The 124738-nt window shown below is 26.2% G+C and overlaps 7 protein-coding genes and 1 long non-coding RNA gene across 8 annotated transcripts; 3 read left to right on the top strand and 5 right to left on the bottom strand.

The window, feature by feature from the left end:
- Window positions 1–10313: 10313 nt before the first annotated feature.
- Window positions 10314–23027, bottom strand: LOC132923677 (uncharacterized). Its single transcript, XR_009661240.1, has 3 exons — window positions 22749–23027; window positions 22521–22639; window positions 10314–10392 (listed from the first exon to the last, which is right to left on the bottom strand). It is a non-coding gene; the product is annotated as an uncharacterized LOC132923677 (long non-coding RNA).
- Window positions 12869–14527, top strand: LOC132923834 (uncharacterized). The gene has a single exon (XM_060987809.1). The coding sequence runs from the start codon at window positions 12869–12871 to the stop codon at window positions 14525–14527; it is 1659 nt and encodes a 552-aa protein (XP_060843792.1).
- Window positions 23028–29531: 6504 nt separating the features above from the next.
- Window positions 29532–51199, top strand: LOC132924103 (ribosome quality control complex subunit NEMF homolog). Its single transcript, XM_060988205.1, is given in 18 exon segments — window positions 29532–29734; window positions 34882–35053; window positions 35492–35694; window positions 35812–35960; window positions 36076–36236; window positions 39372–39575; window positions 41163–41452; window positions 41529–41618; window positions 41686–41882; window positions 43040–43220; window positions 46100–46297; window positions 46364–46473; window positions 46748–46901; window positions 48241–48365; window positions 48801–48928; window positions 50307–50650; window positions 50709–50814; window positions 50816–51199. Coding segments are annotated over 18 exon segments (2964 nt in total). The 5' UTR covers window positions 29532–29678; the 3' UTR covers window positions 50912–51199.
- A 3054-nt stretch (window positions 51200–54253) lies between these two features.
- Window positions 54254–59095, bottom strand: LOC132925004 (uncharacterized). Its single transcript, XM_060989438.1, has 3 exons — window positions 58276–59095; window positions 57643–58144; window positions 54254–57561 (listed from the first exon to the last, which is right to left on the bottom strand). Exons 1-3 carry the CDS (start codon window positions 58753–58755, stop codon window positions 54254–54256), a joined length of 4290 nt encoding a protein of 1429 aa, XP_060845421.1. The 5' UTR covers window positions 58756–59095.
- Window positions 59096–70341: 11246 nt separating this feature from the next.
- On the bottom strand, window positions 70342–73387 carry LOC132923928 (uncharacterized; the record flags this gene model as incomplete). The annotated part of the gene is made up of 6 exons (XM_060987939.1): window positions 73138–73387; window positions 72634–73079; window positions 72381–72555; window positions 71604–71785; window positions 70978–71140; window positions 70342–70790 (listed from the first exon to the last, which is right to left on the bottom strand). Coding segments are annotated over exons 1-6 (1665 nt in total), but the record flags the coding sequence as incomplete, so codon positions are not given.
- Window positions 73388–83463: 10076 nt separating this feature from the next.
- Window positions 83464–124081, top strand: LOC132926491 (uncharacterized). The gene is made up of 3 exons (XM_060990857.1): window positions 83464–83865; window positions 122664–122780; window positions 123764–124081. Exons 1-3 carry the CDS (start codon window positions 83583–83585, stop codon window positions 123781–123783), a joined length of 420 nt encoding a protein of 139 aa, XP_060846840.1. The 5' UTR covers window positions 83464–83582; the 3' UTR covers window positions 123784–124081.
- Window positions 88137–91295, bottom strand: LOC132927868 (actin-like protein 6B). Its single transcript, XM_060992447.1, has 5 exons — window positions 91031–91295; window positions 90143–90534; window positions 89791–90042; window positions 88419–88595; window positions 88137–88355 (listed from the first exon to the last, which is right to left on the bottom strand). Exons 1-5 carry the CDS (start codon window positions 91260–91262, stop codon window positions 88137–88139), a joined length of 1272 nt encoding a protein of 423 aa, XP_060848430.1. The 5' UTR covers window positions 91263–91295.
- LOC132927595 (protein lifeguard 1-like) lies at window positions 96476–97392 on the bottom strand. Its single transcript, XM_060992151.1, has 2 exons — window positions 97194–97392; window positions 96476–97117 (listed from the first exon to the last, which is right to left on the bottom strand). Exons 1-2 carry the CDS (start codon window positions 97244–97246, stop codon window positions 96490–96492), a joined length of 681 nt encoding a protein of 226 aa, XP_060848134.1. The 5' UTR covers window positions 97247–97392; the 3' UTR covers window positions 96476–96489.
- Window positions 124082–124738: the final 657 nt, after the last annotated feature.

Genomic DNA, 124738 nt, shown 5'->3' with positions numbered 1-124738 from the left:
CCAATTTCTACTGTATAATATAGATATAAACAACATCGTGTCTAGGACGTTCACTAATTTTATCGCGCTGCATTATATCTGTAGGTATTTATATAGGTATTGTAGTGGTTTTAAAATATTATCAAAAAAATAAATACATAAATTCATATAATATGTATAATAGATGTATTTTTACTTTCGTCTACAAAGATATAATATGCGAACCCCACAACAATATAACTATTATATTATATACATATATGTATATACATTATGTCAATATTATTACCTATTAGAATGAGAAAATTAATACAAATCTAAATGTATCCAATTGGTTTAAAATTAAATTTCAACTACCTAAAAATCTTGTCATTTTTACGTGAATTTTGTCGGTGAGTCGTGATTATTGGGCCTTTGCTCGTGTCTAAAATCAAATTATTTTTGGTTTGATTTCAAGTTCCTTGGTTTTTTCGTTAAGGCTATAATTTCTGAATTCGATCGCCCTGTATATGCACACGCGGGACGAGCATACTTGCACACCCATTAACACACAGTACACACACCAACTCCATAACGGGAACTACCTGTTTGATTGCAGATACGTATACTATATTTAACGACTGCTTTAATGTGTTGACTATTCGGTAGACATCTATTATATAGTACAGATGGAACACAACCGGCTAAATAAATACTTATTACTTATCCTATACTCCTATAGCATTAACTAATTGGATATTGAGGTAGGAGATTGCAGGCATTTGAGATTTATTCCTGAAAAATATTATTTTTTATTTTTACGAATATATTTTACATGTGAAATGTTATGTATTACAAATATTATTATAATTAATTTTATAGTAGTGTTTTTTTAATATAGGCATATTTCATTATGTTTAATAATAATGTACCTAATCAACTATTAACAACAGTATTTCCAACGATAGTGATTATAAAGAGTATCGAATATTTGATTTAAAACATAATATTCTACAACAACTAATATGAAAAACCTAGTGAAGTTTTTCTGCTGTATAATAGGTTTTGAGTGTACCTTGTCTTTGAGTAGAATATTTTAAGATACATTTATGTAACTAAATATTATTTTTATTAAAAATATTACGGTAAATGATAAGTTTAACTTAACTAATTTTTTACAAAATTATCACATATACGTATATTTAGCACATAAAACCAATAAGTATATTCATTGCTCAGTACAGAATCTAAATTTAATCTGAAATAACAATATTTAATCTAAAAAGCTTTTCCCCTGGCAAAGTTTTTATTTTAAGTTATTATATTTTATTAATTATTTATTAATATTTTTTAAATACAATATTATTATAATACTTAATATTTGGTATTTAAAAAGAATTTTTATTTTCAATTAATAATAACAAAGAATATAATATAGATAGGAAGAGTGTCATTGTGTAAAATATAAGTTGACGAGTCAAATAAAATAACGAATTGATTATATTTTTTAGCAAATTATGATATCAATCGATATTATTTACCAATTGGCAATTACATACATAATGTTAAAAGTAATTTATTTTCCATACAAAAGTTATTCTGATAAGAATTAAACGTTTTATTAAAGTTTCTTGTCCAAACCAAGTTTTGTATACTATTATTAATGTATATTTTAAGTACCTAATTTTAGTTACATCATTAAATGTATACCTAACTTTAAAGTTATAAGTATAAACATAAACTATTACATTTATAATAATATCCAATACAATAAATTAATTAATTCCTCAAATTATTTTAGTTTAAAAATAATATTTATTCATTTACTTTGAGTAATTTGTTATAATATGTTTAATATTATCACAGATAAAATACATTTAATATTTATTTTAAATTTCATTGATGTTTAGATATATTGTATGATATATTATACCAGTCAACTTACCTCATGTGTGGGGTAAGATGACGAATTCAGAATGTTTTTTTTTTTTTTGTAAAATTTATAAGTTGTAATTCTTTTAATATTAAGGCTTAAAATTATTACGAGTTAGTCTTGAAATTTATGATAATGCTCATACAACATTTCAATATTTTCTGTCTATTATTTAATTATGTAAATATCATTCAAACTTGAAATTCATCAACTTACCACTCTCCTCACAATAAATAATTTAATTCGTATTATATCTTTGATCTTCCACAATAAAAGTTCTTTAATTTGTATAATACCTATAGGTATTTTATCTCATTAATCACTTCCGGCTAATAATTATTATTATCATCATCTGGGTAACGTGTTTTTTTTTCTATTTGCTAGAAATAGACTTACAAAAGTAAAATTTAACAAACTTAGTCTTAGAAACTTCCTCTTTAGTTCCAAAAATTAGAAATAAAAAAATTATATTATATAAATAAATATAATATATAACAACTAAAAAGGAAGAAAATTAATAACCGCTCTGCGCTGTACAACAGTAAAGTTATCGAATGTATCTCGTCATATTGATATAAACTAGAGTGCTACAAATATATGGGCTTAATCAAATTATTATCATATAATTGGTTTTACATTTACGTAAACAAATATATTTTTTTAATACTTATATTGTTAATTAATATCAACGTTATTCAATAATTGCTATAACATTATACGAAAATATAATAATAATTTGTAATATAATATATACTTTATAAGATGTTATTAAAATTAAAGTGTCTTTTCAAAGAATATGTATTAGTATGTTTTTTTAACCATTATATTTTACATAAAAATAACTTTAATCATATAATTTCATATTTGTTAATTTTTTTATTATATTTGGCATAAAATCTTATGTTTAAATTAAGTAATAATGTATAATATTATAATTTCCAGAAAGTGACAAGATGGGAAATAGGGCGACACAAAATCTCTCATGTAAGATAACTATAATAATTAATATAATAATGAATATAATTAACTAATTAACATTAGAAAAGTTTTTCATTTAAAAATACCTCATTATTTGTGGAATACAAAAAACCAAAATATAATTTGGATAGTTCACATTGATATTTCAAAGAATATTGAATAAATAAATATTGAATATTATAATATAATATTAGTATTTACTATTTAGTACATACTAATTTTACGGTGTCTAAGTTGAACTTGATTCTTATGTTTCAAGATTATTTCAATTATTTTACTATAAAAATTAAAAATAAACACCATAATATTATCCTACCACGTCTGAAAAGGGTATCTAAACGGAATTTTAACACCAAAATAACAGTTTATCTAAAACTTTACATTGAAACTTACGTTTGTTTCGAATATATTAAACTGAAATTATAATAAAATTATAATTATTATAAATTATTATAGTGAGATCGAATATTTAACTCGTAACAAAATATATTCACCCTTCTAGACGATCAGTATATTACCTATAGTGTAATGAATAAAATAACACTGCACAAAATAATAATACGTGCACATAAATTGTATTATATAAATAATCAGCTTACGATAATACGTATAAAAAATAAAACAGGGATACGTGACTAGTGTTAAATAAGAATTTTAAATTAAAATATAACATAATATGTTTGTTAACTAAAGTTTATCGGCAAAGTCATAAAATATATTATTTTTGTTTTTATAACTATAACAGTCGACTATACATTATAATTTATAGGTGTTAATGTTGAATAAGACTAAGTAGGTATCTACAGTAAATTTAATTATAATTTTTACATATTATAATATGCTCATAAGTCATAATATTTTGGTCAACACATAAAAAGCGTTAAATGTTTAATTAATTATATAAATGTTTGATAACATAAATAAGTGGTATCAATTATCGAGTAATACAGAAACTTTGCCAAAAATGAGAATTTTCATATTACTCGAGTAAAAAATATTTTGTATGATCTATAAATTTGGCTTTTTTTCTATGTTTCTTTTGAAATATAATATAATGTTTGATTTGTATGTTGTATCATACATATTTTAGCTAGGTTACCGTAATAATGGTGAAAACACTTGAGAAAGTTATATATTAATTAGGTTTTTTAAATGTTGATAGTTGGTATTTTTTCGATATAGGAATATTTTAACTCCGAAAGTTAACCAAAAGACTATTTAAAAAAAGTTACCAACTGCTATAGATATATGTATATACTATATATATATTATATATCTCAAATATGTTATAATTGTTATGTTCTAAACACATGTATGAAATTGGTCTTCATCCCCACCATAAAAACCATTTCCAAAATACTTTTAACCTTATTTTTTTAAATTTGGAACAACATGTTTGCGTTAGACGTTCACCACATCCGAGTACTGATTGTTTTGTCAATTACAGGCTAACGATTCCCCCTCACCACACATACGAGTAAAACCTAAAAAAAAAGTGAAACATATAACGTACTTTTTACTTAATTTGTAACTATTTCTTACCAACTTTTTAAAAATTGTAATCTCACAATTTTTATGGTATGATGATATTCATTATTTTTAAATACTTGTCTAACTCATATTATATATCTAGGACAAAAACATCATTAGATTTGTTCACACAGTATTAGTAAATACTAAATTTTTAGTTAATGAAGCTTACCGATTAATTGACCCCATATGAAATTAATCTAATTTGGGTGGAATTTTTTTTTATTAAATTAAATATAGTAAGTAGTAAGTAACTTTATAAATTAATTATTTATTCTACTACCTAATAACTCTTATCAAATACACTAATTACAGTATTTCAATATCTATCTATACTTTTTTGAATATATAATTGGAAAAATAATTACGAAAAGTCGAGATTTTAATTTAACCAACACCTGCAGTTATTGATAGAATTGATTTTGTTTGCTTGTTGTAATTTTAAAATGAATAACTGTAAGCATTTTTCATCAAGTAAATATAAACATCAAGTGTATATAATAAACATATATTTAAGAAAAACATTGGATTTTTTTGAACTATTGATAATAACATTTGTAATTTTTACTTTTAAAGTTATTTTTATTTATATTAGTAAAATTGTTTGTAAAGTTAAAATGTTATTTAAGGTTTATTATAAATTGTTCTTACAGTTAATTAAAAATATCAAAATTACAAAAGTAAATTTTTTTCTATACTAAATTTTTAAGTTCAAAATTTGACGAAATTGGATATATTTTAGTTCTTTTGTTTTATTGCAATAAATATTATTTGAAACAATTCTTAACACTATCGTTAATATCATTTATCGTATGAAATAATTTTTATTATATAAGTTATAATAAGCTATACATTTTATTGCGTATAGGCACAATAAAGCACGACAATTATAATAATATTATATAGGTCACATTATAACATTTAAAGGAATATGTTATTATATTTTTTAAGTGATTGAAAATGTACTTAATAGGCTTTTAGTGTGAAATGTGTGCCTATAGCTAATGGTTTTAATCCTTTTATACATCTAGTCAGGACTTGACACTTGCGGTGATACGCAGTCGCCTCTTGAACACGTCTCGGAACGACTCGACTGCGCAACCGGTCGCCGGCATAATACTTGCTGTACCGATGACCATTGATCTGCCGAATTCGGTTACCATGCAGCATCACGTCGTGTAACACGTTTTTAAAACGGCTTAGTGCTTATCCGTATTAATATTGTTACACCGCGCTGGCTGGTCGATTTTCCGTCAATGACTCGATCGATACCACGAAGATGGATTCGGTCACGGATTCTGTACTATACAGTAATATTAGGTATATATTATACAATATGAAGTGGGGCAATTGAAAATCAATTAATATGCTAAAAACAAATTTAATATTGTTGTATGTATGTATGTATGTATGTACCTATGTATGTATTTCATAGTTCGTTCTTAATATATCGTTTATGCTTCATTGAGTGAGGTTTTTCAGGCATAAATTCAAGACTAATTATTTTTGTTTTAATCAAAATTTACAACTATCCCATAAGAAAAATTTACCTCTCAGCATACCTATTCGTTATTTTTAACCAATTCGATTGATTTCAGTGGAAAATCATATAGTTTATATACACAACAACGATAATAACAAAACACAAATTAACATTATACTGACATTATTTTTAGGAATATAACTGCTTTATTTGTCGAAAAAAAAATATCAAAAATTAGTTTAATCATTGTTATCAGATTGAAAATTTTATAGTTGTCTTGTTTTTATTAGTATTTTAATAGTGCAAAATGACAAAATGTGTTTTTTTTTCATGTTTAATAATTATAATTTGAACATTTCTTACAAGTTAAAACTGTCCCAATTTTAAATATTTAAGTATAAATAGGTATAATTTTATAAAATAGTATTTACAAGGTATTATGCATTTATGCATATCTTATGTATTATACTTGTCTGTATATTCACGTTTTATCGGAGCCATAGAATAAGGGTTAGCAATGTTTTAGATTCTTAAGCATAATATTCTAATTTCTAGTCATATCTAATCAATACTCTTAAAAAATCTATAATAATTTTGTGGGCACATGAAAAACAAATATTTATTTGTCTGTATATGGTTGGCATTGGTTACAGAAAATAATTGTAAATGATTTTAAATTTATATTTTATACTTGACAAAACAGCCCAAATTAATATATTAAAGCTATGTGTATAGCTTACACATTTAACGGAGATTAAAAATGAGTAATCTATGTAGAATCAGCAAGTTTAAAATATAATAATATACGGAGAAGTTTCAAGTCCCCTAAGAATACAATTTTTTAAATTCAATAAATACCTAAAATTTATATTCTTTGTTTAAATGTCTAATCTTGTCAACATTTAAACTTTAAATGCTTATAAGAAAAAAATGGTGAGTATTTATTTCTAATGTTTTTATAATATGGCTTATATTATAATTTCTATAAGAACAACTTATGGAGAATCTTGTAACACACAAAAATTCGAAATTTCCAAATACCTATAAATAGCTTACAATTAGTCCAAAGTCCAAATATTTTGAAATTGTATTGAATATAAAAATCAAATCTTAAGTAATAGTCAAATTTTTCGTGTTTCTGAGATTAATCATAGCGACCTACCGTAAAGCCTCATACAATGTGTATGTGTAATTCAAGTTAAATTTTTAATGATATTGAATTTTGAAACGTATAATAAATAATAATAATTTATTCTTAAACAATCAAAAAATATAAATCACAGAATCTTAATACATTTCACTTTTATCTTTTAGTTAATTTATTGATAAGTGTTTATATTTAGTCAAAACATTTAAAATTTTAAGTCAAAAATGTCTTATTAATATGAGAATTGTACTTACAGCAATTATTTAAATTATCAAGTTCATATAATAAGTACTGCAGTTTTATTTTTATACGTTTGAAGTTTTAATCCTGACTAAATTGGATACTTATTATTTAAACGAAAAATATTTCCATAAGCGATTGTAGTTATTATATTTTGATATCAATATTATAATTCATAAGGATTCTAACTTTTCGTCATATAACATATTTATTAACAAACTATAATATGTATTCTATTATTCTATATACCTAGGTCCTACACTCCTACACATATGAATTTAAAAAATATTTACATTCATTTTAAGCTATTTATAAGGTTATAACACAAATCTATTCGCACCACTCTATACGGCACGTGTTATTCATTTTTAAGTTAATGAATAATATCAATAATATATCTATGATAATAAATGGTATAATATTATAATAATATAAAAGGTATATGCTACTTTTTTTTAAAAAAAATACCATAGATACTATACTTATAAAATAATAAATTACTATTATTTATCTAATATAAATAAATTTTAAAATATCCCTATTAAAAATATAAGTTAATAAATACGTCATTTTTTGTATGCAATTTCTTATAATAAAATGTAAATATAATACATCCATTACAATAAAAATGTACATTCAAAACTTACTATACAGCAAGTGATTTACCAATACAAATAATTTATTTAATTTTCTAATAGTTTTCAAATTAATTTAAAAAATGTAATGTGACCCATAAAAATAAATTTGTCAAAAAAAATTGTGCCCTCGTCATTATTTTTAAAATATTGCTGCCCAATAAGATCACATTAATAATGTTTACCGCAGCGTTTTATTTTTAAAATTATATTTGGTACCTACCTTCTAAATTTTAGAAAACTTTTAGCTTATATTGATAGTATAAATTACATCTATAAACTATAAAAAATAATTATTAATACAACTTGTAAAATTCAGTGATTAATTTTAAAATTATTAAAAAATACATTCTTATGCTTTTAAATACTATAAATGACTAAATTATAAATTATAATGACTTCTATTATATTTATATACTATATCTTACCTATTACTCATATTATTATTGGAATTATTATCATGTTTAAACGTTTGGGTTATTTGTATTAATTATTTAAATTGCAATGTTGTATGTTTTAAATAATTGTTGTGTTTTGTGTAGAACTCGCCCGTGAATATAATATAATATAAATATAAATGTATAACATAAATAATACTATACATACTTCTATAGTTCTATACTTCTATCTATAGCTTAATAATAACTTAAAGCTTTTAAGTAATTAATTTCATATACCTAGTATACACTATAAAGGTTTCAAATAGGCTCTACATTTAATTAAAAAATGTCTTTACAAATTTCAATCGCGCACTAACTAATGTATTTATTATAAATATATTATAATATATATATATATTATTTTATAATGTATAGTTTTTGACCAAAATCAATGTGGCTTTGCACTAAATGTCTTTGAATCATAGCCTCATATTAATTAAAATGTATTCTGATTCGTAAAATAACAACGAAAGTTGCTTAAAAATTATAAAAATAAGTTTTATAAAAATGTATCTATAGGTATTACACGGGAATTCCGGAGTAAAAAAAGAATAAAATGATAAAATATCATCACAAATAATGTTAATTCATGCAACATTACATACCTACTCGTATTTCGGGGAGTGGGATCATTATTATTACTATGATTAGATAGGTATCAGTTGTGGGTGCGTCTAATGTAATTCGTCTGCTGTTCGACTGTGTCTATGTAGTGTCACCACAAATGCGGTGAAATGTATATCAGTATTACTAGGACACATAATATTTAGATCTACTTTTTAATTATAATAACATCACGCCAGCCGAACCGATGTCATTATAAAACATTCTACTGCACTGATGGTTGAAAGCAGTTTTTAAATTTCATTATAATAATTCAAATTACAATATAATATGTATAGTAGTAAATAGGTGTATAATATATTAAATTTTTTTATGTACTACCTGCTGTACGGTTTTTGTTTTGTAATTCAAATAATGTTTTATTATGATTATATATCAGCTTGTGACCATCATATACTACGTTACCTAGTTATTAATTTTTTTTTTTTTTTGTTAGTTTTCTCTGTACTATCTACTTATTACCTACTTATTATATATTTGCAATTTGAATGTATTGATTGTTTGTAGACGTATTGTATTATATTACTGTCTATGTGTCAAATGAAAATCGAGAGAGTTAGTGGTCAGTTGCCATATTTTTTTCACCCGACAATACGCATATGATCATTACTACTTTCTTGGCTTAAATAAATTGGTTGAATAATTTGGTCTCCAAAATATCCAACTCGTCACATAAGCCAAACCATATAATTACATATTCTTAGTAAGAATTTCACGAGAATGTATTTTTCTATTATCTAGCGATCTATGAAAACAAATATTTTTTTTTAAATTGGATGTGCACTAATCTAGAAGAAAGGTGTATAATAATATGAATATTGTACATACGAGTATATGATATATGTGTATAAATAAAGAAAGTAGTTTTACTGAGTAAGTAGGTATTTATTTCAAATATTGAGGTCCTTAAGAAATAAACGTTTTACAACTGAAAGTTGAAACTTAAATATATCATTTTTTAAATAATTGGCACAGTAGCCTGTTGCTCTGTTGAACTCCAGAATCCATAAAAACATGTTATACAGTATTTTAGAATATACCTCTACAGCATACATATAGTTGTATTAAAGCAAAATCTTTAATCGTTTCTGGTGCAAGTGTAATAAGTACTATCCACATACACTCCAAAATAATAGGTAAAAACATCAAATTTTGGTTTACTTATGCATATATGTATAATGGATGTATGCGTATTGCTTAGAGATACACAAGAAATGTCAGCATTGTACAATAATAATATTTTAAATTGGCATTAAATATATACTTATCTATATAACAAAATTGAGTAATTACTTTTTAGTGGCAATAATGTGGGTTCTCTTGAACTATCAAACCAACTCATTTGAAATTCGACATAGTTATTTGTTTGGATCATAGGCCATACCTAAAATCGTATCAAACTTACATCATCCTCAGATAACTTCCTGAAAAATGATTTTTATGACATTCATAATGTACATCGAAATTGAAAAAATGTAAATCTTAATAAATTTAAATTATCAAAATAATAACTATATTATAACCAAATCAATTTGTAATTTAAAAAAAAATGTTAAATTTAACAATAGCTATGGCTTGCTATAAAAAATATAAATATAATAATAATAATCATTGGTAAGACATTAATAAATTATAAGTTTATAACTGTCATAAATAAAAGCTAAAATAATATGTATTTCATCGTAGTTCGTAATTGGTTTCTTAGAATTTCTTTACTGATTACTGATGCGAAAAAAATCCACGCATTAGATTAGGTAGCAATAGTTTTGAGCCTAGAAATTTTATTTTTACACACGATTGAAATGCTTGAGAAAATATTTGTTCCATTATTGTTCTCGATGTTTCGTAATTAGAAATTGTGTATCCTACTACAAAGCAAGATTAGCAAGTAACAGTTATATACCTACACTAAAAAAATTATAAAAACTTAATACAATCGAAAAAATTGTCGAAACTATTATTGTCATTACGATATTTTGTATACAATTTATTTTTGTATTATATATTATAGTTGTACATAATAAAATATTGATATGTTTAATCAATATAGGTATTTTGAAACACAAATACATAATGTTCTTCCTTGAGACGTAAAATGTTTTCCCGACTTTCCATTTTAGGTATGGAATGAATTATCCACCTATAGAAATGTTTTATAAATAATATACCTATCGGTAGTCTCTAATGTCAAAAACTAACCACATTAAACATGTCTTTTGTTCTGAATGTATCAACAAGAATTTTAACAAATATGGTCTCCATAGTCCAAATAGTCCAATGTATTAAAACATTTAAAACGTCACTTATTAAACTTATAAAATTTGATTGTTTCATTATTTATCTTTTCAACTACTGGTTACCTTATTATAGTTTGCCTTAATTTATAGGTAAAAACATTAATTGTAATATTTTATATTATCTATTCTATTGACTATTTCAATTTATACTGTAAAAAATAAAAATACGAGTGGGTATGTGCAAAAATTTAACGTTATTGTTACTGAGAATTTTCCTTAAAAACTGGCGAAGCATATTTGTTTTCAATGAAAAAAGATTTATGATTTATTTGACTTATAAAACAAATCAGGTACCTATCCTAATAATATCCATTTTGTAATCACATAATAAAAAATATTTATAAGTAAGTAAGTACTTATAATAATAATAATGACTAAAAATAAAATAAGAAAATATAATAGTTCTGTTTAATTTTTTTTTGTTATTTTTCTAGTTTATTTCTTGATTATGGATTATAAACTTTTTGGAATAAGCTTACAGCTTAGATACCACAAGTTCACGAAACTCTACTTATTTGCACAGCTATAACTATTCAGTATTGAACAAATTATTAAAATGTGATGTTTAAATTTAATTTATTGAGTTTCACGCACACACAAAAAAATTTAAAACTAATTCTAAATGTGGTTTATCAAATTAAATAACTATATACAAAAATCATTTTTAGATTCTGAACGAAGTGAGGTATGTATTGATTTTACTATGGTGTGTGTTTTTTTTTTTGTGTCTTTCATCACGTTTTGGATTAAAGGTAAAAAATTTCCAGTAATTTTCAAAAGCGTTAGGAAAAACCCTAAAAAAGTAATGGAAAAACGGGAATTTTTACGCATAATCAGTTTTTGACAAAATAGATTTTTTTATTTTTATAACTCAAAAACCAATTATTGTGAATACTTGAAATTTTTAACAAAATATTTATAGTAAACTTATCTATTTACGATTATATTTTCAAAATATTTTGACTTTTTTTAAGCTATTTATAGACAATTGAAATAATATTAATATTAAAATTTAATACAAGGTTTATTATGAGTTGTACTTATCGTAGTAAAAAAAATCAAAAGTCGTTGGTCACAATTTTTGTTTACAAGCATTTAAAGTTCAAATGTTTACGAAATATATCAAAATCACGAAAATTTGCAAGGAATATTGAAGTTGAAAATTCGTAAAATTTTTGTGATTTATATTTAAGATTAAAAAACCCAATACAAGGTTATCCATAAGTTTTTTATAATTAGGATCAGAGTAGACGTAATTTATAAATTTTAATTATATACATTAGTTTATTAGTTAGTTTTTTTTTAGATCTATTTAACATTACTTTTCAAGGGTGTTATCTTATTAATCAAATAAAAATATTAATTATAGTAGGTAATTATCATCTTATAAAAAAATATGATTGTCTAAGTGCGGCTTGACAATAACTTGGATAAGAACATTTCTTCTACTGTGAAGTAACATATTATATTCACTACATTTAGTCTCATCCTAATTTGAATGTAGTGTGGCAACCATTTATAAAAAAATAAACAATACTAGACTAATATTAAATTTACTTTTAAAATATCATATCATAAAAGTATAATTAATTTAAAGTTAATAATGAATCAAAAACAAGTAGAACTTGTCTGCCCTAAGCGAAACAATAATCCGTTATACAAACATGTTAAGAGCCGGTACCTGGAAAATAACAAGATTGAGAAACAACGACAAGATAAACCGAAACATGAATATCTTACCGGAATTAAAAAAACAGTTTCGAATGGCCCATTAGAAGATATAGAATTCGACATCCAGGAGATAAAAAATGATCGCGTACAATGGATTTCACTGGCTGATAAATGTTACATTGAGCTGTTGGAGTACGATACGTATTTAGATTTTATAAATTTAATCTTAATTTTGGACGATAGACGACAGACAAAAAACAAAAAGTACAAATGTGGTCCCTCTATCATATCAGAACCAACACTACTATCAAATCTACATGATTTATTGAAGTTTAGTGAATCGCCGATTGACATGCTTCAGGTCACATTCATAGTCAACCGATACAGGACAAAACATAGCATAAAAGACACGATGAATCAATGGTTTACTTTACCAGAGGATGATTGGTTATGGGTGGCCGAAGTGATTATGCTTGGTGCTCTTGCGTTTGACAGTAAAATTGACAGTAAAACCCACGGCAGTAACGGTGACAACGACAATAGGCCAGAATCTGCTGTGTTCTGGTACGCGGGCGGCGTATTTTACTGCCGCAATGGATGTACGGAAATTGCTATGGAGTACCTTGAGAAGGCACGAACCATTGCCAACGGCCCTAATAAACTGATATTTCCATCGGTGCCTTCAGACTTACATATTGAAATGAAAATTGGAAAATATGAACAGTTTGTTAAAGAGCCATACAGCGTGTGGACGTTGGCATGTCTGCATCTAAGTGGTCTACTAAAAAAAACCGCTATCCGTCAAGAGCCAAAGAAGGCGCTGGAAACACTACATTACGCTCTTAAATTGCTAAAATCGTCGAGTGAACTGGATAGTAAACCAAGGGTTTTAATTGCGGAAGTATATTACGAGATAGGCCTCAATTACAAAGCGATCGATTCAACCAAGCTCTCGGTACATGCTTTTCATAAATGCTTCATATATTCTGAAAATGTTCATCATGAACTGGATCTGATGGCGAAGTTCATGGTGATGAGGGCCAGTCAAAATCCGCCGACAAATTGGTCTTATTTGGAGTTGAAAGAGGAAGCAAAAAATAGGCTAAACCTTCGTGTGCTTGTCAAAGCGATTGTGGCGCTTGGGATGGTAGCACAGAAAAAAGAACAGTTTGAAGAAGGTTTTCACCATTTTGGAGTGGCTGAATGGATGAGTAGAAACAAGACAAATGAGAAAAATGTTGATAATTTAGATATAGAAATTGCTATATTCAATATGGCCATATGTCGAACGAAACGATTCATTCAATTGTTTCCTAAGCCGAATAATTATGTAGCACGATTCCGGATGAATGACAATAATCAGTGGACATATCCCGAAGAAAAAATCATGTATTGTAAAGTTGAAAAGGAAGTTCGAGAGTTGTATAAGTTGTTTGAATTCCACTTCGATGATTCAGACGAGAACGAGAAGGTTTTGGAAGAAGAAGGCGAGGAGTTTTTTGAAAATAATGATGATTATAATGACGATCAGTTATCTATTTCTGAAGTGTTGAAAAATACGCCCAACCTAACTATGTCAAGTTTAAATTGACGTTAATGAGTTTTTGGTTAATTTCCCAAGTTAATTTATAATAATTAAATTATAAAATTATATTTATGTCTATAATTTCTAGAGTAACTAATAGTATTGAATTACAGACTGAAGCTTAAAATTTATAAGTAGATATTAAAGTCAATAAAGAAATATGCAGGTGGCTACAAGCAGGTTGAAAAATCAAAATAAGTTGACTAAAAACCCAGCGGTAATGTGCCTATACTGCAGGGGTGGCCAACTAGTCGATCGCAAAACCCTTTTGCATTTTCTTGAATTTATGAATTGTTTTCAGAAAACAAATAATATATTTTTTTTTTTTTTGTAAATGTGTGTATCTTTGTGTATCCCACGAATATAAAAATGTATTAGATTTAGAAAAAGGCAATAAATAGCTATGAAAAACGAGATTATACACTGATATCGAATAAAAAAAGTGTAACACACGCATGTACATATAATATAATTTTTGTTTATTGACCTTTTTTTTCGGTCGATCGACCTAGAAAAACTCGGTGGTCGATCGCAAGTCTATTAAAGTTGACCACCTCTGCTATACTGGAAGATACATTATATAACGTAAGATACTCAATTTCTAAAAAAATGTAAGCAAGTGAGTACCGCTTTGTTGAATTGCTGTTATGAGTATTTTAACTTTTATATCACTAAGTATATTTCTTGATATGTTTTCTTAATATATCTATTATAGTTATTTATTTTTAATTTATCACTACGGTGAGTTGATATAATTTTATCCGATAATATTGCATTTATTTATATATCATATTATTAATATTTAATTATTACAATAATATGTATTTATATCATAATATTATAAATTTATAAATTTATCAAATTATATAACAAAGATGTAGAAAAATATTTATGTAAAAATCGTACAACAGTTAAAAAAGATTCTTAGTTTAAATAGATATTATCATAAAATAAATCAAAGATATCAATGGGTACAGTAAAATTCATAATATAATATACCTTCGTAAAAGTTTAACTTCCTCGCGAATAATTGTAAGTTAATATTAATATCTAAAGAAAATAATTGAATTTGTATATTTTTCAGATATTTTAATTTTAGTATAAAATACTTATGAGAAATATTTTATAACATTTTCATACATAAGCTATAAAAATTAAAAGATATTATATATTTTCTCTTTTCTTTTATTCATAAATCACAGTTGACGTCGTAGGTTAGTTTATGATGATATATTATTATTATTGTAATTTCTATATATATATACATATAAATATGGTTAATATATGAGTATATAGATAATGTACAGTTTAGTAATAGTATAGTATATTACGTTATATAGACAGTTATAGTATTATAACGTAAATATTTTATCCTATTTTTTTAATTTTTTAATTTTTATTGTGTAGATACATAGAAAAAATATATATATAGTTGAACATGATATTATTATATAATATTTACATCAAAACATAGAAATATCTATATCTAATTTTACCTTTATGCTTTTGTGGTGGTGGTAGGGAGTTAACAATATAACATATGAATAATTTAACTACAAAATATCAAAACAGATAATAATCTATAATATAAATTCTATATACCTAGACAAAAAAAATTTTTTTTTTTAGTATATTACTTATTTAAGAAATATTTTCAATGTGCCCATGTCTGTATTTTTTACATGATTTCCAGACGTGTAGAATATGTTTATTTTTTATATGAGTAGGAATTAAGTTTTAGTTATATTAATTAAATTTTTTATTTTGTGTTAACTTTTGCACTATTATTATAAATATACTAAATATACTAAGTATAAATAGTTATGTAATGTATATTGATAGTAAATTTGCGAATCAAAAAATGTACAATAAGAAAAAAATTATTATTGAAAAGCATAGTGATTTTTTTATTTCATAAATACTATATATTATATTACCTATATACTTAATTTAACATCAACTTTTTTTTTATACGAATAAACCTAATCTATATGTGAATATAGCAGTTTTCTTTACTCGTTATTTGTATATATTTATTTAAAATTAAATTAACTGTTGTTTTACAATAAGAGAACACCGCGACAAGCCGACAACACGTCGTGATTTATAATTTTCTTCTCCTGCTTCAAAGAAAAACAATTACTGCGTGCCTATACATATTATGTGTATATTTTTAATTTCAAAAATAAAACTTTAGGACCAAAATTCGAAAAATGTTATATTAAAAAGAGTAATAAAAAAATTAACATATTTCAATTTTTGTAGTAGTAAATCAAAAATGTGGGAAAGTCTATCTCAAGTAGACTTTATGATGAATTCAAATCTGTATTCAGAATTCTTATCGTTTCATTATATCAATCGGTACGTTGGAAATAGAATACGTCTATAATCCTATATTGCGTGTGTGTTAGATAAAGACAGGAAATCATCGCTTCCAATCCCCTTAAAGGGTTTCCATGCCTATTTATTTTCGACGATATCAAAACAAAAATATACTTTTTTTACTATGATATATAATGGTTAGTAATTATAATTATTCTAAATGTATTATAAATAAATTTGAATGATGTATGAATATTTTGTAATGTAAACAAATACTAATATTTCTATCAAACATGGGATTTAAGATTAAATATAATATTTTATAATCGTGCGCAATTTTTTTTAGGTTTAAATTAATTAAGTATAAACTTAAAATTTTTATATTACATAGTACCAAGAATTTATTTTTGTTATATTTTTAAGAAGTACTTATGAATATATTCTATCTCTCCCCCAAAAAAATTATTAACCTCAATAGATGAAGAGAATCTCTTTAGTCTTTTCTTTTTATTTTAAAACATAGGCTTCTTTGAATAAAATAATATCCCTTAAATCATTTCTATTATTTATTATTTTTGTGCTTTTTCACTGAATTATATTTATGCTAATTTAGGCTAATTATTTATCTTAAATAATTTAGTTGTTTTATAATTTATGCGACCTTTACACATTTTTATTTTAATATTGTATTAATTCAATTTTATTATTATTATTTTTTTTTGCCTCTTTAGAGCTAAGGTTATTGTAAATTTGTAACAAATCATTCATATGTTTTTTCATCTATGTGTTTTTACATTATTATTTTACAATTACTATATATATATGTCTATATATTTTTTAGAATCATTGTAAATACTTGAAATTTTCACCAAATGTTTATATTATCTATTTACGATTAAATTTTCAAAATATTTAGAATTTTTTTAAACTTTTTATAAACCATTGAATTTTTCGATTTTTTTAAAGTTATTTTTCTTGAAATGCCGATAAAAAAAATTTGGCCACAAAAAAATCTTTAAAATTTAATACAAGGTTTATTATAAGTTGTACTTATTGTAGTAAAAAAATCAAAAATCGTTAATCACAATTATTGTTGATAAGCATTTAAAGTTCAAATGTTTACGAAATATGTCAAAATCACGACAATTTGCAAGGAATTTTGAAGTTGGAAATTTATAATATTTTTGTGATTTATACCTAAGGTTAAAAAACCCAATACAAGGTTCTCTATAACTTTTTCTTCAAATAACTGTAAAAAAAAATTTAGCGTCAATATAGAAACAATTTTATGAGCATATTATGAAATTTAATTTTTTACGAAATCACGTAAAATAACGATAATATACATTACTATTTAAATATACCTAGGTAATAATATAATATATCCTACTAATTATCCTAGACTGACCAAATCAACACTGTTCAGAATCGTTTTTTTTTTTTAATTCGTCTAAGTTATTAATACCACGGTGGTACATATAGGTACCTACTCAGTGGCGGCTATTCTTAAAAATATAGGTGTAGCGAAACATAAGATATAACATCCCATCATACAGAGACATAGACAATCCACCCCACCTACCTCTAATTAAAAGTGTAACAATCGCTACACGCCTACACCTCAACACTAGGATAGCCGCCACTGTACCTACTTATCCATGCAAAAACATTATTACAATGAAAAATCAATTATTATACGAATATATACCAATTGTCAATGATAGAAATAAACTACAACAAATATTTCGTGATTGTAGTTCACATTATAATTTAATTTACAAAAAAAAGAAAAAATGTTTAATAATGTTCCGGTTGTTGGAATTTGTTCTATAAAATTATTCAATCGGCAATGATTTAATTTAAAATACTTAGTAGGTACCTACCTAATGTGTTTACTTTCTTTATAAATAATAAGGAACACAGCGAGTGAGTGAGAATGATAATAATCAAAACAAACCCAAATTTATAATAGTTATTATTCTGTTAATTGTTTTAGACTACATAAAATAAAAATAGTCAATAGTCTTAGTTATTACTTATTACCCATAAATAAAATAAAATTAAGTGGTGCTTGTTAACATTGTTATTTTATTTTTTCTTTGCTAACTAACTTCTGTATTTTATTTTAATGTGTCTTATCATAAACGTAAACATTTTCAACTAAAAAATGATGGATAAAAATAATTACACAGTTATGACAGATACTGAATACGTAAAAAAATAAAATAAACAATATTTATATAAATTGTACTTAAATTACAACGGTATCGAATATTACTACATTATATAATTAATTATTAAGATTTTATATTTTAAATTTTTAGCCATTATATTATTAATGGTTAACAATACATTGTCATTTGTATATAAATAATAGGACACAATTGAGAAGGTACAAACTATTCAATTACAACATTTATAAAAATTACACTACATATTTATTATATTTTGAATTGAAATGTCAATCTTTATAACTTATAAGTTAGGTAGTTATAAGTTTATGAAACAATAACTTACCTATATATAAATAATTTTGGTATGCGTTTGTTTGAATTTTGAAATAAATTAGGTATATAAATTATTGTTATATCAATATAAATGTATATGTATATGTATATGCATTGTTTATATTATAAACAATTATTTTAGGCAACTTAAAAATTAATGCTAAATATTTAATTAAATATTTGAAAATATGTTATAACTTAGTTAGTGTATAAATAGGTAGGTACAACACTATAACACCATTAAAAGAAAATATGTCTTTAATATTTTTTGCGAAATGTCAATAAGTAATCTTTTTTACCATAGTAACTCAGTAACTGTTTTAATATTTAAACGTTCAGGATAGGTATAGCAGTATAGCTACTATACTTGCATATCACTACGTGACGATAATAAAATAATTAAGAACTGATTAAAAATGATAGGTACCTTAGATCATGTAAAATAATATATATTATGCTGTGAGGTAGGTACTAATATAACTTATAAATAATAGATAAAAATTTGATAATTAAAACAAATGCAGTTTTGCTAGTGTTTTTTCAACACATAATTTAGATACTCTGTCTATTTAAAAATATATTTAATTGAATGAAAACATTGAAAACATAATATGATAAAACTTATAGTTTTGGAGTTAGGTATTAACAAAAAACCATCCTTTTTATCAACATTTTGTTGTCAAAATAATGAATTATTTTTAAATCCTACTATAAGTATACTTTAAATACCTATAGATAATATAATAATACAAAAAATCGAAGTTGGCAACACTAAGATTTAGTACTTAGGTATCCAAAAAACTTTATTTTCACAAAACGTATTGCGAATAATAATAATGATTTCAAGAAAGTGAAACTTCGATAATTTTTACTAGGAAATTCTGACTTTAAAAATGGCCTTATTTATTTCACTCATGTTTAGTCATGCTTCATTTATGGGAATGGGACTTTTCGGTGCTGCCGTTTCGACGCTGCCGTATCGGCAATAGATATTTTCGACGCTGCCGTTTCGGCGACAATGACAAAATACATGTTATAATGAAAATAAAGTATAAGAATAAAAAAATAAAATGCACTATAAAATTGCATTTAAATTATATTTATTATAATAACTAAAAAATTGGAAAAAAAATTGTATATTTTATTTTTATAGTATTGTTACTTTTGTATTTATTAGTTGTTTAGTTCTGGACGTACTAATTGGCTACTATTACTACTAGCTATGATAAAATTGTTATCGAAATAACTGACTATAAGTTATATGTGTATTATTTTGTACTAAAATCCCAATTCTAATTATTACTATACACTATTATTATACTATTTTTATAGTCATGAATGTCGTTGAACTTGAATTTTATAAATTTAGTACTTAATAAAAGTACTTATTAAAATAACTTAATATTTTTTTTAATTACACATAATATTGTACTAAAAGAAATTTTCACTATAACATGTGTTTTGTCATTTTCGTCGAATCGGCGTCGCCGAAACGGTAGCGCCGAAAATATCTATCGCCGATACGGCAGCATCAAAACGGCAGCGCCGAAAAGTCCTAGACCCTTCATTTATACAATATTAGAATACCTACCAGCCAAACTGAATAATTATTAATAAAGAACTCCTTTTCTCAAATACCTACCTTTATAAAATTATCGTATTTTCCCTTGTGCAGTCTTTACTAATTTTTTTTAAATAAAATAACAGTTTTCATCAATATTTTAAAACATTTTCGTTTTGGAATTGTAAAATAATTAATCGTAATTCTTGTGAGCAATATTTATTTAATACATTTTTCGTCATTCTTTAGTATATTTAATTAATATTTACTATACTTTTTGATGATTCATCATACAAACCATAAAAATTTCTGTATATTTTAACACATAGATATTTATGCGACTTCTTTCTTCTGCGTCATATTGTATAAGTACCTATCTATTTTTTATTAACTGTACGTCGTGATGTTTATACAATATACCTACATTTTTAGGTTCTAAAGCTTCTAAGTAGGTTAGGTTAGGAGAGCTAAATAATATCATCCAAAGTTGAAATAATTTAATATATTTTAATCAAGGCCGCATTCTTAAGTCGAATATCAATGCTGGTAATGGTATGATACTATTATTATCGATATTCAGAACTAGACGTGGCATGGAAAGAAACACGTTTTTGTGGAAAACTCATCGACATATCCCAGTAAACAAATTTGTAAATATTTTAGTGTTTAATTGGACACACTAAAAAACACTAAATAACATTTAGTATACGAAGAAATTTGGTTTTTTTATTAAGATAATTTAGAGGTGCACTATTAGGCAGTTCAGACATAATAAATTAATTACGATACATATGTTTATATCTACGCACATTTATTATAAATATAAAATAGGTATTTACTATTTAGGTTATTATAATAGATACATAATATGTTTAAAGGTGAAGTATTTTTGGTGAATATTTGGTAGATAAGTAATTTCAATAATATAATAAATAAAAATCTATTTTAAATTTATACTACTATTAATAGTACTATGTGACTTTTACACATTTATACTTTGTACCTTATATATAGGTAGATATATAATACTACATATAATATGTTTTTGTGATTTTAATAAATTAGTATTAGTGTATAAGGTATAACACTAACACGTACCTATACCTATCTATACGTATACTATGGTATTTTTGATATATCTATACCTATGTATTATAATATCTATAAATAAAACTTAGGTTATTGGAAAAATAATGTATGAAAATGAGCACCTACCACCACCACAATCCACAGACGTATAAAACAATTGTTTTATGATATTTTGACTATGAACCATGTCGACTATGAGTACCTAGACACCTAGTACTTAGTAGGTTTATAGATTTTACAGGTTGCCTCAAAACCATGTAAACAAAGCAATCCCACCCGCAGTCGCAATGTATTATTGACCATGAAGGCATGAAGTCATCCGTATGAGACTTCCGCGGGCGGCCGTAGTGTCGTACGTGTCTCGTACTTATAATGCTTAATATTCATACTTACTGTTACTGCTATACTTAACACTTGTGGGCTAATTAATGTGATTTTGCGTTTTATGTGTATTTATTATTGTTATTTGTGTATCTACCTATAATATTTTAATTGTATATCATAAGTAGTAAACCAATACCTTGCACTACTGCTGAATCTTCATCTAAAATATCTAGTATGGCTAGATCAACATCATCATACTGGCATTTTTCCTCCCGTCTTACCAGTGAATTTCCCCTTCTTATTATCCCTCTTTTCCTACAAAATAAAGTGAATAAACCATTAACTTATGTCTAATCAATGGCAATTAAAGATTATTAACTAATCCTAATAAATATATAATTACAAACTATAGGTTGGTACTTACTAAAGTGCGATATTTCCACAGCCCATACAACTTGTCCCTAGTGAACTGCCAAGAACGATCTGATGTTGCAAGTTGTAATGCATGGGCTATATTATGGACACTTTTCTAAGATTCCACTTTTTCATCATTTGATGTTGTTTTAGAATTACCAAACAATACACTTTTTCTTTGGCGTATATAGCATCCAACAGCGTAAGTTTGTTTTGGGTTTTAATTTTCATCATTTTATAAATATTATACACTGACAACTTAATTCAATTAATTAAAACTTATAAGAAACACGAACTACAGTAAAGTTTTTGAAGGTTTTGGGTTTTAAACCGGCTAAAAAATGATAAATGATAACAGCTGTTTAATAATATGATAAGAAAATGAAAAGTGGTAACGCAATTTTTCATAATGTTACCATATTGCAAAGTCTATTTAATTTTTATTTGGAATGAAAAGACTTCGCACTTTGCAAATTTTGAAAAGTGAAAAGTTGCAAAGTATGTTGGTGGAATAGAGCCCAGTAACCAATTATGCATGTTTTTAAAAATATATTCATTATTCAATACAATTAACAAACAAGTGTTGACTGTTGATACGTTATAAATAATTTATATTATTATTTATTAATAAATGTCTAAATGTGTATAACTTTTAAACAAAGATTACATAATTATTACTTGAAATTCGCTCAACCAATAATATTATTAGCAATATATTCTTATACCTATGATATAAATTGTAATAAATCATTGCACAGCTACCTACATCATATTTAATACCTAGTTGCTTCTAAAATGATTAATTTTTTAATACGCAAATAATTTTTATATTCAAATACGTAGTATTATTTTGTCGTACCTATTAACATATTCACTTTAAATCCATTATTAATGTAATATTACTTTTTTTAATATAGTTATTAGTTTGTATACCAACTTTTGTTAGTTACCTATAATATTCATAGAATTTTATTTTTGTTAACACGTGAGACGAGACAATACTCATTAGTATATCAAAGATAACTTAATTTTTTACACTTCTAGCTGAGGTGTCATGGTAATTTAATTTATCATTAGGATATCAAAATGTTAATTTTATAATACATACTTGAATAAAATTATAAACAATATTATAAACAGTTTATTGACATTCAAATATATTATTAATTTAGGGCCAACAATTATATGCCCAAAATACCTATAAAATATGTATGCAGTTATGCCCTAAAAATTACTAAAATATGCTCTAAAAAAAGTGTTAGAAGTTTTCACTTAAGGCATTTTAAAATTATTTATCGATTTAATAATGTATCGCATGAGTAGGTATGAATCACCGATCAGGCCCGGCATAAGTGTTTAAACACACATATGCAAACTTAAGTTTTGCTGCCCCTTACTTAAAATACATCAAATCTACAATACAAAAATGTTGAATACCAAAATGCCGCCCCAGGTGTGGGCCTATGTCAATTAACCATTGAGCTGGGCCTGGATAAGATAAAATATTGTTATGCAATACCAATTGGACATTTTTGGTTATCGATTAAGATTAGTTATTTTACCTATTTTTATTAATAAGTTAAATTATCCATAATAACTTTTATGAGTGAAATAAATAATTTGTGATTCTCGATTTGTCGAGTCTTAAAAATCATAATATGCTCTTAAAATATACAAAATCCTAAAATATGTTTTGAAAATGCAAAAATATATAAAATACAATTTCATATACAGCATCGTTAGGTTATGAAAAAAATGTTGGTATAAACTAGCTATTTTATTGACCAATCAATAAAAATAAGCAAATGTATACAAGTGTTGGCCTTAATTATTATATATTAATAGTAAAAAAAAACGTACATTTTTATATTCAGTCTCAATAAATTTAACAAATAATTTATTTATTTAGTCTCCTTAGTTGAGCTTTTGCTTTTCTTTTTTTAGCTAATGATGCTGCACGTTGGTTAAAATATTTCATTCGAATCAACAACCTTTGTTTTATATAAGACAGAATTACAGGCTTATATTTTTGTGCAATTTCAGTTCTATTGAAAATCTTTTCTGTTAGCCGTTTAACTATTCCTGATCCTCTAGGAAGAAGTTTCTTTGTATTTTTTTGGAATAATCTTTCTACTCTAAAAATGTTTGTCTTAAAGCTTTTACTTGGAGTAGTTAATCCTCCATAAGAAAGATGACTAATCCAAGATGGAATTAAATAATCATGGTCATTTAGAGCTCTTGATTTTGTTGCTGTTGTAGTAGAACTAATTTCAGGAAATGTTGATTTATGCTTTTTAGCAACCCAACCTGCTAAGTATTCCACAGCATCATTTGTCATTTCATTGTTGTTTCTTAGTTCTTTAACTTGTGACTCATTTTCACTGGCTGTATCTGTTTCAGAATCTGTGGTTATATTTTGTTGATTTTCAAGTATTTGAAATTCACCTTTAACATTGATACCAGCCTGTTTAAAAGCTGTTGCAACTAAAAATTCCTCTTGGTTTTGATCAGTTGTGTTGGATGAACATGTAACTATACCAGGATTCTTTCCAAGAATGATCATTCTTAACATATCGAGTGCATTTAGTGGAGATGGGTGGTCATTTAAACCACCACAAGACCGTAACTGAGAGAATAAATTTTCTAAGGCGTCTTGTTTTATTTTACTAGTCAGTAAATATTTTAAGTTGTTTTCTATTAACATTTGAAGCAGTAATTTAGTTCCATTTATATTCATAAGCAAAGCTTTTTGAAATAGTTGTAAATTTTGTTTTCCAATACATCTCATATTTAAAATTGTTTCATAGACTTTATTTAATAATGAATTTTGATCTTCAAAACATAAACCATAAGGTACCGTGTAAGGAGTACGCTTGTCATTTGGGTGACAAACATTTGCCAAGTCAAACCAATTACTTATCAATTCTATAAAATAGCCAGTATCATTACTTAATTTTGAGTCATCAATAAGTTTGTGTTGTAAAAGCGCAATAGCTGTGTTATGTGATAATAGTTGTGTTGCTAATTTAACTTTTTGCTGTTGAGATCCTTCAAAAAGCAGATGGTCTGGCGTTAGTTGATGTCTATGACACTGGGTGCAATTTAAATAAATTGCTGAATGAAATACTAGCGCTTCTAAAGGTTTTTTAGTAATTATTATATCATTTGTAGAGAACCCTGTATTTAATAACCAATTTCTAACTAGATTTAATATATAAGGTGCATCAGGTATGTACACTATACGTCTACCATTAGGAATGCAAAAAACAGGATTTTGATAGTTTATATCTAAAGCCTTCCATAATCCTATATTACCGCCTCCGCAATCACTGACACAACAAATAACCTTGAACCCAATTTCATCTAACTTTTCAATTATGTCAAACAATATATCTTTGGTCATTTTTTTATCAAAGTCAATAAAAATGGGTTGTTTCCACTGAGATGAAATTCCTTGAGCCATTACAACTTGCATTTGATTATACGGACCAATAAACTCGTCATTTAGTGTATCATACTCTACAGTACTTGATACTTTCATTTCGTCAAACATTAAAACAGTAAGTTTATCATAATCTTTTAAAGTATCTCCATTCAGTTTCATGATTTTCAGCACGTCAACAAGAATACCGTTTCTCATTTCGATAGTTTTTGCCCATCGCTGAAGAGACGGGAGTCCTGAAAAAATATAAACTTATAAATAAGTTATAAATAATATAGAATAATAAAAAAAACTGTCTATTACCAGGTAGAGGATAATGTAGTTCATTTTTCACATAGATGTATGATCTTTTACTGAGATATCTTAATGTGAAAGCTTTGACTACCTCATCTCTTGTCCAACGAATTCGCTTTTTGTTCTTCGATATTGGATTTAGTTGATTATAAGAAAAAACTGATGATAACAATTTTTTTTCTTGATTTTCAATAAATTTTTTTTTGTTCAGAGATAGAATTTTTATTTCTTCAGACATTTTTTTTTGTGTTGTTTTTAAAACTGAATTTGTTGAATTTAAATTTTTTTGTAATATATCCATATTAGTTTGAAGAGATTCATTAATTTTTTTATAATTTTCAAGAGGCTTTTCCAGTAAAGAAATCTTAAGTTTCTGTTCATAATTTTCTGCTTTTAATTCATTGTGTTTTTTCAAAAGGTCATTGTATGATTGTTCATAATCAATATTTAAAGATGATTTTTCTGAGAATGGATTTGAGTCTATATTCATTGTAGAAGAAATTTCAACTGACGGAGAATCTGATGAAGTAGAAGCAATGCTAGATAAAATTAATTGATCATGGGTCTACAAAAAACAAACAAATATTCAAAATTAATATAAATAATTTATAAGATCATTTTAACTATACTAATGTTTATAGTAATTAATTTTTATAATTTCAAAGCAAATTATTATTATTTTACTAAATTGTTTGAGTTAGACATAGAAAATAAATATAATTTAAAAATTCTAAACCATGGTCTTACATATAAAACTGTGTTCAAACTCTTAACTAAATAAGCTAATAATAGATACTATGTATATTTTATTAGTAAATAAAATATCTAATTATTAATATTTGCATTTTGTTATAATTGTAAAAATATTTAAAATTTAAAATTTACCTGTTTCCTTAATTTCATTTCATTTCTCTTATTCCGATTGATCGCTGCAGTAGAAGTTACATTTTGTGAATGATCTGGTGGTAAATGTAAAGTGGGAACTACATCAGGTTTCAGCGTACGAACTTTAGGAGTGTAACCTAAGCATTTTTGAAAAACTATACTACTATAAAACATACAAATATACATAGCAAATACATAAATATGATAAATGAAATAACCTATGTTCTAATAAATATTTAAAAATTTTTTTATAAAATTAATAGACGCCTTATACTAAATAAGTAATATAAACTTTAAACTTTTTTATCTTTATTTTTTTTGTACAGAAAATAAAAAATTTTAAATTTTATTTAAATTATTTAAAAAAAATTCAAAATAGTTCATTTATAAACATATTGAAAAAAATAGTTTTAACGTTTACAATATTCAATTTGAGTAATTCGTTTTTCATTCCTCTACTTACTTTATCTAGAATAATGCATCCCTCCTAAGATTTGTTTTTTAAAATTAAATACATACCTATTAAAATTTAAATTATAGTAGGTATTGTACTAGGATTATATTTTTATAAAATAGAACATGTTCAATTTTACGGTGAAAATAATTGTTTTATATCATTTTGGCTCAACTTTTGTGTTGTTTAGACTGTTTAGTGTAGTAGTATATTGTGTTCTGTGGTACTAGTATTAACCGTTTCGCAATTATGTTATCTATATCCTTGTTTACAGCCAATAATATAATATAATTAATAAATATTATACTCTAACTAAAGCTGATTGGTGTTTAAAATGTAAAAATATATGTTTTAAAAAATCAAAATAAATTAAAATATCACTGAACAATAACGAAATTAATGAAAAGTAGGGACATAGTTATAGGCTAAAATATCTAAACGTAATTTCTGACAATGTTTTGCTGATAACTGATAAGTGGATGTATGGTATATAATGTGTGTCGATCAATCGCTAAATGTATAAAAATAATATTAAACAAAGTGTGAAAAAAGTTATGATGAAATGAGGAAATTTGAATTGTTAGGCATACCTCCACTTATTCTGAACCATTTGATTATCAGTAAATTGAATGGATATTTAAACGGCCAAAAGTCAAAAAGGATTACTCAAATCAAATATTTTAAACGTTTAAACTATTTTTTTCAATAAAAAATTAAATCAAATTAAATTTGATATTCTACACAAAAAAAAATAAAAAAGTTTATATTACATGTAGTACAAGCGTCTATTAATTTTATGAAAAATAATTAAAAAATATTAATGAGAACACAAATTATTTAATTTGTTAGAAATTCGTGATACATTCAGTATAATATGTACATGTATATCAATATATTATACTCGTATTTTGACCACCAATAAAAAATTATAAAAATAATTACCCAAAAGTTCTGCTTTCAAATCTCGAACAAAAGAATCTTGAGTAAAATGTTCAGAACAAATCACTGAGGTCTTAGGATTCCACTTATCTCCTCGCCGACATTTATGTACCCACTTCTTGCAGATCTCAGGATTCTTTGGGAATCTAAACATAATTTATAATTCTTAGTTTTGTTGTCAACAAAATTAATTACTTACATTTTTTCAGCATACATATTTAATACAATAATCCCATTAGCAAAATTTACTGAAATGCTAACTGCTAACATAATGTTATTAGTAATTACAATTAGGTAGGTACCTGTGAAACGATATGTCAAGTCCTTGATCTTTAATCTTGCTAGAGTAATTTTTACACGTTGCTACGGCACAAGATGACCCGCCGGAATGTTTTTTAGTCTCTGTGGACATGATGTTCTGCAGAAAAAACTATCGTTTTCACTATTGTAAACAAATGATGTCTCCTACGGTCGACGTCACGGAAGAATTTCTCCCACTCCTGTTTTTTGATATATTTTCTGTATGAGGCAATATTCTGTATAATCTATAAACCTTGCTTAGCGGGTATATAATATTATTTTGAACCATAAATTTGAACCATTATTTTAAATACAATACTTCGATCGGTGACCGACACCGAATTACTAATTTCATTTTGGTCGACGCGTTCGCTCATCGGGGAAAATATATAGTAAACCGTGACGACTGACGAGTTTCTGTTATTGATAACGGTCACGATATCTAATCAAGAAACTCTACAATCAACACTATGCATGTACGTAAATAATGGCTTTCATGTGTTAATGAAATGCAACGATATAGTACGCGATTTTAGCGTTGGATTTTTTTACGAAAACGAGAACACGGGCGACTCTCTTAATTTATAAATATTCTTTTTTAATGATTGAACGAAAACAACACAAAAATGAAAACACGATTCTCCACGTTGGACATTATGTGTGTCGTCAACGAAATACAAAAGTGAGTGTTTACATGTTTTGCAATAATTATTTGTAGACTAAAAACCGATATCTACGTATTTATTAAAAAAAATATTTACTTCCCATATTTTATTATCAAAACCAATAGTTTTTAGAATATTATATATTATATTTAATATTTCAAATGAAATTATAATTGTGTCTACTGTACTAAGATTAGTTATTAGTCTTGGGCAGAGGACTTGTAGCTATTTAAAAACACCAAATATGCATTTTAAAAATAAAAACAATAGTACTTTTATTTTATTTAACTGTATTTAATATTTTGAATTAGTTTTATTTGTTCCACATGGTAAAACTTTAAGTATTATATTACTGGCAATTCGATAACACATCAAGCGCTTCTGGGAAAAACGTGCACTCACGGACTATTATAAACCATATTATACAACAAAAATTAAAAATAAATCTATTTTTTGATTGTATTATTTAAAATAAAAATGTCAGTGGAGAGAAAAATTATTAATCTAGTTAAAATATGTCTAAAAAAGTATAAAATTAAAGAAATATGCCCTTTAAAAAAAATAATATGCATTTATATGCAAAATAAAATTTCAAAAATAGCTTTGTGAAAGCATGTACATACAAATTTGTACAAATTACATGTTTGTTTCGTGCTCTGATATTTTTGTGATTGAGCAAAACAAATATGCAAATGCTACAAGTCATCTATTCTAGTCATTACTTATTAGTAGGACTTGTAGGTTGTAGGATATAGATATTTGGTACATGTTTGTTAAAGAAGTAGTTCAAGTGAGTTTTATATTTTACTACCTGTATGCACTTAAATGATAACAAACCAAGTTAGAAATCCATTACAATAATGTGTTTATAAACTAAATGTTTTAAATTTATATTTTGCATATTTCTTCACTTTTTTTGTCAATTATAGCTCATTAAACCTACTAACTTCTATTCATGAATAACAATTAAATATATTTTGTAAATTTGTAATTAACTATTTTTGAAGCTTATAGTTTGAAGGGTTGTAAATTTTGTAATTAATAATTGATATTATAATCAGAACTTTGAGCATTTCAAAATTTAAATAATTTTTTTTAATTAATTGTTAATTTATTAATATGTACATTTCATTTTAGACAATCATCAATATACAACCTAAAAATATAATTGGATTTGTCTTAAAAACAGCTGGGCCATCACTTTTACAGTTTTTGTTATTATGATTACAAGATTCATCATGTCAAATAAATTTTTTAATTTCTGTTTGTGTTATTATTTTTAATTTTAAATTACAAAAATTTTGATTTATCATAATTAATTTGTTGTGAATTATCAAATTAAGTTTTAACTGTATCAAGACCAGTGTTTACAATGCTTTCAATATTATTTTGACAGTCGCTGTTAAATAAAATAACAATGTAATCAGCAAAACAAAATATTTCCCATTATCAATATTTTGATTTAAAGGTTCATTTAAGTAAATATTAAACACTAAACAAGGAACCTAGGACTGTTCTTTGAGGGACTGAATAATTTACAGATAATTAATTACTAATGACTTTTACTCTTTAATACTTATTACTGAGGTATGACTTAAATAAATTTAACTCAGTACCTCTTGTGCCACAATATTCTAACTCTTTTATCAAAATGTTATAATCCACCGAATCAAATGCTTTTCATGATCTAAAAAACACCTAGTACATATTTTTTTTTATCAAATTTATCATAAATGATTTTAGTTTAGTACCTAATAGAGTACATAATTTGTGGATAAATTGTTTCTAAATTCAAATTGATGTTTATTAATAAAACTTTAAGTTTCTTTAAGTCTTATTTTAATACATTTTTCAACTAATTTAGAGATAGTTTATATTAAGGTTATTGGTCTATAATTCAATAAAAATGTATTCAAAATATTAGCTATTTATTTTATGTCAAAAACTATACTCTCATGTTCATTTAAAATTTCATTTATACTTGTATTTTTATTAGCTTTAGTATTAGATGCTAATTTAATACAATCCAAAATTTGCTTTGAATTATTACTAGCTTAGATAATTTTATTACTACAATACAAATTTTTAGATCCTTTAATCAGCTTATTTACAATATTTCTGCATAGTAAAAATAATTTTATGTTAAGTATTAAATGGTTGTTTAATAGTTTGTACTTAGATTTTTTCTCTCATTCTTTTTGAAGTTATTAAGCCAGCAGAAATCTAAGGTTTCAATTTACAGTTGTTGTTATTATTGTAATTTCTATGGGTTTAATTAGATGATAGTTTAATTAAATTATCATTTTTTTATTAAAAATATAAACAGATTGCCTAACATCTTTATGTACAAAATGTGAATACCAACCCTCTATTTTTATTAAAACATTAAGATGTTTATAATATACAATAATACTTTTAGTGTTGAGTTCAGTTTTAGTATTATCATTAAATCTATTTATTTATTTGGGTAATCTACATTAGTACCTATTCAAAATTATGCTTAAGCCATCAGTGAGGTATACTACTTTTAAGGAAGTTTGATTTAACAGGCAAATTTAATATAATATAATATGATACGCTTTTATTGTTACGGTTTATAATATTATATTATATTAGTATACTAGATATCATTTAATTGTAAATTACTATTAGTCGTTATCTTATATTTTCGCGTAGTACACTACTATGTAGTATGTCAGTGGTTTTCTGATAGAGACTCTCAGATTTTCTATATATACAGTGAAACCTGTATATAACGGACAGTCACGGGACCAAAATAATTGTCCGTTATAGACAGGTGTCCGTTGTAGACATGTATTAAATAGGTATAATCTTTATTAATATGTATTATACACATACATTATGAATTTAATTTTAATTATTTATTATATGTACTATTATGTATGTATTTGTATAAATTTATTAATTATTTCTTAAAAAATGATTCTATTGATGTTTGTTTTTTGAACTTCGATTTGGTCATTTCCAACTCGTGATGGATAATTAATTCGCTCACATATGAAAATCCCTTTTCATCGCCTTTATTTAAATAAAATTCTTTCAGACAAATAAGTTGTTCAAGAGCTTCTGAATAATTTGCAAACGTCTTAATCTCAGAATTTTCTAGTTGGTCATCAGCTTGTTGCTTATCATCGGATTCCACGGGATTTAATTCAGTTCGAATGTCATCTAAAATTATAGCTACATCATCTGAGCTACATTCTGTAGACAAATTACTGTCTATTGTGGCAAAATCGTCGTTTCTAGGCAATGGAAGAAGCTCCATTAATTCAATCAACTCATTCCCATTCACTTCATTTTCGATTTCTGGAGGTTCACTGGACGGAAAATCAGCTTTTTTGAAACAATTTGTGATTGTTAATGAAGAAATTTGTGTCCACGCTTTTTTCACCCATGTAATCGCTTTTAAAACATCAATTTATGTATGTATTTTTGTCCGTTATGAAATTGTTGGATTAAATATTAGTGTCCGTGTCCGTAATAGAAGGAGTCCGTTATAGACAGGTCACAATACATTAGAATGCCTATCTTTTTGCCGGGACCTGGTCATTTTGTCCATTAAGAGAGGTGTCTGTTATATACAGGTGTCCGTTAAGTCAGGTTTCACTGTAATTCTAATTTGGTTGATTTCTTACATTAGAGTGCGCTTGGGGGAGGCAGGGGAGATTTGTGTGAGAAGATCCTGTGAGATTTTCCGCTTCCCAAAAATCTTATATTATTCATTAATACCAATAATACCTACCAGTTTTTGGTAATATTTAAATAATAATATGTTCAAATGTTCAATATTGGTATAGTGGTACCATGCTATTTGAAAATAATAAATATCTTAAAATCTACAATTAGTGTGACATCACATAGGTTAGCAATCCTTATTAAAATTTCATTTGGGATCCAAACAAAACAAAATCCATATTTAAAATGTATGAAGAAGTAATAGAAATGTTTAAAACATTAGACCCTAGGTACCGCTAAACAAAGTATATGGAACTTTAATAAAACATACTACCTATAAGCAAGTTGTTCAAATTATGTTTTTTTATTAATTTTTTTTATTATGTATTCTTATTTATTTTTATTATATCTTCTTAATCGTTAAAGATATTATTATTAAAAAGGACTTATTGAAAACTCTCTTGGTAATTTTATGTTTAACCTAACTCTTAACCGTGTAGAACAATACGTCAATACCATGGTTTAATAGAACTATATAGGTACTTGATTTTGTGTGATTATTTTGTTTAAATTATCGTTGCTTCCCTTCAAGATCTTAGCTGGGAATAATCAGTAGGGGGGAGGGTGGTTGGAGTCTAGACCTCCTTAGCTAAAGTATTGCCTACCAACCTGCACACGCTTATGATTTCTTATGTTTTAGCAAGAATAAATATATTATAAAATATTTTTAAAAACAATTGTGTGATGTTTATGCCCCACCCCCCCAGAATCAAACTGTAGATCCACCACTGGCAATAACTTAACAGAAATAATTGCAAAATATACATTTATCAATTAAAAATACTAAGTATTGATAAGTATTATTGTATATTTTTACCGTTATAATTATAAGTTAAGAGAATGCCAGCGTAGTATTTGTTATCTCTCTCTAACCCACGCGCAACATAGCAATTTTTACATTCACAAAAATAACTATAACCATATTAATTTCTCAAATTAGAGTGAAATGAACTATTATAGAATTTAAAGTTAAGAACATTATCTAGGGCATCTCATAAGCGTTTCATTATATTTTTATTTTAAAGCGAGTTATGAGTATTTAAAAATTGTAAATTGTTTATACATCTTAAAAAAATCATAACTAGCTTTAAAATAAAAAATATAATAAAACGCCTATGAGATTCCTTAGATAATGTTCTAAACTTTAAATTGTATAATAGGTCATTTCACTCTAATTTGAGAAATTAATATGGTTATAATCATTTTTGTGAACGTAAAATTTGTTATGTTCCGCGTGGGTTAGAGAGAGATAACAAATACTACGCTGGCATCCTCTTAAACTTTATTAAAATAATATTACAATTAAACAAATTGCTTTAAATTTGTAAATGTAACTGTTATCATTAATATTTAACTATACTTTAATTTTTAATGTAATTTAAATATGAGTGTTTTTTTGTTTTTATAGGTACAAAGGCATGCGATTACAAAGAGTTTATGACATTGATCATAAAACATATTTGTTTAAATTTCAACTTAACAACGAAAAGTGTGTATTATTATTGGAATCTGGTGTTCGATTACATGTCACTAATTATGAATGGACTAAGAATGAAGCTCCTAGTAGTTTTAGTATGAAGGTATATTATTTTAACTATGTCAAGTTTACACCTTATGAATATTTTATTTTCTAATTTCTTATGGTTTGCAATTTGATAAATACAAATATTAAAAATATATTAATAGTCATTAAACAAATAAAATTGAAATATATTTTCAAAATATACTAATATAGTTTTAAAATTATTTAAAGGATATTATTATTTATTATGTTATCATCATAAATAATGATAATCATTAAACAATCATAATTAATTTTTATTACATTATAATAATATGCTATCTACATAATCTTAATGATTATAATTAATATTATTGAATTTGATATAAACTGTGACTTATCTAATAATGACAATAAATACTATGTAAACTATGTACTTATATATTTAATTGTTAATTAAGATTAAGTTTTTATTAAATTCTATTTAAAATAACAATGAATCATTTGTTAAATTTAGTTAAGAAAACACTTGTCTAACAAACGGTTGGAAAAATTAACACAAATGGGATTTGATCGAATTATTGATCTGCAGTTTGGTGTCGGAGATGCGGCATATCATGTTATACTAGAATTATATGATAAAGGCAATATTATTTTAGCAGATAAAGATTATATTATGATAAATATTTTACGTCCACACACTGAGGATGAAAAGCAGAAGTAAAATATTCATTTTATTTTCTTAAATATTTTAAATAATCAATAAAATTCTTGGATGCATTTTATATTAATTAATTATGTAATTTATTTATTTATGTTTTATGTTTTATACTGTAGGTTTTTTGTTAAAGAGGTATACCCAAATAGCAGACCAAAAAATCGACTTAATCCACCAACTGAAGATTTTTTGATTCAAATTCTAAAAACAGCTAAACCTTTGACAAACTTAAAAAAATTTATTTTTTCAAATTTTCCAAATTGTTTAGGTTAGGATTTTAAGATTATTATTATAATCATTTTTATTACTAGTAATATTAGTAATTTATTAAATAACAATTATAATTATTCTATTATAATTTTTTTAATTTTTATATTTTATAGATTATGGTAATTGTTTATTGGAACATATGTTAATAAGTGGTGGTTTTTCAACAAATACCAAAATTGGTGTTGAATTTAATATTGATACAGATATTCAAAAGCTTATGAATTGTTTTTCGATTGCTGAGAAGTTCTTAGATAATATAACTACATTAAAAGAAGTAAGTTAATATTTTATTTGCTGCAAAATATATTTTTGTATAACAATATGCTTTTCTATTTGGATCTTTACTTAAAACCATTATAAAAATAATTACAGTTGTACTGTCTATATTTGATATTACTTGCTTTAAGTTGTTAAATAATTACTTTGAACAAAAATCAATCTCTCATAAGTTATATTGTTACACGCAACATATAGAGGTAAATTGAACATACATTGTAATGAAAAGTGATAAGATTTAAATTCTTTAGAACAGCAGTTCCCAACCTTTTTAGTTTCGCGGACCACTAATTTTGTAAAAAAATATTTGAGGCCACCCATAGCCTATGTACATTTTCATAAAATTATAATGTATAAATGTATAATAAATAATATATATCAGGAGTGGCCAAATTGCGGCTCTTTTCATTGACGTTTGTGGCTCGCGGTCTTATTTACAAAAACCAAAATTTTAATTTTTTTTGCATACATTTATAAAAAAAAAAATGTTTTTATTATTATTATTATTTTATAATTTCATATTTCGTAATTTGATATGTTTATCGGATGTTAGCTCTCTTTATTATTTTTGTGGTATAAAAGTACAGATTATTAGATAATTTGGCTCTTGATAATATAATTGCATTAATATATGTGGCTCGCGTCCATAGTCATGTTGGTCACCTCTGATATATATTATATACATATAATATATATATATATATATGTACATGTATATATAATTATTAGGAATAAAAAATTTAAAAAATTAGAAAAAAAACAATTGTTTATTATAAAAAAAATTAATTCAACTTTATCACAATATAAACAATTTAATGTGATTTTAATAAATTTAAGTAGAAAAAGCACGTTCACATAGATAAGTTGTTGAAAAGCCCATCAAGTTTCTTAGTGCAATTTTAGCGATTGCTGGATAGTCTTTCCGAACATTTAGCCAGAATGGCTTATGAAATAAAATATTATTATGATCAGAAATATAACAAAAAATATAGAATAATATTATTTTAAATATATATAATATTTAATATTATACCTATGGCTCGCGGCCCATGAGTTGGGAACCGCTGCTTTAGAACATTTTAAAATAAGATGATGTTATGTCGTTTAATAGGTCTATATTCTCTTTTTTGAATTTTAGTTTTCACAAATCTGGATCTTAAAGTGAGATTTGATTTAATTAAAGGGATTAAAGATAGTAATTCAGGACAGTTAATTAAACCAGCTAATATCAATAAACTGGCTTCTAAATTCCAAAACTTTAATATTAAACTTTGTAGGTAATGATTTAATTGTTAAATAAACTTTTTTGTTAATAACAACATATGTTTCAATAAATTTTAAGAATTATTCGAGTCTTGAAATGGGTTCTATATTGTTGATCTCTTAACTCTATTTTAAAATTAATTAGATGAAGAAGATTTAATATTGCAAGCACGAGGGATCATAAAATTCCAAAAAATTACAGCTAAACAATTGTATAGGTTCTATTAAATATTACATTTATATGTTCAATCTCTTGTGAAAAAAAACTATACCTAAATAACTTAAGTATTATGTATATTTTTTTATTATTTATTGTATGATGGTTTATAATTGAATTAATTTAATGTAAATGTAATTGACAATCATTTATATATAATTAAGATCATTGTTTAAATATCATACAATGAATTGGTTTATTTATCAACACTGGGATAACACTGTAGAGTAAAATTTTAGAGTTAAATAATTTAAAATTATGTAAGATAACTAAATCACATTGTTTTAAAATATAAATTATGTATCACTATAATATCAATTATGCATTATTACTATTTAGATCTTAATGTAATTTTTACAATTTTATATTAATTAAATTAAAAAATAAAAATTTTTGTTTGTCTGTATAAAATGCAGATATATAATAACATAGTATGCTATCATGCAACTATATTAGAAATTGTTTATAATGACATTCAAGGAACCAAGGAAAATAGGTCATAATAACCAAAATTATAGAAAAAATAATTGTAACTTCAGTACATATAGATAATCTAAATTATTTAATACAATTTTAGACCACAATTTTACAGTCATCCAAGCTTTGAAGTTTGATGTATACAATCTGTAGAGTGTAGACAGTCATTTTTGATGTTTTTAAATCATCGCAGATTACGGTATTTTCCAATTATGATCAGTTTCATTTTTTTACCAGTCATACTTGCTGAAACTAAAACAATCAGACATTTTTTAGATATTTTACTACCTGAACATTTTTCTCTAATGTTCTGTTAAATAGCATTTTGTAAAAAAATCCAGTTTCATCTACATTATAAATTTAGTTATCTGTGTATTCTTCCTGTAAGTTAGGCCATATTCTGTGTTAACCGGATTTGATTCTTCACTTATTGTTGATAACACAATATTATGCCTTGATCTAAATCTTTGAATCCAACCAGTGGAACAATTAAAATATTATGCTTACCGATTATAATAATACCTTCTATAAAGTAGTCATTAAGAGGACACCATACAAATTTTCGTTCAGCAGAATACATTTTGTGATGTTAATTTTAATATTAGAGTAAATTTACCTATTATCAAATTTAAAGGTAAGAATATTATATAGACAATGACATATGCTTTTAATGATGTTATTATTTTAAAGTTAGTTACAGGCTTACAGCTATGTAAAATATTACAACTTTAAAATGTTCATAACTCACTTTAAAATGATAATATCAATAAAATCTTACGTCATTGTCTAGATAATATTCTTACCTTTAAATTTGATAATAAGTAAATTTACTCTAATATTAAAGCTAATATCACAAAATGCATTCTGTTGAACGAAAATTTATTATGATGTACGTTCGTAAGACAGTGACAACTCATGCGGGTATGGCGTCTTCTTAAAGATAAAAGATTTTTCCAATAAAACCAAAAATAACCATCATAAAATCTGTATATTCATTATGTATACATCATAATAATCGATACAAATTAGTACTTACAATATAAGAGTTTTGCTGGGACCTTTAATCTAAGATCATTACACTCAATATGTCATTACAAACGGTGTTTACTGTATGTTGTCAGACTTCTAGGAATATAAAGTTTTATTTTATTTATATCTTAAAAAATTATGTTTTAGGGTTTTATAATTCAAAAAATTGATCGACAATTGTTGCCTGATGGTACCATGAAAGAATTATGTACCAATCAAGAATATCATCCTTTTTTGTTTGCTCAGCATCAAAATTTACCTTCAAAAACTTATGAAAGTTTTAATGAAGCGGTAGATGAATTTTATTCAAATTTAGAAAGCCAAAAATATGATGTTAAGTGTATGCAACAAGTTAGTATATTTAAACAAGTATTTATGTCAATTTAGCAATTATGTATATTTAAAAACGTGGCCAAGTGTGTACCATTTTGCTGTACAGTAGGTATTTTTCCGTTTATTTGAATAGAAAATGGGCTATTTTATCTTATGAGAACTATTGATTGATTTATTTATAACTTAAATTCAGTCAAATATTATCAGAAAAGAACAATGAAAGAATAATTGATAATGAAAATTATAAACAAGTTTGAAATAAATTTACATGTTTATTAATTTATTATACATATAATTTAAAGAAAATCATTTTTGTATTCATTAGAAAATATTTAAAATATTTGTTCTAAAAAATATAAAATACAAACAATATAAATATGGCATAAAATATTAAAGTAACAGTTTGCTGTAGTTAGTACTATCATAATTTTTAATTTGTACACAAAATTTAAAATATTTAAATCATAGTATCTGTTATAAATTAATAAACATAAAAAGTATAGTAAGACAAGTAAACTAAGTTCAATCAAATATCCATCAAAAGCCAAGTAGCATTACCATGTAATTATTTCTTTTCCTTAGTAAATATTTGGTGCATAATGCATATATGTTATTAATACAGTGTCATGTTTCATATTGAATTTTATACTATAGTATACACATCAATATACAAAATAAAATTTAATCCATGAAATCCATTTGATTTGAAACACCCAAATTTCAAACCCTTAAAGTCGTACATACACTGTATGAATAATGAATATGCAAATATATATAATTTTAGTCTTTTCAACTTTCAAACTAGAAATGTACCAATAATAAATAATTTACTATTTTCAAAAAGTTTTACTCATAAGTTTTACTTATCAACCTACATCTAGACAGTAGACATACACAAATATATAAAATGTACAAAAGAAAATGTGTGATACACTCATTCACTAATCAATGCCCAGACCAAACTCTTAGACTTAAAGATTTGAAATTTTTTTAGTATGCATCTCTAATAGTGTAGCGGCGAAGTAAGGTAGGATTTTAAAAAATTCTCATTTTAATGAGAGATTCAAATGGGAAATTTATTTCAGCAAACTAAAATATCAAAATCAACTATTTAAAATTAAACTAAGCCATTCATATTAGTAGAGATACTTACAAAAAATATTGTATTCAATTTACAAATTAAAATAAAAATTTCTAATAAATTTCTAACTACAAATAAAGTTATAAATGTTAGTGATTTTAACAAATTGTGATAACAGTTAAATTTGGTTTTCTATAAAAATTCACTTTTTTTACCAGTTATTTTGAAAGTACCGGGAATCTTAAAAATAAAGTACAAAATAGATCCGGTTTGCAATTTAAAAGTAACTCCAAAGTTAAAAAACAAAATATTTTTTTACTGCTCCAAATGGTGATGACAGACAAAAAAAAATACATTGTAAAATCAATACACTCATATAAATCTAAAATTTTAAAAAACCATCCAATACAATTTTAATATTAGTAAGAGTGATTTGTTTCAAATCATTTTGATACAAAATTCTCCCTTCACATTTTAAAATAATATTTTAATTAATTCCTTATTTAAATAATATTTTTTTAAAGGAAAAAGGAGCAGTAAAAAAATTACAAAATATTGTTAAAGATCATGAAGAACGGCTTAAAAAACTTCAAGATGCACAAGATGAACACAAATTTAAAGCTGAATTAATAACCAATAATTTGGATCTTGTTGATAACACTATACAGTTTGTAAGACAAGCAGTAGCGAAACAACTTCATTGGGATGAAATTTGGGATATGATAAGACAATTAAATTTTGAAGATGATGGATGTACATATGCTATAGTTAATAATTTAAAATTGGGTGTGAATCACATTACACTTCAACTGTTGTAAGTTTTTCCTAAAATAATTTGCATAAATGATTAATATATTTTATTATAATGGTTGTTGTTTTTATTACCTAAGTGATCCTTATAATGAAGAAAACCAGAATGAAGATAAGAGTAAATTAATTGACATAGATTTAGGTCAATCTGCTTTTGGAAATGCTCAAAGGTAAAAAGATAATTAATTATTTATTTTATAATAAATATGTATTTATATTTATTTTTTAATATTATAGGTATTATGGATCCAAAAAACAATCAGCTATTAAAGAAAAAAAAACCATTGATTCCTCAAGCACAGTATTGAAAATGGCTGAAAAAAAAACTAAACAAACTTTGAAAGACATGCAAGTTGTTGCTTCTATAAATAAAGTTCGCAAAACATATTGGTTTGAAAAGTTTTATTGGTTTATATCTTCCGAAAATTATTTGGGTAAAATTTAATATTTATTCTTAGGCCATACTATAGTGATTTAGTTGTTTGATACAATCACCAATAATTAAAAATGTATTATATTGTATTGATTTATACTTTGATAATTCAGTCATTAATAATAGTATAAAGTATGAATAATAATCATTTTATGCTGATTATTGTGTAAACAATAGCAAATATGGAGTCATAATTTTTCTTGCTTAAGTCACTATTATAGTTGTGAACACATTTACATTAAAAAAAAATCACTTACAATTCTTGAATCTAGGACATATTTATTATAGGTAGTTTATTTTTTATTTTCATTCATATTTTATACTAATGCATAGTATATATTATTTAACAGATATTTAATACAATAATTATTCAACATACTTTCTATGCTTAATAATTATTATTGAAATTTATATTGAAATAATTCAATATTTTATCGACCAATTAATTGTATGTAACAGTGCAGATTCTATTTAACAAAGTGTTTGTTTTAAAATTGAAAAATGTTTCAATGTTTAATTATATATTTTATTCATACCATTTTCTTAAATGGCTCATTATGTCGTGTCAAACCATTTATGTGTGTTTGCTAAACTATAAACTAATATAATTTAAACATTTGATTAATTATATTATATAAATTTTTAAAACATGCTAAATTGTCTACCATTATAATATGAAGCTACATAACTGTATATAGTATATTTGTTTATTATACTATGCAGTTTATGATAAAAAATATTAGCTAATAAGTACTTTAAAAATTTCATATTTCAATAATTCATTTCTTCACCTTAGCACTTATTTTTTTGTTCCTATTCTCTGTTTGTCAGGAACTTCTTAATGCCAATGGCATAAATTGATATATTGTGTCTTGACATATTGTATCTATTTTTCCAAAGTTGTTTCAACATTTATTAAAGTGCTATACAATTTTTGAACTAACTCTAACTTAACTTTATTGCACACACTTACAATTAACATCTTATGTGTACTGGATTGTTAAATTTCACAAATACTTAGATTATGACTATTATTTTATATTTTATTAATATTATATAAATTAAATATTTAAAATGTTGTATGGAATGTAGAACACAAAAATATAGGCTGCATATTGTAAAATATAAATTATCATAATTTTAATTTTTAATTTTTAGTTATTGCTGGACGTGATGCTCATCAAAATGAAGTTATTGTAAAACGGTACATGAAATCATCAGATGTTTATGTACATGCTGGATTTAGTGGAGCTACAACTGTTATAATTAAAAATCCAACAAATCAAATTGTCCCCCCTGCTACACTTAATGAAGCAGCTGTTATGGCAATTTCATACAGGTAATTAAATACTTTTCAAAATAACTAAAAGCCACAATTTTATAGAACTGTTAATATATTTATGCAGAATGTAGTAAAATTTGTGTACATATTAAATACTTTTATGTAACACAAAAGTTAGTAAGTTTAATAATTTAAAATGTTAAGTTAGTATTATAATGTATAAAAATATAATATATTCTTATTCTTTTGTCAAAACAAAAAAAATTAACAAAAATTCACCAAAGATTTAATAACTATTATCAAATATTAAAAAATTAGGATCCCCTAATGACTAAACAGTCCAATTTTTTCTGTTTTATTGGATAAAAATAGACTATTTTATTCAATGAAAATTATATAAAAAAAAACAAATTATATTGGTTTTTTTTTAATCTAATTTCTTTTTTCTATTTATAACTTCATTTCAATCTTAGTATGAAATCAGAAATTCAAGAAAAAATACTAACAGTAAAGAAAATTTTAAACAAATATAAAAACAAGTTTAAAATTAATATTTTTTAGTTAAAAACTAATTTTTATTTAGTATTTTAGCTATTTGATCCACATTAGAGATATACTAATAATATTAATGATTTACTATTTTCATAAATTTCTACTTGTAGGTTTTACTTATAAATTATTATCAACCTAAATCTATTTGTAAAGAAAGATTTGCAATACACTTATGCCGGGTTACATGAACGTTCGTTAAACAATCTTTAAACGTTCAATAGTTTTATTGGGCTGTTAAAATATAGGTTACCAGCTCATTATTAACTAATGGGCTGATTCGGAAATTTTAATCATTCGATAATCCTATTAATCCTACAGTTATCATTTGTACGTATTAGTAGTACATCGCAATATCGCATAGATTATTAACTAATAAGAATATTACTCTGCTTTATAGTACTTTTTCTGTGATGAGCTTAAATTTCTACACAAATCTTGGTATCATGTTTAATACTGATATATTTTTATTGTACAATTTGTGCAACCCAAATATGTCTGTAAAAATATTTAATGGTTCGATAATACTATTCATTAAATTAATTTAAAGTTCGGTTTCATTCAACCCAGCATTACTCACTCATCCATCCATATCAAATCAATGAATTTAAAGATTTAAAATATGTGTAGTATAAATCTTTAATGATTTAGTAGTGAAATAAGAAAGGATTTTAAAGGTAAACTTTCTTATAGATTTTGTTTTGACTAACGGACATTTAATATAAGTTAAAGAAAATAAAATAGTCATTACAATTAGATATAATTTTAGACCTGTATTTAAATTTGGTCGAAACCACCCAAATGTAAATGTTAAAAATATATGTAGTTTATATGGGATGAAGTTTAAGAGGACGTAGTACCTGCATGTATTGTCTTTGTCTTACACACGTGCAACATGGCAAATTTTTGTTCATCAGTTTCAATAGTGTGCTGTCAGTTTTGATATTAGAGTGAATAGTCCTAATTCCTAATATACAATTTTAAGGTAAGACTATTATCTAGAGCCCTATGTAACCTTTTATTGATATTATTATTTTTAAGTAAGTTATAATCATTTTAAAATGCATAGTTTCAAAAAGATCTTAACCTACTTAAAAATAATAATATTAATAAAAAGCCATGTGTGGCTCTAGATAATAGTCTTACCTTAAAATTGTTTAATAGGTCAATTCACTCTAATATAAAAACTAACAGCACACTATTGAAACTGATGAACGAAAATTTGCCATATTGCATGTGTGTAAGACGAAGACAACACATACGTGTACTACGTTATCTTAAGACAAGGCAGATCCACTAAATTTTTAATTTATCATTGTAAAACCCTTGGAAGATTAGTTATAATTAATAAAAATATCTTCTACATAATATATCAAAGTCCTTAAATGGATGACCCTTTTACAAAACTACAATCTATTAAAATTCACTGTTATTATTAATGATTCATGGACAGATCCCCGTAATACATTTCCCCGTTACACTTTCCCCGTCCAGCGATTTTCCCCGTTAGACATTTCTCCGTCAAAAGAAGGATATATATGTTACGCCGAATTCATGAAATCAATAACGTTGTCGCCGAATACGTGAAATCGGCAATTTGGCTACCAATTCACGAAATCGGCAAATTTTGTTTGCCGATTTCATGAATTAAGCAGACTTTTTTCTATCGATTGCATGAATTCGGTAACATATTATTATGACATAATTACAAATAGTGGATTATAAATAAACAATAATTGCACGCGTGCTGATCGCATTACCACCGCATGAACGTAATCTCAATGAATATTTAATTGGAATTGCTCATAATTTACAAATATAAGGTATTAATTTTTATTATAATTATTGCTCAAAATTTTTATTATTATTTATATATTTTTTATTATTATTATTAAACAACATTTTACAAATTATTTTATGTGTCTGTAATAACGTTACACCAGTAGCATTAATTTTTATTATAATAATTGCTCAAAATTTTTATTATTATTATTTAACAACATTTTACAAATTACGGGGACGGGGAAATGTCGCACGGGAAAACGTATTAGACGGGAAAATGTCTTACGGGGAAATGTTTGACGGTGAAATGGGGACGGGGAAATGACCCGTTACCTTATTAATATTGATTTAATGATCAATTAATATTACTTGTTTTTTATTAATTGTTATTCCTATGATTATAAGCTTGTTAAATCTTTGCTTAACTAAAAAGTTAATATGATTTTTGATTTTGTCTATATTAAAAATCATTCATTGAAATAATTTATACATTATATTTCGTTTATTTTTTATGAGTATTTTGTAATTTCTTTTCATTTATTAGTTAATAATAAATCATGCTCAAAATAAATTAACATATAACATATGCTTTTTGAAAATTATAGTGTTTCTTGGTCCATGAAAATTAATTTACAAAATGCATTTTGGGTAAAACCTGAACAAGTATCCAAAACTGCGCCCACTGGAGAATATTTGACTACTGGCAGTTTTATGATACGTGGTAAAAAAAACTATTTACCAGCAACTCATCTTATATTAGGCATAAGCTTTCTGTTTAAATTAGAAGATAGTTCAGTACCTAGGTAAATATTAAAAATATACTTAAATGATGTAAATACAATTATAATTATGAATAAATGTGTGTTTAGACATGCAAATGAACGTAAAGTTAAGGGTATCGAATATGAAGGCTTGGATAACATCGCAGAAAATAATGATGAATTTGAAAATATACCAAGTGAAAATGAAAGTGATGAAGGTACTACTTATTACAACATTTATAATACAGTAAATTACCGTTACAACGAATACCAATACAACAAAAAATCCTGTTATAATGAAAGTCATAGAAGTCCCCTTCCGAAAAGCAGGGCTTATAAAGAGTCTATTCGAATTTTCGTTACAATGAAAAAAAAATTTGGTCCCCTGGAGTTCGTTGTAACGGAATTTTACTGTATTAAAATTAATTAATTAATTATTTATCATATTATATTCAATTACATTCTTAATAAGTACTTATTTGATTATTATAGATCTAGAGAAAAATATTGAATCGGAAAACAAAGAAACCCCATACATAGTTAACGATGATGATCAAAATGCAGAAGTTAAAACAAATAATAAACATGAAGAAAAAGATGAAGATGATGAAGAAGAATTAAAATCTAATAATGCTACATCAAAAAAGTAATGACATAATTTTTTTTATTATTATATTATTAAATAGTATAACTACAGCCAATTACAATCATACATTTAATTTCTACAATAAGTAATTTTTATATTAGATAATAGTGGGGAATTACAGGGTAGGGAAGTACTCAGTGGTACTTCGACATATCAAATAAGCAGAACACTAGGCCAAGTCCATTTTAATTTTCTTTGAGGATTGTTAAAAATTACACGGGAAGTAAGTCAATTTATTTGTGGATTTTTATAGTAAAAAGAGAAAAGCTTTGAATAGAATGAGAGAAAGTAGAATTTAGTCAATTGAGATAGTGTTGGGTTTTTAGATTGTTATGAAGATAAGTGTTTTTAATTTATTATGGGTAAAGACGATTTAACAGAAGTATATGGACTGAAAAACTTGGTTAGTACTTAGTTCTAAGATTTGAAGGTTTAGCGGAGCCTCATATCTGGATACCTTATGGTTTTATAATAGTTTTGTAAATTAACAATTATTTACTGATGTCATATTTGGAACAGAGAAATAGGCGGAACAAATATAGTCACGAATTTATGGATTTCCTTTTGTTTTAAAGAATTTTAGCCCAGGTTAGTCGTTTGTCAAATGTTAAATCCGAGTATTTAATTTTGTTATTATTAAATGAGACTGGAGGGCAGTCATTTGGTCATAATGAAAAGGTAATATCAGAAGATTTTGAGTCATTTATTTTTATTTTCCATCTTTTAGACATTTTTTGTTTAGTAACATATCAGACTTACCAGTTTTGGGGTTCTTATTTGCGGCCAGAGTTACTGTGACGTTAGCATAGGTTCCTTGTGTTATGTGGAAAGATTTCTAGATGTCCTATGCAAAGACAGAGTAAAGAAAAAGCGTTTCCTTGAAAGACGCCAGAAAGTATAGGAAAGTTTTCAGAATAGCTATAGTTCACTCTAAATGAAAACGTTTAATTTTCAAAGTAGGATTTTATGATAAGGTAACATAGAGCAGGTAAACATTTTTTTAAGTTTGTAAAGGAGACCATTATGCCACACTATCAAAAGTCAAATTGTGTCAAATAGGACAGCTGTGCAGTAACACTTGGATTCCATACTAGAGGATATTAAATCAATACAACGAAGAAGCCAGTGAGTGGTAGAGTGTTGGATTTAAAACAAAATTTTCGATTAGGAATTATGTTGGATTTATCTAACAGTGTTAGTAATTTTTTAAGAAGAATTTTTCCAAACATTTTTGAATAGGTGGAGAGGTGACTGATTGGTCTATATGAGGTGGGATGTTTAGGTGATCAGGCTTAGAGATAAAAATTATATTTTTTAAATTTATGGTTTTATTTATCAGTGTTATAGATATGACAAGTATTCCAAATTGTAATAATACATGTGAATCTGTCGAAAAATTGAATTCTGTGTCTTCAGATAGTGATGATGATAATGATGACGAGCTAAATGAAGTCAATGATTTAGGTAAGACTTTGTGAAAAGTAAAAAACTAATTTGAACTAATTATTCAAATATAACAGTGTAGTGTAGATAATGCACAATGTGTTAAATGTTAATACTATCAGTGAATTAAAAAAAATATTTGCACTAATTTATTTTAGATTCCAGTTCTGTTGTTTCAAAATTCAATATTATTTTAAATAAATACATATTAGATATAAAAAAAACAAATTACTTTAAACAATATTATACATTTAGACTTATACATTAGTTTTATTTTTTAACATAATTTAATTATCAGCCATCTTTGCTCCACCAAATTAAAATTAGTGTGGATAATTGACTGTCTACCATTAATTCTGTTAATTTAAACAATTTTGATTTTTATAGTTTTATAAAAATTAAGTAAAATATAATGTTCTATTACATATTAATAGTTGATAAATATATAATTTACAGAAAAAAAAAATGAAACAGTGAAGCCTTTAATTTTGAAACGTGGTCAACGAGGAAAGTTAAAGAGAATCAAAGAGAAATACAAAGATCAAGATGAAGATGAAAGAGAAATGAGAATTAAATTATTACATGTAATAAATATTAAACACAATATTACTATAAATATACTAAAAGTTTCTAAGTTATGAAAAAATATCAATCCAAGATAGTAGGATTTAGGTTTGCTAATAGGTGAATGTTGCACAATTGCCTTTAAAGTAAAATCCTAGTTTATTTCATTGTTTATTAGCCTTTAGTCTTATTTAAAGAGATCTTATGCTTACTATAAACTAAGAAAACTAATAATTAATAACTATTTTATAAGGCACTTAGAAGTAATTGATGAGACTAAAATTTATTTTTATGTCTTAAGTATATGTTTAACAATTTACATATTTTATTTTTTGATTTAACAATTTTTGAAATTAAACTTATGTTATGGTAACTCTATCACGTATAACTTACTCAAATTGACATGTTGGGAAATAGGAGTGTAACGATAAGTGAAATTTTCAAGATTGGGCCTGTTAGATACAGTAAAAGTACTTAATGTGGCATGGAAATAAGGAGAATATTATATAAATGCTTCACTCCTCACATCGAAACCCAACATTAGAGTGAGTATAGGGTGTTCCGATATTCGTTATGCTCTTATTCTCAAACAAGCGTGAAGACACGCTACAGTATTTAATTTCTGTTATGCTTTAATGTAATTCATACTCGCTTTTTTTGATCTAATGTGTGGTTATGTTTATGTGTTAAGTTTCATAGACAGTAGTAAAAATAAATCAAAACAAATTTGGCAACTTGCCGTGCTATCAAGTGTGAAGTGCACTTTGTTATTGAGTAGATTAATTGTAATTATTGTAATTAATGTATTTGAAGTAAATGATATATTGCATATAATGAAAAATGATTCTTATTAGAGATAGTATATCAGCATATATTATTATTTATATTTTATATTAGTATTGTTATACGGTAGATTGAACTAATTTTCTACAAAAAAAATCTATTATTATAGTTTAATATGATTATGTTATTATTAAATATTACTTCATATGATTATATAAAAATATAAATTAAACACAGTAACAAAAATTTTCAAGTTTTTATAAATAATACTTTTTTAAATTACAAAAAAATAACTAAAATCATTATTTATTGTTTAAAGGTCATATTTTAAGTGAGAATCAAACTAGCCTCTTTTTAAATAGTAAATATAACACAACTGATTGTGCCAAATTATAGCTTACATATCCAAGTATAGTTGTTTTATTTAGATTGGTAATTGATGTTGGCTAGCCTATATATTATTTTCTATTCTTTTATCTGTAAAGTTACCTTTCTAACCCGCATGACATTTTATATTATTAGTAATTTAAAAATTAGTTTTTTATTTTCTTAAATAAAAAATTATTGTAATATTTAACTATAAAACAATAATACAAACATGTTTTTTTATTCTAGTCATCAATGAACGAAGACAAAAAACTTAAAAGAGCCAAAAAAAAAGATAAGAAAAATAAAAAAACATTGGACAAAAATAAGGCTACAGGAAATAAACAAATATTTATTAAACCTTTGCCTATGCTTCTAGAAGCACCAAATGATACAATTCAATTTGAAGTTCAAAAGGAACCAATAAAAAAATCTGAGGATAATGAAAACTCAGAAGATGATGAAACAGATAAACCAACAGATCTAACTGAGACCCAAATGTTGGATTCATTAACTGGTATACCATACGCTGAAGATGAGTTACTATTTGCTGTACCAGTAGTAGCACCGTACACTGCTCTCACAAATTATAAGTAATTAATTTTATTGTAAATGTTTTGAAATTAAACTAAATCGGTATTTTCTTATTAGATACAAGTTAAAATTAACACCAGGAAACACAAAAAGAGGTAAAGCATCAAAAACATGTTTGAATCTTTTTTTAAAAGATAAGACATCAACAACTAGAGAAAAAAAACTTAATGAAGAGCGTTAATGTACAGGATATTGCTAGAAATATACCAAACGGTGTTAAATTGTCTGCTCCGTCACTTAGCAAAGTGCTTAATAAATAGGCAAATAATTAGCATTGTACATATTTAATTATTTCACAATTGAAACTTAACTAATTATCTGTATATTAGTATATCAACTTTTGTATTCAACTATTCCATCTTAAATCTATACTTCATGTCTAAATATTAAAGTAAGTTTGTTGTTTATTTAGAAGTATTGTGTATAATATATCATGCTTATTTCTGAATATCATTAAATTATTTTTCAACTATAATAAATTCAATTTCAAACAAACTATGAAATTTGTACTTTAACTTGGTAAAAAATAAAAATGTATAACAAATTAATTCTTTTCATTTAAGTTAACTGTATATTACCTATTTATTAATTTATATAAGTATAAAACAACAAAGTATAAAAAATACATGTACGTATATGTTCAACTCAAGGGTAAATGTTGGATGAAACCTTAATAAAAAACACCTTATTTTTGGTAACATGTAGGTGGTTCCAGATTTTTATGGCTAAGAAAGCAGATAGATTTTTTAGTACAAAACTCTTCTTATGGTATGTTAAAACAAAAAACTTACAAAATGATTATATTGGATAGTCATGTCTAGACCTCAATAGCAAATATATAATATTAGTCACATATAATTTTGTGACTAGCAAATAATTTAACTCAACTAAAACACATAGAGTAACAATGTTTACAAATTTAGGGATGATGAAAATTTGTCGAACCTTTTGAATTTCCAAATCATTTGAAGGAAAATATAAAAACTCTGGTCGAAGTTCTGCTAATGCTTCTGAAACAACCTTAATTATTTTTCTAGCAGTTTTTTTGTGTATACCAGCGAAATCACCACAAGCAGCTATAAATGATCCAGTTTCATAGTACCGTAATGTCATTAATAGTTTTTGACCTGGTATTACTGCATTATTTCTAAAAATTAATTAATTAATAACAGTATAAAAATATTAGGGATCGAAACTAATTTAACCAGTTTTTTAAAAAAAAAAACCTTATTTTTTCATTCATTAACACCATAGGCGTAAGCAAAAGCTTTAAAAACCGTTAAATGTTGAAACGGTTTCGACAAAGGTGGGCAAGTTAGTGAAAATAATTAACTGTGGCTAGTTAAGTTAATTCAATTAAATTGTCTTCAGTTAAAAATTAAAAATTATCAAAAAAATTAATTTAACTTGATAAGTTTAAAGTTAAGTTAGTAAATAAAATTAACTCTACTCAGTTAAAAAAAATTTAATTTTTTCATAAATTTTAAAAATAAATAATTTAAGTTAAACTGTAAAATAAATAATACAATTGTTAAACTGCAAAATAAATAATACAATTATTATACAAAAATAGTGTAATGATAAAAATCGAAAGGATTAGTTTTGTCTAAATTAAAATTAACTTGATAATGATAATTAACTATAAAAATTTAGGTAAACAGTAACAATTTTTACTGAATAAGTAATTAAGTTAAAAATAAAAATGATTAAGTAGTTAAGTTAATGCCCACCTTTGGGCTTCGATTCTTGAAAGATATACTAACCTATCAGTAGGTGATGCAATCTTTGGCTCTATGACATCGAGTATAAACTCCACAGTAGTTTTGGTCAAACGAAATCTTTGCAAAAACTCGTTATCCCTCCAAACCTGAAAATGATCCGGTCGATCACGAATAGTTTTTGCCTGTCGAGGGAAACCTACTATACAAGCAAGTTCAAATAAACTGCTATCTGAATCACTATCACGACTTCATCATAACCCAAAACATCCATGACAGTGAACAAATAAAATACAAATTTATAATTTTATAAGATATAAAATAAAAATATTCAAAATTTCAAATGAGTAAACAGTGAATACAAAATATAGAATACAAATTTTATTATCAAATTGATAACATAAAATTATTGAAAAAAAAAAGTAAACAAAAACTCAATCGCCAATCAAAAGCTTTAAAGGACTGTAGTATTATGTTTAAGGTTTAACCGCCCGACATCGGTCGATAAGGAAACATAATCAACCCTTTTTTGCCTTACGGACGTTTACAGGCTGGAACAGTTTACAGAGCGTTAAATCGTAACCGGCACATAACCGATGATTGTAATACCGTCATAATTATAATTAATTAATTAATTTGAAATTTACTTGCCTCAAATGGCGAATTGTAAATAATGCGAATAATTCTACGTTATGTATCAATTGTATAGTTTTAAAATTTTAAAAGTTTCGATTGTTCATCAAATATTGTCAATAGTTCATCCAAGTTCGTTGTGTTTAAAAGTTTAGTTATAACGAAACATAATTTTAAAAACGACCTTTCACAAATACAGCTAGTAACACGAAATGGTAACGTTTTTATGTAGTTTCATATAGGCACATTAATAAACACCATATACCTTTCATCTTAAGTCGACCATTTCATTCAATTAAGAAATTTATTATTACTGCCTTTAGATGTATAATCATTAATCAATAATCGAATCTCAGATTCTATATTTCTTTCTTTATTTGGTCATTATTAATGACCACGGAATTTTAGGCTGTTTTATTAAAATATTATTAAACTTGCCAAACCCAATATATTATTATGACAAACAACATTGTTATGCAATGTCTGTTTCCCGCCCCCCACCCCACACAAGCACTGTCATTCGCGTAGATGTCGCAGCCGATTGCGCGTCGTCGCCGTCGCGCACCACTGCCACGGCCGCCGGCACTTGCCGACAGGGCAACCCGTTTCCCAATAATAGGTATAATGTAACCAAGAAGCTCGCGACGCGATGACACCAAGACACTCCTTCTCCACCACATTTTCGTCAACTTCGACACCACCGGCCAAACGGAGACACCGCGCTCGACGACTTTTTCCACGACCACTGACTACGAAAGACGTAGGTATTCGAGTCACGTCGCCCGGACTCCAACTTTTCAATCAACACTTTTTTCTCAACCAACACTTTGGTCATTTCTAACACACAATTTTCGCTGGTGTACCACGACATTATGATGGGCTAAGCACACCCGTATATGGGACTGTGGCGGATCCAAGGGAGGGGTAAAAGGGTAAATACCCCCCCCCCCTTGAGCTAATTATATTTAAATTTTATAAATGTATAAAAGTATAAAAATGTTGTCATTGATACCAGTTTGTACTTTGTAAGAATAAATTCTAAATGGTGAATATTTATAAGTAAACTAGCAGACCCGGCGAACTCCGTTTCGCCACCAGATTCGTTTTATGTAACATTTCGTTTGGTGATTAAAAGATAAAGAAAAAAAAATTTTTTTGTTATATATTTGAAAAGGAAAATATTTATTTCATTTCACAACAGTAATAAATTCATTTCAATTACCTACTAAAATGAAGTGTTATTTAATTGTTTCATTGTAGTGCTCTTTGGTAAACCACATTTTTTGTTTTTTGGTCTGACGTTAACACAAACAAAGCGGATGGTTTCCCAACTCGTGAACACGCAACGTATAACTGTCCATGTGAAAAACAATGATTTTCCAAATTTATCCCGCAAACACTAAGCGATTGGCCTTGCGACTTATTAATTGTCATTGCGAACGCAAGGCGAACTGGGAATTGCAATCGTTTGAAGTCAAACGGAAGATCAGTCGGAATCATTGGTATTCGAGGAATACATACATTTTCACCTGCGTACTTTCCGTTAATAATGGTTGCCTCAATTAAATTCGGCATAAGTCTCTTTACCGAAAGTCGAGTACCGTTGCAAAGTCGCGGTGGATTCAAATTACGCAGTATCAAAATAACTGTACCCGTGTCTGGTATCTCCAGAGAGTTCAAAAACTCCGTTGGATAATTTACTACATCATCGGGATTTGTTATTGAATCAACGGATTTGTATGTCACCAAATCGCCAGCAATTTTTGATTGAATGGTGAAATTCAGTGCGTGGACATCATTATTCTTTGCTGCAAGAATTGCTCGTTGACTTAACCAAGCATAATTCTTATAATTCTCACTAATGTTTGGGAAAACATTTTCAATAAGAACTAATTGAGTGTCTACAAATCGGCAAAAGTCGTTGGTAAGAGTAATTAATCCAGATGTCGCATCAACTGGGACTTTTCCATTTCCAAGATCTAACAATTGTTTGGAAAATTGTGCAGCACTTTGATCATTTTGAAGTTGAACTCTCATATTAGTGGTTAGCGATAATGTTTTTACGTTATTCCATAAAGGTGATGCCTTTAGGCAAGCATTCAATTCATCTGCAGGCGTTCCACGGGGAACTACTGGCAACGTCTGCCTGAAATCGCCTGCCAACAATATCATCAAGCCGCCAAAGATGTTGTTATTTCTCCGAAGATCCTTCAGTGTGAAGTTAAGTGCTTCAAGTGATTTCTTATGTGCCATTGTGCACTCATCCCAAACAATGAGCTTGCATTGCATTAACAATTTTCCAATTGCACTGGATCGGGAAATATTGCACGTTGGAGTATCAATTGTGTTTAAATTGAGTGGCAACTTAAGCGCAGAATGTGCAGTACGACCGCCATCTAGAAGAGTCGCCGCAATTCCAGATGATGCTAACGCCAAAGCTATGTCACATCTTGATCGAATAGTGGCCAAAATCAATGAAATGACAAATGTTTTCCCTGTTCCTCCAGGTGCATCCAGGAAGAATAGACCACCAGTATTATTGTCCACCGCTTGCATTAATGTTTTGTATACTTGTTTTTGCTGTTCATTCAGCAACGGAACATTATTTCTAACGAATTCCTGCAATGTATCAACATTGTATTGCAGCTCTCGATTTAATTCTTGGTTGAATGCATCGTGCATCGATCGATTTGGCGCAATCATTCCTACTTCAATCAGTAGCTTGTTTGCAATAGTCAAGCATTGATCCTCAATCAGAATCAATCCTTCATTGTAGATTTCATCGGTTATTTGGATGTCAGGATTATTCGTTTGAATACGCAAGCGATGCAAGATATCTTCACATATGGCGTCTTTGTATTTGTTCCATAACTGAATTGGTTGTGAAGGAAAACATGTGGTGATGATAATTGCGAACAGCGTTCGTATTTGGTACGCATTTGATGAAACAACTGAATCTGCAAGTGTTAAATCCCAATGAGAATCGTTCTCCAGCAAACCCAATAGTTGACATGCTTCTCGATATGTTTGGCATTGGTGGCCATTCACAGTTTTCAAATGCGCAAATGATTTCGGTCCACGTACATTTACTAACAGCAGTCGCAAATAAAAACATTCATCGTTTCTAGGATGAACAGTGTACATACGACCTAGTGCATCAGTTGAAAACACCTGTGGCCAGTCTGGAACTGGGGTTCCTTGTTTGCGACGTTGGAATTTCTTTGTTGATTGATTCCAAGTGTAATACTTGGGCATTTCAACGTACATCAGCGTCGCTGCGAATGGATCTGCTTCACACATTGCAAAGAAGCTAGTCAATGTTGTCGATGGTGGTCTCTCAGCTCGTTGTGCCGCATTAGCCTCAGTGAAGTAAACTCTTTGGCCATTTTCCAAATGCACTGCTAAATGTACAACTGTGGGATATCTTTCATGAATTTGAAATGACAATAATCGCCACAGTGCTTCATTAGTACTGACGTATCTGCCCATTTGGAAGTTGCTGATTTCGTCATTCACATTTTCCGACGCAATACCAAACACAGCCATGTCGCTGCCTTTTGTGACGTACTTGCACAAATATTTGATTGATTTGGCCGAATGACAACTCTCAACGTTTGCATGTGTTTCGAAAATTCGTGATAGCAGCGGGCAATATGGTACAATGAATTCATTTCCGATCTCAATCTCTTGATTTTGAACTTTAACTTTGATAGTTCGACCGTTATCTTCTTTTGAACGCCGACGATAAACTGGATATCCATCGTTCCCTGTGACTGTTTCAGCAACTAACGGTCGCGGATATCGTTTTGTGCACTTTCCATCAGCCATGCAAGGCGATAATGGATTTAATGCACCGCACGGTCCATGCACCATCTGTGTCGTCACAATGTCGTGTAGACGGGGATCAGTGACTGGATCAGGAATTTCAGCTGATATGATGTCATCCACTTCATTTGAATGTAATTTGTTCAGCAACCAAATTAGGATATGAGCATGCGGTAGTCCACGCTTCTGCCATTCCACCGAGTACATATAACAACGTGTGTCACCAAAAACTCGATACTTAGTAAGCACATCCATCATAACCTTGAGTTTTTGCTGAAATACTCTGGCGATTATGTCATGGCGATCTTGCGGTTTTTGACCCGGTTCCAACTCGCGTTCAATTTCCGTCCACTTCGGATTGCATGTGACCGTAATAAATAAATCCGGAGTTCCATAATTTCGCACGTACGTCATAGCGTCTTGAGCGTATTCGTGCATGTGGCGTGGGCTTCCGATATAAGTTGATGGGAGAATCGTCAGTCGTCCAATATTCTGAACATCACCATCTGACTGAATAGCATCACGCAAGTGTATATAGTCCTCAGATCGTAGCTTTGGCTGATTGAATCTGATGAACGCTAAACGTTCGGTCTCGACTTTGACATACATGTCAACAGCGAATTGCTGGAATAGCCGACCGCACTTCAGAATGACATTCTCCTCATGTGTACGAATCATCATACGATACGCATAGTAATTCATTGCGCTTAGATTTTTATTATTCGTTGATACTCCTGAAAATGCAAAATTAAATGAATTGTTAATGGAAACCAATAAAAGTAATAATGGAAATAATTAGTGTGTGAATATTGTACCTGTAATTGGATCGACCATCTTCAACGTGATGTCGTATCCGTCTTGCCCTTGCCAATAAATGATTGGATATTGTAACGCATCGTACAAACGATGTGTCTCGTTTACACGATGCATGATATTGCTTCTTCGCTGAACGACAATGTCTCGTGATTTAGTTGGATCGCCAACAATAATTGCAGCAACATCATTAACGGTGGGTGCATTGAATCTTCGCACATGTTCACCTGTCGGAGTACAATCCGCTCTTATGACAAATTTGTGCGTATCCGATGGCATTCGTTCCAATGCTGTTTTGAACATATTAACCACAGCATTATTAGCGTGAAAAAATGCTTGCAACTGTTCAATAATTCGTCTCTTTAACTGTTGTGCTCCCTGTATATTGCACCGCACGTTCAGCTGATCCACCATCGACGAAATGAAATATATTTGCAGAAATTGATGCGGTTCATCTGGTGTTGGCACCATTGAACCATGCAAATGATATATTTGACCTTGTATCTGTAATTGCAAATAATCATTAAAATTTGTTCATGAATACATTGTAAATCGTGTGATGGTGTAGTGTGTGGTGTATATGAAGTTGTTATGTGTTGCAATTATGTGTTGGTTATGTGTGTTGTATCTTTTACCTTGCAAGTCGGCATGAAGCCGCCTTCTCGAATGATATTAGCTCCAAAGGAAGTCATGCGAAAGCAGTTATTGTATTCAAGGATGTGTTGAAGAAAATGGCTGGAATCGGGATCACTTCCATCAAACAATGTTTTCAGTGGCTGTGGTGGTGTAAGTAATGGATCCAGTTTGACTTTTCCACTTGCGCAGCACAATCCAACCGTTTCTCTTTTGAACTTTACCGCATTGCAATATCGGCATATAGTCGTCATTCGTCCAATATCCAAATTTTCATCATCACTGTAGTTCGCAGTGGGATCATATTGGAATGCCAAGCGATTGTATGATGCCAATGATCTTCGTGTGCTCACGCGATGTCTCAATCGGTCATTTTCTCTTATTATATTTTGTCTTTCTTCTCTTAAGTTCCTTGAATAGACTTGTTGCTGGCTTGCATGTCTTGTGCGGCGGCCGATGTTCGCACGTCGTTCTCTAGGCATTTTGGACTATGGACATAGTGTTGAATTTAACTTCAAATGCACGATCCATATAATTTACAATAAATGAAATTAACTGAACAGAGAATAATGATATCTGTCACACACTTTATCACGCACCGTTGCTATTGGTTTGAAGTACATGCTATGTATAATAGATGGCGCTGTATGTGAAAAACGATTTCCCCACTTTTCTGTTGAATTTTTCCTGAATTTTCCAGAATTTTCTTTGCTATAAACCTCACGGAGCCCAAGACCTTTCCAACGAATGCAAAACCGTGGAAATCGGTTCGTGCGTTCTGGAGTTATAGCGTCAGGGAGGAAAACCGGACTTATTTTTATATAATAGATAATAAGTAAATAAGTAATTAATGTTTATGTTAATAAGTATATGTTATTAAGTAGGTATAAATAGTATCTGATGGATATATTTAAATTACCCCCCTTGATGAATTTCTGGATCCGCCCCTGCGGCGATGGGACCGTGGCGGTCGAAGTAGCCAATATCTCATAATATGCAGCATCTGCACCGTCGTAGTCGTCGTATTTATAATGTATACTCCACTTTGCCCCCCCCCCCCTCCTGTTTCCATCAATATAATGATTACAATTTCCCGTTTTTCAATCTGATTCCGTTTTTCTTTCTCTCATCTGACGATATTCCATAAATTAATATAATATTAAATATATCGTTCAGGTGTACGTATATATAAAATATACATATATATATATGTGTGTGTGTGTGTTTGAACACTGTTCGTGCTGGTAATCCCGTGGTCACGGCACGAGTCTGTGTCCACGGAGCCACGTATTAAAAATTTATTTTATACACCGTACGGGCGAAGGTGAACTGTCATGTTTATCCTTTAAAGTTTATTTTTTTATTATAAAAAAAATTCGCAATTCGGTGACATAAAAAATATTATTCTCTTTCCCAACACCCCGCGCCAAAGCCAAATATTATTATGTTAAAAATATCATCAATAAATATATTACATCTGTACATCTGCCATATGCCAAAATCAAATATTATTATGTTAAAATATACATAATTTTAAATTTTATTATTATTTGCAAATCAGCACCATGTTAAATATTTAATCTCATGATATTGGGGCGTTAAAAAACCCAAACTCTTACAAATGTCAAGCATTACTAAAAAACCAAAACTCTTAATCGTTTGAATTTTTTCTTAATTAAATCTAACCACCATCACATTTGTTATTTTATAAATATATTTATTTTAGGTAATTATACATTGATTTTCATTTCTAGCTGAATAAAAAATTGAGATGTGATCCATTAATTTTAGTCACTTTTCTTCGTCTCACCTCTGATATAGATTTATTGCTACCTAACATATTAATACATTATAAATTCATAATGACAAATAATTTAATGGGTATAAGTTCTGGAAGAAAATTGAATTTAGTTTAGAGGGTTAAGAATAAAAAATACCCATTACTTTTCAAAATAACAGGAAAAACTAAAGAAAAACTGTAATTTTACGTAAAATTAGTTTTTAACAATCGATTTTGTTTTTTTGTAGTATTTAAAAAATGAATAACCGTAAATACTCAAAATGTTTACTAGATATGTAAATTTACTATAAATCACAACATTTACAATTTAATTTGTCTCTTTTTGAACAATTTAAGTACATAGATATTTGAAATTTTTATACTAATTTCTTTAAATGTCGAAAAAATGTTTTATTGCCAGGTAAAAATATTAGAAAATTAAATACAAAGTTTTTCTTAAGTTGTTCTTGTATCTGTATAAAAATATTAAAAATACATAATATGCACGATTTATTTTTATCTTCATTTGAAATTAGAATTTTTATAAAATTCATAAGAATCGCAAATTTTCCAACTATTTTTAAAAATTTTTATTTTCACAATAAAATTTACAATTTGTTACAAAATAGAACAATAAGTAAAAAAAGATGGATACATTTATAGCTTGAATAAAACGTGAATTAAAAAGTTTTCCAATTAAGACTACACTATCAGTTACTCGTATAAACAGGTATATGCGTTTACAATAATATTATAAACACAATTTTAAATTTAAACTAGATTAGTAGGTCCGGATACCACTTTTAAAAAAAAATCTTTTCTTGGAGTACTTAACCGGTATAATTGCTGACGCAAGTCTTATGATTAAGGGATTAGTGTGGTTTTGGACATTTAAGTTGAATCGTCTATAAAAAGTTCTAGCTAAATCGTGGATGGTCGATATGGCAAAATCATTATGTAAAGACTGATTGGAAACGTAGAAGGGTGCTTTATTTATAGCCCGAAAGGTTTTGATCGGAAGCGCTAAATACGTCTAGGGCTTGAATGCCGTATAAATATCAAAAAAATGTCCTTTCAAAAAACTATTACGTAGTACATACTACTATGTATACTCATCCGCGCGTATACCACGAGAGAACGCATACGGTAGGGGTCACCAAATGGCGGCACGCATTTCCTTTCCACTTTACATTAATAATACCTAAATTATTAATTTCAACACCAAACCTAGACGTGTGTTTCACATAAACTAAACAACATATCCGGTTGTGATATACTTCGAATACAAGGAAAATAATAATCGTTTGACCGAATAATATATTATTAATATATATATTATAGGTAAATATGTATAATTTATACGATTATTATGTGTACATACGTTACGTATAATATTCGGAGATTTGTTTATCTTTTACCTATAAAATATAGGTATTACCTACGATTTTATTTGGACCAGGCATGAACGCAATGAGGAGTGCTTAGCCCCCCACACCATCTAAATATCAGGAACAAAAAACAAATTACCTGAAGTACGCTAATAATGGTCATTTACTAAACTCGAAGAAAATCGTATAGAACTTATGCGTTAGACGCATAGTCATTAATTAGGTGTATAAAATACAAAACGATCGTGCAACAAATGTCGATGATTATCAAACTATACGCAATAAATAATAATAAAATATTATAATGTATTGACATAGATTACGATTACTCCTTTACAGTAACAGCAGCTATGGAAAAAAAAAAATACACCAAAAATTCGCAAAATTTTTGGCGAGGACGGGTACGGTTGTGGTTAGTCGTTATCACGTGGAAACTACTCCTGTGTCGCCGGGGGTGTTGGCCCTCGACACACAATGGAGCAATGGTGTTTATTCAAAGAGAATAATGGTTGTGTAAATGATTTATGCTTCATACATACACTGCGCAACAAAGCACAGGTTCATGCCGTACGGCTGAGCTGACGCCGACTACCACGAGCGTTCTCACATTCATTACACATCATTTCGGTTGTTTATATACATAGCAAGTCGGTTCCCGTGATGACAAGTGAGAGCGCAGGTTCAATTTTCTCTCGAACGTCATCGCACTCTGGCGGAAGCGTATGTCGCCATTAGCCAAATCACGATTGTGACCACACTCCGTGTAGAGCGCACTGCTCTTACCAAATACTTATTAAACATAATATTATTGTGATATAAACACAAACTGCTACTTACACTACTCATCGTGATAATAAATCGATATTCGTCGTTTTTGCGAGGGATTTATACAAGGTTTTATCACTGAACATTGTGCGTGATTTTGCCGATTGGACATTATCAACAACCAATTCACACACAAGTATTTTAGGTATGTAAAATATATTTTTGTCAATAGATTTTAAAATTGTCTATAATGATGTTTATTGAGTGAGCGAAAAATTTTTAATTGAAAATTACAGGGAAAATAATCAAAAATGTAAAAATAATTAAAATTTTAAATGTCATCAATTCGTCTGCGTGGAAAATGCCAATATCAAAATTTAATGGAAATAAGGTATAATAAGCCAACGAAGTAAATCGTTTTTTTTTTCAATTATTTTTCTACGTAATTTTCTGTTTTTCCTCCCCTTCCCCATCCCAAGATATTACATGACCAATTTAATCACATTCTGAATGTGACCAATATCCATCATATCATGTAAACTGTTAGTTTAAAGGTAAATGTTGTACGAGTAATAATGTTGATAACAATAATGAATAATAAAATTTGTTGATTAATTATATAAAATATATTATATTTATTATTATTATATAATAAAATTATTGATTAGTAATCATTATGAAGAATGAACTAGGTCACTAGGAAAATATGGACTTACACACTTTATTGTAAGTACCTACTGTAAAACAATGCTCATATTATAATTATATAATATCTTAAAATTAATCAACATACCTACCTATTTTGAAAATGTTATTATTCACCATAATAATAAACAAAATCAGTATAAAAAAGGGTGGGCAAGTGGGTATCGCTCTGCTGTATAGTAGAGATGGGGAGTAGGTCACTGTAATGGATGTGTGTTAAATTTGAATGCAATGACAGGTACATTGTATACAAAAAACTATTCTGAACGGAAATGATTTGTCAACCTAGGATAATTAGTAGGATATAATATTATAATATTACCTATATTTCAATATTGTAATATATCGTTATTTTACGCGATTTTGTAAAACATTAAATTTCATACACTCGTAAATTTAATACAAAGTACATTATGTATACAATGTAATACAAAGTGCCTCATACGTTCTCTACATATTAAGCGATTTTATAAGCGATAAAATTTATCATTGAAATTTGATTTCAATATGATATATGTATCATTGTGTATTTGTAGATGAAAAAAAATATTCATGGTGACTTAAAATTGTGGGTATAATTATTACGAATTTTACTGTACGCAATGACATTTTTAATTCATTTTAAAATATTCAATATAAATCATTTAAATATTTAATATCTATTTTATACTATGAAACTATTTGTACTGTTACTGTTATCGTAAGTAGGCAGGTAATACTGAAATTTAAAAGTAAAATTAAATAGGTAGGTATTAGGCTCAAATCCTTTTGTATAACGTTGCGGCACGTTACGTGCCCGTACTGATGCCATATTTTCTGAAATTGTCTTCATCCATATTCTAATCTCAACAAATTTTATTACAAGTTCTGTACTTATCACTTTTTGTCAATATGTGAATTTCGACTGTATTACAATACAATTTATTATAATAAATTATTTCAATATTTCATTTTAATATAACAATTTTATAGGCAATTAGGTATCTATATAAGTTTTAGGTAAATGAATCTATGTCGAGTTAAAAATGTAATAGATTTGTGTAGCATATATGGCGTAAGTATCACATAAATAGTATCTACGGACTACATGTATGAGTCAAGAATATAATTTAGTTTTTAAATCATAAATATTGATTGAAATAACTCTTTGAGTTGTATTTTTCATGCAAACTGTGAAAGTTTTTGAAAATTCGCACTTTTTGTAATGAAAGTCTATGTAAACTAAATAAATGTCAACTATAAATAAAACAAATAGTTTGATTTCCACACGAAATAAATTATAATAGGTATTTTTTTATTAATAAATAATAATCAATAATGTTGATGTTATCGCGAAATAACTAATTTGTATTCCAATTTTTAATTCCTCAAGCATTCGGAAGTTTATACTGAGTATTTTTATTTTTTTATTCTATCGTAACAAATCCTATAATATGTAATTATAATAACTGTTTCACATTATATTATATTTATACGGCCGGTCCACAAACGATAATATTTCCATTTTTCTCATCGAACTTAAAGCAATATCGTAAATCTATTGATAACCTATTAAAATTTTTCTTATAAAATCGTAAATAATATCATCTGTGGTCATAGTTATATAGAAACCTGATATCATTATAAATATATTGAATTTTATGGCAGAACTATCTAGAAAACTACTTACACTGATAGTTGGGTCGTCTTAAGTTTTAGTTTTAACAAAAGTATAACTATTAATTTTATAAGAAAAAAAAGTAAAAACTACTTTTAACTGGTTAAAAAAATCAGAAAAATGTTTAATATTTATATTATCAATAAAGGTTTGAAAATTTAATACAAGGTTCTACATAAGTTTTTCTTATAATAACTATTGAAATAGCAAAGCTTAATTATTAACCATAAATATTTTAAATGATGGTCTGAAGTTTAAATTGTTACAATATTTTTGTAGTTCAAAAATTGTTTGTAATTTCGTCACAGTAACTTGAAATACACATCAAATAGACATTTGCTATTTATTACATAATTTTCAAAATGTTTGGCTTATTTTAAGCTACTTATATAGGTACTTGGAATATTGATTTTATTTTATTTTTATTATTGGATACCTAGCACATAATTTTTTATGATCAGTCAAAAAGTTTAACAATTTAATAAAAAATTTCATATAAGTACTCCATAAAGTATAATTTAAAAATATAGAAAACGAATAGGCAATATTTTTTTATCGATGTTTAAAGTTTTAATTTTGGACAAAATTGTGGATTTATTTAAATAAATAATTTATAAAAATAGCGCAGATTACTACGCAATAACATATTTATTTAATTTTCATATTTTTAGTTTTTTGTCAATAGTCATTACTCATTACGAAACATAATACTTTGAACTGGAAAAATTTCTTATTGCATATTTATAAGAAGTTAATAATAAATTCCATTGAATTAAAGCGAAATTCAAACTAGAAACTCAAAATATTACATTACATAAAACTATAAAAGCATTTCGATAAATAACGAAATGAAATCCAAGCTATTACTATTACTATTCAACTATATAATATATAGTTGCTTCAAATATTCGGCATATTACTATATGCCCCAACCACTTCAGTTGACGTTAAACGACCGTTCTCTGTATTAAAAAATATGTTGATAGAAAATGTCACAGCTATTAGCTACACTGAAGAAATATTAGATATACATAATATTATGATTATTCATTTTAATCTATATACTTAGGAGACCGCCCCTATTCACTCAACGCCCAGACCGTTCGGCTGGGTCTAGAGACTTGAAATTTTGTACAGAGGTTCCTTAAGCAATGTAAGAGCGCACTAAGAAAGGATTTTTCAAAATTCGATATAGGGGGTAAAGGGTTTTTTTTATATAACTATAGAGTATATATATATATATATATATATATATATATATATGTATTTTTTAATTGTTTAATAATTGTTTGTTATTTATTCTAAGCGGTTGCTAGAGTACTAAAAATATGTTTAAATATTCTAAATAATAACGCCGCTGCCTTTTGACGTATTTCACTACCATTTTTTAACATCTTGCGACTGTTAAACACGTAATTATTCGAATACACTTAGAATACAGTTTGATCGACGTAAGCTTCACACATTATTAACGCATCTAATACAAAGGCAACGCCGTGACAAAACAGCTAGTCATTCATATTTCGACATTATTTTGAATACAATTATATATTAAAATCAATAATAATCATCATTAAAAAATATCTTACTATATTTGATGACTATTATTGAACAGTTTCTAAAAATAAAATCTTTAATTAAATTGAAATATGTATATATGTTTTCCAAATAACTGAGTTGTTTACATGAATAAAATAAATCATTTATTTTTCAAAACAATTTTCCATTTCAAAAGGTACAAATTTAATTACATTTAACAATATATATGAAATATGTAAAAAATATAAAATAGGTATGAACAGAAAAAGAAAACTAACACATTTTTAACTGTATCAAAAAGATTTGAAATTTAAAAAAATTTTAACACAAAAGTGATTTTTATTAATATTTTAGTTTATAATGCAAACGAGCTTAAAAATATATAATATCCTTCTCGTGCTTTATCATTAAGCAAATAATTTTGTTTGCTTGATTTAATGTCAAGGAAGCTTACTTTCTTTTAGATAATTTTAATAGTAATATGTTTCCAATTGCTGTGTCTCGGCCGTCTCGGGTCTTTTTGAATTAAAAACCAAACAGTTTTATTTAGTCTGACATATTGACATCTAAATTAACAATTAACAAAATATTAATAAATAGATAAAGAAAAAAATCCTTTTTTTAACTTACTTAATGGATCATAGAAGTGGTTTTTGTCATCTATTTGACAATCCATGTTATTCAAGCATTCAGTTAATAATTTTAAAACTATTATTGTAGTTTATAATTAACAATTCATTTGATTTGGCTAAAGAAATGTCTTCATTGCAAAAAAGTTAAATTATTTAAAACAATTTACAAATGATCGTGTAACACAATATGTCACAAAAAATGCCATAACAAATTCATACAAATGGAAAAATCAAATGACATTGTAATCGTTCTGTAAAGTTCCGTGATGCAGCATCATGAAATTATAGAAGACAAAGGAGATAATTTGGAAATTAGAGAATTTTTATGAGAAATGTTAATTGTTTTGATAAATGTGTGCCTTATATTCATTTTTAACGTTTATATTAACGCGAACGAATTCTGTATGTAAACTCGACTATTGAATAATACTACAATAATAGTTTTAGAACATAAATATTAACTGAATGCTTGAATACGGGTTGTCAATAGCTACACGCAAATAACGTAACTATGTATAATTATTCTTAATTCAGCCTGACAATATTTTTTTTTTAAATTTTATTAATTGAACTCCATATTCCGCTTTTTATTTGATAATTATTCTGAGCTTTTAATAGAAATAATAATAGCTGTATCTTATCGTTAGGTTAGTTAAACAGCGAAACTGATTACTTATTTTTAAGTACCTATTATAATTTATAATCATCGTGAAATGAACATAAAATTAAGAAATTGGAATAAAAACTTAAATTAGTTATATATAAGTATTGTCAGGCCGAAATAAATATTTAATTATTGAAAGTGAAACAATTAATTTTTCTTAAATTATATAAATTAACATACAAAATATCGGTTATCAAAAATTGAAATTTTTAATCTTAACTTAAAGCTTCACTATAATAACTAGATATTTACCGGTTAGTGTTTTGGCTTTTATTGGTGTATCTCTTCCATCTATAAGAATAGGTACTGCATAATTTTGTATTATAGTTGTTTTTTGGTACTGGAGGCGCGATAGATTGACAGATAGACTTGTAATAAATAAAATGTAAAAACATCTATTATTTATATTATTTAATATTATTATTGATATTATACAATATTATTAATACTTATTAATTTATGTATTTATAATTCCTTTTTACGATATTTAAATATAAAAACCAATATTAATGTTATTTCTATTAATATTTTAAATTTTTGTGATGTAAATAATTACAATTTTCGTGTATATTTTTTTATTTTTTTTCTTGTAATTGCATATTTGTATTTTGTTGTATATTTTTACGATTTTGACTATCTATTAGGTATATGGACTACACTTATGAGTCAAGAATATAATTATATGTATACGTAACACATAAGTATAATGTAGTTTTTAAATCATATTTAATAAATCATAAATATTTACTCTTTGATCTGTATTTTCCATGCAAACTGTAAAAGTATTTAAAAATTCGCACTTTTTATAATGAATGTAAATTAAATCAATGTCAACTATAAATAAAACAAATAGTTTGATTTCCACACCCACACAAAATAAATTATATTAGGTATTTTTGTATTAATAAATTATAATCAAACAGTACCAAAATAAGGTTAAATTATCGATTTTAATCAAAAAATTAATATAGATATGTAATTTTTCGAATTTATTTAACAACAAAAAAAAAACATTTTTCCGAAACAGTTCTCCGCTGAGTATCGTCGTTGGTAATTGGTATACAAATGGTATCATACAGTATAGTGACGAGTGACCTGCAGTGACCCACTCCAATATTCGTATGCTACAATTAGTACAAATAGTACAATTTATCATTGAATTCAAATTTTACACATTTTTACAGATTACAATTATTTATGATCCATGACAAATGACAAATGTAGTTCAAAGTTCCTATAGTATTTATACAATAGTTATATGATACTGAAGTTAGTAATTACTGATATTCTACTTTAAAATAACATAACAAATGAATACCAACTAAAGATTTCAAATAGAAGCAGTATTTATAGTACAAAGATGAATTTAAAATTATTTATATTTACCTATTTTACCTTAACAGTAGAGTACTATTGTTTATTACGGAGTAGCACTACACTCAACCAAATATACTGGTGTTTTCAATAAAAATGTAGGTTGGTTTAACAATTTGTTTGTTAATATAGCGTTAATAAAATTTTTATTAATTTAGAAGTACAATATTTGTTAATTTAAATAATAAATCAATAATATGTATTATTGATTCTACAATATGTTTATCAATGCTTCGAATAAGATTATGATTTAATTGATCGAGGATTTATTTGAATCAACCATCGTTTTGTTAATTTAATCACTCATTTGTTTAAACAAAAAAATATTTTGTTAAACTACAAATTACCTTTATTACTTATATTTTTGGCACATACTTATATTTGTTAATTTAACCAATGAATTAATAAGATGTTTTGTTCATTCTACAATATATTTTATTAATACCAAAAGTTAAAATGACGTATAATAATTTTTTTTCTTATTATTAATAAATTATTCATAAATCATATAAATAGCGTTTTGTTAAATCTAAAAAATATTTATATTATTTATAAGTAAAGTAAAACCTCCCCAACGGACACCTCCAAATAGCGGACTTTTTTGGGAATAAACTACAAACATCTACAACCTAAACCCTTTGAATAGCGGACACAATTTCAGTGACACTTCAGACATTCTTAGTGTCTGCTTAATAGAGATTTCAGAGGGTATATGTAAAATAGTAGATTAGTGTCATAATTTATTTGTTTGAAAGAAATAAAAACAGAATAAATTTTAAAATATTTTATTAAATGTATTATCTAATCATTAAACATATAATATTAATATATAATAGTCCTAACACAGTAACACATGATATACAAATAAATATATTAACATTAAAAATAGTGTATAATATTATAATTATTATTAAACAATACACATATTAAGTATTATACCTAGGTAATTTATAAAAAATTAAATCTATAGACTATAGGTACCTATAGAAGTATAGATGTACATGCAATTAGTGAAGTATGTATAATATTGTAGTTTGGCAATCTAACTATATACATAATTATTATTTATAGTCACTAGACTAGTAAGTATATACAAGTGCACAACTAACAATAACAATATTATGTACCTATATAGCTATATATAGATTATAAATACAAAATAGTTACACAATAAGCAAATTAATTTAAAATAACATAATATAAGTAACAGGTTATTAGATAATATTATAATAACAAAAACAAAAAAACTAATATTATATATGAAAACGAACAGGTATTAACTAATAGTTAATAACTATTGTTGTGTATATTATTTATTATTATAATTTTTTTTTTTTTGATAATTTCATAAACTGTATAGGTAGGTATATAATATTTAATCAAATGTAACACGATTACAAAGAAATAATAATAAACTAAATAAAGTTATTTATAATCATTATATCAAAAACAGAAAGCATTATCTAATGGTAATATATCTAGGTACCTATTCTACAGTCTATACCAGTTGTATACCTTATTTTATATTCTACACATTTTATCATATTAATAATTTTGATTTTAATTCGTTTGAAATTTGTTTTGATAATACGTTTGACTTATCATACTTAGTTGTAATGTTGTAAAAAAAAGTTTGTATAAACAGCCATACGTCACCCGATTCTAGAGGATATTCCACGTTGAAGACATGGAATATCTTAAAGCATATATCAAACGCTTTGTAAGCAGAAAATATTTTGTATTTAATGTTATCGAAATAAACTAGGATTTGTTTAGGATCAAATAATGATCCTACAACTAACAAGCATGGCTGTATTGGACCATTTTCAGCCATCTTTTTCAATGTTAACTCCATCTCCACCGCTGTTGGAGTTACAACCAGGAATGAATTCTGTGAGTCCCTTATACTAAATTTTATAAAACCTCTTTTTCCGTTACAATCTTTAGTTGATTTTTTTGAGGTGGGAATGAAAATACAATGCAATAAATACATTGTTATCAACGTTCTTGAATCTGGAAACAAAATTAATTTTATTCAATTTTATTTTTATTATTCTACAAAGTATAAGCTTTAAATATAATATATTTAAAATATACAACATAAATCTACCTAAGATGTATAAATATTGCTTTGGTTCATAAAGACAATTATAACATCTAAATGTTTAAATTAAATAAATATAGGTATATAAATAATTACCAGTTGATATATCTTGCATTGAACAAAATGTTTCTAATAATTTTTTGCTTTCACAATCTCTTACTCTCTCTTTCAAAATGTTCATTAAATTATCCATGTTCTTTTCAAAAACAGTTTTGAAATTTGTGTAATCGCTAAAGACATTTTGAAAATCTATATCAACCTAGAATTAAATAGACAGTAATTTTTATTTATTTTTTAATTAGAACAAACAATAATACCAATCATGTGTTTTATAATACCATCAAAATAATAATATTATAGACATAAAAGAATTTATACAATTAAACTAGACAATTTTTAATTTTTTTATAATTTTCAGTATTTTTAATTATAGGAGTTTTACACTAAGTACAACTGAAAATATATTTAGTACCTAAATTATAAATGTAATAATGGTTGCTTAAATGCCTATTTAAGTCTATTACAGTTGTATTATGAATAATAAATTTATTTTCAAATGCGTATAAATTATAAATGCAGTCAACAATTATATAGTGATCATTGCAATGTAGAAGTAGGCAACTGAATACATAATTAAACAAAGGTAAGGCCTAGGAAAAAAAATACTTATTTTTTCTAAACAACATATTCTATGCACATATTAAATAATATTTCAGACTTACAAGTTTATAACCCATTGGTTGAGTATACTGTTGCCATTTATTAAAAATGTCTGTAGCATTATTTTGTTTAATATAGTTTAGACGGTTATTAATAGTTTTTCTCCAAATGTCTTCTATTTCTGGCCATGTTAGATCTTTATCATTTAGATATGTTGACACTATTTCCGAATCAGGGTCAGTAGCTGTGAATTATATACATAATACCATAAGAATTAAGAGTAAATATTATATTCTGTGTTACCTATATTAAACTATTGTTTTTAAAGATAGATAGGTATACATTATTAATTTAAAAAAGCTCAGAGGGAGGGGAATGTTTTAAATCAGCAGTGGTCAGGTGGTAGAGGCGGTTTGAGTACTTATGCAATATTTTTTATTACAGATTCTGAAATATATTAGGGGTTAGGTAGGTTGATGCTGACCTTAATATGTACAAAATTTACATTTATTATAAAGTCCACTGAAGACATGGGTGGGTGGCTACGTATGCCATGTACCATGTGTCTTACAACACCTAGTATCATATTTTCAAACTGCCCGTGTCAGGTGGTACCTAGGTTGTAGGTATGTTAGCCGTTTACTCCACCAGTGACTGTTCAAAGCCAGCATGGCAGTATACATATTATAATATTGGCCAACTAATTGTCTTCTCAAAGCAAATATAGTATAATAGGTATTAATACTAACACATAGGTAACTTAAATAAATGTTGAATTTTCATAAGTTAATACAAATTGAAATATTTTTCGAATAATTATTTAAAATTAATCATATTACCGAGTATACTATTTTCTTTGTCCATTGTACGACTCAATGGTTTTGAAGATCTCTCTTTACCAATTGCTGCAGGTATTAAACCATTTTGCTTCATAGACCTTATGGTATTAAAATATTTGGCATATAATTTGCCTTTAGGTGAACTATTTTTAGCATCTTTTAGAAAATAAGTATCCTATAACAAATTACAAGCACATTAAATTACATCAATTTTATCAATTCTTAGGAGAAATAATATAAACTAGGTAACTACTTTGATTTCTGTGGGAAAAGTTCCAATTATAGCATCAGCTACTAAATTAGCCAACCTAAATGTCATATGGGATTCTCTTTTTATTAGGTCATTAATGATAATTTCAACTAATACATTTCTACAACTCTCATTAAGAATGTTATGTTTTTCAAAATAGTTCAGAACAAAAGATCCTTGAGGATAATTTTTCAAAATGGTATGTAATTGAAAAACTTGATTTTCAGTTGTAACTTTTGAGACCTTTTGTGAAATTTCATCAGCATTATTTATAATAATTGCAGATGTCTTATTAACTGTGGTGTGTTCTGAGTTTTGAATTAATGATGCCTGATATTTTTTAACTTTACTTTCAAATTTTATTCTGGTTCCCAGTGGAACATTTGACAACAATATATTAAAATGATTATCATTCATTAGCCCTAAGGCCTCTAAATCCATTTGTTGCTCTAAAATAAAATAATTAATTTTAATAAAACATTTTTATATTTGGTTTAGTATTGTTACCTATGCATATTTGGTACAAACAATCAAGATTCCATTCTATGAGGAGGTTTTTTAATTGATCGTTATCAACGAATTTTGAATTTTCTGATGTACTGGCAATTGGTGTTTCATCATGCATGTTGGTTATTAGATGGATACTACTAGTATCCATTATAGAACGAAACTCATTATCATTATTTAATAAATTTTCGATTGATGTGTATTCAACGTTATCTGTAGTGATTTCATCTCTTTCATAAAATATATTCATTTTTTATCTTTATTAATACCTATTTGACATTAATTTAGAACATAACTCATATGTATTTACAAAGTAATAATAATTAAATAAAAATAATAATTGAAGTAGAATTATATACATAAAAAAAATATACATTATATATATATATACATTGTACAGTGTTCACTACCTATACACTTATATAATATTATCTTAAAAATATTCTTTTAGTTTTAGCATTAAATTACCATTAGATAATTCATTAATATTCACTGGTGGCCCACTACAGTCCTCTGGACTCAAAATAGTTTTTAAAATGATTTTTTTTGTTTTATTTACTTGATATGCTCTTAGATGGGAGTTATTAAAATCAATTTCTATTTGTTGTACAATAAACTGAACTCTGGAATTTTGCTTAACAAATATAATTTCTAAAATTTCATATACACAAATTTCATCATTAAAATGTGTTAAGAAATAACCTATTTTATATAATGTACCTTTAAATTCTATCTGTGAGTAACATATATATTGGTCACTTGTTAAATGTAGAACTCTTAAAATAAGTTGATTGTAATTACTATCATTCACATATTTATTATTTAAATTTATTTTAACATTAAGAGAAGAATTTAGAATATTGTATGCAAATTTGTATTGATATTTTTTGGCTAAGGACAAACAAATATTTTTCCTCGATGTAATAGCATGTGCATATAGTTTCATCTCTTTGTGTTTGGCCTCATACCTAAAACACCAAAAATGTTTAGGAGGACCAGAGTATTTGATAATATTTGGATAATGAACTAATAGATGGTGTTTAGGTTTTAACGTATCCTTGAACAATGTGATATAGTCATAATTATGCTTTTCTATTAGTTGTTGTAGATGGAAAATTGTTGCATAAGATATTTGACATGAGAGTAAAATTTCAATGATTTCCAAAAAATTTAAAAAAAATAACCACACATTATCATCCTCGGGAATTAAATCTCCTATCATTAAAGAAAAATAATAAACAAATGTCATCATTTCTCTCGCTGACATTTTTAAGTGAAAATTTGTTATATGAATAGGTTTTATAGGAGGTGATATATTTCCTATTTCTATAGGGCCATAATTAAAATGCTTTTTTCTATAATTTAATGTTTCTAGAGAAAAGATCTTGACCTCCTCAGTATAATAATTAATTATATGACACAAATTATAATGACAAATACCTTCGAAGATATCATGCATAATATCAATACTATAATTAGTAGTTACATGAAAAGAATTTATCTTATTTAAAACTGAATCTTTATAAATACCAGTTTGCTTGAAGTCATTAATCGCAATATCATCTACATAATTTAAAGAATTGCGGAGTAATGAAGGATTTTCTTTACATAAATGTTTAGTTACTGTTTTATGAACCTTACAAAACCTACAAAAAAAATTTGCTGAAAATGATTTACTAAATTCGGTAACAGTGTTTAATCCTAAATTATCACCAAGAAATAGTCCTAAAATAAAATGTACTTCTTGTGTACCATTTTGGGTAACTATATTGATTCCATTTACCTCAAGATCATTTATTTGGCTTATTAATTTATTTAAACATAAATCATTTCCAAATTCTTTCATGTCTACAGCCTTTATAAGAGCAGCTAAATGTATGTTTATAAGTTTTGATTGATCAGATAAAGGGAAACTATAATAAATTGCTGAAACAGAATGTACAGATGCGTGTGAACCTAATGGGTTATTAATTTCAAAGTCATCTATATACATAAAATATGGAATAACAATTTTATTTTTATATGGAGCAATTTTATCTTTCCATAACTGCCCTTGAATAAAGTGTTTAATTTGTGTTTCATTATTTGAGCTGATTTTTAGCTGTTCATACATTTTTAAAGTAATATCAAAATTGTTTTCATGTTCAAAAAAAGTTTTAAATTGAAAATGTAATGGTAATAATACACCTTTGGTAACACTGTCATTATATATTGTTTCACCATCATTACAAACTAAATTAATTTCATCATTTATATTAAATTGTTGGATATTATTAAATAAATTATTTTTGATTAACCAACTGTTTAAAGAAAACTCTGTGCTACAAAAATCAAATGTATTTGTAATTGCTGTTGTAATTGTGTGTAAAGTTGATAATAAAATAGGTTCTTTAATTAATTTTTGTGTGAAACTAGTAATTAAGCTTTCTATTGGTTTAATTAAATTTTTTTCTATTTCACGTTGGATTTCGAAAACATCTTTTCTACTAAAATTATTTTTACTAAGCAACGATAAGGTAAATTTTACTGCAGAAGTATGAAATGAGTTGATAGCATTATTAATGTCAAAAATATCATCTACAGGTGCAAGTAATATGGGGTTGTCATCAGGAGTGTTATAGGTATCAATGGTGGGATAATTATGGTTCACATGTTGAGGTGAATCTATTATGTGACTCAAATTTGTATCAATATTATTACTTTCATTATTATTGTTTAAATTATTAAATATTGTTGATCGAGTTGGTACAGTAATAGGTTTCCTTGCATGTTTTATTGATACATGTCTTTTAAAATTTTTTAAATTAGGAAATGATTGAGTACATCCAAATTCTGTACACTCATATGTACTTGAAGATTTTAGTAAGTGAATTATTTTATAATGTACCACCAGTGCCGAAAAAGTTAAAATATTTTTTTTACAAACAAAACAAATCATATTATTTAATTAATAGTAGCACTTAAAACAATATAATAATAAATTCTATATATTATATAAACATATATTATTTGATATAAGTAAATAGGTATACTTACTAACTAAACAATTGTATAATAAAAGATGTATCTACAAATTAATTATCCTAAAAAAAAATAAAAACTACTATTAGTCTTCATTTATTACTATTTTCTATCTTGTTAATTAAGCATGCTTTATTTTATTGTACCTATATATTTAGACTTAGAAAACAAAATTTTTATGAAAATGTGAATGACAGTTGGTGTATAAATTTCTAGTGTTGTAGGTACCATATTAGTTAATTAATTATCATAATTTACATCATAAAGTTTAAAAGTGCACAGTGGTTACTGTATATATATATAAAAAAATAACTGGTAATAAGTCCAACTTTCAATATTGGTACAAAAATGTAAAAACTAATAATCATCAATTTAAAAAGTAATACATTTTTTTTAACTATAGATCTATAATAGGTGTATTATTTTTAATCTTTAGCACTACAGATTACATTGAAATAAAACTTTGAAAAATACGAAAATTTAAAAAATAATTGATGACTAAATTAAAATGAATTCCAGAAAATGATCGGCGACTGCATTAAAAAAAAACTATTCTGTATAAAAACTATATTGCATATTTAAAACTATAATATATAATATATACTTACACAGATTTTAATTCAGAATTGGATGTCAGAATACGGCAGGCGATATCTATAGGCAGCAGAGAGCAAAGAAACTAGAGAAACGTTCTGTTCGATGTCAAACTTTGGAGTAATGACTAGCTGGTCTATAATTTTGAATGTATGAGTGGAAAATGGTTGAAGTCTTATTTTGCGATCTCATTAGACTTTTCTCGTAATATGACATTATTGATAACTAAAATAAGTAAACCATAGTTTTCGCAGTAAAACTTTCATATACTTAATATAATTTGCGTTCCTACTATCTGTAGTAAGATGATTAGCTAAATAGACTAAAATATGGAAGACATTAACTGATTCAGATTTCCAGAGAATACGTACAATCTCACATACTTAATTTTTAGAAAAATAATGTAGGTATCTGGATAAGGTTTAAAATAATATTACCGGTACCACTAGTATTAAAGCTTAATAGTTACTACTAACTAGTATAGTATAAGATATGAGTAATAATAATACCATACTTACCTTCAAATTAAGCAACTCCTCGTAATGACGTAATCCTTAGTTTCATTTTTTTTATTTAGGTAGCTACAGCTTTAATGTACTTCAGAATATACAATTTAAAAAGATCATTATCTAAAATACTGAATTCATAATTTACCGCGAACATCATAACTTTTATGAAGTAAGGTACAAAAAAAAGTTATTGAAATTTGAAAAAACATAAAAAACGGATTTTAAATAACAATAATTTTTTTGTTTCAATGATAACAATTGGAAAAACGGTACGACGGAAATTATTGTCTTCTTTAGTATTGTGTAGGTATGAATTTCTTTTACCCGCAAAACAATTGTTTACAAGCATGCTGTTTATGGCAATGTGCCGGTTTCTTAAGATGACTACTCCACACTTCCGCTTTTTAAAGGGTTATTTACGTAATATTTTTTAATAATTTATGCCCAAACTCGATGTTTGAAGACATAAGTTAATACTGTTCTTTATGAAAATATATAGAAGTATTAAACCGAATTGTTATTTTAAACATAATATTTATAAATTTAATACTATACATTTTTAAATTAATAAAATCTGTATTAATTGTTCAACTATATTTTGTTAAATAATAACTTTAATATTTTGTAAGATTTAAAAACCAAATTGTTATTTTGAACATAATGTTTATAAATTCAATACTATACATTTTTAAATTAATAAAATCTGTATTAATTGTTCAACTATATTTTGTTAAATTATAACTTTAATATTTTGTAAGATTTAAAAACCAAATTGTTATTTTGAACATAATGTTTATAAATTCAATACTATACATTTTTAAATTAATAAAATCTGTATTAATTGTTCAACTATATTTTGTTAAATTATAACTTTAATATTTTGTAAGATCTAAAAACCAAATTGTTATTTTGAACATAATGTTTATTAATTTAATAATCTATTTGATCAAAATAATAAAAAAAGTTCTATTTTAAAAATGTAATTTATTAATTTATTACCTAAATATTTTCTAAATTCTACAAACCCAATTTATTATTATAAACACATTATTTATTAATTTTATAATATTTTTGTATAACCAATAAAATTATTATTATTTCAATAAATGTATATTTATTAAAAATTGATAATTGTATATTATTATTTGTACTAGTGATATTTGGTTCAGTGTAGGTAAAAACAATAATCTAAAAGTTTAAATAATTAGATTTAATGTTTACTAAAAAAATACGTGATAAGTCCATGTAATCTTATTAGTTATTATTAAAATTCAAAAGTAAAACATTGCAGAAATGAAGCATTGCAGTAAATAATAATATTTACTCTTTGGAAAAATATAACGAATCAGCTGCAAAACTCATATTGCATTTTGTTCGTTATCCAGGAGGATATTCGCCGTGATGTTTATAATACGCATTGGTCCGATTGCAAATTTTTGTCGTCAGTACAATTTTAAGTTCATATCAATCATTTTTTCGTTCAAAAAAGATTTATTTTTACTTCACTTTGTATAATAATAAATGATAGTTCAATAATTTGTACATCATATTTTATTTTTACAAACGCAATTTTATAATGCGTATATTGTTAAACAATTTCAAACAACTTTTAGGCCGGAGTTAAACGTGATAACGTAGTAGTATACATTACCATTTGATTATTTTTTTTTATTTGACTGGACACTGACTACGCTCGCGAAATAGCTAATTTGTATTCTAATTCCTCGAGCTTTCGGATTTTGATACTGAGTATTTTTTATTTTATCGTAACAAATCCTATAATAATATGTAATAATAATAACTGTTTGATGTTTCCCATTATTTACTGTACATATACAGTCGGTCTACAAACGATAATATTTCCATTTTTCTCATCGAACTTAAAGCATTATCATAAATCTATTAATAACCTATTAAAATCATTCTTAGAAAACCGTTTATAACCAACCATGGCTGTGCCGTAATATTATAATAATATATTAATAACATTTTGAATGTTTTCATTCGTTTTGATTGCACTTTTTCAAGTCATTTGTCATTAATCATTATGTTATTACTTAACAAGTAGGTATATCTTTATAGGTATTATTATTGTTATGTTGTTATTGTATTATCTTTACGAAACATAACTAAAAACAAATACATAGTCATCGCTCTATAATCTCTATATATCTATAATAAATTAAAAATACTATCTAAATAGCTTAAAAAAAATGTTTCTGATAAAATTTTTATTTTTATTTTACTTCATTATTAATGATGATAAACATTGGGTTGATAACTAGGTAATCAATGATTACTAATCATTAACCTTGTAATTATAATAATTGAAGACCTGAGGGCAACAACAAGACATCTCCATATTTTGGTCAAAATCAGTTTTTGATTGCACATTATCAAGAAAAAATACTGCGTTGTTTGGTGCAACAACAAGATATTTCCGGAGTTGTCTTGTTGTTGCATTAAAATAAGTAATAACCTAACGAATATGCATATAATTTCTTAGTGCAACAACACGACATCTCCAAGTCTTAGTGCAACAACAAGACATCTCCAAGTCTTAGTGCAACAACAAGACATCTCCAAGTTTTAGTGCAACAAAAAGACATCTCCAACTCTCAAAGTTTGTTTTTTTATTTTTTACAACAAAAAAATTTTAATTGTACAACTTGTCACTGGATACTACTTAAACTTATTGACGTTGGATCTAAATATATTTTTTGTTAATTTTTAAAACAGTAAAAAGTTATTTCTGAAAAATTGTATTAATGAGAGATATCTTGTTGTTGCCCACGGGTATTCAATTATGCCTTAATATTTATTTATTCTTTTAGAATTATATTTATATATTTGTTTTTATATTTTGTAAATAGGTACTATAGACCTGCAAGGGCCACAAATTTACGGCCTGGCCTGGTCCAAGAAATGTTGTAAAAAAAAGCCCAAGACCGGCCCGAAAATCATCCTAAGCTCTTAAAAAGCCCATTCCGGTCCATGGATATTTTTTTATAAGCCCGGTCTGATCTGGTTCAAAACATTGTTTGATAAAAAAAAGCCCGGTCCGGTCTGAATATAATTCTAAAATATGCAAAGTATATGTCAAATATGCTTAATTTTATAACAGAACTATCTAAATAACTACTTACTACTTACTCTGATAGTTGGGTAGCCTTTAAAGTTTAAAATTGCGTTAACGTTCGAAATACCCGCGTTTTTACCAGAAAATGGATTAGGAATAAATCTATGTACATAATTAAACGATTTATTAAAAACAAATATATAATTTTGTTCATTTATTTTTTTTTTATATCTTATTATTAGATGTTTTAAAAATATATATACAAATAAATATAATTTATTATATTATACCATCAGAATAATGGTCAAATTGTCATACACTGATATAAATATAATATTAATTATTAATCATTGATTGAAAAAGGTTATGAAAATGAATAATATAATTTTAATTTCAATTAAATTAAAACTAATAAACACTGTAAATTAGGCGCAACTACCCACATAACATTTTCCAATTTTAAAACTTCTATAAATATTGAAGTTGAATTGAATTTGAAAGGTACAAAAAATAAGATTCAATAATACTAGATTAAGTGTTTATTTTTAACCGTTTACATTAAAGTAAATTCTTAGTGTTATATAAACACTGGATTTAGGTTAAATATTAAATATTAAAAAGTTAATTTGTATTAAATGCTGAATAAACTTACAATGTCTAACATTTAAATAGAGTATCATAAATATAGTTTATTAAACCTAAATCTACAAACATTAATGTTAGGTTATCAAGTTACCACTTAGCATACATTAAATTTAAATTGAATTGTAAATATGTTTATTTAAGTATTTATTTAATGCTTAATAAAATTTCGTCCACATTATTACGCAAAAAATATATAGAATAATATATATATAGTAATAATAATATTATTATATTATTATTAAGAGAAACGATCTGAGATTTGTAAAATTACGTGAAAAAAATCTTCAATTCGAATTTTGGCTAAAAATACGTGCACTTAAATACGATTTATCAACAACTAAAAATAATAATACCATGCATATATATATTATAATAATATATATATATATATTATTATTATAATATTTTATACTTGAATAATCGTAGATTTAACCGAATAGCCGAGGAGACCATATAATATAACTGCTATAACAATAAATATTAAACAGCTAAATAGCAAATATTCGCATCGTGGGAATGATTCAACGAATTATAATAATATTTCATTTATAACATAGGTGAAGGATTTCATTTTAATCATTACAACGAAGTGACGAACAACAGACAAACAAATTTAAATTTAAAAGTATACCTAGCTATTGATAATAAATCGAGACTATAATATTATTATGTTTTACAAAATGTTACAGTGCTCATTCTAAAACCATGTTTACGAGTGAGACTCAAATAAGTGGTCGGTGTGGCCGTGTCTCTCAATATAATAATATACTCTTATAATTAATATACAATAGACTTATACTATATACTAATAGCTAATGCGTATATAACACACTCTCGAAATATAATATTACGATAATGAATAATTTTTTAACGATTATAAACGAGTAACGTATTCGATGAGTTAAATGAAAATATAGGTGTAAGAACTAAGAGCCATCTATAATTAAAATAAAATATAAGCATTTGGGAGACAGAAAATACTTTATATTATGTAGATTTATAATACCTAATTATTAAATTATATACATTACTGCGCTATTATTATGTTGTACTAATTTACTGTTGCGCGATATTCCATGTGATTATAACTATAAAAATAAGCAAAATGGACAATGGTTAAAATAAATTTATATTATATGAAAACACAAAAAAACATTCGGAATTGAATAAACATCTGCAGAAAAGGTAAGTCAATTAAATTATTTCTTTCATATATTTACATTTTAATTGTATATAAGAACTATTTAATTAATTAAAATATATTATAGTAAATATAAAATACATAAAAATATAAAATTATACATAATATTATCTATCTAGACAATAACAATATAATATTATAAAAATTAAAATACATAACATTTTAATTACATTAAAATAGTTTAAATATAATATATACCTATACCCGGCCATACTTAAATGAAAACATTTACGAAAACTATACATTTCAGTCATTAAATTTAATTCAGATGATATATTTAATTATACATACACATAGGTACTTAATGTTAAAATTAATACTATATAATACATATCAACTAAATTTAAGAATGTAAAAGAGTAATGTGCTTTACAATTGTATAGTGTGAATTACCTAGTGAAAATTCTATTTTTTATTATTCTTTTTTAAAATCATACATTTATTATAAATATTTTCAATCGGCCAGCTATTTAAAACGTTCCTCATATTTTCAACAAATGAGATACCTAGTTTTATACTGTCAATAGGTTTTTTATAAAAAGATAACCTAGTCTGAAAATTATATCTTAACTCCTAAGATAAATACTTCGTTTCTTTTTATTACATAATAATAATATATTGATTATTTTAACAATATCGACGTTAATTGTTTATGTAAATGAATCACTTTCATGATTTATTTTAATTTCGAAATTATTAAAAATCATTGTTTTATACTGAATACTTGAGAATGGGGCGAGTTCTTTAATTAAAGGTCCATTAGCATGATTATTTTTTAATGTGATCGAATTAGAAATGTTTTATTTACATCCGATTTTAATTTATAAGTTATGCATTCATTGTACTGTTTGACTGTTTGTTGTAAGGGTTGATGACTTTTTCTTACATATTTTTTAAGGACTTTCATGTGGTTTTCAAAAGGAGTATAATAATAATAATAATAATAATAATGTTTATGAATTATATTAATAACAAATAAAATTTAACTCTGTTCATAAGTATTATGATAAATTGGGTAATGGTCAATGACAGTAGTATTACTCGTACATCGCATTTTGATAATATTTTAATAGCTATTGATAAATATTTGAATTTCGAGAGCTTCTATTTTTAAAATATTATGTTCTGTATAGTAAGTAATATAATAATACCCGTATGGGTACCCAGCCGGTAAACGTTTTTCCCTAAAAACGATAACGCGTACCTATTACGTAATAATATTATTATTGCTATTATTTTTAATTCTCGATGTTCACATACACACTAACACATTTCACGCTGTCGCCGTTAGAAATTTAGAATAGTAAATAGTTCGAGTAGTTCGACTTTGATTTCTGGTTCCAAGTGACGCGGTTCTTCCATTTTTATTTATTTTTGTTATAGGTGATACTTATATATGAATATGATCTATTCTGTGCTTATATTCCGTGTCTCTTCGCACGCGGTTTTTAATGCTTTTTTCTGTACGAACCGAAAATATAAAATGGTGTGGTGTGTGGTACATTTTGTGTTGGAAAATACTGTGGAGGTAGTTCCTGTATTATGGTACGAAAAAAAGAATTGTGCTTGGCCAAAATCGTCCAAAATTAAAGAAATAAAAAAAGCAATATTTAATCAAATACGACCAAATAAACACAATTTTTCATTTTTTGAAGCACGTTGTTTGTGTAGTAACATCGGTAAGTATAATGGCAAACTAAGTATATTTTGTATTTTAAATTAAATATTATAAGTATAATATGATAATATGTTTCCCCTCTTCACGAATCAAATATATTCGTTACCTATTTTAGAAATAATTTATTTTTGATTATTTACACATAGAAAGTTGTTTTTAACATTTTATATACCTATACTTGCATTATAGTTTCATGTATTATAGAATCATAGAAAATAATCTACTTAAAGTAGCTAAGTAGTATATATTGTGTCTAGTATCTTTATAGTCATGTCTTGTTTCATTGTTTAAATGTCATATTTGTGTGATATTGATCTGTGTTTTTAGTTCATTAATATAAGTGCAATTTCAGAAACAGATTATTACAGATTATTTTATTAGATTAGGTACCAAATTACTTTTGGAACGATATAAAAAACTAAAAAATAGATATATAAATGAACTATTGTTGTTTTTAACTTTTGGATTAATACACAATGGACTGCTCATGACTCACAATATAGTTAAATTGTATCTACATATTCCAAATTATGGTCATGAGTAGGGACCAGATTTATATGCATACAAATCCTCGAAATATGCTTCTAAAAATGTTGTAATATGTTATAAAATATGTATTTATTTTTAAATATGCACTTAAAATTTTGTTTAAAATTATATAAAAATATGTAAAATGTATTAATATGTAAATGTATTATATAAAATTATGTAAAAATATTTATTAATTAATACGGTATTAAAAAAAGTATTCGTCTTCGTCGCCATTTAACATTCTGTATCTTCAATCTATAAAGTATTAGCTCACATTAAGAGGACTCGTTATACCCGCATTTGTTGTCTCTGTCCTACTAATGTAGATCATACCAAATTTTCGTTCAGCAGAACACATTTTGTGATGTTAACTTTAATATTAGAGTAAATTTACCTATTATTAAATTTAAAGGTAAGAATATTATCTAGGGCATCTTATAAGCTGTTATTGGTATTTTAATTTTTAAGCGAGTTACGAGCATTTTAAAGTTTTAATATTTTACATAACCATAACTCACTTAAAAATTATGATATCAATAAAAGCCTATGAAATGCTCTAGATAATATTCTTACCTTTAAATTTGATAATAGTTAAATTTATCTTGGTATTTTCTAACTTTGATATTGATTCACCCAAAAAATTAAAATTAGACACAACATATGATATATCAGATTTTATATTGGATCTCTCTAAAATTTCTTTTGCCTTGGAAATTGATGCTGCATGTTCAGAATCCAACATAGATAATATATTTTTAATTTCATTAAAATAATTGGAATAATAGTTTACCGCTTGTAACCATGTCCCCCACCTTGTTATTATTGGCTCTGGAGGGAGTGGGATGTTTGGATAGTTATTTTTAAATATTTCAATTCTACTTGGAGCTTTTAGAAATATTCGTTTAATTGTTGAAATAAATAAATCAACATCGGTTAGGTTAGGTTAGGTTACATTTAAAATAATTAATTTATCATGTTTTAATAAAAATATGTATTTACATACAAATCCCAGCCCTAATAATAAATATCTGTTAATAATATATTTTTGAATATTTTTATTAGTTTCATTAAAAAAATTTAAAATATAGCATATAGAATATGTACTGTTTAGGGAAAAACATTTCTTAGACCAGCCTTGATTCTTAATGTATAATGTATAAGGAGTCAACTATAATTTACTAATATTTAAGTACAACATAAGTACAAATATTTATAAATAGAATCAACATATTTCTTTATTAGTGTTATTACAGGACCACATTAAATAATTTTTTTAAAAACTTATCAGGCTTAAAATGTTTTTTATATTTATAAAATTAACTTTTACAGCAAAACCATTTATCTTAGTAATAATATTATTCCAAATGTTTATTGATGATTTATGTAAGTATTTTTAAAAAGGTACATTTATGATTTATATTAATACCATCATCTGCACCGGTATACTATTTAATTTTACACTTATTAGTTTCTTCCCAATAGTATAAAAGTTAATAAATAGAATTGTAGAAAAAAGTACAACATATATTTTATTTAGTTATAAAACTACATCATCATGTAGTTGACATGTTTTTTCTGGAAAACTTGAAGAAATAAGCTATTTATGATCCATATATAAATAGTTATATTAATTTTTATATGTTTTCAGCATTAACACTGCTGCTAAGTTACTATTGCATAATTTAGTGCTAATAATATTTTCTTACCAAAATTTGAGCATACATGACCAGTCCATAATTTTTTAATTCATGTCCATTATAATGATGATGAGGATCTAATATGAAACAATCATTATTGCTTGTTGTCTTATAAATTTTGAATGAAACAATTAACCTTTTAGTTTACAGTGGTGTTTGTGTGTGTATATTTGTCTATGGACACTTCTTATAGTAAAAAAAAAATTCAAATTCAATATTTTTTCTAGTAGAAAAATGAATTTAGTTATTATTTTAAAAGAACAAAAAAAAGTGGTCAATTAATTTAATAACATGTATTAAGTTTATAAAAAAATATACCTACAGTGACATTATATTAGTTACTGTAGTTGTGGATACTCGTGTGGAATTAATAGTAATAAGCTATTTGGAAATAGAAGATATCACCATTCATCACTAAAAAGAATATTTTTAAAAAAATGCAGTAAATACAACATACGTTTTTAATTGTATTTAATAAGTAAAAATGAATAAAATAAAATTACATCATATTAATCATACTACTATATATATAACTATTTATACTTCAGATTTATTAAAATAAAATTTACAATAGGTAATTTCACATAAAATTAGATTATTTAAATTTTATTTAAATAAAAATAACAGAAATATTTTTATATTGGGTATAAAAAAAAATCAGATTATTAATACTTAATTTCTACAACTGTACCTATATATTATCATGTTAATTGTATTCATGCAATGATAAATTATTTATTAGATTTAAGTCATTAGTTAAATTATCTATTATTATTTTCGTATATTTGTCGACACTTTTTCTATTTTGTAGATGATTAAATATTACAATATTTAAGTTATTTCTAATAACTAAAGGTCAAAGTTAAGAAGACAACTCGGTAGAGATTAGTGATTGTAGGGTGGCAGACAAACAACACTCACTTTTCACGTACACCAAATAATTTATCTGCATGCTTGCTGGGTGGGTAGTCATAGGCAGGGTGGGCTAAGTCAATAAATATTAAGAAACCTGAACTCTGATGGAAGAAAAAATTAAAATGTTACATACTTTAATTTAGTTACTCATAATGACCCACTATTTAAGGCATAAATCATTCATATGATTAAAAACAAATACATATATTTTTTTAATTAAATAAGAAATATTGTAATTGCCAACACAGTTTAATACAGTTTCGCAATGTGTAATGGTAATATGACATAATATATTATCAATTTTATTTTTAAAGACATTTAATTTATTATTATTTATTATCATTGTGTATCAGTTATTTTTCACCTACCTATTTAATGTTTTATGATTTTTGAAAAATCAAAAATTGTTATGTTTAGAACATGTATTACTATGTATAAAAATTTCGGCCCCCCCCCCCTGTGCGCACGCTTATGTGGGTAGTTAAGCCATGTTCCTATGGAATAGGCAACCCCAGAGTTGTCTACTTAACTTGAATATAATATATAATTAATTTCTAACTTACTTAATAACTTAAGTAATTAAAATATCTATTTAACTATCTGCTTAACATTTTCAAATTAAAAAAAATTAAAAATCCTAATCATTTGTAACCTATGTATAACTAACGTGACCATACGTTCCTCTTTCGAGCTTTTTGTCCCGATATCCTCAAAGAACCTAAAAATGTCTCACTTTAAGAAAAGTCGACCTGTGGTAGGTATTTAATGATCACAATCAAAATCATAAATTATTAAATTAATAATGTATACTGTATACTGTAAAACACTAAAACCAATAGTCCTTAGTCCATAGATAAAAATGATACAAAAATAAGTATCTAATTGTAGCTGCAGCTAGTTATCGCTGTCACTGCGTCAACGCAATGTGTTTTACTATATTTTTAGTGTTGTAATTTGACGCAACATTATATCGTTTTCCTATTAAAATGTACAGTTGTCCCGCTTTGAAGAAAAAAATCATGGTCACGTTATGTGTAACCTACTTTATCTTAAACTTAAACTATATCTACCATAAAAACTTAGTAAAAATACCATAGCATTAAACCTCAATATATATATAAAAAAAATATTAAATATAACGATGGTTGAGATTAATTTTATTTGTGCCTCTTTCATAATACTCGCCGCTGCTAAACCACAAATCATTAAATTTTTCACCTGTGGCTAATAATGAACCACCAATCCATGCACCAAATCTTCTAGCAGTTGAATTGATAGGTGCAGTTAATTTCAATCTTGGACATTTTAAATCCATAGAAATATCTTTATGTAATCTCCGTGGAAAACCCTTTACATAGGTATCAGTACATAAACAACTTTTTCAATATACAATTACATGTTAATAACTTACTTTTATTAAAGAATTTCCTCCAGTTAGTATAATATTGTCATATAATTCGTCTCTCATTTCTTTACTGCATAATGATGCACAAAGGTGGACAATTTCACTTAGGCTGAACAAGTGATTCTTTTTAATATCAGAACAGAATAATAATTCTGGTATTTTGAACCTTTCGTCGCCAAATTCCTAAAATTTGTAAAATCTTTTACATTATTATACAATTTATAGTACCTATATTTAAATATGATTAATTATTATTTTAAATTAAATCTAATGATTTAATCATTTAGTAATGATATTAATAATAATCAATAGGTAGTTAAATATTTTTATTATTTAAATATACTGAAATCAAATATTACATAAAACATGGAAGAACATATTATACAAAAATTATTTATGTATTAACTATCAGTGTATACCTGCTTGAGGACTATGTAATATTTATAATGATAATTAAGAGAATGTTTTACCCGCATGTGTTTTTTCCGTCCTTAATGTACAGCATAGCAGATTTGTATTCAGCATAATCCATTTTATGTTATTAGCTTTAATATTATGATCGAATCCCCATTTATCACACTTAAAGGTAAGAATATTTTGTATAGAATTTTATAGGCTTTTATTGATGTATATATATATTTTTTAAATGAGTTATAGTTATATAAAATATTACTACCTTAAAATTCTATAACTTGCTTCATAATTATAATATTAATAAGATTCTATGAGATTTCTTAGATAATATGTCCTGGCCTTGATATTTTTTACCTTGATATTCTTACCTTTAAGTTTGATAATAAGGTAAACCAAATCTAATATAAAAGCTAACAATATAAAATGGATTCTGCTGAACGCAAATATTCTGTTGTATGTTAGTAAGACGAAAACAACATATGTAGGTGAGGCGGTTTTTAAATTAAGTAGTCATAACAATTTGATGTTTTAAAATTTGATGTTATATTTTAGTTAATAATCAAATAGTCTAAGTTTTTGAACTAAAATATGTTTCATAAAAAGGGGGTTTTACATCTTACTAAACTTATAAATTATTTTGTTTTTAAATTGGATAATAATTTATTAAAACGTTTATTTTGGTATGAATAATCCATCAAATTATAACACTTAATTGAAATAAACCAAACACAATTACTTTTAATTATATTTTTAGACTTTTTTTTTTTATACCCAAGTAATAATCTATGTCAATATAATACATTATGTAATTAATATGACTTTTTAATAAAATATTCAGAAAATATGATAACATTTTGAATTATATTATTTTAAGTTGTGTGTATAAAAATATTCATCTTATTATTCTCATTTACTTTTTATGTTTATACATTTAAAATTGATGATTAGAGATTTAAGTATTTACTTGATTGTAACCATTAGGAAACTCATAATGACAAGTAGGTAAGTTAGTTATTTTATTATTATCAAGTGGATCTTCAGCAACTTCTAACACAGTATGCTGAAAGTCTTCAAGAACTGATTTACACATATAGTTATGCCAAGTATCAGTTACTTTGGGGAGCATATTTTTTCTAGACCATATCGGTGCTTTTTTTGGTTTTACCCATTGTTTATTAGCAACAAGGTAATTTGGAATCACATCAATTTTATTATTCTGAAAAACAAATTAAAATAATTCATAGTTGTCAAATAAAAAATATTCTAATTAAATAAATAGGTAAATAGGTAGGTGCAAGGACTATAATTTTACTAACATAGAAGTGCTGTTGGCATCTTTTGATAATGAAATTTCCTCCCATTGGAGTACTGACAATAGCGTTGCATATTACATATCCTTGATAGATTGGGATGGCAGATGTATGTGTAGCACCACTATCAACAATAATACCTGTGGGGATGGTACAAGAAAAAGCTGCTGCTGCAGCATTCTTGCAAACCATAATCCCTGGCACATTGTATTTTTCAAACATTAATTCTGTTAGTTTCTCTCTATTTTGTTTTGTATTTAATGGCGATTCAGTAAATACAACAGGATGAAACTGGGGATCAGTGAATAAGCACTTTGAATAAGCATAATCCATTAGGTATTCAAACGCATCCCAATCTTCGATTAAACCATTGAGCATAATGTTTTTAAGTTCCATGCCTAAAAAAAGAAACAAAAAAAATCTTTTAAAGGTGATAAATCAAAATATCAGATTTTAAATAGTTAGTTAAAAAGTCAGGATTCAATTGTTTTACTGTTGTACAAAAACTCGGAGTACATGTTATACAATTTATCCAAAAATACAAATTATTCATACAATTTTCTTGTATAATATTATAATTGTTTTAACTACACTTGAATAAACAATAATTTAATTTTTTGAAATGGATAATTAGTAAGTGTTTTTAGACTTTGAATTTTAACTTATTTTAATTTACCTATGGAACATTAAAAATTTGTTAATTGTAGGTATCAGGAATTATAAATTAATATTAATAAGAAAATGAAATACTTATATAGGTATTTTAATTATTTTTTTAATTTAAATTTTGTTTATTGAATAATTTGTATTTTAAGACTCGAAAATGTTACTAGGACTTTTTATTGCACTGTTTTCAAATCGAACTTTTCATACGGAGTACGTTTTAAAACTTACCTTCACGAGGGACGCACAAAGTGTTGGTGTTCGCATAATACGTTAAACTTTCCTTGATACGATCAGTACGGCGCTCAGTCGACTCGGTGCCATCCAACAGGGTACCGACCACGGCTGGTATATCTGAGTGTGGCGAATTGCGATCGCAGAACCCAAAACGTATTGAATGAGATCCAAGGTCAAACACTAACGGATCGTTTCCGCTAGCATCATAAATCCCGCCAGCACTCATGGTTTAAATATTAATTGATAACGGACACCACAGTTAACAACGTGCGAACCACACGAGTCTACTCACGACACTAACCGCAGTTCCCGCGATCAGTGGACGTATATCACCGATATTATTAGTTCTATCTATAACTCTGATACAATCCGAACGACCATTGTTGACGAATTTTAGTGGGGGGGGGGGGGTACTCACGCATGCGCAAACGGCGCGTCTCGTCGAGGGACTATACGCTTTTCGAGTACGAGGTACATAGGTATAAATACGCGACGAGTATACCTGTGCATGTGCAAATGACGCATCTCGTCACTTCGTATGTTGTACGCTTAGATCATAATATCATATACTATGGATGGAGCCATGGCCTATCTCGCCTGTGTAAACAATTTGAAGGACATTTAGCGACGAGTCTCTCCTTGATATTCATTATTTGCGCATGCGCGAGTATATTCGTCGCATATTTATTCGGAACTGGTGCAGTGTTAGGTTAGGTTAGGTAAAAACATTAGAATGAATATGCGACAAGTACACTCGCGAATGTGCAGATAATGAATGTCAATGAATGGAGAGATTTGTCGCTTATATGTGCTTCAAATATCGGGACTATGGCTCTATCCATAGTAAATGATCTAAGGTTGTACGTGTCGAATCGTTTGCACTGGCCCGAGGCCACAGGCGAGACGAGCATGGCTCCGTACATAGTAGACCTATGGTCCAAGGGACCGATATAATTTGTTGTTATTATCTCAGTAACTTTGAAATGAGGCAAATTCCGTACTTTCGATCGGTGATTTACTAGTTCCGCATACGCCATTTTCCAACGTAGTCCGCGCCAGACGTGTGCACTGATAATACATATTTCATCACGATTTGATAACTTAATATTTTATAATTGGTATACCTAATAGGTATTAATATAATATATAATACATTCACACCTAGGGCTTGAAAAAACATATTTCTATAAATAAAGCAAAACGTTTTTTAGATGGGTTTTTGTAATGTTCTAAACAACTAATAAAAATAAATTTAATTCATAACATTGCTTTGTTTCAAGTTAACATAGGTACATAGGTCTATTATAAAATATAAATTAACATCATTATTTTATTATCTGCATCAAAGTTATATGGCATACCTTCTTTTTCTAGTTTAGAACGGACGGCGTCGCGGGAACAGCTTTCGCAATACTTATGCAACGCCGCAAAAAGTTTTCCTTTAAGTAATTGTAAAAAAAAAATTCCAGCGTCAATATAGAAAACATTTTATGAGCGTATGAAATTTATTTTTTTACGAAATCGCGTAAAATAACGATATATTGCAATTTAAATATAAGTAATAATAATATAATATATCTAACTAATTATCATTGACTGACAAATCATCTCCGTTCAGAATCGTTTTTTGTATACAATGATACCCGTCATTGCATTTAAATTTAACACATCCACACGACCAGTGACCTACTCTCCATCTCTACTATACAGCAGAGCGATACCCACTTGCCCACTTTTTTTAATATATATATATATATATACACAAATATTTATGTATAAAATGTTTAAAACAATTTTTTTGAAAAACATTCTAACCCTGTCCACGACTGATATCTGATATTAAATTATATTACTATAAATTGTATGATCTAAGCAAATAATTAAATAAAAATAATGACATATTAATATATTTTAATGAGTACTGTATAGGTATTATATTTCTGAATATAACTAATGAATTGTATTTAAAATTGTATGTTTAAGATTGAAATAGTTTAAAATCATAATTTTTATTTGTATAATATGAATTATTGATGATATTTCATTTAAATTAAAATTATTGTATTATGTTTTACCTAACTGAATGAGTAATTTAGTTCACTTGGAAAAATTCACAAGAACGTTCAACTGTACAAGTATACCCTTTCCATTCAACATTCAGTCAATAGTTTTTAATAAGCTTACCAAAAATAAAATATTTATACAATGTCAATTAAAATTTAACCAAACAGTTTAATCATAATTCTGATAGCTGTGAACTAAATATGTTTAACAAAATAAAAACAAACCGGATTCAGTAAATAAAGAAAAATAAAATTTGAAGAGTGAAGGCCAAATCTTTATTTCTCAATTTTGTCATGAATTGAATCATTCTAAACCAAAGTTTAAGTTAGTACTATTAAGTATTAGATTTAATTTGGATAATTTAATTATTTAAAAATCTATAAATTTACCTAGTAAAATAGTAAATAGAGTGCACGATTATTTACTACTTATGTATTAATTTAAAATTTTTATTTTTAAGTTAGGAACTTATTAGTTCAAAATAATATATTAATATATTAATATTATAATATAATTTTCTACCGAAATTGTAACAAATGTGATTTCCAATTTCAACAGATTCATATTTCACTCTGTAAACCAAATATACTTATTACTTATACAATATTAAATAGTTCCTATGCAAATATTTATCAAATATATATTTTTATATATATTGTGAATCATACTTTTTAAATTTTAAATAATCAGACAATATATTATACTAAGTACATTAACTAGTATTTTGTTATATTTTAATATTTAAAAAAAAAAAAACTTTAAAATATTAATTTAATAAAGCATTAATATAATTACTACATTTTTATAAATGACGACACCACTAATTGATTGTTCTAAAACTTAATGTTTGTTTATCTATAATTGTTTAGTTTTACTGTGTTATACTGCTTTACTGCTCTATTGGACTTAATTCTATAGATATAACCTATGTTATTCTAAAATCTAAATAATAGTTAGGTATATGCATCATATGTAAATTTTAGAAATATATTTTATAAATTGGCATCTAATTGAATCTTGTTAGACACCCAGTTAAGAAATATTCATTTTACTAAATAAATAGTATAAATAGTAGCTATCGGTCAGCTATGTACTAAAATTGACAAAAATTAACATCCATAGTTCAACAGTTCACAGAGAAAACATACCTAATCCAAGTGTCTGTCTACACATATACATGGTATATACTAAGCCATCTAGAAACAAGATTTGAAGTTAGAATATATAAAATAGACCTTAAGACTTTTAAAATTATATTTATTTATAACTAAAAAACTGTCCACAGAGAGAAAATTTTGAGATAAATATCAAACAATAGAGATAGAAGTAAAAGTTAAGAAGTGAAAAGAAAGTAAAAAAAAATCACGAGAGCAGAAATGTAACAATTTTTCCAATTATACATTTATTTATTTCAGTTTTCATTTTTTTTTTTCACAAAATTGTTTATAGCACTATGATGGTAAGTATTTAAGAGAAAATTTATACAAATAATTAATCATAAGCGACTCTCTCAGTGCCCTAACTTCTCTCCTATCAACTAACCAGTCTAATGAAATCTCCCAACAAATACTCAACATAACGTCCAAATCAAATAATATTATCGAGTTCATGTGGGTCCTTTCTCATACTGGCATCACTGGGAATGAAGAAGTTGACCTATTAGCAAACCAAGCTATATTATCCACTGATTCAATTGAAATTAAATCACTACCATATAAAGACATATTGAGAATAGGCAATACAATAGCTCTCCAACAGTGGCAATCCCAGTGGGATTGCATAATAAATAATAAATTAAAAAATATAAAAAAAGACCATCAAAAAATGGTGTCCTCCCACTAATACAGCACGTCTAGTAGACATTGTCACCACTAGAGCTAGAATTGGCCATACACGGCTCACCCATTCTTATTTATTCAACCTACAAGAAGAACAGCCAATCTGCCATCAATGCAATGAAATTTTGTCAATCGAGCATATCACACTTCACTGCCCTATGTTTAATGAAGAATGTAAAATTCTAAGTCACCCTACTAATATGGAGGAAGCATTAGGGGAAGCTAACGTTGACGCCATTTTTAATTTTTACAGATCTATTAATCTTATAAACTTATTATAATATCCCAAATGTAAATACTTATGTATATTATATATATACTTTTAAAATGTAAAACCTTATTTATTTTATGATCTTGTAATATTGTATATTGTAATCTTATCTATCATATCTATAATTCTAAGTTAATTTAACACTGTATAGGCTAATGACCATAGATGTCGAAGCCTTTATTTTTAATAAAAAAAAAAAAAAAAATTACCTTGAATAAGTTAATATTATTGCAATAGATATTTTTGAGGAATTCAAATAACTATAATTTTTTGGTGAAAGTTCCAAACATTGATCTTTTAACAAATTATAACATGTCACAAGGATTTTCATATACCATTATTTAATCTAAGTACCTAAATTTATTTTAAATATACCTGATAAACTATTAGCTATGTGCCTATGTGAGTTATATGACCCATTATTTAACATAACATTTAACTAAAACTGTTTGTATAATCCTAATTTTATCTTACATGTTTTGCATATTTTAAATATGAAAAATTAACAAAACAACAACAATTCTTTTAATATGTACAAAGTAAATAATCAATTAGAATGTCTACTAAAAGACTAAGTATCATATTTCATGAGTTGGTTTTCTGGATTATTAATGTAAAATACTAAAAACAAAATATCATTGTTTAACTTGAATATTTTAAGATCATTTAATACAAAACAAAACAATTACATTTTTATATTGTGTATCATCAATTATTATAATTTATACATGTAAAATATTCATTAAATAAAATTCAATGATCTAAAAAACATATCAAGTTATGATAAAATATAAATAAGTTAAAAATATGTATAGATACTAGATAGGTACCGATGGTTATACATATACATACGATGTAAACAATTCATGATATTGTGTACAAAAATAATTAACATTAGTGAATATAATTTAATAGTATAATTAATAGTAGTATAATTTATAAATTAAAAAATTAACTTTTTTATGTATGTTAATTAAACAAATATAATTATTTCTTAAAAAATATATTTTTTTTTTTTACAAAATGAATTACTCTAGATAAAATACATACTAGATTTGCACAAATTATTTAAAAACATAAATTATTAAACATGTATATTAAATTTTTTTTTTCTATATTATTTTTCTATAAATATTTAATAAGAAAAAGTATTTAACATATTAAACTATATTATTTACTTAGAAAAATAATTGACAAAAGGAATAATCTACAATTATTATTTTAAGGAAACATTCAAAAGTTGTGTTATATTATTTATAATCCTAACACATAAATATTGTTTAATCACCAACAACAATAATGGTAAATATATCGGAGAAAATGTTAATTACGTCTATATAAATGGCTAATACTGCAAGTATATATTCTTTTGGAGTTATTGAATATCTATGGTTACTGCCGACCATCATTTGGGTGTCATAAATAAGAAAAAACGAATATATTATTGATCCTGCACATGAAATTATGAGTGTCATTAATTTAGCAGGGTATAATATAACGACGATAGACGCAACCATTAAAATTATTATAGCTACCATTAAGGTACTACCCATGACTGTAAAATCTATTTTAGTCTGAAGTGCAAATATTGTGAGAGCAAAACATATTATTGTAGCTAGGCTGAGAGCCGAAAGCACTTGTTTGGGATAGTAACGAGACACAGTCACTGCTAATAAAAATGATAGAGCTATGGTAATTACAAACAAGAAAATATAGTTAATAGGACTCTTGCGGCGTAATTTTTCACAGAAAGCGAGTGTTATTAAAATACTTAAAGTAATAATACTTGTGATGATCCTGAGGCTAGGATATGATTTTAAAAAAAGTCTAGTGGGATCGTGAAAAGTTGCCACAGTCATAAATGCTATAGCGATTAGCAGTTGGCACAATACAATACCGTAGATTTTACTGAAAGAATAAAAAACAATAATACATAATAAATATCGTAATATATTTACCGTAATGATTAGTAATTTAAATTTACCATAAGAAGTTTTTGCGTATAACTCTATCGTTGAAGCCAACGTCGTTATCCATAGTTAGTTATGATAATTATCACACGAGTCTAATTACCGAATACAACTAATATTATATATTCTTACAAAGTTTCTACCAATAAATTGGCGAATGCGAATACGACTTTAACGGTCGACAGCAGAAAAACACTATCAGATATTTAACCAAAACCAGCTGAATTCACTGAATAAAATGGAATGGACGATGGACCGGAAATTGTATGATAAGACACAAAGACAAGACACAAGACATATGCGATGACGCGCATTACACGGGAGATATGTGCACGTGGTCTTGAAAGATAATGCCAGACGACGACTTCTCCCCACCGGGCTAGTAGAATGCGGCCATTGAGCAAAGCGAAGATAACAAAACAACATTTGTGTGATTTGTTATTCCATGATTTTTTTTAATTTTGAATTCAATGATGTATCATCGAATTAGTAAAGAGATTCTGAGCTGAGACGGATCACTGAGTATATTTCATGTTACGATTTTTGACATCGTTATTTGGTAAAGCAATTTATTAGTATTACAGTAGGTTAAATTGGTTTTTGCCAAAAATGTTGCGTTTGAAAATATTAATAATATTTTTATTATATTAATGATTGTATGTATAAAAAATGCAACAATTAATACACAAGTTGTTCCTATATGCCCACGGATAATGATTAAAACTATGTAAAATAGAATAATGAACATCGTATTCCATAGTATAAACACATAATTTCGTTCATATTTAAAAATTAATTATATAATGTAAAATGTAAATTCAATATTAGTGTACGCAATCTAGTTGTGCGTTTGTGCGCAAACGAGTTGCAAAATAGGGTAAATAATAAATATGCACACAAACCGGTAACGCCCATTTTTTCCATAGTCGTCCACTCGTCTGAATCATATTCCCCTTAATTTTGTCTACAATTAATGACACTCCTTATTTCGACGAATTATTTTTTTACTCTATTCTCCCTAGTCACTTCACACTTACACAGTTACACCTTAACGGATTAACATTCTCATATCTTTTACGTTCACATTCTGTGTTCATGGGATTTTTTTTTAATCTAGTAAAAACAACTCGCGGAGGAATCTGCTTGTATTACATTTTTAAGCTATTCCAAAGAACACACATCTTTTAATCGATATTAAAAAACCTAAAATAAAAAAAATCGTAAATTAACATGCCTAGCTCGTAAAGAGTCAATCATATCATATTGTATAGATGATGTAAATATAAATATTTTGTAAAAATGTCAAGTACCTTTAATTATTGATTTTCGAACTATAATAAAATAAAAAGTTCTCAATTTTCTTAAATATGTTTTAATTATTAAGAAAATAAATGTTATTTTTTTACTTTTGATCTCCGTATTACCAATAAGATTCATTTTTCTACCTGAAAAGATATATTTAAGTTGATGGTTGAAGCATTTTTATGTTCCAAAAATGTACGACTGATGACAAAAAAAAAATCACATCTTTTTAATAATAATACATTTATATCACCGCTCAGAATCTAAAATGAAATATTAATTATAAATATTTAATAGGTAGTAGTTAAGTTTATAAAAATGTAGAAACTCTGTTTGGGTGATAATTTTACATATCTTCAACCCAAATCAGCATAGTTTATTTTTTACACAATCATGCAGTCAAGCAATATAGGAATCCAAAAAATATCAAAATACGCTAGTTACACAAATATGTATAACATTGCCGCTTATTAATTTTTTTATATTTAAAATTAAATACCTAAAAATTATAAGCTTATTAAAAGAATATTTTTGAAAAAAATAACAAATTTTGTACATTTTAATATAAGTGCTGTCAGTTTTTATGTATATTATGTATCAATTTCAGATAGGTTAAGTACGTAGTGGTACCTACTGGCTACTATATTGATGGACGTTGTGTAAATTACAATAATAGGTTATTAATAAAAGAATTAAATTCCTAACCTTGGACAGCCTTCTAGTTTATCTCAAAAGTATTTAAAATATAATATAATATTTGTAAATATTGGATAGCAAATACAAATCCTGCCAGGTTTTATACTTGGTTTATCGATGATTAATATGACAAAAACACACCGCTGATAATCAAATGTTAACAAACGAATTTATCAAAATAATATAATATTGTAAAGAACAAACAGTATAATATCAAATAAAACACAAATTAACTTTTTTTTATAATTAATTAGTTTTTGAATTGTTTTAAATGCTTTTGTATGGTTTGTATTATTCTAATAAAGGTTTATTGAAGACGCTTAACATTAGGTACAGTTAATATTATATTTAACACACACTATAAAAGTTTAAATAATTGTGTGTTGCATATTTTTTTACTCATTTTAGGTTTTATCGCAGTTTATTACTTTTAAAGAACGTTTAATAATAAATTTGTTGCCGATAACATAATGTACATTTAAAAAAAGGTATAATTTTCTCTCAGTTTATTTACATGCATTATAATATATTCTAGAGCATCCAATAAATCAAGCTCATTGAATTCTGCCTGGCCTTAACTATACACTTTTGGCGAACGTGTACGGTGATGGTTAGAATCATTTTATAATCATATCTTTCATAGATTATTTATTTATGTGTGTTTAATGTAACGTTGAAATAAACAAAACAAATTTTGAGTTAAATTACAATAAACTAATTTTATAATATCGTAAAAACAAAAAATTAAGACAATTCGTCCACGGCATATTTTGATTATAAGACCTTGACCCAAAGTCTTTTATTAATTTCAGTTGCAATTAAATTGTATAAGAAAATAATATTAAGTTTGAAAATCAATTCGATATTAGTTTATAATATAATAAAATAGATCATTGATACAAATATATATATAATAATTATTATTTAATTTTATATACAAATAATATAATAGGTATATTAACTTTAAATATCTACACGAAAGCAACCTGCAGTAGAATAATAATATTCGTAAAAAAAGTTTAAAATACATTATTTTTTTCTTTTCATTAACATTCTACGTCAAGAGTATCACTCGTAGTCTCAGATTACCGATTGGAGTGATGGGTATGATCAGGTGCCGGGAGCGGTAGGGTGAAACAGGTATATTATAAATTATGTTATTATATGGTTGTTTTTGGAAGCGCCGCGCTGGGCTGATCAAAAATGCTTTTCGAAATGCATTATACCTATATAGTGTTTTTACCGCCAGAAACCGGATTATCATCGATAAACACACGTCTTGTATCCTATTTGACAAACGATAATATACATAAGGACTAATGGATCTCGTACATAAATTATTCGTAGAAAGTTTCCCAATTAAATTATATGATATGTATATACACATTATACACACATACACACATATATATATATATATATAAATATATTATTTTTTTTTGTATTTTTCTCAGGCGATATAAAACACAACCTCACGCCGTACCGATGGGGCGATGGCGTAATATTATAATGCATAATACTATGGAATTTTAGATCGTAGGTACGAGATGCATCCCGTGATTATTAATGAATGCATATCACCAGTTTATATGCGTTTTAATATATTTCTATTTATTTTTTTTTTTTTAATACAATCCTATAACATAAATTATATACATTATGAGGACACTGATACACCGATAACGTATATTATGTGGAAGAGAACACGAAGGAACCACTCGGTATAAAATAGAAATAGGTATGAAAAAAACCGGCGAGACTGGCGAGAGAATACAGATAATATTCTTAACTTTAAATTTATAAATAGGTAAATTTAATATAATATTAAAACTAACAACACAAAAAAGATTCTGCTAGTAGCGCACACTAGAGGGTTCTAGATCTAGGGTAGCAGCTGCTACTCCTGAATTTTTTGTCTTGAAAGTTTAATGGTACTTTTGTGCGAAAATGTTAAAGTCAAATTGATACAGACACTGTAATTAATACATTTGTCAATAATAGCAGCATATTAGAATAATGATTAATGTACTAATTTCCATTTCTTTTTAGTGATTGATTTGGTGGAAAGGTGATTTATTTTCCATTGAACGTGCCCTATATATTATTATTGCCCTTATATTTGAGTGTACGCCACTGAATAATTCTGCTGAACCCAAATTTGCCATGTTGTATTATTATACAATAATAGGTATATATTGCATATGTTTGTAGACGAAGAGGACGCACGAGGACGATTTTTGTATATATTTATTGAGTTATTTTATCCGTGGACTAGTAAAACGTTGGAATAATAATATTAAAATAAACAATAATACCTAATAGTTTTACATTTTTTAATTAATCTCTACATCTAATATTTCATAATTTAAGCAGCTGAATATGTCAATAAAATTAAATACTACCTATTAGATAACATATCATTCACTAATCACTACTAAATTCTATTTATTAATAAATATTTTATAGTAGGTACTATTTTTTAATAAACTATTACATATAGGTACTTAATATTATTTGACGATATTGGATACCTACCTATACGATTGATTTGTTTCTCAGCCATAAAAATGAGTTTTAAAACTTGTGTTAAAGAAAAAATAATTATGTTTTGATTTTGATAAACGGGGTAAACGGTCACTTTGTACTGTCCATTGTTTAAAATGCAGAACGCGGACACTTTGTGCGGTCTGGTAAAAAGGTACTTAACAGAACGCGGACACTTTGTACTATTATATAAGTATACATAAAGTATATATTATAAATATAAGTTTTATACATAAGTAGTAACTAATAATTATGTATGGTGTTAATTATTAAGATTGTTATTATTTTTATTTTTATTAGCTAATATTCTAAAAATTTGTAATAGTAAAAACTATTACTAAACTATTTTCATATTATACTACCTTTTGACTTATTTATATTGTACACATTTTTACATGTAGTTTGAATGATATTATTGATTATTTTTTTATTATTATTATTATACAAATACAATCAATATTTTATAACAATTTTATTTTTATTTTTTCTATTTTAATAACTAACACTATACACAATTATTAGTTACTACTTATGTATAAAACTTATATTTATAATGTATAGTTATGTATATAACCGTACAAAGTGTCCGCGTTTCGAACTTTTAATGCCTGACCGTACAAAGTGACCTAGAACCTGATAAAGTTTTACCCCTACCTTACAGCTTCTAGTCTTATATTCTATTACGCCACGGATACTCTTAATATTATTTACACTAACTGATTTAATGTTCTACTTATAGACTAATATGTATTATGCACGATTACACGTATAGAACCAATTAACCATCAATTAACATCAATTATCCAAAGCTATTGTGATAATGTCAATTTTTTTTTAATTCTAAATTAAACGAAGTCTGATATTATAATATGATTTATGACTTACTCATAAATCATATAATGTAATATGATTATTGTAAGTATAGGTAATTCAAAATAATTATTATTATTGTAATAATAAACTGTAAGATAGACTGTTGATAATACTACCTTTCGTCCACCTTATATTTATCTTTACTGTTCGTTTTAAAAATAAGAGAGTGATAGAATGTAAAACCATAGGTAATAGTGCCTATTATTATATGAATAAATTAACATACAATTTATGTAACGCGCTCCGGCGACTTCGTTTTATTTAGGATATCGTTTTTAAAAGATACCTACGTCGTACGTCGTACGTCGTACTCGTATGTGTTGTCTCTCTCTTATAAATGCATAATGTAACATATCGAATTCTTACTTCGGGTCTTCAGCTCATTTAATCTCATAGCTACTATTAGAGAAAATTTACATATTATTGAATTTATAGAGGAGATTGAGGAGAATACAAACTGTGATTGAGCAGAGTTTTTTACCATAAGACTATTTTAAAACTAGTTTAAAAAAAAAACTTCCAATTTATATTGTCTTCTACAAATCCGTTAATATGTAAATTTGTTCAATTATTACATTTAAATGAGCTGCAATTTGTAATAACTAATTACTAATAATTATTTTGTACGTATATTTGATATTTTTTGCGTGTTTAAAACGGAAATAACACTTGCGAATCAACCTTTAGGGCTAGGGACTTCATTCCCTAAAAAACCTTAAAATATGTATGCATTTATGCCTTTAAAAATTACCAAATATGCTATTAAAATATGCACTAAAAAAAATAAATAACAGTATTTAATAAAAACCTTTTTATTTTAATATGAATACATAATTAATAAAATTTTAATTTAAAGTAAAAAAACTTGTCATAATAAATAATTGTCATAAAATAAAATAAAAAAATTAAAATTAAAATAAATAGATTAAATATTTTTAATAAAATAAAAATATCACAGAACGTCCTGTCTACGGGATTATAAATATATGTCATAATTTCATAGAATGTTATTTTGGTAATATTATCGGCTATCGCCTATCGGAATCACTTGTGAAGTATACCATTAAGTCCATAAATAACAACGGGAGCGTTCGGCGAGAAAAACAACAATACTAATTTTATATATATATGTATATAAAACCATAAAATTAATATTTCTGGTCTAGGAAATCGATCTAAATTTAAAATTGTTTGTATAAAATATTTATTTAATTATAAAACTACCATTTTCATATTAAAAATGCTCAAATATGCACTTATAATTAAAAAATGGTCAAATATGCAAAATATGCAACTATAAATTTTAAATATGAACTCGTATTACCATGAAATAAATTTCTATATTACTTAGCTATGTTTTTAATGATTATTGAAAAACATGCAAACTCCTAGAAGTCCCTAGCCCTAGTTATAAGAAACAATTTTACTTAATTATTTTCAATATTAAAATGAATAGGAGTATTCATAAAATGAAAGTATATTATCCAGAGCTACAAGGGAAACATATTTTTTTTGCTGTAAAGCATTTTATAATTTTAATTTTTTTGTAAATTTGTAAATGCTCATAAAATATTAATAATTACTGCATAATATTCTTACCTTTATTATTTGTGATAAGTAAATTCATATTAATACTACAAATAACAAAGTAAATGAGTAAAATAGATGCTTCAGAATCTGAAGAATGTAAAACATATGTGGATAGGAATTAACAAAATTATGTTTTACTCGTTCTATAAGAATATACGGGTTATTGTAGCAAAAACTATCTGGTATAAACATTGTAGATGATAATTGTATTTAGTTCCATAAAATATCCGATTTTTGATATTTTAATTAATTAGTTTAAAAATTTAAAAAAAAAATAAATTTTTTTCATGAAATATTGAGTGATTAAAATATAAAGTATAAAAAATTAGCTTTTTTGTGAATCTAAAAAAAAAAATTGTCTTTTATAATTTTTTGTAATAGTAGCTTTTATTCTAAAAAGTGTTAGTAAGCTGTATATTTGGAATAACTAAACCATAAGTTTAGTTATTTAGCAATCAATAACATAATTATATGTTTGATATGTGCTGCAATGGTAACTGAGAACTCTATCAGGTAAGAAATATGAAAACATATTATAAAAATCTAATAAGTTACGATAATATACAGCAACAGCACTGAGCGCGAACACTTATATATTATATTTTTGTACCAAGTATAATATATTGAGTATAGTAAGCAATAATAATATAATATATTATATATGTGTATGTGACAGGGAGAGCAGTACCCAAGTGGTTTTACAACACATGCACGAAATAGCAGGGTAAAATCGAACTCGAACACCGCACAACAATATTTATTATTTAGTGACCGGTTTACTTCAGTAACCCAATGTAAGAGGAGGGTTCGGGTTGCATTTTTGTTATAAAACAGCTGTACAAAATGTTTTCAATACATATAGTCGTATAAATAATGAGTGATGGAAGTATATATATATATATATTGTTAAGAAATTCTTAAACCAAGTACGCCCATCGGGGGTTCCAATATAACGATCGACCCACTCTGAACGGATTATAAGTTTTTTTTTTTTATATATATAATTCCAATATTTTCTTCAGTAACCATTTTCATAATAATATTTTAAAATACAAAAAAAAAAAAATACTAAAATCGTTAAAAAAAAATGTTCAATCTCTGCGGGCCGTCGAGATCTGTTCGTCCAATTAAAAATACGTTGAGTCGAAATCGTTTTATTTTTTACGGATTTTTGGCTGTTTACGGATAATAGTACTAGTCAATAGCTTATACTGGTAATATTGCATTAAAACAATATTGTGAAATAGTAGACAAGGGCGTGACTGCATTCTTTATTCATTTAATTGAAAACTTCTTCTGATAGCATAAATCTGGTTAATCAAAATGATACTTTGGCCATTGGACATCCCTGTCTACCTGCCCACAACAATTACGTTATTGTAATAATCTACAATACATGTCTATAAATTCTCATACTTAAATATATAATATAACTTTAAAAACCCATACTTATTACTTTCATTTTTATTCTTATTCATTTGATCATTTCCGCGGTTAGTTTTCACCGAAGGCCGAAATTCGTTTATAAAAAATTTGATTGATTTCTAACTTCTGCAAAAGGCCGTTCGAAGACATTATATGTGACCGTCTATTCTATAATACCTATATACGTATTATACGACGACCGCAGACATGATGTATAGTATACCTATAGGTTATTGCAGTGGCATATAATATATAATACGTACAATTATAATATTGTGGGGTGACAAAAGAGCCATATTATCGTATTTATTCGTTCATAGATCATAATTTATGACCTATGGTCACAATGACTTGTATTTGACTTTTGACTTATATGACACACTATTATACGTATTATGATAATCGTTACATTTGTTTATTTTAGTTGTAGCGTATATTGTAACTATATCTGCATGGATATATATAGTAAAAAGAGTTTTATTTAGTGTTCAGCTATTCTCTATACTACAATATTTAAAAATGATCCAACACTCGATGTTACACGCGAGCACCAAGCTAAAAAAGATAAAAAATAAATTGTATTAACGCAGTAAACCACAAATACATTTAAGAAACTAGAAAGTGTTGTGGGGCTTATTCATTCCAGATGTACGATATTGATTTTTTTTCCTCGATTTGGTAGGCCCTATAAGCACTTAGTGATATAAATGTTCAAATAAAATATGACAATTGTATGGTTAAATATTTTGATTTTTAAATATAAAAACGTCGTATATAATGATGTCAATATAGGCACAAAACCGATATTGTATTTTACTTAGAACGTAGCCACGTAGATTCCTATGAACTAATAATGAATATATGATTTACAGACGTATTTGTAACGTACGGGATATTTCAAGCATGAAATATCACCATTGAAATTATTTTACATTGATGGGAAATCGTAAAATTTGTTCTCGACGAATAATATGGTTCATTTTTCATAAAAAATTTAAAACGTTTGTTTGGTTTCACTTGGTTTAATTTGTCTTGAATTCGGTAACAACACATTGTCGTTAACCAGCTATTAGCTAATTATTATTCAGAGTTTGGGTAATAGTCGGGAATAGAATTTCACATTAGATTAATATCTCATTACATTTATAATATTTGTTAATCGCTGTTGATGATTCATCGTCTGAACACGAACAATATCTTAATACGTCTCGGCGTCGTCTTACCATATCGTCCTGGCGTCGTCTTACCATATCGTCTTGGCGTCGTCTTACCGTCATCTTGGCGTCGTATTGCCGTCGTCTTGGCGTCGTATTCACTCTTATACGTCATAATATAAAAGATATGTCCATAGGTATATAACATGGGTACTTATTTATATGTGCGTATGGGTATTGTGTGTACAAACCGTCTGTAAAAGAAATCGAATAAAATCATTTTATTTAAAAAAAAAAGTGTTAAATGGAAAAATATGTATTCCTCGGAAATCGTTCCTTAGATAATAATAAGATAATAAAGGTTTGGTCGGGTAGTAGTCTACAGGATTACAATTATTTACTATGCCTGTCATGCGTATGGCGACAGCGTTATTAAATATTCAGTTTCAGAAACGATACAATCGCGACAGAATACCGAAGATCTAATCTCTCTCGGTGGGCACAAAATTAATTGAAAACCTTTTTTTCTCCAAAAGTAATAAATTATGTCTGACCCGTGTTCACATTGATCCCGACATTAGTTTGGAACAACACATTATACTTATATATATGAATATAATATATATATAGTGCCGATAACCGGTCCTTATTTTTACCCCCCAAAATGCATGTATTCAACAACGGTGTAACATGCCCATATACTTTTTCTGTAGGTGTATCCCAAGATTCAAGAATATTATTCCTTAGTATTTCATAATATATTTAAAAAGAGACGTAATAATATGACGATAAAAACAACGTTTTAATAATTCGAAATAAATACCTACTACGTTAAAAACAGAAAAAAGTATAAACTTAATATTATTACAAAACAAAAATGAGTATGAAAAATATCCTTACAAGAGTGTAAAAATCGATTAATTTGCTTACACTTGATAATTAATCATTTTAATTATAGAATAAAATAATTATCTAATAATGTAATATATAGGTAGGTAGTATGTATTAATATATATGTAACAGGTACTATAGTTGAGACTTATACAAGGTAATAATATGGTAAACGGTCATTTTGTACTGTCCATTGTTTAAAATGCAAAACATTATTAAAAGTGCGAAACGCGGACACTTTGTACGGTGGGGTAAAAAGGTACTTTGCAGAACGCGGACACCGGGACACTTTGTACTATTATATACATAAAGTATATATTATAAATATAAGTTTTATACATAAGTAGTAACTAATAATTATGTATAGTGTTTATTATTAAAATTTTTATTATTTTTATTTTTATTAGCTAATATTCTAAAAATTTGTAATAGTAAAAACTATTACTAAACTATTTTCATGTTATACTACCTTTTGACTTATTTATATTATTATAATAATGATATTATTGATTATTTGTTTATTTAGATTATTATTATACAAATATAATCAATATTTTATAACAATTTTATTTTTATTTTTTCTATTTTAATAATTAACACTATACATAATTATTAGTTACTACTTATGTATAAAACTTATATTTATAATATATACTTTATGTATATAATAGTACAAAGTGTCCGCGTTTCGCACTTTTAATGCCTTACCGTACAAAGTGACCTAGAACCTAATAATATGTATTATTATTATTATAAATTATTTATATTTAAATAAAAATGTAACGTGATCCATAAAAACTTCTCTTTTTATATTCCTTCTTCAAATAATATAGTATGTTAGATTTGAACTTCGGATTTTCATATATGAATATCAGTTTGAGTCTACTTTTCAGTACTTTTAAAAACTGAAAAATATTTGAATGCACGAATAATATAACATTTAAATTAATTTTGAGTGAAATGATTTGCATGTATTGCTAGTACCACTAGTATACCGATAGTAAGTACGTATTTACGATAATATATATGTGACTTGGTCCGTATTGACGGTCGAAATTTACTTTGTAGATAATTATAATTTTTTTAAAATAGAATTAAAAACATTTTTTTCTTCTTTTGTTCTTTGATTAATGGTTTTTATAGCCATCACATTTTCATAAAATCAGTTATATTAATTTCATTGGGTTTTAAAAATTAATGATCAAAAACCAATTTTAACCTTGTAGATGCAACTCATGACCGCTGAGCGCTGATATTTCGTGGACGCAATTCAAACGTGTTTGGCGAAAACCGTGGACGTATCCGATTGTTGCAACGTATATTTTTATTTTTTAAGTACGCAATTCGCACGCTGCCCTTAAAATATTATTGCGAATTATTACACACCCGAAAAAACGAATATTTTTAATAATTTTAACAACATTACACCTATAAGCGTAGCTACTAAAATATTTGATTAATTTTTATACTGAGATTTTTTTCATCGAAATATCCATTTTGCCCAGGGCACTCCCTCCTCCCGGCTCCCGCCGCAATTCCATACTTCTATAGCCACAAACAAAGGGAATTGAACCGACAGGTGTTTAAGCGCTATATTTCTTTTAGTCGTTTTTAATGTTCTTGATTTTGTATAATAATTATTTTTATATCTGTTCCTACAGTGTTTGTAGTGTTATATAGTCGCGAGTTTATGTAGATAGAAGAACCATTGGTTGTTTTAAACGTTTTATTAAATCTACATAATATTATTACTACAATATTATATCACACTTTATCGTCACCGCCATCGATGGCCGTTTTATATTATTATTCATTATGGGTAAGCTAAAACCTTATGACCTGTCAGTGTGAGCGCGATCATGAATATTTAATGTAAACGCCCCACGACTGCATAGGCTCGAGACGTGAGTGGTTTATATAGGTATATTGCAGCAGGCGTAGATGACGTCGTGCAGTGTACCGGAATCGTATAATAATTTTTTCGTTTCGTCATCGTGATTTAAAATCATTCACATTTTTTGTACACAAAAAATATAGTGTCGTCAAATTGTGTAGGTATAACACCTATATTATATACCTACTTAAAATACACCTAATGAGTAATGGATGTAATTAATGTAGCTTATGTCGACTTCGCCGAACTGGAGTTTACTACCAATATTCCATTTTGCTATCTATGCCGGTTTAATTAGACTCAGAAAAACATTTCCAAGCATTCGATGTCTCGCGGTATCCCGATATAATTAATAGGTACCGGTTTTAATAGGTTTTAAAAATCTTCCCAGTATGTCGGCAATACCAATATATATTATAAGCCTATAATAATGGTAGGTATCTACCTGACTACCTACCTAATACATTATATTTATATGCAGTAGTGGCGTATTTAAGGTTTGTTCAGGAAAGAGATATTATACGCATAGTAATGCGTTGATATTATACGTATAAATACTAAGGAATATGAAAAATGTGTAATAATTAGTTTTTAATTAATCTTTTTTTCTTTTTTTTTATCATAGTAAAATTTTTAATTTCTCGTTTAAATTGTATCGTCAATAACCTCCAGTTTTAATGTTTGGTGAATGGTAGACATTACATTGAAATGGCCAGTCTATTTAATATGCTTTAAAATTAAAATCAATTAACAACTGTATCTTTTAGTAATATTATTAGTAGAGTTAGTTTAATTAAAATAATAAGACAATGCTAATCAAACATTCTTCAAAGCGACTTAGAAGTAAGCATCGACTCGTATACTAATTAAGTTGTTCATTAAAATATAATTTAAAATATTTTTTATTTGTATAGGTAATATTAATATAAATTTATCAAACATATACCAAATAACCAAATGTTAGGAACATTTTCAAGTTAGTTGATTCAATTTTAATCGTGATTAAATATATAATAATTTCATTATGTGTAATTATAATAATACCTATACTGTATTAATAAAAATACCTAATATACATAATTAAAAAAGTTGTAAATTTAATGTCCAAGTAATATAATGCTGATCTATCATACTAATGTGACAACATCTTTTATCTATGACAATTCCCTAGTTTCTTATTTTCGCCATTTTTGAGGGGTTGTGCATATTATATTCAAGAGTGAATGATTTCATGTTAGTGCAAATACTGATTAGTTAATTATTATGATAACTAAAAAATGAATATTATTAAAATAGTATTTATGAGTTAAAATATTAAAAATATCAATATGATATATACAATATATACATATATATACATCATGTCAAATAGGTATGTGTGATAATATATATATAAATACACCATGTCAAATAGGTATGTATAATAATATATATATATATATATATAAATACATCATGTCAAATAAGTATGTATGATAATATGTATATATAGGATGTATATATAGATAAATAAAATGATAGTAAATAGAGAAGTTAAGAGTCAGGCAGTACTCAGGGTAAAATTTTTATTATACTTGAGCATCCAAATGTCTTTCAGGTGAAACGGGTTATCCTCTTTGAGAGACAGTGGTTAGTATTTTGACCATATTTTTTTTGTCGTTCAAGGGCAGTGGTTAATATTTTAACCACCTATTAGGGCCATTCTTACTATGTCCGGTCAAGTGTCGGTTAACGCTAACCGGCTGATAACAGATTTTATTACCGGCAGAATCCTGCCGGTTAAGTGTCCGTTAACGTTTAAGTGGATATTGTAAGAACGGCCCTTAAATTATTTTAAGTATTAGTTTTTGGACGGTGGTTAGCATATCAACCACCTTATTATCAGTCTAAACATGTATCAAACATTATAATATCACTGTTGTTAGTCTGATATAATTTTCCTCGTTTTTAATCATTAATTATCATTTTTATTTTAGTGGTCGGTGGTGGCTGATTAGCTCGTGCCAACGACACTAGTTCCCCGCAAGGTATCGGAAGGTTAAAAAAGAGTGAAGCCGTTTAAAGTTGTATGAGATTATATTTTAAAGTGGTAAAACAATAAAATTCGTGTCGAATAAAACGCGCCGTAAGACGAAGTCACGGTCGTGTCACACCCCTGCATTCCGGTACCTATACTGTATTGTCTGTATTACGATACACTTAGTTTGGTTTCTCACATAGGTACTGGCAGTGGCGTATTTAGGGATTTGTCATGGGGAGGGTCCAGACAATTTTCATAATCTTTGGCCCCCACACCCCCCAATTACTCTTTATTAAATAAATTTATATAAAAAATCAATTGACAATTAAGATTTATATAACAAAATCCAACTTTTTGGGCTTAATGCTATTTCATCAATAATTTCATTAACATCTAGATATATGTTCCGATGAATAGACATCATAGCTAGTCCATTTAGCCTCGTCTACATAATATAAATTAAAAATACAATACAAATAAGTTATATTGTTATATAGTAGATATTATTAGTAGACGTTGTCTTTGTGAAAAAATTTGTTGTTTTAGACATTTTTAAGACACAAAATTAACGTACAAAAAACAAAACACAAACAACAGTAAGAGGGTCGTCCAGTATCAAAACAACGAATAACAAAAGTAATCATTAATCACGATCATAATATCACAGAATAATTCTGTGATAATATTTACTGAATACTGATAAATAATTGTATCAATATCCGTGGCAGGTTTTTTTACAAAACAGAATAGGTCAATTTTAACTACTCTGTAGTTGTTCCCCCAAGTAGCCTAGTAAGTTAACAGCCGAAGATAATCCACCATAGAGTAATATACTTTTATCGATTTCCAAGGCGTGTCAACCATGCATAACAATTTATGATAACATTTTTTTTCCTGATTACGTAAAAAATAATATTTTACACAGAATATATTATATATGTATACTAGACGTTTAGATACGTATTTATGGAGCCCATGGGGGGGGGGGGGTCCGGATCCCATGGACCCCTCCCCCTGTAAATACGCCACTAGGTACTGGTATTTTGAATTATTCTCCAAACTCAAAAGACATAATTATTTATTATATTAAAACAAATATGTAAATATGTGTACGTTATAGATTATAGTAGGAATATCCTACATGAGATTTTTAATCTAGGGGCCCCTCAAAACTGGGAGCCCTTGTTGTGAATTGCACACCCAACACTCCCGATAATTGCTCCACTGGTCGTGTGCGTGGTCTATAGGTGACGGGAGACGTACAGAAGGTCGACTCAAAGTCGGCGGTGACTCGAGCGGGTACACGGCGGCGTTCGCCAATAAGGGTCAGTTATTAGTATTTTATACGTTTAAGGACACGAGTAGGGAAATATAATTCAAATATATGCACAAATGACGGCTGACAATGACTAGACAAAATATAACATATGATTGGTATAATCACGACGAGTAAAGATAATATTAGGAATTGGGTTGCGGTAACAAGATAATATAATACACAATAGTTGATAAGAATAACAATAATTGACAATGATAATAATTCACGTGATAGTGTGGGACCAAGTCACCAATTCATCAATGTTTCACGTCTTGCGCAAATTCGGTTTTTTTCGAAGTCAATATTCGTCTCTCAATAAGTTATGTATTGCACGAAAAAACATTTAAAAATATGCCATATTTTTAATGATTATAATAGACAATAGTAATAAAATCTGTAGCTACATGCAACTGTTTATATAAAAAAAATAATATATTAGATTTTCGTGATCCAAAATTAAATTTACGCGTGACTGTGTGAGTCAATCTAATAGCATATAATAATATAGGGTTACAACAAGAAACGTGTTCCTAGTCTCTAGAGAGTAGAGATACATTTATTTTTTTAAATTTGTTGATAACATTAATATTGAAATCGATCGAGTAGGTATAGTTTCTGAAATTAGATAGGTACTTGCAATTATTTACTACAACGATACATTTTCTTGTAGGGCGCGTATACACGCATATAATACTTAAATGAAACTATTATTGCCTATATAAAACTCCTTTAAACCGGCATGTTTCTAATCCCTTGAGTATTATTGTATTACAATTATGTACTAACAAACTTAAATACAAATGATTATTATTTATATTTTGTATTTTATGCATCATAAATACTAAATGTAGAGACATGTAGACTATAGAAGTGTTGGTTGAATGCACAATTTTTGAATTTCAACAGTGACAAAAATAATGTTTACGTTAAATACATTTACATAAAAATTACCATCTCATCATATTCATTTTATTGAAAAATTAGGTACTTTTTATTAATTACTGATTTATAACTATTAATTATTCAATCAATATTATAAAAAGTATACATAGGTATTGGTAAATGTTATTATAAATAATAATAATAAAAAGTATATATATATATATATATATATGAATAATGAAATAAAAATATTTAACTAAAACAATTACAATAAACTAAAATTAAGTTAAAATTAGGCTTTGTAAGACAACATATGTATTAAATGATTAAATGTTTTAATAGATACATACCTTTAATCTAAGAACTATTTTATTTGTGTGTATGTATTTAAATTTACAAATAATCAATTTAAAAGGACTTGTCACTCGCATAAGTTATCTCTGTCATACCAACGCATAGCATACGAAAATATACGACATACGTCTTGTAAATTTCTAATTTTAAGTTGTTAGCATAAATATTAGAGTTAAGTGATCTATTATCAAACCTATGGGTAATAACATTATTTGTGTTCCCTCCTTAGATTTCATGGTATTTTAGTATGGAAATTATGACTATTTAAAATATTGGTATTTTAAAATGTTCATAATTTATTTAAAATATACATATCGTAAACAATTAACGAGAGAACACAAATAATATTCCGGAATTATAACTGTTGAACTTACATTTAGGTATGTAGGTATGTTATATATTAGTAGGATAGAAACAACTCATACGGGTATAACGTCCTCTTAAAGTCTTAAAGTCAACTGTTGTATAAACTATCCCAATAGCTGAATATTTAAGTTTAAATACTTAAAAAAGAATGTAAAAGTAAAACATTACGAAATAATATCAGAAATTGTATGTAATAAGTACTTGAGTAAAACTAATATTTAAATACATTAAATGCATTTAATTATATTATATAATGTTTAAGATTTATATTTAACTAGTAAAAATACTTCAATTAATAATTTTCTTAGCTTAAAAAAAAGTATCTAATTCAAAGATATTTAAATAGACAATTAAAATAACACAAAAAAAGACAGATTTAACCATTTAAATTTTGTTTTACATTATATGAAACATTTGAAACATTGAATACATTATAATTTATAAGCAATATTACTGTTAATATATTTTATGAGAAATCTATGGTTTGGAAATAAACAATAAACATATAATTTGATACTGTCAAGGCCTTTTAAAGTAATAATAATATAAAAATTTAAGTGATGTAGATTTGAGGCTTGGTTTGTCTGTCAGGTAATATACGTCTAGTACACAACAGTGAAACTTTCATACTACGAAGTCCCATATTTCATTGAACATAACATTTTGTTAAATGGAATATCGTTGTATGAAAGTTTCGCTGTATATTTGTACAGTACAAATATGTAGATATTATTTCCATGTATTTATTTTCTTTGAAACACAATCCCAATAATCTATAAAGCAGTATAATATGATTTCTTCATTCTTCTTCCTGGTACTATTGGAAGTATCCTGGTTAATTATTCTTTGATGTGTAAAGAAAATCGTGGAACCTTCGTCTTCCATCTTCATCCTATAACCAAATAATTTTTAAAAACATGACAAACAACATTACAAAATATATATATCCACAGTATAAATTGACTAATTAATTTCATTGAATTCATCAACTACTCTATTTTTACAGCTAGGTACACATAACTAAGTACCTTAATTATATAATGGGATATTTTGAAAACTTGATTAACAGGATCCTTTTTTTGTGATTGGACAATTCAATTTTTTCTTTTTATTACATTCTACCCTTGTCGTTGTTGAACGTATAAAGTATAAAACATTAAAGTACATAAATAACAGTCGGTAAATAATATAATTGACTTATCATTATTCATTGGTATTGTAATGAGTGTAATAATCACATTATTATTATCTCAAGAACCATTTTTTTTAAATATTATTTCATTTCTCTGGAGCTATTAATACCTACAATTGGTATGTTTCCAAACATGGTGTTTTTAAATTAAATAAATTTATAAATATTTCTTGATGACTTAACCTCCAGTCATTAGTAATCTAAGACGAGAGTTACCGCATGCATATAAATATTGTGTACGAATGAGTAAAATATATTAGAAAATTTGAGCCAAGATGAACGATATTATAACATAAAATAAAAGTAGTTTATACAAAGCAAAAAAAAATTAAATATAATATTTTATATGTATTTTAAGAAGATTATCATATTATAATGGGGTTTTTAATCTTTATTAATTCAAATATCATATTGAAAAAATGATTAAATTATTTTTTTGTAAAACATTTAAAAGTAAATAATTTAGTGATGATTGAGTTAATAGTTAATAAAATGAAAATACAACAAAGTGAGGGAACATTCATTCAATATCAATGGTGGATCAATAGAACATAGTGATAATTTATTGGAAATTTCTTTTGATAAATAACATATAATATTTAATATTATAATTTTATAATTGTCTATAATGCAGGTATTGAGTATTTGATTACACAAATAAATAAATATATGTATGTAATAATAATAATGATAATATATGTAAATGTTTGTTTAATTTTAACTTCTCGCAATTCAGTTTTCAATAGTTTGAACAACATAAATTGCAAGAAAAGTCAATTAAATTTATTTTATTTTTTATTAATTCTTCTTGATATACAGTAGCCTTGACTGTGACGGTTAACAGAAATTTTACAATAAAAGTGTATATTATGTATACCTATTTAAAGTTAAAATTTTTTATTTTATTATTAACTACAATAAACTCCCTAATAAGTCTATAAGTAACTGCTACCTGTTTAAGTACTAACATTTTAGGAAAACAATCTGAATAAATTGTTTGGTTCATCCTATGTGCATAATAGTTTATGGCCAGTTAAATTTAACCATTTTTTAATACAAATTAACAAAGAATGACGTTTAACCAACTTTTTATTGTCATAGAACGTTTCCATTAAATAGGCCAGGCGGACTGTTGTAATCAGAATTGAGAAAAATATTATCTAGATAATTATTTGAATAAAAATGTATTTGAAAATTTTTTAATCATAATGTTTACACAAAATACAAATATATTATAGGATGATTTATATTTATTTTTATACTATATTATATCAAGTGATTATTCTATTACAAACTACTCATTATTTCAAAAAGTATTGATATTTTTACGTGGTTTCTAGTTGTTAACCGATCTAATTTCACATTTTCTAAAGCAGAATATTATATTATTATTATTATTATTATTTTCATTAAATAAGTAAAATCCATAACATAAATGTCCATTGAGTAAACAGTATAGGTATTAATATATGAATATGATTGTTATAAACACTAGGTTTGTTTTATACATTTTAAGATTTAAGTATTATATTATATTAGTATTTGGACTCATAAAAATTGAATTTAGGACATATAGTTTGTGAATTATCATTATTATTTTATTTTATTAAGCATTAGCATATTTACATGCCATTCATATAATCATATACCATGACATGTAGCTTTTGCAGTTGTGCATTAAAGCATATACCTATTATCCTATACAGGAAGAGGTAGGTACGTAAATTGAACAACTTGTAATAATGTTTTTATATACAGTAGAATTCGCTTAATAGGGACAGATTGCATAGTCCTGAACGAATGTATCGGTTTTAGTTATTCGGTTAATCGGGACAGTCGGATAATGAGGACAAATAGGTCACCGCCCAATGTATCCCAATTAAGCGAATTCTACTGTATATTAACACAAATATATTTCAAATTTTAATAGTTGAAAATTAATAATAGTTGTTGTATTTATGTGAATAAATTTATATTTAAACCTATATAATATTTTTACATATATTATTTGTTAATGTCAATTTATTGTTAAAGAAAATTAGATAAATAGACGTGAACAATATTTTTTTTTTTGTAAAATGGTTACTTTTTAGACTTAAAAGTAAAGTAATTTCATTAAAATTTTATTTGAGCCTGTGCAAAGTAACTAAATAATTTTAATCCCTAAATTACTAAAATAGTCACTTTTTTATTTTTTTTTTAAAGTCAACATACTCAATTACTGTATAAAACTGAATCATTAAACTGTGAATAATAATTGTATTAAAAGTATATTCTTAGAAGTTTGGGTACTTACTATAAAATAATACAAATATTTAATTACTCCTTTAAAAGTTGTATTTCTTCTTATTACCAGATTTAATTGATCTTTTAAATCCAGTAAGGAGTATTCATATTTTTTCATTCTTTGAAATTTGACACTGATAGTACAAAACAAACATTACCAATTAGTAAAAAATGTATTTATTTGGTTTTTATTTTTAGCAACATATAACATGTTTACATAAATATGTTATTCATGAACAAAAATATTAAATAATAATAAAATCAGCATTAAAATGATAAATGTTCACTTTTACTTGAAGAAAAAACCACAATTTACAATAGATTTGTTTAATAATATATTTATTTATACTAACATATATACATATTATATACGCTTATTTATGAAGATGATTTAATTTTTTTTTCATTACATACATGATCATTAAAAATATTTTAAACACATTTACCTTGGCAAAACTCAAAAGTATGCAGAGTAAACATTTTATTATTTGATTCAGTTGATTACAATACAAATTTGAAACTAGGTCAGAATTTCATTATATTATGTTTTAATAGCTCTTAGAAATGAATTATATTGTGTTTATCGTACCTACACAAATTGTTTGTTTATAAAGCTCTACAATCTTTTGTTCCTTATTACTTATAGTATTGCCTCTATAAGTGTTTTGTTTATCAAATAGATACTACTCGATTAGAAACAATATTAAGTTCATTATATATGTATTATATAAGCTAAGACTTTACTTCAATAGGTACTAAAAAGGGAATTTAATTTATTAACGTTTAAGCATGAATTGTTTTTCTTAAATAATATATGAATTTTTGAATTTGATTTGTTGTGCTAATGTTTTACTCGAGGCTCAACTATAATAACCTATGATATTATTTACTTTCAATTATAGTTATGTAGTTATTACTTATTAAGGATCTACTCATAAATTCATTAATAATTTGTACAGACCATTCCATTGGCGTTCACTCATAGGTAGCCAAGAACAGAAATCACTGAACGACTACTGATGATGTTGCTGGTTCACTTTGCACAGTGGAACTTTTGCTGTTTGATTTGTCGACTTTGACCGGGATTCATATAGACATCGCCTCATTGCCGGAGCTGCTTTCAAATTTCCTTAGTACCCGTACTTTAGCGAAAGTCACGTCTATTAAATGTGGGTTTTCGGACGATTTCATATTGGAAAGATCGGCTAAATGAGAAATTAAAATTTATTCTCCAAAAGTCGTACGAATTCGACGTAATTTTAATATTATTAGATATATTATAATATACTACGCATTAGCATAGCCGAATGTTAGCGTCTATCGATTACTCGATACGAAACATTAACAACGATAAGTTATCATTGATAACAAAAGGGCACGCCGCGGTAGCTAGACGTGGTCATACCATGGTTTCTGAATAACTATACCACCCACCTTAAGCCGCGTTCTCAGTCTGCCGCCGGCAACTACAAACAGCAATGGCGGCACTCCATTATTGTGTTGGCTTGACGTTGCCAACACTCGGTGTATTCCAGATTATTCCTCTCAGTACTACGCACATAATATCACGATATCTATCGATTTCGAGCGTAAAAACATCCAAACGGACAATAGTGATAATACTGATAACTCATTTTATAGTGGTTTTAGAGAAAAATCACTGCTAACAAAATTTAAAGTCAACAATTGTTTGGAGAAAACCGAATATATTGTTTTTTTCAAAAAAGTACCTATTCAATAAAAAAGACGTTTATTAAAAAAATTAATTTGTTTTTTATACATTAAATTCATCGAGGATTCAGGAGAGGGCCACCAACAAAATAAAGTTATAAATTATATTATTTATTTTTTAAAATAAAAATAATAATTTCGGTGCTTTCCGCTATTGTCGTACAACTTTTGGTAGTTGGTTATCGATTGAATGAAATAGAAAGTAGAAAGGTGTAACATTTTGTTTTCGAGCACCCCCTGTTAAAATTTTCTGGATCCGCGCCTATCTGGGAAGAATTTAAGTATTTAATAACGTAATATGAGATTATTTTCAAAATATAATCATTAATCATAGTTGCGTAGCTGGAGCTCAATCTAGGGGGCAGGCTATATTTAAAGATTGTTATAGGTACACCACAAAATATCGCGAGGAATTAAGCTATAACGATGATTAAAACATCACTAATAACAAGTTCCAAGGGGAGGCGGGCATACACCTATAGCCCTCCCACAGCTACGCCACTAATTAATCATATTTCGGGGTTCACTCTAAAACCACTAGATAAAGTGATTCTAATTTTCTATAAAACTATAATTAAAGTGTACTGTACGATTTTTACGTAAAAATTACTTATAAACATTGGTATTATTAATTAATTGTTATTTTTATTTGTTACATTAAAATTGATACTCAGGTAACAAATTTACCTGGAATGTTTAAATAATTTTGAGTATTTTAGTCTTTAGATTTTGAAAAGGGTTTATATATAAATATAATATTTATTATTTTATTAATTGTATACATATAGTTGCAGTATATCTATTTAATTTTAGTTTTCAATAACTGTTTTCATTTTCATAGTAGAAGTAGTGTTGGCCCGAGATATTATGGCGCCCTTGGCAAATTTTTAAAAGGTGCCTTTAAAAATATAGCTTATATAACATTTTTTATTGTAGATGAATGTATTACACACTGTTATTATAAACATTTTAATTATATAAAAACATCAAAAGTTTTAACAATTTTTTGAGCACCTAGTGCTTTCCAGTGACAGGCCGCAACTCAGTAAAAGGTAGTTCTAAATTCTAATTCTATACAAAAATAATTCATACATAAAGTTATATTTTTATTATAATATATTTAAATAAAAGTAAGTGTAGTAAAGAATATTACAATAACTTTCGGCGTTTTCTCATTAATGTAAATATGTATTTATTACGTTTTTAAAATTGATTGTTTGTGTTTTGATGCTGTTTATGCTCAATAATCAATATTGCCAACTTTAATAGTCGATGTCGCAGGTTTCTAATATACCCTCAAATTTTACTAGGGGTATAAATATACTAGGTAATTTATACTCCCCTTATGTAATATTATTTAATGTTTATAAATCAACATCCTATAAACATGAAATATAATAATATCTCAACCTCTTGGAAACATGTGTCTATAACATTGCAAAGATATTAGTGTGATGTTGCTAAAAATTCTACAAATACCTATTTATATTACGTATATATATATATTTATACATAGCTTTATTATAGCTATTTATTTATAAATTAATCTTATTAACATGATATAAATAACCTACATTGAATATTATTAGATTATAATTTGTATAGCAATAATAGGTAGTTATATTATTTTATTTTATTCACTAGGGGCTGATGAAACTCGATTCCGGTGTGTAGAAGCCATCTTGGAGGTGGTTGAGTAAAAATCGTTTCACCGGAAATTCGGTAGGGAATAGTGATCGGGTGTTTAGAAATTGGTCACTAAAAATGTGATAAAGCCGATTACTGTATTTGTGAGTTTTTCTATAACTTATCAGTTATAAATCGGTGTAAAAGTTGTCCCATCACATGCCTGGTTCTTTTTTGAATTCAAAAATAATAAAAACATGCCGAAAATTGTAATGAGTGTCTATAGCTATCAGTCATCAATCGACGTAACACCGTGTACCGTCGCATGCTCGGTTTTTTTCGAATGAATAAAAAAAAATATTAATATGAAAAATGGTTATAATTTACCCAATTTTGGGGATCTAGCTACTAGCCCTCAACCAATCCGAATCGATACCTGTATTCCTAACGAGAAAATGTTAAAGTCGATTGCCATGTTTGAGTATTTAAAAAAAGGTTTTTTTTATTTAATAAAATATCATACTTATTGTTCATTATTCTATCATTTAATTTTTCATTACAAGTTACAACACTTCACAATCCACATACATAATTAATAATCTTAGTTATCTTAATTATCTTAGCAATCTCGATTGTGGAAATGTTATTAAATACAACTATAATACACCAGTCCTACAATAGCTAGGTGTTAGTCGATAGGGTTAGGCGTAGGTCCCATTAGATAATTAAAAGTAATGGAAGTTATGATTGAGGATCGAATCCAGAGTAACCATGATTATTTTTTGACTTTTTTCCAGTTTCTTATATTTTATGTTGAATTATAACATCTAATAAATTTTAGATAGATATTTCTAGGAAGTTTCATTTGTAACATCTAAGAATTGTTGATATAATGTTGTAAACGATATTGTATATATGTTACTATAACTTATGAAACATCATCAAATTTGGACATTTGCAGTTACCGCAACTTTAATGTAACGTAAAAGTAACAATCAACAAAATATTACAAGTTAATTTGAAACTTCTGTGAAACGTTTATGTGACATAACATTGCATAGTGGGCATATACCTTATAGATAGTCAAAATCGCAAAAATATGCAACAAATATACAAATACAAGGAAAATAATAAAAAATATACACGAAAATTGTAATTATTTACATCACAAAAATTTAAAATATTAATAGAAATAACATTAATATTGGTTTTTATATTTAAATATCGTAAAAAGGTATTATAAATACATAAATTAATAAGTATTAATAATATTGTATAATATCAATAATAATATTAAATAATATAAATAATAGATGTTTTTACATTTTATTTATTACAAGTCTATCTGTCAATCTATCGCGCCTCCAGTACCAAAAAAACAACTATAATACAAAATTACGCAGTACCTATTTTTATAGATGGAAGAGAATCACCTATGAAAGCCAGAACACTAACCGGTAAATATCTAGTTATTATAGTGAAGCTTTAAGTTAAGATTAAAAATTTCAATTTTTGATAACCGATATTTTGTATGTTAATTTATATAATTTAAAAAAAATTAATTGTTTCACTTTCAATAATTAAATATTTATTTCGGCCTGACAATACTTATATATAACTAATTTAAGTTTTTATTCCAATTTCTTAATTTTATGTTCATTTCACGATGATTATAAATTATAATAGGTACTTAAAAATAAGTAATCAGTTTCGCTGTTTAACTAACCTAACGATAAGATACAGCTATTATTATTTCTATTAAAAGCTCAGAATAATTATCAAATAAAAAGCGGAATATGGAGTTCAATTAATAAAATTTAAAAAAAAAATATTGTCAGGCTGAATTAAGAATAATTATACATAGTTACGTTATTTGCGTGTAGCTATTGACAACCCGTATTCAAGCATTCAGTTAATATTTATGTTCTAAAACTATTATTGTAGTATTATTCAATAGTCGAGTTTACATACAGAATTCGTTCGCGTTAATATAAACGTTAAAAATGGATATAAGGCACACATTTATCAAAACAATTAACATTTCTCATAAAAATTCTCTAATTTCCAAATTATCTCCTTTGTCTTCTATAATTTCATGATGCTGCATCACGGAACTTTACAGAACGATTACAATGTCATTTGATTTTTCCATTTGTATGAATTTGTTATGGCATTTTTTGTGACATATTGTGTTACACGATCATTTGTAAATTGTTTTAAATAATTTAACTTTTTTGCAATGAAGACATTTCTTTAGCCAAATCAAATGAATTGTTAATTATAAACTACAATAATAGTTTTAAAATTATTAACTGAATGCTTGAATAACATGGATTGTCAAATAGATGACAAAAACCACTTCTATGATCCATTAAGTAAGTTAAAAAAAGGATTTTTTTTCTTTATCTATTTATTAATATTTTGTTAATTGTTAATTTAGATGTCAATATGTCAGACTAAATAAAACTGTTTGGTTTTTAATTCAAAAAGACCCGAGACGGCCGAGACACAGCAATTGGAAACATATTACTATTAAAATTATCTAAAAGAAAGTAAGCTTCCTTGACATTAAATCAAGCAAACAAAATTATTTGCTTAATGATAAAGCACGAGAAGGATATTATATATTTTTAAGCTCGTTTGCATTATAAACTAAAATATTAATAAAAATCACTTTTGTGTTAAAATTTTTTTAAATTTCAAATCTTTTTGATACAGTTAAAAATGTGTTAGTTTTCTTTTTCTGTTCATACCTATTTTATATTTTTTACATATTTCATATATATTGTTAAATGTAATTAAATTTGTACCTTTTGAAATGGAAAATTGTTTTGAAAAATAAATGATTTATTTTATTCATGTAAACAACTCAGTTATTTGGAAAACATATATACATATTTCAATTTAATTAAAGATTTTATTTTTAGAAACTGTTCAATAATAGTCATCAAATATAGTAAGATATTTTTTAATGATGATTATTATTGATTTTAATATATAATTGTATTCAAAATAATGTCGAAATATGAATGACTAGCTGTTTTGTCACGGCGTTGCCTTTGAATTAGATGCGTTAATAATGTGTGAAGCTTACGTCGATCAAACTGTATTCTAAGTGTATTCGAATAATTACGTGTTTAACAGTCGCAAGATGTTAAAAAATGGTAGTGAAATACGTCAAAAGGCAGCGGCGTTATTATTTAGAATATTTAAACATATTTTTAGTACTCTAGCAACCGCTTAGAATAAATAACAAACAATTATTAAACAATTAAAAAATACATATATCTATAGGCTATAGCTATATAAAAAAATCCCCTTTACCCCCTTAGAGGTTGAATTTTTTTTAGTTATATAATTAGTAATAGCTTGGATTTCATTTCATTAATTATCGAAATGCTTTTATGTAATTTAA

This window comes from Rhopalosiphum padi, chromosome 3 (genome assembly GCF_020882245.1).
Source record: "Rhopalosiphum padi isolate XX-2018 chromosome 3, ASM2088224v1, whole genome shotgun sequence".
Lineage (NCBI taxonomy): Eukaryota > Metazoa > Arthropoda > Insecta > Hemiptera > Aphididae > Rhopalosiphum > Rhopalosiphum padi.
Note: the sequence above shows the minus strand (reverse complement) of the source record. Positions and strands in the feature narration are given on the sequence as shown.

What these genes read in the sequence shown, in the direction of transcription:
- LOC132926491 (XM_060990857.1), top strand. Translation starts at nt 83,583, where the DNA reads ATGAATATGATCTATTCTGTGCTTATATTCCGTGTCTCTTCGCACGCG. An exon ending in TTGTTTGTGTAGTAACATCG is followed by an intron (nt 83,866 to 122,663) that starts GTAAGTATAATG and finishes ATTTATTACAAG; the next exon opens with TCTATCTGTCAATCTATCGC. An exon ending in GAAAGCCAGAACACTAACCG is followed by an intron (nt 122,781 to 123,763) that starts GTAAATATCTAG and finishes TTGTTAATTTAG; the next exon opens with ATGTCAATATGTCAGACTAA.
- LOC132927868 (XM_060992447.1), bottom strand. Translation starts at nt 91,262, where the DNA reads ATGAGTGCTGGCGGGATTTATGATGCTAGCGGAAACGATCCGTTAGTG. An exon ending in TTTGTGCGTCCCTCGTGAAG is followed by an intron (nt 90,535 to 91,030) that starts GTAAGTTTTAAA and finishes TTCTTTTTTTAG; the next exon opens with GCATGGAACTTAAAAACATT. An exon ending in GAGGAAATTCTTTAATAAAA is followed by an intron (nt 88,356 to 88,418) that starts GTAAGTTATTAA and finishes ACCTATGTAAAG; the next exon opens with GGTTTTCCACGGAGATTACA.
- LOC132925004 (XM_060989438.1), bottom strand. Translation starts at nt 58,755, where the DNA reads ATGCCTAGAGAACGACGTGCGAACATCGGCCGCCGCACAAGACATGCA. An exon ending in GCTTCATGCCGACTTGCAAG is followed by an intron (nt 58,145 to 58,275) that starts GTAAAAGATACA and finishes TTGCAATTACAG; the next exon opens with ATACAAGGTCAAATATATCA. An exon ending in GATGGTCGATCCAATTACAG is followed by an intron (nt 57,562 to 57,642) that starts GTACAATATTCA and finishes TTGCATTTTCAG; the next exon opens with GAGTATCAACGAATAATAAA.
- LOC132923834 (XM_060987809.1), top strand. Translation starts at nt 12,869, where the DNA reads ATGAATCAAAAACAAGTAGAACTTGTCTGCCCTAAGCGAAACAATAAT.
- LOC132927595 (XM_060992151.1), bottom strand. Translation starts at nt 97,246, where the DNA reads ATGGATAACGACGTTGGCTTCAACGATAGAGTTATACGCAAAAACTTC. An exon ending in ATACGCAAAAACTTCTTATG is followed by an intron (nt 97,118 to 97,193) that starts GTAAATTTAAAT and finishes TTATTCTTTCAG; the next exon opens with TAAAATCTACGGTATTGTAT.